This window comes from Theropithecus gelada, chromosome 16 (assembly GCF_003255815.1).
Source record: "Theropithecus gelada isolate Dixy chromosome 16, Tgel_1.0, whole genome shotgun sequence".
NCBI classification, from domain to species: Eukaryota; Metazoa; Chordata; class Mammalia; order Primates; family Cercopithecidae; genus Theropithecus; species Theropithecus gelada.
In genome coordinates this window covers 75,454,262-75,594,997 of record NC_037684.1, presented here as the reverse complement: position 1 = coordinate 75,594,997, position 140,736 = coordinate 75,454,262, and the positions used below count along the sequence as shown (strand labels likewise).

Genomic DNA, 140,736 nt, shown 5'->3' with positions numbered 1-140,736 from the left:
GCACGCCCCCGTTTCGCAGATGGGGAAACTCAGACCCAGAGCGGGAAGAGGCCTTTCCCAAGACCACCGAGACATTCCATGAGTTAAGCAAACGATTTGAGCCCCGAGAGGTGCGATATCCTTAAGAATGAAGCCAGCTTAGAGACTACATACAGACTTTTGTCCAGCGGCTCAAACGTGCATCCCATCGATCTTGAGCAAATTAAATCTCTTTAAGCCTCAGTTTTCTCACCTTTAATGTTAGTAATACTCACTTTAGTTCCTTATTTCAACAGACTCAACAGATAAGCATCATCTTCCCTGTGTAGGACACTGCCAAGTGCTATGGGATGGACACAGTAAAAGGGGCATAGAAAGAAAAAAAGACATGATTGGGAATAACCCATAATTCAAAAAGATTGAGAGGGGAGCGGTGGCGATGGGAAACATTAGACTAAACAAAAACACAGAAGTTACCTGAGATGATTAGACCCACCTGTACTGACTTTGTTCTAACAGTACCAAAGGAAATAATTGTCATCCTTTTGGCCAACCTTCAGGGTAGCCTGAGTTTTCAAAGTGACTCTGTAAAGGAAAAACCAAAAACAAAAGCACAAAAGTCTTACTGATCCCCGTGTTTGCCTAAATTACTATTTTTTTTGAGATGGGGTCTCGCTCTGTCACCCGGACTGGAGTACAGTGGCATGATCTCGTCTCACTGCAGCCTCAACCTCCAGGCCTGAAGCCATCCTCCCACCTCACCCTCCCAAGTAACCGGAACCACAGGCATGAGCCACAGCACCCAGCGAATTTTTGTATTTTTTGTAGAGATGGAGTGTCACCGTGTTGCCCAGGCTGTAAATTATTTTCATTATGTTACTTCACTGTATATCCACGTGATAGTAGGTGTAAACCCTTAGGCTTATAACTCTTATTCAGCCATTAAAGACCAAAACAAAGTAAATTAAAAGAAAATTACGAATCCAGTAACATTCAGGTGAACATGAATGTGCTCTTCACTGTTTTACTGAAATGGAATTGTTACAACGTGAAGGTCTTGACTATTAGTGGCCCACCCACTTTTGAGTTTAAACAAACTAAATTCACTTGCTGTGGGATGACCTGATGCTCTTCTGCCACTTTTCAAATAACTACAAAGGCTTTGTTCTCACATTAGACCCTGGCTTCATTTGGCTTCACTTGGTGTTTACTGTTTATAAGGGCCAGGCGTGGTGTCTCATGCCTGTAATCCAAGCACTTTGGGAGGCCGAGGCAGGCGGATCACGAGGTCAGGAGTTTGAGACCAGCCTGGCCAACATGGTGAAACCCTGTCTCTTACTAAAAACAAAAATTAGCCAGGTGTGGTGGTGGGTGCCTGTAATCCCAGCTAATCGGGAGGCTGAGGCAGGAGAATCACTTGAACCCGGGAGGTGGAGGTTGTATTGAGCCGAGATCATGCCGTTGCACTCCAGCCTGGGCAACAAGAGCAAGACTGTCTCAAAAATAAATAAATAAATAAATTTTAAAAAATGTTTCTGGGATAAGACAGCCTGTTCAGTTTTTGTGAGCCTGTGATAATGATCACAGACAGAAATACATATGGAGCCCCTGTAATCCCAGGGCAGTGCCGGATTATAAAGGGTTTAGTCAGATTAACCCCAGTTTACTGGTTTTAAGAAAAATGTGGAAAAAGGAAAACACAAAATGTACACATTCACAAAGACAGCTCTTGAACCCCCCAAGAGTATATTCTTGAGCCCTGGTAAAGCAGCTGGGTTGGGCTGGCCTTAAAGATGTAGTAGTAAGTTATACTAGAGAAGCTTTGAAGTTAGACAGTCCTGAGTTCAAATCTGTATACTGACATTTTCATGCCTTCTAATCTTGATATAAATGTCTAACCTTTCTAGGCCATAATCTTCTTATCTCTAATATGTCCATAGTGGACCTCAAAAGAGAGGTTTAGATTATGTAATAGCTCTATAATGTGCTGACTGGGTGACCTGGGCAAGTAGCTTAGCTTCTCTGAGCCTGTTTTTCTCTTATGAAATGGAAATGCTTATGTCATAGGATTGTTGGGAGATGTACTCAAGAGCGTACCTGTGAAACCTAGTGGGTTGATCACATGTGCTTGTCTCTGTTTCGTCTAAAGGGACACAGAAGGGACTTAAAAAAAAATACATAAAACCTTCAGACGCAGTGGCTCATGCCTGTAATCCCAACACTTTAGGAGGCTGAGGTGAGCTGGGAGTTCAAGACCAGCCTGGGCAACATGGCAAAAACCCATCCCTACAAAAAATACAAAAAAAAAAATTAGTCAGGCGTGGTGTGTGCCTGCAGTCCTGGCTACTTGGAAGGCTGAAGTGGGAGGATCACTTGAACCCAGATCATGCCACTGTACTCTAGCAAGGGTGACAGAACGAGACCGTATCTCAAAAATAAAAAGCATAAAACCGAAAAGAATAGGACAGGAGATGATCGCTACAAAGTGAATGACCAGTGCTAATTCATCTACCAACTCCTAAGCAGCTGGCTTGTTAAACATGGCCTACCCCCAGATCTCAGGAACTCTAGTGCAAGGACCCCCTGGAAATAGGGGTGAAGGTGGGTCTAAGAACAGGATGATTACTTGGAAGTCTGTTTAAGAAGCAGTCCTGTCCCACCTCCCATCCCCTCCAAGCGGCCAGGTGACTACCCTTCTTCTAAATTGGTGGGTGGTTAAAAGGTTACTCTCCCAAGATTTATTCTTAGGAACAAATAAGCCAGAGAGTACCTGGACTGGGGGACAACAGGCACACTGCAGGGGTAGGTAGGGGGAATCATAACTGAAAAGAGGGATAAAGAGAAAGTTTGCAGTCTGAAGAGAGACCCCACCCGAGCCTTCCCCCACCTGGCTTCTAGATTGGCAGCCAAAGAGAGTGGAAGTGCCCTCTCTATCGTGTGTGACCAATTAAGAGAAAAGACATTACAAAAAAAAAGCCTACTCAATTAATTCTGAGAAAATGAACAAGCATCACTCATTTGCAGAGCTTCCACTAAGCCTTTTAATGTTTTATTCTTAAACATATGAGTGGATGGCCAAGGCCACTAAGCATAGGAAGAAACCCCCTGGTAAGAAAGACACGAGTCAGGTGCAGTGCCTCATGTCTGTCTGTAAGCCCAGCACTTGGGGACACTGAGATGGGAGGATAGCTTGAACCCAGGGAGCTGAGGCTACAGTGAGCCATGATCACACTGCTACATTTCAGCCTGGGTGACGTAGACTCTGTCTCAAAGAAGAAAGAAAGAGAGAAAGAGAGGAAAAAAGAGAAAGACAAGACAGAAGAGCAGAAAAAGCCACTTGGAGGAAACAGTAGCTGCAAAGGAATGGAGTGGTTCTGCAGCTGTAAATATGAGAAGAGGCTAGGATCCAACCTGAAAACCTTCAGTATAGGTGTGTCTCTTGAGTTTATAGGCTATTGAGGGAGGAATAAGGGCAGAGGAGGAAGGGAGAGGAGACCACGTGAAGCCTGGGAGAGTCAGAATGCTTAGTGAGATTGATGCCAACATGAGTCTTCAATTAGGAAAGGGAGGCAGGAGGAAGGGTGGTGTAGGAAAAACATGTAAGGACACGAAATAGTATCTACTCATGGGAGTCAGCTTCTAGCTTGGTGGTGCAGAGCATACATCCAAGGCAGGAAGGGGGCTGGGGAGGAGGGAAGAGCCAGGAAACAGTGCAGGGGTCTTCTGAGGGATGGGGAGCTAGTGCAACTGTCAGGCTGGAAGCCAGTCAAGACACAGTCGTGGCGGGCGGAGATGAGGGCTAGGATCGTGTCCAGTCCACCCAGGTGGTGCTCTCTGGCCCTGGGTCCCTTCCTTTCCTATAACTTCCCCAGTGATCCTTTTGTTATTTGTTTACTTCTTGCACAGGGGATGAGTAAGGAGGTAAAACCTGAAGTAGTGAATTTAGCCTTTCTTGTTCTCATAAGTAATTCAGAATTTTTGAAAAATTATTTAATAAAAGTAACAACTGCAAGTTTAGAAGTACAGAGAAATGGAAAATGGAAAAAGGGTTCCTTCCCCCAAGTCTCCTCACCTGCAGTAACTGCTATTAATACTTTCCTAAGTTCCTTCTGGGAATTACATATGAATGGAATTTCAAAAATTTATATGTACTTGACTTTTTTCACTGATTAGTCTATTTTGGCCACCTTTCCATACTGCACATAAAGATCTACCTCATTAAGGCAGCTGCAGAAAATTGCATCTTGTGGATGCAGCATGACTGATGTAACTGGTTTTCTGTTGATGGGCTTCTAGGTGGTTTTCTTATTCTTGCTATGACCAGCAGTGCTAGGGTTAGCATCTTTGTGTAGGAGTAAGTTATGATCGGACAAATCCCAGCAGTAGAATTGCTGGAGCACATTTTTTATTGTGATAGTTATGCTAAATTTAGAGCACTACATCTTTTTAGCTAACTATTTTCCAAAATTCAGTCCTTGTAGACTAGACTGCTTCAGTTAACCTAAAATGGCCTATAAGTCTGCCACCCAGAAAGCATTAAACAAAAATTAAAGTTGTAGATGGATTCTGCGAGTACCCGTGGATATGAAATGGAAAGAGGGCCTCTCCCTTCACTCCTCCCAGCTCCCTTGCAAAGCTGCATAATATTCCACTTTCTGAATGTGCTGTCGTTTATGTAAACAGTTTCTTGCTCAAGGACACTGTCGTTTCTGCATTTTGCTTTTGGAATCAGCACTGCAGCAAGCATCTTTGCCCATACTATCTTGGTGAACTCTTGGTAGTCTCTGTGGGGGTAAATTTCTAGCAATGGTATATGTGAATTTACCGTTTGGGTCACTGTGAGCAAATTCAGAAAGAATGCCCTGATCTATGCTTCCACCGACAGGGTTTGTGTCTTTCCCCATCACCTGCCATCACCATTAAACTTTTAACTTTGGCAGATCTCATAGGTCAGAAATGATATATTGATTTCTCATTATGTTAGGTAAAGCATCCCTTCATAGGCGATTTTATATGTCGCTTGTATTTTTCCCTATAAACTGCTCATTTCTCTGTGAGATTCTTTTATGTACAGAAAGGAAATAATGTCTGTTAAATGTACTGTAAATACTTCCCCCAGGGTTGTTGCTTTTCTTTTTTTACTTTGTTCATAGTCATGGTTTTTGTATTTGTTTTTCATTCAGATGCATAGAATTTCTTGTAGTCAGATTTGTTAAGCCTTTCCCTTATGGCTTCTGAGTTTTGGTCCTACTTAGAAAGGCTTTCCCACTCTAAAATTATAGGTGTTGATGCCTTTTTTCTAGAACTTTCATGGTTCCATTTTTTACTTTTAATTCTTTGAGGCTCCTGGAATTTATTTTGGTGGGAAGAGTAAGGGGGCCCCAGTTAGCCACATCTTCCCACTGCTGTTTTTGAATATTTGTTATTTTCCCTGCTTGCCGTGCCACCTTTACCATGCACTGAATTCCCATATGTTTTCTGATCTACTTCTGGACATTCTCTCCTTCTCCAGCACCAAACTGTTTTAGTTCTTAAATCTTCATGGTACATTTAATTATCTTTTAAGGTTAATTTTCTGCCCTTCCTCTTTCTTGTCAGTATTTCCCTGGCCCTTCCTTTCCCGTGGCGTTTTCTAGCAGCCTGCCTAAGATCATGATGCTTTTGGTTACTGGAACATTTCGTCTTTAATCTGCTTCTTTACTTCCAAGCCTGTTGATACCACTCATTGGCCAGGTCGTTCAGCCTTGCTTTTGGATATTGTAATCAGTATTTAATTAGTATCTTTGCCTTTATGCTCATTTTATCCTGTGAATATTATTTGGTTAATTGTTCTCTGTTCTCCGTTCTTCCCAAATTGAACCCAAACTTAGCCCTTCACTCAGGGATCTCTGCAGACCATCTTCAGGTTGCCTGCCCGGATAACCCAACACAAGACCCACAGAGGGTCCTCTTGCTGCAGGTGCTGTTGGGTGGGCAGAGTCCTCCAGGCTGGCAGACCCTCCAGCCCCTCCACTAGAAGTGCCCATGGAAATGCTGCACAGAGCCCTGTGAACCAGAGCCTCTCCTGTACCCCAGGGACCCGCCTGGTTCTGGGAGTGCTCTGGCTGGACAGCCCTGCTTGGAGTTGGAACCCATAGCACTTTCATCTCTTCTAGTGTCTTTCCCGCAGTTGAATGAAAACTTAAACTACGCATTTATGTTATTTTTAAAGAATGAGGAAAGGGAGGCCGGCCGTGGTGGCTCACTCCTGTAATCCCAGCACTTTGGGAGGCCGAGGCGGGTGGATCACGATGTCAGGAGATCAAGACCATCCTGGCCAACATGGTGAAAGCCCATCTCTACTAAAAATACAAAAATTTGCTGGGTGTGGTGGCGGGCGCCTGTAGTGCCAGCTACTAGGGAGGCTGAGGCAGGAGAATCACTTGAACCCAGGAAGCGGAGATTGCAGTGAGCCATGATCGTACCATTGCACTCCAGCCTGGCGACAGAGCAAGACTCTGTCTCAAAAAAAAAAAAAGAATGAGGAAAGGGAAAAGAAATCACATTTTCGTGCCTATAAGAAATATTATAAATCCCAACTTTGAGACTTTCTTGATATATATGGATCCTACATTTTAAAAATATATCATAAAGGAGTAATGAAATGGGCTCTGTTAGATTGGGGAAAATTATTATTTTTTCCTTCAAACTTAATAAATCGAATCTGAGTTTGGAACGAAGTAGCCCAGCCTAGGCCTTCTGAATTACAGTTGTTGCTGCCTTGCATGATGGTTTTGGCTCCCTTTGTAAGAGTAATCTGTCGATGTGGGTACTTTAAAAAACATTTTTTAAATTCAGTTTTTTAAAATTCTTTACAAGGTCTGAGGCTGCTAGGTAGGTAGAGGGGCGCCGTCCTTGCCACCACAGACAGGGCTCCAGTGATGAGCACGCTGTCCCGGCGCCTCTAGCTTGGCCTGGCTGCTTCAGCAGGTCAGCAAGACCTCAGAGCCCCAGCCAGACCTCTTTCGTGGGAACAGGGTGTTATTGACTGTCTTCTGCCCACTCAAGTGTCTGTTTTAATCTGCCCGGCCTTCCATGCCAGCTGAGACCTGTTCCCGGGTTGTGTAGGAAGCAGCCCCCGCTAAGTGCCCACACTGGCTTCCCGGGGATAGTCACGCAGTTACTGAAGGCCTCTGCCGTTCACTTTCTTCTCCCTCAGCCACACCCCAGGGAGCAGGATGAGCGGCCACAGATAGAGGGTGTTCATAGACTGCTTGGGCGAGGTGTTTCCAGTCTGCCTAAAAGCCTCTTCACTCCTCTGCCATGTCATTTCCATCCACTCAGTATGAATTATAACCAGAAAGTGGGCCCCACCAGAAGGCAAGCCCCACAAAGGCAGGCCTTTGCGAGTGAGCACTTCCTTAGTGGGCGTGAGAAATGCCAGGCAAGCATTTACATGGGTTCTGGGAAGAGTGGGAAGCTTTGCCTGGGAAGGCTGGAGGCGCTTGTGGTGGCACTGGGGGGCCTCCTTCACAGTTTGAATTTGCCTGAAAGGTGTTGTCTGTGGGTAGGAGGCCATCGTTTTTGAAATGGAGTCTCACTCTGTCGCCCAGGCTGGAGTGCAGTGGCATGTCGTGGCTCACTGCAACCTCTGGCTCCCAGGTTCACTGGAATCACTTGATTTTTGTGCCTCAGACTCCCAAGTAGCTGGGACTGCAGGCACACACCACCATGCCTTTGTAAAAAAAATTGTATTTTTAGTAGAGACGGGGTTCCATCTCTGTCTACAGGCACACGCTACCATGCCTTTGTAAACATACAAAAAAAAATTTTATTTGTATTTTTAGTAGAGATGGGGTTTCGCCATGTTGGCCAGGCTGGTCTCGAACTCCTGGTCTCAAGTGATCTACTCACTTAAGCCTCCCGAAGTGTTAGGATTACAGGCGTGAGCCACCACACCCAGCCGCCATCTGGGATTTTTGATTTTTAAGCAGCATAGTGACCTGCTCAGACTTGGATTTCTTTTTTTTTTTTTTTTTTTTTTTTTGAGACGGAGTCTTGCTCTGTCGCCCAGGCTGGAGTGCAATGGCCGGATCTTGGCTCACTGCAAGCTCTGCCTCCTGGGTTTACACCAATTCTCCTGCCTCAGCCTCCCAAGCAGCCGGGACTACAGGCGCCCGCCACCTCGCCCAGCTAGTTTTTTGTATTTTTTTAGTAGAGACGGGGTTTCACCATGTTAGCCAGGATGGTCTTGTTCTCCTGACCTCGTGATCCGCCCGTCTCGGCCTCCCAAAGTGCTGGGATTATAGGCTTGAGCCACCGCGCCCGGCCTGACTTGGATTTCTAAAGGTCGGTGGGGCAGAAGTGGTTCAGAAGAGGAGAGGACCTGGATCCACAGGAAGGCAGTGGCAATGGGAGGTGGCTGGTCTAGAGGAGATGGAGCTGGCAGGCTGGAGGCTGGGAGAAGGGGGCACACAGGTGCAAGTCTGGGGGTCTGGGAGGCCAGGCTGCTAGCTCGGCTGGTAGAGTGTGTAAGTGGGACTGCACCCTCCCCCCATCCCCTGCTGACAGCGAGTCTATGCTGGACATTTGCCGTCTCCCAGACGCCAGGCAGGAACGCCTTGGTAACTGTGGGGAGGAAACTGAAGTGCAGGAAGGAGGGCTGGCTGGGGAGTGCTCCCGGTGTCCAGGGCTCGGGAGTGGATGAACACGTTCTGGGCATTTTGTAGAGCAGTGATTTTTCATACTCCGTTTAGCAACAGAACTTTTTGTTGCTCTTTGCTAAAAAGAATATTTTTTACATGTAATGCTGTGAGCAGATGAAAGCAAGGGTATAAGTTCAAGGCCTTCCTCTCTGGAAGGCTTCATAGGTCTTGGCAGAACTGGAGCAGAGAAACACAGTTGATAGGTAAGTAGTAGACAGTATCATCCAGGGCGGGAGGGAGAAGTGCGCCCTCTGTGGCTACAGAGAATCTGCATCAGTACAGTTTTTTTTTTGGAGGACATTTTGGTAATGTCTGTCAAAAATTTAAATATATATAACCTTTGACCCAGAATCCCTACTTATAGGAAATGATCTTACCAAAATAGTTGCGCAAGTACATAAGGGTATAAGTACAAGATGTTCACTGTCATTCTAGTACATTACAAACAGTACAACCACCCGTGAATAGCCAGGGTGATTTAGCTGTCTGATTGTATACGTGTTAGCGTGGAAGGACATCTGAGGTGCATTGTTAACTAGAAAAAGCAAGAATGAGAACTATGGATGGTCACATTTCTGTCAAATAAGAAAAGTTTGTGTGTTTTGTATGCTATTGTAGATTTCAAAGCCATCTGGAACAGTGGACACCACGTGTTAACAGAGGTTATCTCTGGAACAAGGGGTTAATGAGATTTCCCTTTTCTAAGCCTTGGGTGTCTGTCATTTTTGAATTTTTTCCCTCTAGTACCTATTACTGTCATTTTTTTAAAAATGATCTTAGAAAAATGAAAGCCACAGGAGTTAGTATGGTGTGAGGAGAGCCTGTGGGCAGAGGAGTGGACTGGTAAAGGCTAGTCTGAGGGCAAGGCAGCTAGGACAGAGTGGAGCATGAGGCACAGTGCATGGAAGTTGTGAGGAAGAAGAAATGGGAAACGTGAGTCAGATGCCACCAAGAGGTCAAAAGAAATGACTGTCAGGTTTGGGAGGAAGTCCGTGTCAGTGGTTCTAACACAGTTATTGGCCAGTTTGCATCTGTACTAAAGCATCCATACTAAAAAGAACAACAACAAAGAAAATCCGGGCATGATTCTCAGACACACCCACCTAAACCCTAGAATGTTGCCCGTGAGTCTGGTGACACAGATACAACTGTCTGTTATCCGTGGGAAGGATGCTCAGAGGATCACCCCTAGCGGTAGTATTTTTGTCTACTCTTTAAAAAAACCGTAGTAGGGGGCGGGCGCATTGGCTCACACCTGTAATCCCAGCACTGTGGGAGGTCGAGGTGGGTGGATCACCTGAGGTCGGGAATTCGAGACCAGCCTGACCAACATGGAGAAACCCCGTCTCTACTGAAAATACAAAATTAGTGGGGTGTTGTGGTGCATACCTGTAGTCCCAGCTACTCAGGAGGCCGAGGCAGGAGAATCGCTTGAACCCAGGAGGCGGAGGTTGCAGTGAGCCAAGATTGCCCCGTTGCACTCCAGCCTGGGCAACAAGAGTGAAACTCTGTCTCAAAAAAAGAAGAAACCACAGTAGGTGGGACCAAGGTGCTCTGACCTTGCCTTGTTTGTACGATGTTCATCCTCCTTGACCTACTGGCTTTTTTCATTCCTTCTATAGTTGGTCGATGACTAACCTTGAACACAAAGGCAGGCCCACTTAGAGCTTTCTGCTTTTATTCACTCAGTATTTGGGCCTGTCCCTTTTCTTTTGGCTTGAATATTTCACAGTCATCCTGGCTTAGCAGGTGCCCACTTCTGAATAGCGTGTTTTCTTCACGCCAGGAGTTCTGTGCTATTTCCCTCCACCAACTAGGGCAGTTGGGCTTGCAGAGGTGCCCCCCTGTGGGCTGCACGGCCCCTTTTGGCTCAGCTGCCCTCCAGGTGGCTTGTTTTACAGCTCCTTTTTTATTGTCTGAAGACTGTCTCCTTTCCTGAAAGTTCACCAAAGAACAGGCAACCCGTGCGATTTGGGGGTTTTCAGAGATGAGCATCTTAAATGTGACCCACTTTCAACTTTCAGAACTAAATTTTCTTCTGGGTCAGGTTATGTTTGCTTCAAGAATGGAATTACCTGTCATCCACATTTCTATTTTAAGTACTTTTTTGTTTGTTTTACCATGTTGTTTCAGACTCATGTGATGAGTCGGTTTTTTAAAAAACTATATTTTAATTTTAAAACTTCCTTGGGACTTAAATTCGTAACAGTATGTTAACACGCATGCCATCCAAGTAGAAGGATTTCAGAAGTCCAGATGGTTTCTGTCCACGTTTGTGGATCAGAGCTGAGACTTCAAAGAATTAAAATAAAAGAAGTTCCCTATTTGCTTCCTTCCAAAGGGTTTTTAGTTCTCATGAATACCAGTTCATCCTCTCTAGAATCTGAGATAAGGTATACTGTTAATGGTGTCTCTCAGTTGAGGGCATCAAATGACAAGAGATGTTTGGCTGGCCTGTCATTTCCTGGAAGAAGTGATTGATTCTCCGTACCCTCCCTCTGAGTTTAGAGCTGTTGGTAAATACTGAGCTGGCCATGGTGGCCATCTGATTTGCAAGGTGTGAGATGTAACTGATGGATCGCCAGGAAAGATGGATATTTTGCCTGCGTAAGCAGAGAAATGATGAATAGTAAACATGAATTAGCACCATCTGGGTTGAAATTTCCCGCTACGGATGAACATTTATTTAAAAAATTAATGATCATTGACAGTTTTTCCCTCTTATGCCTCAATGGCTTACTTTCAGAACAGCTTACTGAATTGCCTTTTAGTTTTGGTCTCAACCACTTGTTTTCAAAAGCTCCTCCACTTACTAACTTTTAAAAAATGTATAGGAAGTTGGGTGCGGTGGCTCATGCCTATAATCCCAACACTTTGGGAGGCCAAGGCAGGTGGATCACCTGAGGTCAGGAGTTCGAGACCAGCCTGGCCAACATGGTGAAACCCCATCTCTACTAAAAATACAAAAATTAGCGGGGCATGTTGGCACGTGCCTGTAATCCCAGCTACTCAGGAAGCTGAGGCAGGGGAATTGCTTGATCCGGGACCCGGGAGGTGGAGGTTGCAGTGAGCCGAGATCGCGCCACTGCCTTCCAGTCTGGGCGACAGAGTGAGACTCTGTCTCAAAAAACAAACAAACAAATGTGTAAGAGCAACTGCCAGGCTGTTTTTTTTATCTTAAGGGAGATTGTTCTTGCCTTGTTTTTCATTGAGTAGGACCTCTGTGCAGCTAATAGCTGTGAGATAGAGCGAACGGTCTGCCTTGAAAGTGAACTTGAATCAAAGGCAGGGAGTGTCCATCACCATGGCAGAAGAGAGCCTGTGTCTGCTGAGACATTTAAATCAGTTCCATTTTAACTAATTTAAAATTTATGAACAGCTCTGTGGAAATTAGTCTTTATGTTAACAGGTTCAAGCCAGCATCAAAACCTCAGCTAAAATTAGCTCTTGCTAGCTGGTGAAGCCTCCTGATTGGCCTAGAAATGGCTCCAATTAGACAAAATGTCATATTTTAGCAAGTTTTGTTTGGCATTTGTCACCTGATATTGGTATTGGTTTGTTAATTGAACCAACATGTTCATGAGCTTATTTGCCAAGCATTCATTCTTTACACGGACATTTCTTGAGTGCCTGCAGTGTGCCACACACTGGGCCGAGGGTAGGGAGACACCTGTGACCAGACAGACATGGTCCTTGACCTCACAGAGTGACAGTTGACTTGACAGAAGATCAAGAGTGTCTGTGTGTGATCTGCAAGTGTGCTAGGCCTGGGAGCTCTTTGCTGGCTGCCTAAAAGAGAACCCGTCCCTTCCTCTGGGGGTGGACAGCCTAGTCAGAGGATAGACACATAAAATGAAGTGTTCTAAAAGCTATCGCAGGAATGACAGCGAGCTCTGGGGGGTGCAAGACGGGAAAGCCAAGACATGTATCAAGCTGCGAATGCTAACAGCTGTTCTTCCCCCACAGCATGGACAAGGACAGCCCGGAGGTCCACCAGGACCTGAACGCCCTCAAAACCAAGTTCCAGGAGATGCGCAAGCTCATCAGCACCATGCCCGGCATCCACCTGAGCCCTGAGCAGCAGCAGCAGCAGCTGCAGAGCCTCCGGGAGCAAGTCAGGACCAAGAACGAGCTTCTGCAAAAGTACAAGAGCCTCTGCATGTTCGAAATCCCCAAGGAGTAGAGTGAGGCCGACTTCCTGAGAAACGGGGGGAAGCCAATGGCCTGTCTCCCCACTACCATCCCCAAAGTCTCCTTGGGGCGTGGTTCCTGTGGACCCCAGCTCAGAACCTCAAGGTGCAGGGGCGGGGCTCCTGTGCTGCTGCATGTGCGTCGCCTGTGCGGGAGCCAGCACCGAGCTTGGCTGCGCTGGGTTTCTTCGTGTAGATCCATATGTCTAGATGCATAATAACTGGAGTGCCTGCTGGTGGAAGTCAGAATGCTCCTGGAGGCAGCGGAGGGGGTGGAGGGCTCTCCCCTGCCGCTGGGGAGGGGCCATCTGCTGCGCCGGGCTGCACTGACAGATCTGAAGAGCACAGTAGGAAGGGAGGCAGTTCCTCTTTGCTTCCTTCCCTCCCTCTCCTCCCACCCCCATAGAATCAGTGTGTACCAGGTACACATTGTTCCCGTTAAAGCAGCTTCTTGAAACATTTGCATAGAATTCACTGGATGAATTAAGCCTGCGCTCATATGGCGTAGAACTGTGAGATAATGTTTTGAAAGGCCAGAGGGTGGCCTTTTTCCCAAACAGTTTGGTTCCTTTTATATTTGAGCCAGTGAATGGAACTATAGCTGTGGGGGTGTCAGCCCAGAGCCCTGCCAGGCAGCCCCTTGCTCCAGGTTCCCTGCCGCCTCCAGGTTCCCTGCCTCCTCGGCTCTCCTCGCGGTCACCTCTTGCTCCCTTCCTCGCTCATCACCCTCAGTCAGTGCCCAAGAGTGGACAAAACGCTTCAGATGTGCTTCCCCAGGGTTGACAAGGGGCCATCCTTTCCACGCAGGCTCAAAGAGGTCTTCAGGCGAACAGACCTTCCCCCTTCTGGCATTTCAGATTCCCATTGCTCTGGTTAAAAGGTCTTTTCCTTCTGGCCTTTGCACTTGTGGCAGCAACATGTACTACACTGCAGAGGGGTTCACTATGCACCTTGTGTTCAGAGAGCGGCAACCCTGGGGGCCAGTTCAGGTGGTCCCCGACCATGAGCTAGGTCTGAAAGTTACACAGCCAAGTTTGAGCTCTTAAAAGTTTGTGAACAGTCCTCATTTCCCCAGCTTCCCTGATTTCTTCCAGATGGGACGTTTTGTTTGTGTGCTCTCCCTTGCCTGTCAGACTGAGGTAAGAGCAGTTCTCTCCCTTTCCTCTCGAGGAGGAGGTGTGAAGTCCTGGAGTATTGTTTGGATCTAGGAATGGGCACATAACCTGCGCTGACCAGTTTAGGGGCTTAACAGATGCCCGCCAACTGACCTCGTTGGCAGGAGGATTGGGTGGAGATGTTTTTAGCAGAGCTTCCATTAGTATAGACCTGTAGTCACGTGTCAGAAGGTGGGTGGCATATTGGGGACCTGGGGCTGTGTGAAGGAGGAGATCAGATTTCAGTGGCTTTGGGCAGAAAAGCAGGCTCTGGATTTAAGCGAGTGGTCACCTGTGAGACCAGTTCTACCTTGGGACTGTTATTTAACTGAATCAGTTATTTCCTTGAAATTTCACAGTAGTGGGTGGGCCAGTTTTAAGGCTCTGACAGATACCATGAAACATGAAGCACGTGGAAAATACAAGACCCCCAGGGTCTTTCTGAGTGCAAGGCTGAAATGGACAAGGGCTCCTCGTGGGGGCGGAGGGAGCCGAGCCTGCCTTTGTTCCTTTTTTGACTTGTAACATTTTTCAAATGCATCATTAAAAGGACTTACGCTCTGCTGTCTCAGGACATCATGCTTTTTGGACTGAGAAATTCATAGTGGGATGGCTGTCAGGGAGTTGAGAGAAAAATGTTTCTGTCTATTCAGACACAGAACCACACCTCTGCTTATCACCTCCCTCCGCCCCAGGACACACACCTGCTGAACCAGTGTGGAACAGGAACTCCTCTCCTGGCTGGCCTCAAGGGCAGTTTGCCTGGCGGGTCATCCCTGCCAGTGCCTGTCACGGGCCCCTGGGCCATCCGTGGTTGCCTTTTTTTTTTTTTTTTTCCCCGGTGGGGTGCGGCGGGGTGGGGGGTGCCTTTTTGTGACTGGAGGAGGAGCCACCCTCACCGGAGCAGGGTTGAAATCCTTCTCAGACGATTTTGAGTGTCTCTCACAGGGCTGAGCACCCTCTCAAAGCCACCAATTATTTGGATTACTGGGTGGCCAGCATTTGTGCTAAGTACTTTTCAAACATCACACTTAATCCCCATAGCGAGCCCATGCCAGGGGTGTTCGCTCTTCCTGGGGTGAAGAATTTGAGGCTTGGCAGGTGTCGCCCACCACAGGTTTACAGTACTAGTGGCAAAGAGAGTGGTGCTCCAGGGTGCCTTAGCCATGAGAGGGAGACAGCAAGGCTGAGGGGGGCATGGGGCTCCACACCTGGCCATGAGCACTGCCTGGAGCTAGCGGGGAGCGGAGGCCAAGGAGTTTCCTGTCTCCAGACAGGGTGGCACCCTGGATTGAGGGGGTAGGGGTGGGCACCAGGATGGGCCTGCTTCCAGATGGGTCTCAGGCTCTTTCCCCAGGGCCTGAGTGATGCCTCCAACAGTCTGAAAGTTTGCCTGGGCCCACACTGAGTCTGGTGACAAAATGGCTAGGCACAGTTCCAGTGGCGTTTACACTGAAGAATTCAAAACATTCTCTCAGAAAATGAGGCCTTTTGTCATCCAACCCAAAGAAAATTAAGCGGATGGATGGCTAGAAAGAGTTCATCTCCAGGGGGAACGCTGAAATCCTTTATATTCCTCCTGGTTTTCTAGGGAACCATCCCCTGCATAGATGCCCCAGGCATCGCGGGCTTTTCTGGCAGTCCAAGCTGCTTTCAGAAGGCCAGGGTTATTTTCCAGTTCTGGGGAAGTTCTAGTTCCACCTAAGTCAGAGCCCAGCCCCTTCCTTCTCCGCACCCTTCCCCACTCCAGCCATCTCTAAAAGCAAAGAAAAACCGGTTTTCCATTTTAAATTATTTTATTGTATATTTAAAAAACAACAGTAATAACTTTAAAGACCTGACACACACACAGTATAAACACCTGGGTAAGGTTTTGTTCGTGTCCTTGTTGACACCGGAACTACCGTTAAAGTGCAAGTTTTGTTTTGTGTTCCTTTGTGCAGTTTCACTCACATGTAAACGAGTCACTTGGCTATGATTTGACCCACGCCCCCCTTAGTTTCGGGAGGGCAGAGGCTCTGCCGGCTGTCACAGCAACCCGGATTCACAGACAAGATAATGCCCCTGGGTCCTGACCCGCAAGCGGGCAGGACGGTTTCTTGAAGCCTAACAGAGGCTGGATAACTTCACATCCCCCCCACCCCCCGCCCCCGCGCTCACTCTTAGGTCTTTGAGAAGACAAATCCACCCTCAGCTGGGCCCTCGCCCCCCAAGTTGTGGGGGTGGCTGGCGCCAATGGGGGAACGGGGGTGGGGGAATAGTCCTAGTCTTGGCCAGTTCTCTTTCCTTCCGGAGCAGATGACCGTCCCTTCTCGATTCAGTGGCGCCTCCCCAGTGCTGGGGGCGAATCGCGGGGAGGGGAGACGCCAGTCCGCGCGCTCGCGGCCCGGGGCGCACGGAGCGTGCCGGGCCGTTGGATTTGACTTTTAAACAAAAAGGTCCTCCTTAGGTTGTGTCGCTGGCGCGGCGGGGCTCCTAGCTGATGACGCAGCGCTCCTTGTCCTTGGCCTGGCTGCCGGCGCTGGCCTTCTCGCGGATGTACATGAGGTCGCTGTGTACGCTGGGCCGGCGCGCGAAGGGTGCCACGATGCCGAAGGCGTCGCCCGGGTCGCTGCCGCCGCTGCCGGCCCGCAGCAGCTTCTTGTTCCGCAGCAGCTTCTTGTGCAGCACGTCGCAGTACTGCACCGAGACCTTGCGGTGCAGGTCCGGGCTCATCTCGCTCGGCAGCTTGGCCATGGCGAAGAGCGCGCGGAACATCTGGTCCAGGCTGCTGTTCTTCTTGGCCGAGATCTCGAAGTAGGCGCAGCGCTGGGGGTCGTCGCCCACCAGCTGCTCGATCTCGCGCTGGTCCACCTCGCGGTAGAAGTCCCGGTCACCCTTGTTGCCGCAGATGACCAGGGGCACGTCCACGTTCTCCTTGGTTTTGTTCTTGAGGCAAGACTTGGTGTCGAGGATCTGCTGCCTGAGCCGCTGCACCTCCTCAAAGGAGTCGCGGTTGTCCAGGCTGAACACCAGGATGAAAACGTCTCCTAGAGGGGGCACAGAGGGCAGAAAAGGAGAAGGTGAGGGTGGCCGCCCAGGGGACAAGTCGGGCTGACTTTGAGGCTGCGCGGGGCGCGCTAGCCTCTCTAAGCGCGAAGCGCACTACTTGGCGCGCGGCAGCGGCAGCGGGACCGGCGCTCACGGGGTGCCCTGGCCGAGGGTTGCCCGCCCTTCCCTCCCGTGCCTGCCCGGCCCCCGGCTCACCTGTGAGGATGGAGAGGCGCCGCATGGCGGGGAACGGGTGGTTGCCGGATGTGTCGAGGATGTCAAGCTGGTACACCTCACCGCGGATGGAGTAGAACTTGCGGTGGAAGTCCTCGATAGTTGGTGTGTAGGCGTCCTCGAAGCGGCCGGTGAGGAAGCGCGACACGATGGCCGTCTTGCCCACCTTGGACGAGCCGAGGATGACCATGCGATAGCAATTCTTGGCGGGGATACTCAGCTCCGAGTCGCTCGGGCACATCTTCTTGATCATCGCGGCCAGTTTCATTGGGCAGAGGGGCCGCGAGGGCGGGCACGGGGCCGAGAGGACTGAGAGCCGCAGGCGGTCGCTGGGGTGGAGCGCGGGTGAGCGGCCGGAGGGCTCTGCTCGGGCTGGGCGCGGCTCGGGCTTGGGGCTCCGGTTCCACTTGGGCTGGGCTTAGGCTAAGCTGAGCTCGGCTCGGCTCGGGCTCTCCCAAGCTCTGGGCAAAGGCAGCTTGCTCTGGCTTTGGCGCCCGCCCGCCGCCCTTATATGCAGCCTGCGTCGCCGCCCCGCCCCGGCCCTCCCAGCTCGGTGCGTCACGTCCCGCGGGGCCCGCCTCCCCCGCACCCGCTCCCAGCCCCGGCGACCTCGTCTGTCCGGCTCCTGCTGCCCGGCTCCTGCCCTCTGGGTGCGGAGACTTGGGGGAAACAGTCCAGGGTCGGGCTGAGGCTGGAGGCGCTCGGACTCCTCCACTGCCGCTTGCTTGGCGGCCGCAGGGCGTCGGGGTTCTGGTCCCGGCGGTGCCCCTGTCCCTCTTCGGGCAAGGACCCCCCTTCCTGCATCTCCCGCGCGCGTACACTTACTTTCTTTGGTTCTGTTTCCCCAGAGAATAGTCATCTAGTAAGTAACCCAGTAAGCGCAGCAGCGTTTGCTGGGTGCTTGCACGGACTGTATATTGCAGTCCTCAGAGCACAGCCCCAGCCCCAGCCCCCTCCCGCTGCGGTCCCCAGCCTGGCTCTTGTTCCCGTGAGGTGACCGCCGGGCGGACGCGGGGTTTCGGGGCCTCAGGCGCGGAGCTCGGCACCGTGTGCTCGGGCCGCTAGAGGACAGCAGAGAGCCCAGCCGACGGCTGGGGAGGCTGCGGGCGCGGCGCGCAGAGCTGGAACAGAGGCTAGGGGCAGGCAGGTGGCGAGCGGCAGGAATGGGGCAGGGGCCTCAGGTAGCCAGGCTGGGGCCCAGCAGAAGCGGTCCCCAACCCCGCGCTCTGCTGCAGGCCTCAGCCTGCTCCTTTCTCCCAGCCGGACATGCTCTGTGGCATGGAGGGCTCTGCAGCCGGTGGCCCACACCCTCCATCATAGCATTTTGGGCCTTTACTGTGCGGCGCGTGGGCCGCCGTTCTCACTGTCTAGCTGAGAGAGCTGGAGCTCAAAGCCGCAGCGAGCCCAGGAAGGCCCTGGGAGCACAGCATAACCTCTTGCCTTCTCCTGGGCCTCAGTTTTCTCTTCTGGAAGATAGTGATTCTGGTTCTGTGATTAAGGATGAAAACATGCAAATGCTTTAGGAGGGCGGGGCCTGGCAATAACAATAGCAACAATAACAGTAGTATTGACCCAGAGGCCTCGTGGGAGTACTCTCAAGAGCACACCGGGTTGATCAGTAACCAGGAGTGGGGTCATGTTGTTGAACACTGGCAACAAGCTGTCTGGAGCCAGCTCCTCAGCCCTGAGCTCTTGAGGAAGTCACTGCTCCAAGCCATGACAGGCAAGCTCTGTGCTCAGTGTTTTGCTTTGGCCACGTCTGATTTAGGAGAAACCTAGGGAGCCATTAGCTGGCACCACCGGCCCAGCTGTCAGGTGGGTGAGGGTTGCATGGGGGCACTCAGTCAAGGTACGGACTTGAACCACCTTCAGACTGAGCACCGCCTTCCTGTGCCTCCACAGCGGCACTGCATGGGCAGCCAGGCTCTAACTTGGGATGACTGATGGCCAGGGCTATAGTGAAGGTGGACCCCACACAGCCATTGCCTTCTGGGGCTCTAGTCCCAAGAGGGTCCATTTGATATGAGTGGAGGGCCTAAGGGTCAAGGATCACAGCCCAGTTCTCCCCTGGTCAGTGTCCAGGCTGGCCCCTTAAATCAGGAACATGACACTGGCAGGCACTGACCCAGCCTGGGTCCTCAGAAATAGTGACTCCTGGTACCATCTGTGCATGGCTGTCTGCCCTACGGATGCTGAGTTGTGAAGACCCAGGCCCACCTGCCATTCGCATTCTGAATGCCCCAGCGCGCCTACGCCTCCTGTCGAGGAGGTGGCCTCTAGGACTTTACTCTCTCAAGCAGCAAGCCGACTTCCTTGTTTCTACCCTCCTCTTTTCTTTTAAAAGGGCATCTTTTTCTTTTTATTGCAAAAGTAATAAATGCTCATGGTTTTTTAAAAATCCAAACCATTTCAGAAAGGACCAGAATGAAAGGAGCGCTGGGACCAGGGCCTCTCTCGGCCACACCCAGGACAGCCTAGCCACCAATTCTGTGGGATGGCATCTCCTGATGTCCCCACATGGCCAGACTCCCAACTGCATGAAGGAAGCCTTACCCCGGCGCAGCCTCTGCCACCCAGCTCGTTGTACACGCAGGTGCCCTTTTTCCTTCTTCGGGGGTTTGCGTGTGTGACTTTATACAAGGCCCTGCCCTAGCTGGCTAATCAGAGTGACTGGGGAGGGCCGGGGGATGGAAGACAAGCAGGAACAACTCGCAACTCACAGAACCATCCGCCCCTTGGATCCCGGAGCCCCATATAGAGGGAACATGTGTACTGGGCTTCCCAGCACTCTGGCCACCAGGCCCTGCCAGCCCTCACAGCATTTGATGTCCAGGTCCATCACAGTCCTATGCTGTAGGCAAGAAATGATTCTGTTTTCTGCGTGTTTGGAGAATGAGACAACAAACGGCGTGTGTGAGGCTATGAGCCTGTCTGTAAATAGTATTTACCTGCAGTGCAGCGAGTTTCCTGCTCAGAGGGGAGGGGAACTGTTTAAAATATTTGACTAAATGTCAGGGCTGAGTCTGGGGGTAGGCAGCTGTACCCCCCGCCCCAGCACCGGCCCCAGGCAGGAAATGCCAGCCACACAGCCTGGTCTGAGGGCAAAGAGCAATTGAAAGGTTCTTGAGAGCTGGGCCGGAGGAGAATGCTGGGCACCCCATCAGAGCTTTGCCTGTGGTGGTGTCCTGAGACAGAGTACACACGAAGGCCAAAAGTGGGCACTTCAGGTGTCAGGAACCCAGAGCACCCTCGGGCCCGGGCACTGCTGTGCTGGCCTGTGCGGCCAGAGCCCATCTCTACCAGCGCCTTGCAGAGGAGGCTCTGAGGCGTGCTTCTCTCCTGTGTGACCCTGGTGCACGCCACCCCCTGAAGAGGAGAAAGGGGCAAACAGAGCTGGCTTTGCCTTCCCTCTGACAGGCTCCCCTCATCAAGCTGAGATCATAACCTTGGTAGATTCTTCATCAGTGATGAGCTCTGTTCCCGGTAGAGCAGACCCTTCCAGCAGAAGCCAGCTCAGCCCAAGGCTCCCGGCTCTGCCCCAGGAACCAAGGATCAGGATGCACGGAGCTTTGCTGCCTGGCTCAGGCCATCCATCAGCCTCAAAGGCTGTGTGTGCAGAGGTGTTGGCGGAGGGAGTGAGCACCTGTGCAAGCAGCAGCAGGACCGAAGCACTGGATATGGTCAGACCGGATGTCTCTCATGCCCCTCAAGCCCTGAGACGGATTCTGGATTCTAGAAAGCAAAGAGAAAACCTTGAGGAGCTCCATGGGCGACAAGGGAGGGAGGCACTGCCTCAGCACCTGCTTTATACACAAGGCAGGCATGACTATCATGGCCATTTTACACATAAGGGGCTGCAGGGTCAGTGTGTGCTGCGTCCCCAGGCCGTGCCTCTCCTCCCCGGCCGTGGGCTCAAGTATTGCGAGTGGAATTTGAAGAAGTGAACCCCTCTCTCTGCCCCTCAACCCCAGCACAGCACGTTCCCACAGCCTGGCCCTTGCCAGCCTACAGGAGCCCCTCAGAGGCCGAAAGAAGGTGGAACGTCAGGCTGGGCATGGTGGCTCATGCCTGTAATCCCGGCACATTGGGAGGCCAAGGTGGGCAGATCACATGAGGTCAGGAGTTCGAGAGCTGTTCCTGACCAGCATGGTGAAATCCCATCTCTACCAAAAATACAAAAAATTAGCCGGGCATGGTGGCAGACACCTGTTAATCCCAGCTACTCAAGAGCCTGAGGCAAGAGAGTCGCTTGAACCTGGGAGGTGGAGGTTGCAGTGAGCTGAGATTACGCCCCTGCACTCCAGCCTGGGCAACAAGAGCGAAATGCCATCTCAAATATAAATAAATAAAAATAAAAAGTTATCAAGGTGGGCATGTAAGAAGATACAGGTGCTGTGAAAAACAGGGTAGAAGTTCCTCAATGTGTCCAACATGCGAGTTACCATGTGACCTAACAATTCCACACCGAAGAATGTGCCCAGAGCAATGAAATTTGGGCAAATTTCATTTGCCCAAAAGCAATGAAAACGTGTCTACACAAAAACTGTCCACAAGTGTTTACAGCCACATTCTTCACAACAGCCCGAAGGTGGGGGCAACCCAAGTGTCCGTTGCCTGATAGAGAAACACAGTGTGTCCATCCACACACTGGAACATTGTTCAGCCGTAAAAATGAACAGTGCTGAGACATGGCACTACGCAGCCGAACCTCAAACACACAGTGCCCAGTGAGAGAAGCCGCACACCAATGGACAAATACCGTGATTCCTTCATAGGAAGTGTCCGGGAGAGGCAAATCCATAGGGACAGAGAGCGACTTGGTGGTGATTAGTGCTGGAGAGGAGTTGGGGGGGACAGCTCAGGGGTACTGGGGTCTCTCTGGGGAGTGACGAAAATGTTTTAATGATTGTGGTGATGCCTGCACAAGTCTGTGGATAAACAAAAACTCAGACTTGTGTGTATGGCTTGTGAATTATATCTCAGTAAAGATGTTAAAATTATAATAGAAATGAAACCATGAAGCTGGCCAGGTGGCAGAACTGTGCACGCCGGGTTGAGAATTGTGGATCTCGCCCCCTGATGAACAGGTACTGGTTCCAGCCCAACCCTCTCCAGGCACCCGGCAGCCACCTGCCTGTTGCAGAGGGACTCAGGATGTCTCCCAGCTCGCCTGGACCCGCCCACTATGGGGGCTACACCCCTTTGTTCCCTCATTCATCCCCAAATCCTGGACATTCTCCCCCTTACACATCTCTCACGTCCCCTCTTCCCACCTCACACCTCTGTCCAGGGCCCAGCACCATCACCACTGCCCAGAAAAACTCTGTACGCGCCTCCCACCCTGGGGGCCTCCTCACAGTAGGAGACCCTGTTTCCACCCTGCAGCCAGGGGGAACCTGTCACTTTTCTGCAATTCTCCGTTTGTTTCTTGGAAACTGAGCCCCTCACCAGGCCTGCCTGTTGCAAGGGAGACTTGGGGGCCCTGGACCCTCTCCTGGGTCGGCCCACCGCAGCCGCGGCATATGCTGTTCCCTCGGGTGGGAAGGCTCCTCGCCCACCCCACTGCCTCACCTCCTGACACCTGCCCATGCCCAGATCTGACTTCAAAACTCACCTCACCAGCGAGAATGATTCCGCGGAACCTGAGGACACAGATTGATTACGGCAGCGATGAGATGGAAACAGCCCGCCCTGTCCCCATCCTGCAGTGGCTTGTCCCAAGGCGTGGAGTGCCCCTGAGGGCAGGGCATGAAAACCATGCTCATAGCCGAGTGAGTCCTCTGCCCGCGTCATAGAAGGACTAACTCAATATTGTTGGATGGACGGACGGACGGACGGACGGACGGGCGGACGGATGGATGAGTGTAAGGGGAGGGGTGTCCAGGTGGAGGGAATGGCGAGGGTAGACGCAAGGATAAAGCGGAGGTGATCTGAGACCTGAAGTTATCGCAGGAGCCCAGATGGAGGGAAGGAGGCCACGGTGGGACAGGCCCAGTGGGACAGGGAGAGAATAAGTCCTGGGCCCCCGGGGTAATGGGCCAAGACTTACTTCCGAGGACAACGGGGGTTGAGGGGGTGTCCTGACCACATTTACATTTGGCAGGGGGGGGGTGGTGTGAGGGTGAAGCTCAGGGGTGAGTGGGGAGTGGGCAGGAGGTGGGATCCCTGAGGGGAGGGGCCCACCGGGCTGAGCCAGGCCGGTTGCCAGGGAACCAGGCTTCCTCCGGCTGCACACACAGCTGGGTGCTGAGTAAGTGGTACCTAAAAATAAAGCCCCCAGTGGGGGCTGGCACTGACGGGGAGTGGAGGTGGGGAGCAGGGAACTGCCCAGGAACATGAACAGCGCTCAGCAGAGCCTTTCTGGCACCTCCCGTCCGTGGCCTGGATCCCAGGCTGAGCATCCTGGCTGGGGAGACAGGGAAGGAGACCCAGAGAGAGAAGGAACCGGCACAGTTGAGGGATGGAGGGGCTCTGTGGCCCAGACCCTGAGGGCTGCCTGCCTGGGCTGCGGGGCCTGGTCAACTGGACACCTGGGATTGTGAAGACACAGGTGAGGGTCAGCCTTGCCCAGCAGCCCTGGCACCATCATCCTCTCTACCTCCATATGCAGAGTGGGAAGTTGGGGAATCTGCCTAGGGCCAGGGGCGAGGGGGCTGGGGCTGGGGCTGGGGCAAGAGGAGTTCAGGGCTGGCAGCCCTGCCTCCACCGTGTTCCCTGGGGGCCAAAAGGCCGTGTGATGAAAGGGTCAGGTTCACTCCTCACAAGCTCTGTGGCTTCTGACAGCTCTGGCCTGGGGACTCCTGTGCTGGGGGGTGAGTCTCCTTGCACCCACCTCCAGCCCTCCCAGGAGGCGGCCAGCCTTGCCTAGAGGGCTCAGGAATGCAGCCCGGGAGCCCATCTTGGCGGTGTGAGCAGGAAGATCCTGGACCGTGGGCGCTTTGTAAATGTCCATTCAGGCCATGGCTTTGCAGCCCTGAGTGAAAGTAATGTCAAGGGAAAGCCGGCCCTCGGTCACTGTCCCTGAGCTTGACTGAGGACCCCTGGAGCTGGAAGAGGGCAGTGATCAGCCTGAGGTCACAGGTGGAAGGGGAGAGGGGCTGGAACAGGTGGAGGCCTCTCCCTGCAGAACCCTGATCCCCACACGGCCTCCGGGAGCCCCTGACTGGCCTTCGGGGCTCACAGACCCTGAGGGATAATGTTGACCAAAGCTGAAGGACTGAGGGCCTCTGGCACCCCCAGGAGAATCACCCCAAAGCCCACCAAGCTTAGAAGTCCCCGACCTGCCCCAGTCAGGGGGCCTGGTGTCCTGGGGACTGAGGGGTGACCCTGCCACCAGCAGCAGAACTGGGATGAAAACAGGAAGTGGCGGCATGGGTGCCAGGAGGAGGGGGGAAGGGTGTCCTCTCTGCCCACCTCGGGAGCCCCGGTGGCAATGCCTGAGCCTACACTCCTGGTCACTGTGTCCTGCTTCCCCCAGATGAGGCTTACCCTTGCAGGGCCCACCTCCGCCCCATACAGACACAGAGGGCGCCCAGTGTGTGTCCAGATGCTGGTCAGCGCAAGGCCATTCATTTAGGAATGACAGTGTCATCTGCCCAGCTAGACTGGGGTGGCCAAGGCCAACGTGACCACACCTCTCCACCCTCACGCTGATGGACACAGGGCTGGATCCTCTAAGGGAAGAGGCAGCAGAGGGGCTGTCTCGGGTGTGCTTGGGGGGGCGGGGCGTGGGAGCAGGTGACACAAGACACCAAGTCTCCTGGGGGTGAAACCATGGCCATGGCCAGGTGAGCCCCTAATGCCTCTTAAGTACCTCCTTTGGAGGCCTGGAGAGAGGTGCCCACCTCCCAGCTCTGAGATTTCAGAGAGAGAAAGGCTGGGGCCAGCCTGGCCCAGGAGCTATTGGACCTGATGCTCATGCCCAAGGCCTGCTCCTTCTCCACGCAGACAGACAGAGGCTGGAGTAGATGCTGGGGTCAGGGTGCCTTTATTGGTGAATGGGAATGTGTGAGTTGGAGCTCAATGGCCACATGTCGGCATGTCCAGGGTCCCCAAGGCAGCAGGTTCCAAGGCACTGGAGCAGCCCACGCCGAGGGCGAGCCCTGAGCAGCAGGCACCATTCTCGCCCTGCGCAGGGCCTGGCACTTGGGGCAGGCCAGGAGGCCGGCCAGGCCTTCAGCAAAGCTGTTGCAGCTCAATCAGCTCCTCTTGTGGGGCCCGGAGGCTTTCTGCCGGTAGATCTCAGCGGTGAAGGGCCTGCCGGGCAGCGGGGAGAGGCTTCAGTCAGCAGGTCCTGGGGGTGACCCACTGCCCACACCAGAGCCCTGCCTCCACCAGCTTGAGGGTGTCCCAATGGGACCAGGATCCCCTTCATCCGCCAGAGCCGCTGGGGTGGCACTGACTTGGAGCCTTCAGAGAGCAGGGGGGAGGGGAGAGGGGCCGGCTGCCTGCTGGGTCCTGCAGGCTAGCACTGTAAGCTGCTGTGGCCGCTCTGACCTGGGAGCCCTGGAGTGGGCCTGGCTGATGGCAGCCTGTCCTGAGCCTGCCCTGGCCACAAGGAAAGGTTCTAGAAGGAGAGACAGGGCCAGCCGGGCAGCCACGCCCCCACCCGCCGCAGCCGCTACTCACTCTTCATACAGGAGGGCCACCATGTAGGTGAGGGCCACCAGCACTGTCAGGAGCAGGCCCGTGGGGCTGGCGTGCCTGCAGGGAGAGAGGCAGGTTAGGCCTGGCTGGAGCCAGGGTCTCTCAGGGCCACTGCCCTCCTGCCCAGGCTGGCCCTTCCTGCTGTGACCCGCGTCTTCCGGCCAACGCTGGGGCCACTAGGGCCGACCAAGCCCAGGCAGCACTGCCCCTTCCTGAGTGGGGTCCCCATGTTCTCGGTCCTGATCCATTTATCATCATCGTCTGCCTGTCCGTCCTGGCTGGGTTCCCTCCGGGTGGGGCCTGCTCACTCTTTCCGGGTCTCCAGCCCCCAGCCCAGAGCTGGAGACGCAGCCCCAGGCAGAAGAGTCCCAGTGGCTAGGGCTGTTCGTCCTGCACAGGAGGAGGTTCTGGGGCAAAGTGCTCCACTGTCCCCCAGAAACCATGCTCTGAGGAACAAAGGCTGTTTTCTAGAAATGGGTCCAGGGTTCCCCAAAGCCAGTTTGGTTCACCCTGAGCCCCCAGCCCCCAGCCACAGGTGCAGCCCCATAGCCACGCCCTGGGAGGATCTGGCTGTGGGGAAGGGGGCTTAGGAGCTGCTGCCCCACCCAGCCCTCAACATCGAGCCCAGCTTGGGCTCTCCCAGGTGGTGGGACAGCAGCGCCACGCCCAGGAACCCCCTGCTTGCCCCGGCCCAGAGGATGGGAGGCCCAAGGCTGGATGGAGCATCGCCAGGGGCTCTCTCCTGGTGACCAGCTCCTGACCCCGCCACACCAGTGAGCAGCGGCAGCTCGTCAGTGACGGCACCGAGGAGCCTGGGCGCAGCTGCCTCAGATTTCCAGAAATAGCTGCCGTCAAGCTGTCCCCCAATCTATTTCTATAGTTACCTCTGATCCCACAGCTCCCGCAGGCGCTGGGCTGCTGCTGCCGGGGAGGAGGGAGGGAGGGAGAGAGAGAGGGAGGGAAAGAGGGAGGAAAGGAGTTGCCTGGCAGGCACAGAGGGCGCATGGGCAGGCCTGGGCCAGGGGCTGCACCCTCCTTGGCTGCCTCTGTGCCAACTTGCCCCCTCCCCAGACAAACCATCACAAGAACCCCAGGTAGGGCTGGATCAAGGTGAGGGCTGGAGGGCACCTGTGGCCCCTGCGGGGACCCTCTGCCCTGCCCACTGCCTTCCACCCCTGGACCTCACACTGGTCTGCCTGTCTGGGAGCTGCAGGGGGCAGGGCAGTTTAAGGACAGCAAAGATCCAAGCCCAGGCTCCAGCCCCAGGGCTGGCATCCAGCAGCGACCCCATTGTGGGCACCTGAGGGGGACAGGAGCCCCTGCTTGCACAACATGAAGCAGGAGGCCCACCTGTCCCTCACAGTCAGGCCACCACCTCTGCCATCTGTGCTCTGGCATCGGGCTCACTGCCACATGGCCTGCCGGGGTCCTACATGCCAGGGAGCTCAGACACCTGGAAGGCCCATGTCTGGGGCCCTGGCAGGTGAGAGACAGATGGGCTGTGGGAGGCCTGCGGGGGTCCCTGCTGTGTCAGCGTCTGGCCAGGTAATGGCTCATCTCTAACGAGCTCCTGGACCATTGATGCCATCTCCCAGCACACCGCATGGCTGATGTCCTCTGGAGGCGGCTTGTGTGTCCCGAGCCCAAGGGTGACTCTCACTCCAGGGCACAAGGCACTGTTGGGGACACTAAGCCACTGGGGAGGCACCGAAGGTGGGGGTGTCAGGGAGGCATTCTTGCAGGAGGGGATACCTCACGTTGGGTTTGGAAGGACCGACAAGGGGCATAAGTGGGAGGGTTCTAGGCGAGGGAACAGCGTGCAAGTGCATACGTGCATGTGTGTGTGCATATGTGCATGTGTGTGTGCATACGTGCATGTGTGTGTGCACACGGAGGAGACAGGGGGCCAGGTGTGTTGGGAAACCTAAGCCTGCAGGGACAGCCTGGGTAGAGGCGATTGTTTGAGTCTGGGCTCACCCTGTGGCCCCAGTGCTCCATGGGCGGGTGAGCCTGGGGGCACATAGTCTGGGCCTCAGGATCACACTGCCCGAGTCCGGGCAGAGGGCCCAGGCTAGAAGGCAGGTGGGAGGTGTCCCTGGGGACTGCCTGGCCTGGACGCGGGGTGGGTCCCAGCCAGACCCACAGCCCCTCTTCTAGCTTCTGCTCTCTCCAACCCCAGCTGCTACCGTCCCAGCCGCTGAGGGCGGGGAGCCAGGAGGCAACACCTTGCTCTTGACATTCACCATTTACAATTCACTCCTTTGGGATCCTTTGGCCCCTCAGGTCCTGGGGAGAACCTGTAAATTCTAGGCCGGTGGTTTTCAAGCGTTAAACAAAAGCAGTGGAACAGTGTCTGCCAAAAAAAAACCTTCTATGCAAGAAAATGGCTAAACTAGAACTGCCAGGGTGGGGGATGGGTGTGAAGCCCAGGGCAGCTCCCGCTGTGCCATCGTTGACCGCAGGCCCTCTGACCCCCCTGCGGGAGCACGTCCCCACACCTTGTCAGTGCCTGTACCTGGCTGAGGCCGACAGCACTTCCAGGCTTCCCTCATGGCACGGGGTCCCCTCTGTGGGAAGGGGTGCCTGCCACATGGGCAGAGGCTATGGGGGCACAGGCAGTTCTGTCAGCTGCGGGTGAGGTGGGCCCTGGTGGCTCTGGCTGCCCCCTCCTGCAGGGAAGATGGCTCGGGTGGTCCCAGCCCTGATGTCCCAGCACAGGGGTCTGCAAACTACAGCCTACGGGCCAAGAACACCTGTTAAATTTTTAAATAGTTAAAAGCAAAAGGATCAAAAGAATGTTTCATGACACGTGAAAATGATCTGAAATTTAGGCTTCAATGTCTGTAAGTGGAGCTGTGCTGGCGCCGAACACGCGCATCCGTTTTCCTGCGTCCGCAGCTGTTTTGCGCGGCAGGACCAGGGCTGAGCGGCTGTGACCTGCCTGCGGCCTTTGAACCTCCACACTCCAGCCCTCTTGGAGAAGCTGGCCACCCTGTTCTGGGATGTGCTTTCTGTTACTATAGATAAGATGCTTCTGAGAAAGGGAGAACCAGGGCGCCCTAGGCCCCCGCAAATGACACGTTCTTCCTTTCTCTCTCTCCAGGGGCCCTGGCCCCCGCGTCCTGAGCTGCACCAGCTCCTCCCCGGGAGGTGGCCAGCAGGGCAGAGGGGCAGCAAGCCTGGTACTCACATGATGGCCCAGCCCAGGTAGTTGGCTGTGCTTCCCCAGTACATGGGGTTGTCCAGGATGTTGAAGGGGAACACGGTCACTCTCGCCTCCTTGAGGATCCCGAAGTAATCACCTGTGGATGAGGCAAGGCAGGGTCCGTCGGCTGTTCATCAGCCCTGGCCACACCATCACTGAGGAAGGCCCCAGAGCGGGCTGTGGCGGGACCTGCAGGTGAGACAGGGCCCTGCACTCCAGGAGGCTCCAGGGGGTTCAACAATGGACAGAGTCAGAGGGACCCACCAGGCACGCTGACAGCAGAGGGCGTGGGGCCCAAGGACTGAGGTGCTGAGCACCGCCCCTGCCCCACTGCTCCTTTTCTTGTGCACTCTGACCCAGCCACGCTGGCCTTCCTCTTCTTCCAGGCTTGCACACGCTGTTCCCTCCCCTGCGATGCGTTTCCCTGCTCTCTGTACAGAGAGCTCCATTCCTCCTCAGGCCCTTCTCCCTCTGCTCATGGCGCCTCTTTATGCAGACCCTTCCTCTTCCTGACCTACCTCCCGCTCTGCCTCACTCTAGTGAGTTCCTCTCCCTCTGGGGGCCTCAGCTGGTTGCTAAGGGCTGCTCTGCTCCACGCCCCCGGCTGCATGGCCCTGGCACCAAGGCCCAGCCACGGCACGCCTCCTGTCGCTCTGGGAGGTCAGCCCTGGTATTATTGTTTTCCCACCCAGCTGCCCAGAGGAGCTAGACCCAGTGGAGAGAGGGTGACTATTGGGCAGCCTGTTCCAGACAGGCCAGCCATGCACCCGTCAGTCGCATGGCCACAAGGCATCCCCCGGCAGGACTGCTCTGAGCCATAAGCAGCGGCCGGTGTCACAGTCACAGAATCTGTCCCAGGCCTACAGAGGATGGTCCCACTGGACACAGAGTAACCGCTCCATAAAGGGTGCGGCTTTGTTCCTCCCAGCCTTCTGTTCCCAGAAACCCCTATTTTGTGTCTCCTCCAGGAGGACAATGGAGCTTCATCCGAGGCGGAAAGTAGGGCAGCTGCCTGACAATGGGCAGCATAGGCAGGAGGGGTCCAGGAGCTGCGTCACCGTCTGGGGACACGGGGCAGGCCCAGGACCACTGGGAAGTTCTTTCTTCCCAGGAAGCAGGAAGTGGGGCAGCAGGGTGTGGGTAGATGGCACAGAAACCCAATTCGGGCTGAGTCACAGGGGGAAGTGACCACCTTTGTCTATATCCCGCGCTGCTGGCCCTCGGCGTTTCTAGGCCATGTCTGCTGGCAGCGCCGCCAGGAGTCTGTGCCCACTGGTGTTTGTGGGCTCCTTCCCTCCCTCTGACTGTTCAGGGCCCCCCAGCTTGTTCTTCCACTGCCGAGGGGCTCCACCCACCATCCTGGCTCTCCCTACGCTGCCTGCAGCCCTCCCTGTCCAGATCCACCCGCACCCTAACCGCTGGAGGGCCCCTGCCGCTGCTCTCCCACAGGACCTGACTGCACAGCCCGGAGCCCCTCCCGTGTGGCTCTCACCGCCCTCACATCCTGGAAGGGCCCTCCACAGCTCCTGAGCCCCACCGCTGATCCCGGCTCCATCAGTCCAACCTCTTCCTTGCGGGGACCCCCTCTGTGGCTCCCACCTCTCTGGGGATGGAGCCTCAACCCCTTGCATGGCCTTCAAGGCCTCGGCTCACCCTCCAGCCCTGTCCTGACCGACAGCACCTGTGCGGCCAGTCCAGCTGCTCCCCTGCCTCCAGCCGCCCACCACTCTGCCCTCAGTCTCCCTCTCCTTGCACCAAGGCCTTTTCCTCTTTCTACCTGCCCACACCTGCCCTCACCAGGCAGATGCAGACGCTCCTGGCTGCTGCCCCCCTTCCTAGACCAAACTCCCTACAGCTCCTGCCTGCGCAGGAAGCACTGAACCACCTGTGGGTGCCCCCGACAGTCCCAGAGAGGCCTGGTCATGGGCGATCCAGAATGCTGCACCCACAGATGCCACTTCCTCCCTCGGATGACCCCTGCGGCCAAGCACAGGCTCCTTGAGAACTTGGAGGGCCCTGTGACAGCCCACGGTGCCCTGGGGGCTGGGCCCAAGAAGCTACAGCCAGCATCTAAGGATGGGGGTGGCAGGCGGGCCCGGGAGCTCCTCAGGACACTGTTGGTCCCAGGAAGCCACTGAGGCCACTGAAGCCGAGTGACCTGCCAAGCTCCTGCACTGGCCACGGCTGACGGGGAGGAAGACGTGGGTCTTCCCACCCATGACGGAGAGTGGGCAACGCCCCGCTGGGCCAACTCCCTGCTCACTGGGAGGGGCTGCCCTTGGACAGGGGCTGCCTCCTTCTCTCCTTCCAGGTTCCGAAGGCTCCCTCTTGTCCCCCACTGCTGCCCCCATCTCCCCTCCCACCCCCACCCCTACTGCCTTTCCCATGGCTGCTTTTCTTTCCCAGCTTGCAAGGAGCTGGAAGTTGCTGCCATCATGAGGGTCATTGGTGGGCGTCTGGCCAGGCCAGCACTGGGCTCACAGCCTGAAAGCACCTCAGCCACAAGCAGAGGGGAATGGAGAAGGGATAAGGTGCCTCCACCCCTCATCTCTCCCCAGACCGATGCCAGCCCTGCCTGCGGCCAAACACAGCACCAACCACAAGCCTGCCTGGCCTGAGAGCCACGCGTGCCGGGAGCTGCCGGGGAGGCGGCTGACTCACCACCACCTCGGGCTTCTGTGCAATAGGGCCTGAGAGCCTTCTGCAAGAGGGAGCTGGTGTGGCGCTGGACTCAGGGAGTCCCAGAACGGGTGTTGAGCGCATCTTCGTTAGCTGGAGAGAAGCAGCCAGGAGCTGTCTTCACTCCCCACGAGGCAGCTGCTCAGCACCCCGGGGTAAGAGTTGCTGTTGGAGCCCAGCCTCCTGTTCTAACCATGGACAAGCCAGGCCTGGAGGGAAGACGCCCTGATGGAGCAGGGCCCCAGCACTCCCACTGATGTCACAGACGGCAGGACCACAGCCACCTGGCCTTGCTCCTCCCTAGGGCTCCTGTGGGCCTGCTCAGGGTCACCCCAGCCCTCAGGGTCTTACCTAGGAAGGTTCCAGTGAACCCCAGTGCAAAGAAGCTGGAGAGCACGAGCACGACGCCCAGTCCCAGGAGCGCAAGGCCCAGGCTGTAGGCCGCGGGGGTGTCCAGGCTCTCCATCTTGGGCTGGCTCAGCATGGCCTGCGTGAAGCTGCGGGCAGGGGATGGAGAGGGAGGATGTCATGGCCCAGAAGGAGGCCATCCTCACCTTCTCGCCCTCTCCCCAGGGAACCTCAGAGAGCACCCAGCCCAGGGCTGCCAGGCCAGGCAGGCAGCAGGTGGCGTCTGGTTCACCCAGGAGAGGGGGTGACAGCAACAGGGAGGGGCCCAGGCCTGTCAGATATTTAAATTTTTTCAAGAGAAGCCAGAGGTCTTGACTCATATGTGAACTGTCCTAACTTCCAGAAATAGACAATTCATGAAAACCACTTTAGACCCTGCATGTGAGCAGGCTGGATTCAGCCCAAAGGCCACCAGCTTGCAAACTCTCATCCTGTCCAATGAGCAACTCATACTATGGAGAAAAGTGAGGCTCAGAAAAGACGCAGGTGCCAGGTTGCAGGGCAGGCCCAGGTGTCCCATTCCCCAACAGACTCAGTGCCCTGAGGCCTGGGGCGTGCTCTGTGCTGGGGATTCCACTTCCACAGTCCCTGCAGGTCTGGCCATATCCTGGGTGGCTTGACTTGCATTTAAAGGCACTTTGGGGGCCCTTTATGTCCTCCTCCACACCTGAATTCCCCCACCAGCCTCCCTTTGGGGCCAAACCACTGAAGGCCTTGTTAAAAGGTAGTGGGGGCTGGGCGCGGTGGCTCATGCCTGTAATTCCAGCACTTTGGGAGGCCGAGACCTGTGGATCACCTGAGGTCAGGAGTTCAAGACTAGCCTGGCCAATATGGTGAAACCCTGTCTCTACCAAAAATACAAAAATTAGCTGGGCGTGGTGGTAGGCACCTGGAATCCCAGCTACTCGGGAGGCTGGGGCACAAGAATCGCTTGAATCTGGGAGGCAGAGTTTGCATACCACTGCACTCCAGCCTGGGCAATAGAGCGAGATTCAGTCTCAAAAGAAAAGATAGAGAAAAAAAAAAAGGAAGTGGCATGACCAAAAGGGGGTGACTATGATAGCAGTGGGTCTAGAGGCTCAGGTTCTCCAGTTGGCTCCAGAGGACTGAGGGCCTGGTGCAGGGAGGACACAGGGGCTAGGTATGTGCTGATGCACCCGGGCCTCACCACAGGGGAGCGGGCGCTGGTGGGAAGGGGGCCCTGGGTGCTAGATGAGAGGCACACTCACAGGAAAGGCTGTGTGTGGGAGCAGAGATATGTGCGACCAAATGTGCACTTCCCATGCTCGCAATAATGACAACACAGAAGAGACATGGAGATCTGCTGCCTCACGCAGGGCAGCGCCTTTTACACTCAGTCTGGACGGCATCTCCCAGCAGGGCCAGCTCACCATCCACCCACCCACCCATCCTTCCTCCATCAATCTATCCTCTGTGCACCCACACATCCATCCATCTGTCCATCTATCCATCCCTCCATCCATCAATGTAGCCTCTGTCTGCCCACACAACCATCCATCCATCCACCATGAAGTATCTTTGCCAGGCTCTTTCAAGCAGATTGAGGCCCCCATCTTCATCCACCCATTCCATTCATTGGTGAATTCAGATTGCTGTGACCCTCTTTATGCTGAGCTAAGGACACACAGGCATATCTTTATGCCTCCCTGGAACTCCTTCCTCCAGCTGGACTGGGAGCTCCTGGGGAACAGAAGCTGCTCCTCCTTCCCTGCATGTACCCCCGGCACTTGGCCCAGGCCACAGAACGGACATTTAGTGCCTATTCATCGACTGGAGAGAAGCAGCAGCTGCTCCTTCCTCCTCCTCCCACCCCCCAGAGCAGAGAAGGAGCCAGGGCAAAAGGGAAAAGGGCCTGTGGACAAAGCCACCAGGACCCGGTGGCAGAGGTGGGCACACCGACCTGTCAAACAGCGGCATTCGGGTGTCAGGGCAAACCCACTGCCGGTCATGCTGCCCACACCCTCAGCTCTCCACCCACCAGTGCCCTGCCCTGATCCTGCTGCTGCCCGGGGCTCAGGGTCACTCCGCAGCTCCAGGCCGAGCCTCTGGGATTGGCTCAGGGTCACGGGCTGCCATGGAGTAAGGTGGCCACACGCACACCCAGTGTGGTGCCACGATCCAGGCACACCTTCTCCCCTGCCTGGCACCCTCCACTCTCCTGCCTGCAGATGGTGGAGTGGGAGGGAAAGGAAGGGTGCCGGCCCTGCTCAGGAGCATGGCTCCCCTGCAAGCATCTGGCTCCTTGGCTGCCACTGCAGTGGGGACTAGAAAACAGACGGGGGTGGGGAGGGGTGAACAGGGGAGAGCATTCCAGAAGGCGGAAACAGCAGGGAGCTGTGCCTTAGAGTCTGGGGCAGGGCATGGAGCAGGGAAGGCTTGAAGGAGCCTGCCAGGTGCAGGCCTCGGCCCAGCAGGGTTTGGAATGCACTCTGCCTGCTGTGGAAAATGCAGAACCAGGGAGACCCATCCCGTGCTGCAATAGGGGGAGGGCGAGGAGGCCAGGCCTGAGGACGCGGGAGGGTCACTCTGGAGGGAGACCCTGTCGCTCTTACCCCTTCCTGCGGAGACCCGAGCCAGGGCCTGGGTCCACACCCCATGCTCAGGGTTCCTCTGCCAGAATTCATCTGCATCACACAAGCAGGCAGCAGATGAAAGCGAACTTCCTCCCTCTGGTGCGGCCCAGCCCAAAGCCCAGCGTGTTCAGGGCCCAGCTTCCCTGGGGGCGTGGCTCAGTAGGAAAATCAGATCTGTCTGGAAGCGATTCCTGATGAAGGGCAGATAGGGGGCCAGGGAGCGGGTGGGAGAGGCCCCAGATCTGCCCCAGACCTGACCCCCAGTCCTCCAGCTGCTCCCCCGCCTATGGCCCCAGTCCTGGGGCCTTTCCTTTCCTTTCCTTTCTCTGAGATGACAGCCTGGGCTGGCTCCTGGCACAGTGCTCTGTGGGTCGTTTGCTCAGAGTCAGCAGAGGAACTGGGCTGAGCTCCTCCCTGGCGTTCTCACCAAGTGGCCCCTTACCCAGTCAAATACACTCTGATTCTAGATTCCAGGTTTACTGGAATCTCACGGCCCCAATTAGGCAATCGACAGTGTTCTAGCTCCTCCATTAAGCCAGGAAAGCACAGTCCGTCCATTCCACAGGGAAAATTAGTGGATGGATGAGTAGCTCTGTGACCACAAGCTCCCTAACAGAATGAGGTAATAGGACGCAATTTCCCTTGGAAGTATTCCGCACTGGGGGTGGGGAACGGAGATGCATTCATTTGCCTTGGGTTCTATTTTTAAGACCTGGATCAAACCTTCAGTCATTAATGTGATTTGAGGCTGTCTGCACTCTGCTCCCATAAAATCCCGGAAACCCTGAGGTGGAGGTGGGGAGGGGGCATCGCTGCCCTCAGTGTCCCCACCCTGCCCCCGGCTGGGAGTCCTGGGCTACACATCAGGCCACAGGCACATGGCCCCACCCGGGACAGGCCTGTCCCGTTTCTGTCTGCAGCCGACCAGAAACACTTCTCTGACTTTGATCATCCTGGGGTGTCTCTGCAACGTGGTCCACATCCACGTGTGGCCTGAGTGCCGTGTATTCCACATCCTTCACCCAGGCTTGGAGTGACTCGCTCTTTCCACTCCGTCTCAGCTACACGACGCTAGCCATGAAATGAGTCCTCTGATGGGCTCATTTCTTTTCCAAGACATATTAAAATAAGCATGTAACTACTAAAACAAACAAACAAAAATGTTCATCTATGCAACCCCCGAAACCATCAAGGGGCTTGAATTCCGGGCTTTGACGTTGCACTAATTCTGAGCATTTGAATAATTCTGAGTCACCTTTCCAAAATGTTTCCAAAACCCATCAATAGCTGAGAGAGAGTCTGTCTTGTTTTACCAACACGGAAACAGATGGTAGAAAGCAGGAGGGGCAGGACGGCTCTCCTGCCTCCTCACGACCTGTAAACAGTGGGACAGGCTCAAGCCTCACGGGCAGGCCAAGGACAACAGGCAGCAGTATCCCAGCACCCCTAGCACCCGGGAATCCTGGGCTGACACCCATTCTCCTTCCAGACTTCCTGGTGGTGTGTGCTTTGGGGATGGGGAGGGTGCCTCTTCCCTCCTTCCCAGCTGCAGCCCCTCAGGTGCTGGCCTGGCCTGGTCTACCAGGGCCTGGGCCCCACTCTTGCTGAACTGCAGCCCCTTTCCCTCCTTCCTTCCCAGCAGCTGGGGCCCCTTGTGCCCAGGTTCCCTGTCCTAAGTGCTCCTCCCACCCCTTACTCTCCAGCTGCCTGCATGGATCCCGCCCAATAGCTACTCCAGGCACCTGCCCTGAGGGAATCACTCTGGTGAAGGGATTTCACAAATAGAATTCAGGTCCTGATCAGTTGGCCTTGAGTTAATCAAAAGGGAGGTGACCCTGGGTAGGCCTTTCTGAAAGGGTCTAGAAGCCAGAGAGACCCAAAGCCAAAGCTGCAGAGCTGCCTGCTGTGCTGCGGGGCGGCCACCAGGAGCTGGGCCTCAAGGACCCGCGTCCTGCCAGCAACCTGAAAGCGTGGAGGACCCCGCCTCCGGTGAGCCCGCACCCAGCAGACACCTTGATTCCAGCCTGGGGAATCCCCGAGCAAAGACCCCGCCCCCCATCCAGCCTCCTGGCCACAGAAACGGTCACATAGTATGTTTGTGTGGTTTAAGCCGCTAAGTTTGTGGGAATTTGTTACACAGCAGAAGGAAACTAATACACTTGGCTTCCCAGTGCACAGACTCTTTAAAAATTCTGGCCTGTTCTGCCAAGACGGCAGGAGTCGCTCTTTTCTGCCGTGGAACGCTGCACACGCCCAGCCCTCCATCACTCCATCGGAAGCAAACTGTCCCGTCGGCTCCATGCCCTCCCTCCTTCATGCACCCACTAGACCCCTGGCCTGTCCTGACCACATCCTGGAGCAGGTCTAGCCAGGCACTGGGATGCATGCAGCAGTGACCAGGACATGTGGTCACTGAGACAGAGGGCCACGTGTGCCAGCCTCCTCCAGGGCCATAGTCCCCAAGGGCCTGGCCTCAGAATCATCAGGGAGTTTTTGAAAATAGACTTCCCTGGGGGAGAGGGGCTCTGGGGTGACTCTGGTGTCCCACAGGGTTGCGCCTGCCCCATGGCCTCTAGTATACAGAATGCTGAGGTGTGTCCCCACCTGCCCTGCCCCTGCTGCCCAGCCTGAGTGGGGGCCGCCCTCTCCCGGGACTCACGGGCCCCACCCAGCCATCTGAAGAGCCAGCTCACTCCTCCAGGCCTTGGTCACCACACTTCTTCAGCCAGGGCTCTGCCTGCACCCCACCCACCCAGACCACCTTCCAGAGATCACCCTGCCCCTCCAGTTGCCTCCTTGCCCAGCCTGGGAGCACCTCCAGGTCGAGGAAGATTCCTGATTGACAGCCACACTCTGAGGCCAGGATGCAGCTTCTCAGCCCGGCTGTGCCCGCCACACCAGAGCACACAGGAGCTACTCCCCTCAGAAGACCCAGAGGGAGCCCTGGGAGACTCCAGGCAATTCTGACGTACACTGGAATACAGTTCCATCCTGTGACTGGTGAACGACACCAGGAGCTCGTTGATGCTCTAACAAGTTTGGCTGTCTCCTCCCACGGCCAGGAGGGAGGAAGGGCTGCAGCCCAGTCCTGTGAAGCTCAGCTGGGCCCTGCCTGGCCATCCACTCCTCGCCCGCCCCCGTGGGCTTTCTCGAGACCAGCTCTGTGGCTCATCAGAGGGTAGCGCTCCAGCCAAGGCTGGCCAAGTTCAGCTGTGCAGCGGGCAGCTCAGGCAAGGAACTTCAACAAGTGCCCTGGAGTCCATCAGCCTTCCTCCCCATCCACAGTCCACAGCCAGAGCAAACAGGTCTGTGCTAATGGCCCCCTCGGGACTGGATGGAGCACATCTGCCTCCAGATCGCAGTGGCTCATCCTGCCCCAGGCCTCCCCTGACCACCTCTAGATGCACCGCTGGTGCGTACCTGCTAACCCAGTGACCTGCTCTCCCCTGGGACCTGCTGGCAGGGCAGCTGCTGGTGGCCTCTCGGACCCACTGGCCACGATCCAGGCTTGGCTCAAGCACATGCCTGTGTTCTCCGCCCACCACCCGACTTCTGCTGGGTACAGAGGCTTTCGAGCACAGCCTGGACCCCACGAAGCTTGCCATCTCCCATGGAGAAAGGATGCCACACCCTAAAGGCCCAGAACAGGCACACCCATGAGGACAGAAAGCAGATGAGTGCTGCCAGGAGCTGGGGGGCAGGAGGTGACTGCTCCAGGTGTATAGGGTAAAGAAAAAGCTCCAAAACTAGTCAGGAGGAAGGACTGCATGACATCGGGAAGCTGCTAAATGTCACTGAACTGTAAAGCTTAAAATGGTTCAAGCGGTTATGTCTATTCTACTGCACAAAAAAGAATGCCCACCTCTAGGCAGCCACTGAAGCGATGCATGCATGGGAAAGGGTGTGGGGGTGTGGGGGTGCAGGAGCTGGTCCTGAGGGTCCTGTCAGAGCCTGGCCCCAGAGCCCGGTCCAGCCCCAGCACCTACCACCTGCGTGCCTCACTGGCAGGTGTGGGCAGGAAGGATGGGTCAGCAGTGCGTGCAGCAGGGGCACGGCAGGACAGGGTGTAGGCAGGGGCCTGGAGGGGAAGGACAGTGGGGGAGAGAGTAAGGACCACGGCACGCCTCTGCCTTTCAACCCAAAAGGTGAGAGGAGAAAAGCAGTCCTGCAGCAGCCCGGGACATCCTTTCTCTCCTCCCCAAAATCCAGGAGTGGCTAGTCCAACCGAAAGTCACGGCCCTGTTGGCCAGGCAGACGCCAGGTGAGGCCAACACTGATATGAGAGGTCTGGAGAGGAGGGAAAGCTGGGAGCCACCATCTGTAAGAAGCTGACTTCCTCCAGCTACCCCAGGAGGACTCCCAGGGCCTGGGATCCAAGAACAAACCAGACAGTGCTTTGCTGCCGTCTATACGCCTGGAGTTGGGCTGTGAGTGGGCCTGTCCCCCTGGTCTCCTAGGTACACGCAGCACTAGGCTGGGGCCTGGAGGAGGAAGGCTGACCCCTGCCAGGGCCCTGTACTCTCTGCCTTGAAAAGGGGTGGATGACGGGGGCGGACCTCCAGGGTCAGGTAGATCACAGGCTGTGCTGCTGCACCAGCAGGGAGGTGATGGGGAGCGCTCAAGGAAGCCTCTGGGGTTTCTTTTTTCTTTTTTTTTTTTTTTTGAGACGGAGTCTTGCTCTGTCACCTGGGCTGGAATGCAGTGGCCTGATCTCAGCTCACTGCAAGCTCCGCCTCCCGGGTTTACGCCATTCTCTTGCCTCAGCCTCTGGAGTAGCTGGGACTACAGGCGCCCGCCACCTCGCCAGGCTAGTTTTTTGTATTTTTTTTTTAGTAGAGACAGGGTTTCACCGTGTTAGCCAGGATGGTCTCGATCTCCTAACCTCGTGATCCGCCCGTCTCGGCCTCCCAAAGTGCTGGGATTACAGGCTTGAGCCACCGCGCCCGGCCGCCTCTGGGGTTTCTAGCACAAGATGGGATTGGGCAGGAAGTCAGAACTCAGCAGACTCAGAGCAGCTCCCAGGGGCAGGGTCGGCAGGAGGGGCTCGATCAAGGCAGCTGCCTTGTGGCAATGGCTGGTGTTTCTGGGCAGTCACCTGGCCTGGCCTAGCTGCCCCTGGAGCTGTGAGCGCTGTGGGCTCCAGCCCACTCCTCCTGCTTTGTGCCAGCCCTGATGGTGGTCCCAGCATGCTCTGGGGAACAGGGGTGGTGGAACAGCTCAGCCTGCCAGCCCTGGGCTGAGTCTCAACCCTCTGCAGCCCTCTACCTGTCCTCAGCCTTGCCGCTCCTGTAGGGGGCTCCGAGCTCCATGTGTTCAGTCGGCCAGCACTAGCCCACTCCCTCCTGGCCACTGGGAGTGCGGGTGTCTGGGGGCTGGAAGGCACAGACCCCCGCCTGTCCTGCCAATGAAGCCAGGGCCCCACCCCGGGTAAGGAGGGATACTCTGCCGGTGGCCCAAGAGGCAGCAGGGGTGGGAAAGAGGCCCATCTCCCGTACCCTGATGTCCCACTCCCATAACCCAGCCTGGGTGGTGCCGGTGCCTGCCAGGTTCCTCTGGCCTACATGGATGGAATCTTTTCTCCCTAAGGCACTGCTGATCTGTTCTCAGACGCTGGTCAGCGCTCCCTGAGCTGTAAAACCTCAGGCAAACCATTGCTTCTTAACAAGCCTCACTTCCTCCATCTGCACAATGGGACTCTTCTCTACCCAGAGGCTACAAATGTGAAAATGTTCCCGGGGCCGGATAGTCTAGGCGCTTGTGAGCACACAGGCTGTGCAGACCTCGAGGGCCCGAGGCAGTGCCTTGGGCCAAGCCCCTTGCCCTCCGAGGGGTGAAAAGCCCTCTCTGGGAAAGACTCTTCACATCATTCAACCCAGGGCAGGTGCCAGGGGACCCACCCCTCTGAGGACCAAGACCCTGGGATACCCACCCAGGCCTAGAGACAACCGGCAGCCCCGGCCCAAAGGGCCAAGAAGCAAAGGCCAGGAGCCAGGGGTTCAGCGCCGAAGGCTGACCTCAGTAGGACCCTGACCACACTGCTCACCCACATTCCTGTGGCCAAGCCCACAAGGACGGGAAGGCAGCAAGGGCACCTGGCCACAGAGGGGGAAGACCTGGGCCACCCTCGGTGAGTGTGCGAGGGGCCTGACCACCAGCCAGGCCTGCCCCGGCTCCGCACGTGCTGGCATGGAGCATCTGCAGGCCCCTTCCTGTGCGCACCCAGTGCCTGCAGGCCAGGCTGGTCTGAGGAAGATGGGGCCATGGGGAGAGCCAGGCTGCACGCACCCCATCCAAAGGGGCAGCTGTGCCTCGGCTCCAGTGAGTGCTCCATGTGGGGTGTGGCCAGGCACACACAGAGCTTTTGGTCTGTCTCGACAAGTCAAAAATGGGGATTCTCTCTGGTGCAGACAGTTTCTCATTTTTTGAAGCACCACTTGGTCCATGTTTAGTCCATGAGCTGCAGTGTGCAACAATTCTCAGGGTACTGTGGGAGGTGAGACCAGGGCCCAGAGGTGGGGCAGCTTGCCTTGCACAGCCTGCATCCCCAGGTCACCTGCGGCCATCACAGTCCACGCAGGTGGGCCTTGTCTAGCCTGGTGTCTGGGCAGACAAATTCACTTCCAAGTGCAGTGGGCTGGGCCTCATCACCTAGTTCCAGTTCCTCTTCTCTGATCTTTTCATTTGACAGCAGGAAGGGGCCTGTCCCAAGTCCAGAGATGGGCAAAGAAGCTTTCTTTTTTTAAAAAAATTTGAGACAGAGTCTCGCTCTGTCGTCCAGGCTGGAGTGCAGTGGTGCAATCTCGGCTCACTGCAACCTCCGCCTCTCAGGTTCAAGCAATTCTCCTGCCTCAGCCTCCCAAGTAGCTGGGACTACAGGCGTGCACCACCATGCCCGGCTAATTTTTGTATTTTTAGTAGAGACCAAGTTTCACCATGTTGGCCAGCGTGGTCTTGAACTCCTGACCTCAGGTGATCCACCCACCTTGGCCTCCCAAAGTGCTAGGATTACAGGTGTGAGCCATCGCACCTGGCCTCAAAGCAGCTTTCTGATGCTGGTTCAAGCCTAACCTGATGAGACGGTCAGGCCTGACCCCTGAGGGCTCCCAACCTGGCATCTACCTTCTGACTGGGCGCTTCCTGGAGGAGCCTCCTAAAACAGCATTGGCTGCATGGCAGAGGCTGGGATGTGACCTTGGGACCACCCAGGCATTGTCCCCTGTCCCCCATTCACATACCCCTATTCCTGAGGTCACTGGGGCTCCTCTGCTGGCCAGAGTCTAAACGACTGGGAAGGGTAGGGTGGCTCACTGTGGCAGGTGGCTCTGAGAGCTGACCCCTGCATGCTCAGACACAAGGCTCCCGCATGGTGAGGGACGAAGTACCACCAGTAGCAGCCCTCCCGCTAGCCCAGGGGTTGTGGCTCCCCAGTGAGGGGGCTGTGCTTACCAGTGTGAGCGCAGGAAGTTCAAGAGCAGGATGGTGACGCTCAGGGAGTAGCAGGCCAGGTAGGGGGACCCGAAGGCCCTGCTCAGCTTGCGGGTCTTGTGTTCCCATCGTGCAACCTAAACCATGGGCAGAGAACAAGAGTGAGATGTTTGCTGGGGAGACTCCAGGGTGGGGGTAAACATGCCTCTCTCTGTTTCCCAGTCTCCAAAGCCCCTATTTTTGAAGAAGAATAATTACACAGGAGCAACAACCACGTGCAGCCCAGCCACCCATTATCTGCCCTAGAGCCAGTTCCACAGGGATTTTCGTACTTGTTCCGTTCATCTGGACGGACAACAAGGTCCTTCTGGAAACAACCCTTCAACCAGACACAGCCATGAGCCCACCAAGAGGCAGAAAGAGACGTCTGGCTGAGAAGATCTGTCCCTGGGCAGACACACGGGGTCTGACCTCAGGCCCTAGCTGGGAGCTACCGAGTGCCTCCCACAGACTCTAAAAGGGCCCCAGCGGAACTACCAGAGGAGCCTAGGGCTGCAGGAGCACGCGGCCTTCAGAGCACAGGCCCACATTCCCGCTGCGGGCCTCACCAAGCGTCCATCACAGGCGCAAAGCAAAGCCCTCAGCCTCCTCCCTCTGCCCAAGTGCTCTTCCCAAGGCACAGACTTTCAAACAGTGACTTGTAGCCTCAGAATCCTTTTACTTTATTTTTTTCAAACCAATCACATCTGGAATCTCAACATCTAGCCACCAACAGTGGAGAGAAGGGAGCTCTTCCTGCCTCTCTGCTGTTTCCACAGTCCTGAGCTGGTCATCCCCTGGGCCTGGCCCAGCACTCTGAGGAAGGAACGGAGAGAAGGGGAGGGGGCAAGGAGGATGCAAGAAGACAAACATTGCAGCCTGGAGTCAGGCGCTGGGCTCTAGGTACGTGAGCAAGTTGCCTGTGGGCCCAGAACAGGCGCCTGTGTGTGCACAGAAAGAGCCTTAGGGGCCTGCTCCCAGCCACCTATCTCCACCCCAGCCCCAGCGATGACTGCTGCCTGCTCCACTTCCCAAGTGGACCTGCCTTTCCCCGCAGTTGCAGTGGGAGAGTGATTAGCAATGATTTCGTCAAGGCCACTGACTCCCAGGAGGTGGCTCCCTAGTGAGTCCTCTGGCCAGCCCTGGCCCCTGTCCTCAGAGCTCCTTGGCAGTGGCAGGCCAGGGAGCAGCGGATGGTGGGGTGGGGGGCACGCCAAAGTTTACAGGAAGGAGAGGTGAAGGAGGTAGCTCCGGGGCCTTCCCCTCAACCAGTTGGCACTGCAGCCAATTCTCCCAGAAGGTAAGCAGGCCCTAGTCCAGGTCTCAGCAGGTGGCCGCTGCTGACTCTGTGGGAAGCTCAAAAGGAGGAAGGAATGCACGCTGCAGGGGTGAGGAGGGGGCTGCGGTGACTTTGCTGGGAATGTGTGGGTCGGGGGTGGGGGCAGAAGAGAAGCAGCCTGCAGAGAGCGCTGCGGGGCCTAGGACCACAGCCTGCTTTGTTTTGTTTTGTTTCAATTTTGAGATAAAACTCAAAGTGGTTTTTAGCTGTGCAACCATCACCACGGTTCAAGTCCAGAACATTTCATCACCCCAAGTAAAAACCCCGACCCCATCAGCAGTCCCTCCTCAGCCCCCCTCTGTCGGCCCCTGGCAACCACTCACCGATTTCTGTCTCTATGGATTCGCCTATTCTGGACGTTTCATATAAACTGAATCACACGTTACACGGTCTTTTGTGTCTGGCTGCTCTGACTTTATGTAATGTTCTCAAGGTTCGTCTGTGCCACAGCGCATAAATGCACTTCATTCCCTCTTACGGTTGAATACAACTCCAGTATATAAAGCTTTTGTCCACCAGTTCAGCAGCTGATGGACACTTGGGTTTTGCGTTAGCAGCATTGTTCACAGTGACCAAAGCTAAAGCCAAGCAACATTCAGGCACTTGCTAGGAACAATCGTGCCCAAGTGTTTTGTGGATGTGTGTTTTCTTGCTCTCAGGTATACACCTAGGAGTGGAATTGCTGGGTCACATGGTAAATCTATTTATTGAAGAGCTATGAAACTGTTTGCCACAGTGGCTGCCCCATTTTCCAGCCCCACCAGCAACGCATGAAGATTCCAGTTTCTCCACATCCTCCCCAACACCAGTTATTTTCCGTTTTTAAAAATTATAGCCTTTGGCGGCGGGGAGGACACTGAGCATGGTGGCTAACACCTATAATCCCAGCACTTTGGGAGGCTGAGGTGGGAAGATTGCGTGAGCTCAGGAGCTCAAGACCAGCCTGGGAGACGTCGTGAGACCCTGTCTCTCCAAAAAAAAAAAAAAAATTAAATTAGCTGGAAGATTGCCTGAGTCGAGGCTGCAGTAAGCCAAGATGGCACACCACTGTACCCCAGCCTGAAGACAGAGCAAGACCTTGTCTCAAAAAAAAAAGAAAAGAAAAAAAAATTTTTTGTAGCCATCCGAGTGGGTATCAGGTGGCTTTGGTCTGCATTTCCCTAACAATAAAGAAATACCTTTCCAGCCGGGCGCGGTGCTCACGCCTGTAATCCCAGCACTTTGGGAAGCCAAGGCAGGTGGGTCACGAGGTCAAGAGATCCAGACCATCCTGGCTAATACGGTGAAACCCCGTCTCTATTAAAAATACAAAAATTAGCCGGGCGTGGTGGCATGCATCTATAGTTCCAGCTACTCGGGTGGCTGAGGCAGAAGAATCGCTTGAACCCGGGAGGCGGAGGTTGCAGTGAGCCGAGATGGCGCCGCTGCACTCCAGCCTGGCAACAGAGCAAGACTCCATCACAAAAAACAAAAGCACAAACAACAAAAACCTTTCCTTCAAGGGCTCTCTCTGCCGTCCTCAGCCTCCCATACAGCACCCCTCCCCCAACAGAGCCAGGCCACACCTGTCCCTTAGCCTCGGAAAGGGCCAATGCTAAATGAGCTTTCAGAACAATCTAATGACAACAGAAAAGCATCAAGCAAGACTAACCCATGTGGAAAAGAAAAAGAGGAAACCACGCCTTGCCTCCCGGCGGGGTGGTATTCGATGGGGCTATTATTCCGAGGCGATCGATAAACCAGCAGCCAGCAGGACTCCCAGAACTTCCTTCCCTGCCTGGCAGCACCACCGTGCCCTCTCTGGGAGCCCAGCTGCTCATTTCATCCAACAATAGGCGGGTGCGGGACGCAATCGCCTCCCAGGGCCATGCATGTGAGCCCTTAGTGGGCAGCAGTGTGGCCCGGCGCTCTGCTGTCACTGCTCCTGGTTTTTGCCTGTCTTCTACGTTTCCAGAATCCTAGAGTGGGGATTCATTTGCCCAACCCTTCACGCCCCTGGCTCAAATTCCCTCTCCCCGGGGCTGCCAGGACCCTCCAGGTAAATGTAAGCTTCAGATAAACAATAAACTGGCCGGGCGCAGTGGCTCACGTCTGTAATCCCAGCACTTTGGGAGGCCGAGGCGGGAGGATCATGAGGTCAGGAGTTTGAGACCAGCCGGGCCAACATGGTGAAACCCCGTCTCTACTAAAAATACAAAAATTAGGCTGGGCATAATTTTTGGCATAAACCCGGGAGGCGGAGCTTGCAGTGAGCTGAGATCCAGCCACTGTACTCCAGCCTGGGCGACAGAGCGAGACTCCGTCTCAAAAAAAAAAAAAAAAATACAAAAATTAGCTGGGTGCAGTGGCAGGCACCTGTAGTCCCAGCTACTCGGGAGGCTGAGGCAGGAGAACCGCTTGAACCCTGGAGGCGGAGATTGCAGTGAGCCGAGATCGCGCCACTGCACTCCAGCCTGGGCGACAGAGCGAGACTCCGTATCAAACAACAAACAAGCAAGCCATGTTTTGGGGCAAGCTGTCCTACGGGACTGCTTTTAATCCTAAAACAGTCTGTGCTGTTGACCTGGAACCCTAATGCAACCAGGCCCTGGGTATGTGTTTGCTCCATTCAGTAGCCCAGCCCCTCCCACACCCGGGCAAGGAGTCCCCAGCTGAGCTCTGGAACACACCGGTCTCCTCCCCAAATGCTGGCTCCTTTTCTCTTCTTTTTTTGCAAATCTCACCCACAGCCTCTACCCTAGGGCAGAAGAGACAGGTCCAAGGCAAGTGGAGTGGGAGGAAAACAGGGATGGGGGCGAGACCCAGGGACACCATCCTGGCCTTGACGTTCGCCAAAGCCGACAGCACTTCATAGGCAAATCACTCAGCTGTCCGCTACCTCAACTGAGTTACCTGCAAAGTAAGAAAAACGGGATGGACAGTACCCCCCACCCCGATCCCCGAGCCAGCGTGGTGGGAGGGGCAGAGCAGGTGAGGGATGAAAGACTCCCGGCCCTGGCATGTGGCCCAGGGCATGTGAGAGTGCCCGTCTCTCCCCCTATTTGTGGCTCAGAGCAGGGACTGGGTCTGATTTCCTTCTGGGTCCCACTCAGATGGGAACCACCTCTGCCCATGCACATGCCCGTGGGGCCTGTCTGGCCTGAGGTGGCAGCTCCGGCCTCCGTCTCCAGGCCAGGACCATGCTTCTTCCCTGCCCTTTCCAGGGCACTATTCTTGATGTCCTTGGACTCAGAGGTTGTAACTGGCAGACTAGATGTATCCTGGTGAAACTCATAGCATGTTTAAAAATATTTGGATCAACAATTAAACACTCAGCATTTTTCACATAAAAGCCAAGGCTTCCCAAATCTTGGCAATGAGCACAGCCTCCCAGCCTGCAGGGCCTCCACAAGTCCAGCTATGCAGTAAGGGCCCAAGAAGCAGGACCCCCTTCTGGGACAAGACCCTTTTCTAGAAACTTCCCATTGGCCTCAAATTTCCTACGCATCCTTGAAGTGAGGCCGCAGAAAGCAGAGTTTTTTATTTTTGTTTTTGTTTTCAGATGGAGTTTTGTTCTCGTTGCCCAGGCTGGAGTGCGATCTCGGCTCACCACAACCTCCACCTACCGGGTTCAAGCGATTCTCCTGCCTCAGCCTCCCAAGTAGCTGGGATTACAGGCGTGCGCCACCATGCCTGGCTAATTTTGTATCTTTAGTAGAGACGGGTTTTCTCCATGTTGGTCAGGCTGGTCTCAAACTCCCGACCTCAGGCGATCCGCCCGCCTCAGCCTCTCAAAGTGCTGGGATTACAGGCATGAGCCACCATGCCCAGCGAGGGTAGAGTTTTTTCTGGTTTTGTTTTTGTTTCTGAGACGGAGTCTCGCTCTGTCACCCAGGCTGGAATGCAGTGGCGCAAACTCGGCTCACTGCAAGCTCCGCCTCCTAGGTTCACGCCAGTCTCCTATCTCAGCCTCCTGAGTAATTGGGACTATAGGCGCCCGCCACCACGCCTGGCTAATTTTTTTTTTTTTGTATTTTTGGTAGAGGCGGGGTTTCACCATGTTAGCCAGGATGGTCTCCATCTCCTGACTTTGTGATCCGCCCGCCTCTGCCTCCCAAAGTGCTGGGATTACAGGTGTGAGCCACAGCGCCTGGCCTGTAGAGTTTTTTAAATCCCCCTTTGAAGTGAGACATGGCTCATTCACACTCATTGAAGGACTGATGGGCGAATGTCCACCCCAGTGCCCAGCAGGGCAGCTGACGGTTCCCAGCGCCGGGTTCTGGGCTCAAACACCGGCTCCTCTACTTGCAGTTTTGGCAGGTTATTTCCCCTCTCTCTGCCTGTTTCCTGATCTGTAAAATGGAGCTAATAATACTCTCTACTGCGTCACAGAGTTGCTGTGCGGATTAAGCGAATTCCCGCCCATGAATTGCCTGGAGCGATGTCTACACCACGGCGTGTGGGCGCATGGCCGTGCTGCTGTTTGTTTTGTTTTGGAGTGTGCAAAAGGGTGAGAGTCAAAAGGCATAAGACCGAGCTATTGGCCTGATGGGCCCCAGCAAAGCTGATGAGGAAAGTCTGTTGTGAAGCAGTGTCCCTAAGGAGAGGACAGGCAGACAGAACTGTGCCACACTGGGCTCGCCAGCTGCCAGGCCTCTCCCTCAGCGGCCAGCCCTTGACTGACTCTCAGAAGCTCCTTCTCTCCCACCTCGTCCTTCCCTGGCTAAATCCGCCTAACACCCAGCTGCAGTGGTAGGTCCCATCTGGATTCCACAGCCAGGACCCCCACCAGCTGGCCCAGGGCTCCCAGCCTGGGCACCTGGGGATCTAGAATGCCCCAAGCAAAGGGCTAGTGCTTCGCATTGGTAATGGATGCTGGGGAGGAGCTGGTGCTTCCAAGAGCTGCCAGCTAGGCAGGCCCTGGGCCAGTGAGCAAGTGTGTGTATGAACAGGCAGCTCTCCCAGGTTGCACCATGTCAGCCCTCTCTGCTCTGCACATGCTAGGCCCAGCCAGCCCCGTGACCTGGATCACACCTGCCCTTCCCAACACCCAGCTCCACCTGCCCTGCCAGGTGTGCACAGCCCTGGCTCCTTTCAGATCTGCCCCAATCTGGCCAGTGCCGCTGAACCTGGGCCAGGGCCTTTCCAGGACACAGGACCAGCGGCAGCTCAGGGCAGCATCCAACGCGTCCCACAGCACGTGGCTCAACTGCCCTTCCACGTGACACCGCCTGCCCAAGGTCTCCAACAGTCATTGTCTGTTGGACAATGTTGGCGAGCCCAACGGGTCAACAGACCTGCCCGCTCCACCAGCTAGTCCAGTGAATCAATCCCTGTCCAAGGTACACCCAAGCTTTCGCCCTGCGGTGGGTGCACTTTTCACTGCAGTGCCAGAGAGCAGGTCCCAGCACCAGCTGCCCACGTCCAGACAACCCGCACCTGAGGCCCCAGCAAAGCAGCATGATCCAGTTTCACACTGGAGGGGCCATGGCACCGTGGGGGACGCTCGCCTCCCCCAGCCAGCAGTGCTCACGCTCAACCTCTTCACTCCACTTTGCTCCCCGGCTCCTCCATTAGGACGGTCCACATAGCACAGGAAAAACAGCAATAGGAACATGGGCTCTGAGTTTAAATTCTAGCTCCAGCTCTACCTATAGCATCCTATAAAGATGGAACCCACCCCAGTGTCCACTGGCAGGGGGAGGGGCTGAATGAACTGCGCTACAGCCCCACGCTGGAGAAGGGCTCCTTGGAGAAAGGAAGGAGGAAGATTTCTATCTATTGCTATGGTGTGAGCTCCAGGATATATTTATTAAGTAAAAAAGCAGGTGCAGAAGAAGGTGCACCCAACCTGTTGTATAAGAAAATGAAGAGGGGCTGCGGGGAGATACACACACAGCACTTGCTTACATTTTCAAAAAGAAACGGGAAGGACAAACCCAAAACTGATCAAAATGATTACCTACAGGTGAGGAAGGACACATGCCAGACATTTACAAATGTCCTTTGTTGACTATGGAACCATGTAAATGTTTTGCATAATTAAGAGTAAGAACAGGGTGGGCGTGGTGGCTCACACCTGTAATCCCAGCACTTTGGGAAGCCAAGGCGGGCAGATCACCTGAGGTCAGGAGTTCAAGACCAGCTTGACCAACATGGTGAAACCCTGTCTCTACAAACATACAAAAATTAGCCGGACATGATGGCAGGTGCCTGTAATCCCAGCTACTTGGGAAGCTGAGGTGGGAGAATCCCTTGAACCTGGGAGGCAGAGGTTGCAGTGAGCTGAGATGGCACCATTGCACTCCAGCCTGGGTGACAGAGATACTCCGTCTCCAAAAAAAATAAAAAGAGTAAGAACAAAGGAACTACTAGAAATCCAAAAACTCAATCAATGAACCTGGTAAAAACACAGATAAGAAGTTTCAAGTGATTTTGAAACATAGTATTTTGAGTAATCCTCCCTCCTGCTGCACAACCTGAGGACAAAAGAACCCAGAAAGATTCTAGATTGCATCGAGTAAAGCTATTGTTGGTCATAAAATATTTAAGAATACAGATATTATTATTTTGACTATATACACATTAATTATGTTACTGTATTTAGGATCCAAGCTTCCTATAAGAGAAAAGTGGTACAAAAATGAAATTAAAAGGTTGAACAAAAACTTCTGAAATGGAAATATTGGTATGAACTCATGATTTATTTCTATTTCTAACAAATTCATTTTTCCATTACAAAAAATTAGCCGGGCGTGGTGGTGGGCACCTGTAGTCCCAGCTACTTGGGAGGCTGAGGTAAGAGAATTGCTTGAACCCGGGAGGCAGAGCTTGCAGTGAGCCAAGATCGCGCCACTGTACTCCAGCCTGGGTGACAGACCGAGACTCCATCTCAAAAAAAATAAAACAAAATTCATTTTTCCTAGAGAGGCCTGAAACAGTGAGCACCCTAGCATTCAAATTGTGGTCTCCAAATATCATTTTCCACTAAAAATAACCAGCGCTCCTTGTTTAAAGGCCAATTCCAATCTACTCTGGGAACAGAAGATGTTGAACCTGAGACTGAAAGCTATGAAAGACAAGGTGGAAACGCCAGAAGAACACTAAGAAACACTTGAAGCTCCCCAGCTGGCTAAAGGCGGACATGCTGAGGTTGCTAGGACACTAACGCATTATTCTGAAATTGTTTTTTTAATCTTTTTTATAAGACAGGATCTCAGTCCGTCTCGTTAGGATTGTCTTTATTCAGAGACAACAATAATTGTCTATGTCAAAAATCAGATGGAAACCACAAATAGATGGATATGAAAATACAAAAAACTTAGAATACTTTCAAATAAAAGGACAAAGTGGAACTAACACAACCAGATTTTGAGATGTCTGACAAAGTGCTAACGCAGTTCAGTGGAGAAAGGACATTTCCACAGATGCCACTGGAACAATTGGCTATCATATGCCAAAAAAAAAAAGTGAACTTCAATCCATAACTCAGAAAAAATATAAAAATGAATTCAAGATGGACTATAAATAGAAATATAAACCTAAATCTATATATAAATATATCAATCTAAATATATAAAGCCTTCTAAAACGTTTAGAAGAAAATAGACTAGAGAGAATCTTTATGATCTTGGATTACATGATGATTTCTTAGGCAAAATATGAAAAGCATGATTCATAAAAGAAAACGTGATAACTTGAAATTCATCAAACTTTTTAAACTTCTCTTCAAAAGACATTCTTGATAGAATGAAAGGATCAGCCACAGACTGGCAGAAAATATTGGCAAAGCATGTACTTCTTGAGGGATTTATATCAAAAATATATACAGAACTCTTTAAACTTGATAATAAGAAAACAAAAAGTTCAATTTTTTTCAATGGGCAGAAAAATCCAGAGCTAACGTCATACTTAATGGTGAAAGACTGGATGTCTTCCCCCTAAACTCAGCAACAAGACAGTGAAAGGACATTCACTCTTACCACTGCAATTCAACTTTGTACTAGAGGTTTTAGCCAGGGCAATTGGGCAAGAAAATGAAATAAAGGCATGCAGATTGAAAAGAAATAAGTAAAACAACTCTATCCACAGATGACATAATCTCATACATGAAAAATCCTAAGGAATCCACTAAAAAAAATTCAAGCTAATAAATGAGTTTAGCAAGGCTACAAGATATGATTGTATTCCTATATACTTGCAATAAAAATTCTGAAAGTAGGATTCAAGAAAACAATTCCATTTACTACAGCATTCAAAGGGGTAAAATACTTAAGAATAAATATAACAAAAGTACAAAACTTACTCTCTGAAAATGAAACATTGTTCAAAGAAACAAAAGATCTAAATAAATGGACAGACATCCCATGTTCATGGATGGTACTGGTTAAGATGGCAATACTCTCCAAACTGATCTAGAGATTCAATGCAATCACAGTCAGAATCTCAGCTGGCTTCTTTGTAAAACTGACAAGCTGATTCTAACATCCACATAGATATTCAAGGGTCACGAAATATCCAAAACAATCTTCAAAAAAAAAAAAACAAAAACAAAAAAACGCCAGGGTCCATGGCTCATTCCCATAATCCCAGCACTTTGGAGGCCAAGGCAGGCAGATCACCTGAGATCAGGAGTTCAAAACCAGCCTGGTCAACATGGCGAAACCCATCTCTACTGAAAATACAAAACTTAGCCGGGTGTGGTGGCAGGCACCTGTAATCCCAGCTACTCATAAGGCTGAGGCAGAAGAATTGCTTGAACTTGAGAGGCGGAGGTTGCAGTGAGCCGAGATCACGCCACTATACCCCAGCCCGGGCAGCAGAGCCAGGCTCTGTCTCAAAAAAAAAAAAAAACAAAGTTGGAGAAAAAGTTGGAGGACTCACTTTTCCTGATTTCAAACTTACCACAATGCAACAGTAATCAAGACAGTGTGGCACTGACATAGGGATAGACATAGACCAATGGAATAGCATAGAGAGCCCAGAAATAAACTTCTACAGACATGGCAAGTGATTTCCAACAAGGCTGCCAAAACAAATGTATGTGGAAAGAATAGTCTTTTCAGCAAATAGCACCAGGACAACAGGATATTCACATGCAAAAGAATGAAGGTGGACTCTCAGCCTCTCATCATATACAAAAACTAAGTCAAAATGGATCGAAGACCTAAATGTAAGAGCTAAAAGTATAAAACTCTTAGAAGAAAACATAGGTGTAACTCTTCATGATCTTGGATTTAGCAATGGTTTCTCTGACGCGACACCAAAAGCACAAGCAACAAAAGAAACATAAATTGGCTTTATCAAATATTTAGACTTTTCTACTTCAAAGGATTCTATCATGAAAATACAAAGACAACCCACAGAATGGGTGAACATATTTGTAAATTATTTATCTGATAAAGGATTGTATCTAGAATAGATAAAGAATTCTTACAAAATGGCTAAAAGTAAAAAGGGTTGGAGAGAAGCAGAAGAACCGGAATGCTCACTCCTTGCTGGTCAGAATGGAGAATGACACAATCACTTCCAAAGGCAGTTTGGCAGTGTCTCTCTTTTTTTTTTTCGTGATAGAGTCTTGCTCTGTTGCCCAAGCTAGAGTGCAGTGGCGTGATCTCGGCTCACAGCCTCCCAGGTTCTAGCAATTCTCCTGCCTCAGCCTCCCAAGTAGCTGGGATTATAGGCGCACGCCATCACACCCGGCTAATTTTTGTATTTTCAGTAGAGACGGGGGTTTCACCATGTTGGCTAGGCTGGTCTTGAACTCCTGACCTCAGGTGATCCACTTGCCTCGGCCTCCCAAGGGATTACAGACATGAGCCACCGCGGCCAGTGCGGTTTGGCACTCTCTTGAAGCATTACGCACACACCTACCACCACATGACCCAGCCATTCCACTACTAGTGTTTACTTAAGAAAGATGAAATCAGCTATCCAGGCAGACTTCAACATGGATGTTTACAGTAGCTTTACTTGTAATAATCAAAACCTGGAGACAACCCAAATGTCCATCAACCAGTGAATGAGTAAACAAACCATGGTGAATGGATACAATGGAACACTACTCAGCACTAAAAAGGAACTAGCAGTCCCTGCAAGAGCATCCATCACCCACATAGTAACTATGCTGAGTGACAGAAGCCAGCCAAACATAGGGTATACTGTATGATTCCATTTTCATAAAATTCCTAAAATGCAAACTAACGTCCAGTGACAGAAAGCAGATCAGCAGCAGCCTGGGTCAGAAGGGGCAAGAGGGGCCGGGGGGATCTCAAAGGTGGGAATGGATTTGTTCACAGTCTTACCCGAGCACATGCCTCCTGGCTGGAGAAACATGTCAAAACTCAAATTGTAGGCGGGGCACAGCGGCTCTCGCCTGTAATCCCAGCACTTGGGACTTTGCGAGGCCAAGGCAGGAGGACTGCTTGAACCCAGGAGTTTGAGACAAGACTTGGCCAGATGGTGAGACCCCCATCTCTACAAAAATAAAAACATTAGCCAGTGCAGTGGCACATGCCTGTAGTCCCAGCTACTCTGGAAGCTGAGGCACTTGAGCCCCGGAGTTCAACGCTGCAGCACGAATGCACTCCAGCCTGGGCAACACAGCAAGACCCCATCTCTAAAAAAAGACAACTCAAATTGTATGCTTCATGTAGGTGCACTTTGTTGTAAGTTGGTTATTCCTCTATGAGGCTATTTTATTTTATTTTATTTTATATTTTGAGATGGAGTCTTGCTCTGTCATCCAGGCTAGAGTGTGTGGTGCAGTCTCAGCTCACTGCAACCTCTGCCTCCTGGGTTCAAGCGATTCTCCTGTCTCAGCCTCCCGGGTAGCTGGGATTACAGGAGTGCGCCACTATGCCCAGCTAATTTTTGTATTTTTAGTAGAGACAGGGTTTCACCATGTTGACCAGGCTGGTCTCAAACTCCTGACCTCAGGTGATTCACTAGTCTTGGCTTCCCGAAGTGCTGGGATTACAGGCTGAACCACCACGCCTGGCCTGTAAGTCTATTTTAAAATGAAATTATTAATTTTGCTGAATGTTTAATGTATTATATTATTAAAAGTTCTTACTAGTGGCCGGGTATGGTGGCTCATACCTATAATTCCAGCACTTTGGGAGGCCGAGGCAGGTGGATCACAAGGTTGGGAGATCGAGACCACCCTGGCCAACATGGTGAAACCCCGTTTCTACTAAAAAAAAATTGGCCGGGTATAGTGGCGTGCACCTGTAGTCCCAGCTACTCAGGAGGCTGAGGCAGGAGAATCACTTGAACCCAGGAGAAAAGGTTGCAGTGAGCTGAGATCGTGCCACTGCACTCCAGCCTGGGGGACAGAGCGAGACTCCATCTCAAGAAAAAAAAGTCCTTACTTGTTAGAGATACATTCTGCGTTTCATATGTATGTGAGATATTTACTGATGAAATCTGATGTCTGGATTTGCTTTAAAACACTCTAGTGAAAGGAAGCAGACAGGAGTGAAGGGGAAGAGGTGGAGATGGAACAAGAATGACATATTGTGAGAGAATTCTTGAAGCTGGGTATTAGGTATGGTGGTGCAGGGGTCATTAAACGGTTCTAGTTTAGTGTATGTTGCATATTTTTGAAAATAAAAAGTTAGAAGGCAAATCCAGGCTTCACTGTTTCCCAGCTGTGTGAGCTCAGGCAGGTCCCCAACTTCCCTAAGGGTGACAGTCCCCATCGGTGAGCAGGGGATGGTCCTGCCCTCCCTTGGGTTCTATGGGGGACTTGTTCCAGTGTCTGGTGATGGCTCCCTAATTCTGCCACTGTCTCCCCAAGGGACTGAAATCTCCTTAACTGTGGCATGCAGGCCCTGTGCCACTGAACTAACTGTGGCATGCAGGCTCTGATGACACCCATGGCACAGTGACGTCAGCCGACACTGGCATAGGGCTTCCTGTGTGCCAGGCGCTGGGGTGAGTGCAGCCATGTATCCTATTCAATCCGCATGCCAGCCCCATGGGTGACGTCCGATAGTGTGCCTCCCTTACAGGACTTGCCAAGGACACACAGTGAGTAAATGGATTGTAACTCAGGTCTGGCTTCAGTTATGACCTCTGCCACATGCTGTTCCTGAACATTCCAGGGCCTCCCAACTCTGATGGGGGGATCTGTGCCAATCTGAGTTCACAGGACTGTCTCCCCTCACTCGCACCCTAGCCTCTGTCCTTGGCTTCATCCAACAAGCTCAGGCCAAGTTCAAAGGCCTCCTCTGTCTGCCTCTGGGTCCGAAGCAGAACCAGGCAGCCCCCAACCTTCCTCCTGGACAAGGGAGCCCCAGGGACGCTTGTCACCTCCGTCAAGAACTCAGCAGCCCGGCAAGGAACAGACCAGCAAAGGTGACCTCATGGGAGTGTCCACGCCCTGGCTGGCTCCTGTGGGTTTGAGCAGAGGGAAATGGCACGGAGCTGTCCCTCCCTTACCCAGTGGGAAAGTCAGTGGTGTTCCTCTCATGAGTGCCTGCCACACCTGCCCGCCCACCAGGTGCAACTCATGCTCCTTGCTCCCTGTAGCCACTGAAATGGTCCATCGGCCCCGTGGGACCCGGTATGGCCGGGAGCAGGACGAGGCTGGCCTGGCAGTATCAGCCCCTACTCAGGGTGGCTCTTGTTCATGGTGCTGTCGGGCCTGGCCCAGTCTGAGTGGAAGGCAAGAGGCCCACAGCCCGAAACCCTTCACCAGTGCCAGCACCCAGCCCAGGAAGTCAGGGAGCGCGCGGTCTCCCTCGGCAGGTAAGACGGCCTCAGCTGCCCTTACAGGCCAGGGGGGCATGGGAGGGAGAGGGTGTCTGCCACGTGCTCCGCTGACAGGTCCCAGTGGAGATTTCAGGCTGGACGACGACAATACATTTTGCTCCTTTTCCATATCTGTCTGAGGGTCTCTGAGCCCTGCTTACGCAGATGGCTCTGTCCTGAATGTTGGGCTGGTGTTGCCCTGGAAGGAAGGAGGGAGCCGGCATGCTCAGAGTCCAGCTCAGAGGTGGGAGCCTAGAGCTCCTCGGATCTTGCCTTGCTCCTGTGAGGACGCCCCACCTGCACCTGGGCCTAGCCCCTTTTATCTTCCCCTTGCCTTGCTGCTAAGAACCCCACACCGGCCAGAGGGCAGATGCTGTCCCTGCAGGTCCCCAAGCCCCGCCCTCCACGGGTGACTGTGGTTCAGCAACAGCAGAGGCCAGCTCCAGCCCAGCACACCTGTGCTCCCTCAAGCCCAGCCCAGCCCAGCCCAGGACCCTGAGCCAGCCCCATGCCCAGCAGCCTGCAGGAGCCTTCCCCACGCTGGCCCAGGCCTCAGACGGGATCCTCTGTGTGTGTGCCACTCAGCCGCTGATCAGTCATGCTCTGCCACATGGCTACCTCTTCCATCCCTGATACTTGTCTTCTGGGAGAAAGCAGGAGGAGATAAGACAGAGTGGGAGGAAGAAAAGGAAAGCCCCAGACCACTCTTTGCTCCTGGAAGCTCTGGCCCCGAGGCTGGGAGAGGCAGACAAACCTTCCAGCAGTGTGACCTGTGCCTGGATTTCCCGGGGAGGGGGATTTGAGACACGGACAGTGCCTGCTGCAGGGCCCAGCATGGCGTAGAAGGCAGGTGTCTTCCCTTCCTGCCACTCAGCTTTCCAGGAGGCTTGGAGAATGTTTGCTGACTTGGAAGACAGTCACACAGTTGTGACTTGGGTGGGACCTCGCCCTCATATCCAACCTGCCACCTCCAGGGAAGATCAAGGCAGAAAGCACCAGGGAGTGGCCAGCTGGCAAACGCCCTCCTCAGGAAGGGACAGCTAGCTGCTGCCGGGACCCATGGCACGCCCATCCTTGCTGTCTGAGGTGGTCTCCCTGATGCTGCAATACGGGGCCAGTCAGGGGCCTGGGTCCCAGCCCTCCCAGCCCTCAGTGACCCGCAGGCCCCACAATGGTAGAGGGAGGGTGCTAAAGAGCTGGGTACCTGAGCCCAGCCAGACAGGGAGGCAGAGAGGTCACCCCATCAATACACGCTGAGTGGCTTCTCCAAAGACGATGGCCACCAGAGGCACAGAGAGCCCCAGGCCAGGACAGAGGCAGTACTGTGTCATTGCTGTCACAGCCCTCACTTAAATAAAATATATATTTAAAAATTTACCTCAGGCTGGGCAACAAAGTGAGATCCTATCACTACAAAAAATTGAAAAATTCTCTGGGCATGGTGGCACATGCCTGGAATCCCAGCTACTTGAGAGACTGAGGCAGGAGGATCGCTTGAGCCCAGGAATTTGAGTCTGCAGGGAGCTTCGATTACACCACCGCACTCCAGCCTGGGTGGCAGAACAAGACTCTGACTCCAAAAAAAGAAAAAAAAAATGAATAAATACACTAAAGGGGAAGAGGCAGTTGTTTCCTCAGAAGATTCGCTGAGTCATTTAAATGGAGAAGCTTTCTACTGCATTTATGATGTCTGATTTATGCACAGCTTTTTAAAGTGTCTTTTCTTTCTACGTAAAACAAACCCACCTGTACAAAGCAACTGAAAAAGTAGCTTAGGAGTGACTCCAACTATTAACCAAATATAGCACAAAGCGTGGTCCGCCTTCTTGGGTCAATATTTACCTGGACTTCAGCCTGCCTCGGAAAGGAAATTTGAAAATATTTGGTGAGTGGCAGAATGGTTGTCTGGCTACACAGGCTGATAAGCAGCTGGGGCTCAGGTTTCCAAGCTGCCCTTTTATGGGCGAGAGACATTATCACCATCAACGCCCATGTGCTAGTAGTAGCACCCACTGCCAGCCAGCTATTTGTTTTGTTTTTGTTTTTTAAAGATTAGTTTATTTTAGAAGGTGGGACTTCAAAAATCATTTTTAAGTCAGATTTGTGAAGGTAACACATAGAGTAAAATGTACCCTTTTTAACATACAGGTCTATGAGTTTTGTTGTTGTTGTTTGATTTTAATAAAGATGGGGTCTCGCAATGTTGCCCAGGCTGGTCTCCAACTCTTGGCCTTAAGCAATCCTCCTGCCTCAGCCTCCCAAAATGCTGGGGTTACAGCTGTGAGCCACTGTGCTCCAACCAGATGTATGAGTCTTGACAAATGCATACCACCACCACATCAGGACACAGAGCGCTTCCAGCCGGCTCCAGGCTCCAGCCGGGAGCCGGGCCCTTCCCTGTCCCACCCCAGACACTCCTGGCCTATGTTCCATCCCGTTTCCCTCTTCCAGTGTCACAGAAGTGGAATCGCGCAGGCTGTGGCATCCTGCACTCGGCGTGATGCCTCTGCAATGCGCCCAGGGTGTCACATGTATCCCCAGCTTGTTCTTTTTTGTGGTTGTGCAGGATTCTTTTTTTTTTTTTTTTTTTTTGAGACGGAGTCTTGCTCTGTCGCCCCGGCTGGAGTGCAGTGGCCGGATCTTGGCTCACTGCAAGCTCCGCCTCCCGGGTTCACGCCATTCTCCTGCCTCAGCCTCCCGAGTAGCTGGGACTACAGGCGCCCGCCACCTCGCCCAGCTCGTTTTTTGTATTTTTTAGTAGAGACGGGGTTTCACCGTGTTAGCCAGGATGGTCTTGATCTCCTGACCTCGTGATCCGCCCGTCTCGGCCTCCCAAAGTGCTGGGATTACAGGCTTGAGCCACCGCGCCCGGCCCGGTTGTGCAGGATTCTTTGGTGTGGACGTGCCACAGTCCGTGTGTCCCTGCCCCAGCTGAGGGACTGCTCATGGGATTTTGCTACTGTAAACAGGTTTTGTGTAACCGTGTATTTTCATTCATCTGAGGGCCACTGTGCTGTCAGCTAAGCACAATCATGGGGCCTGAATCAGCTCACAAGGTCACTGTGCAGGGGAACCATTGCCCTCATTGAGGGGCACAGAGCCCCGGGCACAGCCCCACAGCTCAGAAGTGTCGAGGCATCCGGCCTGTGGGACTCCACCCCTGTATCACCACCCTCTGTCTGCCACAGCCACTGTGCCCCACCCATGCACTGTCGCCTGAATCTCTCAGGAGTGTGGGCAGGAGGGGTCCTGGGAGGCTGGTGCAGGAAAGACTGACCAGGCAGGTGGCAGGGAGCTCACAGCCTCCAGGCAGGAGGCTCGGGAGCAGGAGGGCCCACCACAGGAGTGCAGGGACAGGGGAGAACAAGGAACAAAGGCTGGGGGCCTGGAAGGACAGAGCCATCTTCTGCAAAAGACAGAATCTGAGTTGAGCCTGGAAGCAACGCCCCAAGGGAAGGGGCCAAAATGGACAGCAGCCAGCCCTGGCTGTGGGTGGGGATGGGGCAGGCGTGCAGGATGGAGGGTAGGGCCTGGAGGGCTCATGGATGAAGGAAGGAGAGTTGCAGAGGGGCCTTCCAATCCCAGCCCCAACTTCCCTCTCCCGACAGAAGACCCCCAACATGGGGCAATGGCCAGCGCGAGAAGGGGGCTGTCCCAGGTGGACTCCGTGCTCTATCCCAGTGCCTCCTCTGCGCCTGCTCTGTCCAGAGCACACAGGCGAAGGCACCAACTTCGGGCTGAGCACAGCACACAGAAGGGAGGGTGGCCGGCCAGCGTGGGTTCTGGCATTGTGTCAGGGGGTCAGGGGAACTGAGCCCCAGGAAGACTCCTTAGGCAGGTGGCAGCAGCCACTGTGCAAGGAGAGGAGCCAGAGAGTCAGGAGCACCGGTTGGCCTCCACCAGCCAGACCCCCAGAACCCGCGTCTACTTGAGGACACTGTCAGAAGGAGCCCAACATCCAGGCAGCTGCAGGATGACAGGCCCCAGGCGGGCTCTGCCCCTCCCCACGCTGCCCCTCTCCAACAGGGTCCCCACAGCGCAGCCCACTCCTCCAGGCAGGCTCAGGGTCGCACAGCATGCAGCCTCCTTCTCACCCTCTTCTGCAGCAACCCCCTTGCTCCCCCGCCTTGGATGGCACCTGGCATACTGCCCACTCATCACTGGCAAATGAATGGTGTCCCTAGTGCTCCCCTGTGAGCACCGCAATGCATACAACAGGTACTCAATAAATGTTCACTGATTATAAATCTGCAGTGGGCAGGGAGTGTCTCCACTGCCTGGCATTTGTCTATTCTCTTCTCGCTTTCTGTGGGCACGGACAGCAGTCACTGCCAGTTTCGGTGCCAGCCCCGTGCTGAGTCCAGGCACCCTGGCTGCTGAGTGCTTGGCTGAGACGGGGACAGAGCCACCGCTGGGATTCGGGGGTCACAGATGCATCTGCATGTTTATTCCAACCGACGGGATTATTGCTGACGTTAGCGGAGCTGTGCTTGGCCTGCTGCTGTATACAGCACCCATATGAGGTAGGCGCCAGGCCCAAGGCGAGGCATTACAGAAGCACCCCTGTCCTCCCAGAGCCCTGCAAGGAAGGTGTTCCCCCCTCACACATGCACAGGTGTGGTGGCGCCTCAAAGGTCCCCGAGTCAGCCGAACCACCTGATCCCGAGCCCCACATCTTTCAACTCCTCCAGCTCCACACATTCTTAAAACCCAGGCTGCATACCAAACAGGAAGCGGGGAGCATCGTGGAGCATGGCCCACAGCACCTGTCTCCACTTAGCTCTCAGGAGAGAAGGCTGGCAGGCAGCCCCAGGACCACCGGCCGCAGCAGCAGTGGGGCGTGGGCAGGCTCGGACACGGCAGGCCTCATCCCAAGGCGCCTCCCTGGGCCCAGCTCCAGCGAGCCAGAGGCCACTCACGGAGCTTGAAACATCTGCCCAGACCTGGGGCTGCTGCAGGGCCTAAAGCAGCAGTGAGCACAGGTTTGTCGAAGCTTCTGGGTGGTAAATATTTTGATATCTGTGCTCCAGGAAAGGATTCTGAGATGAAGCAACCTGCCCAGGAAGGCTCCTCAGTGACCGGGGCCTGCCCTGGGCGTCTCCAGCCAGCACAGCGGTGGCCTGGGCTTCCAAGACAGAAAAGCTTCCTCATGAGCCCGTTGCCCAGAGAGAAACAGCTGCTGCCCCCGGCTCCAAGGCTAAAATGACAGGCCACAGACACGTCAGCCCAACACCCAGGGCCCACCTGCCCGGCACTGGCCCCTGAATATCAGTGCTGAGCCAGAAGGGCACAGCCCACCTTCCTCTTTCTTTTTTTTTTTTTTTTTTTTGAGATGGAGTCTTGCTGTGTTACTCAGGCTGGAGTGCAGTGGTGTGATCTCTGCTCGCTGCAACCTCCGCCTATCGGCTTCAAGCAATTCTCCTGCCTCAGCCTCCCGAGTAGCTGGGATTACAGGTGCTCGCCACCACACCTGGCTAATTTTTGTATTTTTAGTAGAGACGGGGTTTCACCATGTTGGCCAGGCTGGTCTCAAACTCCTGACCTCAGGTGATCCACCCGCCTCAGCCTCGCAAAGTGCTGGGATTACAAGGCCCACCTTGTTCTTCTTTAAGGCAAGCATGGTGCCAAGCAACCTGTTTTGCCTGATTGAGCTCCCGCTCAGTTAATCAAGAAACAGGGGCCTGGGTGGCCTCTGGGGACTGGCTTGGGATAGAAGGTGCTTGCTCAGGTCACCCCAGATGAGCCTTCTCCATGCCCTCAGCTCACCACAGTCTCCCAGGATTACCTCCCATGTCCAACTACCCTCCTGGCTAACGCTTTCCTCTCGGGCCATGGGGAGAGCAGGCTTAACCATGCCAAGGACACAAACAGATTGAGGACAGGGCCTTTGTATTTTGGTGGGATTGTCTTTCATGGAGGAAAAACAGGGGAGTGGGTTGCGCTCTCCAGTAATGACAGTGACCACAATCCTGGTGTTTCTAGAATCTCTGTTTCGGGGCTTTTCCACATGCACAAGTCCATGAGATCCTCACCTGGGCTCTGTGAGGTAGCCAGGATTATATGTGTGATCCCATCTCACAGATGAGCAAATCCAGGCTGAGGGCAGCCTGCAGGGACCAGGCCGCCCCCTCCTTTGCACTGTTCGGCCACCGTTGGGGGAACAGGACCCAAGGCTGCAGGGACCACCCCAGGGGATGGGCAGTGAAGCTGCCGTTCCTGCACACTGCCGCATCTGGAGTACCCTGAGGCTGGAAGGGTCATGGGGGCATCATTCTTCTCCTCTCCAGCTGCCTTCCCCCAGAGCCTGGCCTCCTCACATCCCCTAAATCAGTTACTTAAACCCAGTGTGGTTCCCAGACCAGCAGCACCACCGGGGAAGCACGTCAGAATGCAGACTCTCAGGCCCTGCCTGGGCCACTCGGCCACATTCTGCATCTGCTCCCGATCCCCAGGACTGCGGAGAAGCCACATCGTGTCCTACAGAGTCCTGAGGCCTCACACGTGCATGTGACCACTGACGGTCCACTGCCAGGGCGTTCTTCCCAAATGCAACCATGAGGGCTCTCCTGAGCCCCCTTTCCCTAGTCCACCTTCCTCAGGCACGCAGCAGTGAATCCTGCAGAAGTCTCAACGGGCTCAGTACCAGGACCCAGCCCTCCACCACATTCAGTGGCCCTTCCAAGCGTGTGGCCCCAGGCCAGGAGCTCCTGCGGCACTGGGAAGGTGGCTGCCCTTTGAAGGGGCCACGGAAGACAGCACATAATGCTCTCACGACAAAGGGCAAAATCCAGCTTGTGCCTTTTTTTTTTTTTTTTAAAGATGGAATTTTGCTCGTTGCCCCAGCTGGAGTGCAGTGGCACGATCTCGGCTCACTGCAACCTCCGCCTCCCAGGTTCAAGTGATTCTCCTGCCTCAGCCTCCTGAGTAGCTGGGATTACAGGTATGCACCACCACACCCAGCTAATTTTTGTATTTTCAGTAGCAACGGGGTTTCACCATGTCGGCCAGGCTGGTCTTGAACTCCTGACCTCAGGCGTCCCAAAGTGCAGGGATTACAGGCATAAGCCACCGCATCAGGCCTCCAGCTTGTGTTTCTAACCATGAAGTCCCCCCACTGCTCCGATTCACTGCACAGACCACAGCCTTGGTGTCCTCAAATGTGACGGGCTGGCACAGGTGCTCATGAACATCTGAACCAGCTCTGGCTTCCTTTAGTCCTCCGAACAGAAAAGACATTTCAAAATGGAGGCAGAACAGGGCGGCTTCCTCCACTTCCCAACCAGCAGACACGGGTCCAAGAGCATCTTCCCCGCTGAACCAGGACCATCATCCACGTGTGAAACAGGGGGAAGAAATGAGGGCGTTTTAGCCACCAAACTCCAGTCCTGAGACTGACCCCAGCTATAGCATTCTCACCAAGGGACCTGGACGTGTTATTTTGGAAGGAAGGAGAAAGGAGGCGAACAGTCGAGCTGTTCTGTCCACAGGGAGTCCAAGGTGGGCCCGGGCCCACATTAACTTGGACAAGGCACTTCTGGTTTCAAAGGGCCATTCAGCCTCCTGTGCAGTTGGCCACCAAGGAGCTGTCTGGCTTCACATCCCTCAGTGTCCTTGCCAAGCCACACCCTGTTTAAAACCTGACCTCTTAGGGCAGTCTAGGAATCATGGCTTGTTGAGCAGGACAGCCGCGACCTCAGTTGTACTGGTCTAGAGCATTCTGAGGGACCCCACCTGCCCATGCAGGTCACCTGTGTAAGGATAAAGGACAAACACACCTTAAAGCCCCTCACCATCCCGGCATCCCAGCCCACTTCTCGCCCAGGTCTGTCCAGGATGTGCCCAGAGGGCACATGCCCCGTGGTCTCCAGCACATTCCATGCTCCTCACACTGTTCCTGCCACCTGGAGGAGCCCACTGCCTGCCTACATTACAGGTGCTGTCAGGCCATGCTGAAGATCCTCCTCTCGTGGCCGCCATCGCCACAGGTCCCAGCCCCAGGGCCATTCCCACGGGCCCACTGGAGAAGCCACAGCCCATGCCGCCAGGCTGGGCTCCTTGTCCTGCATGCTGAGTCTTGGCTTCAACTCCTCCAGCAGAGACGGCCTCCTCCGCTCTTTCTGCGGGGCTGGGTCCAGCCCATGACTCATTCATTCATTCCATTCCAGAACAAACCCTTCTCTTGCCTGCTTCTAAACTTTTGCTCAAAATGTTCTCTTTTGTGATAATGAAGTTGTGCTGAGGTAGGAAATGTCCTCCGTTTTAGAGATGCTATGATGGAGTGCAGGGGACAGGTCACGGCGTTCGTGGCGTCAGCTACCAAGGCATGATGTTTTGGAATCTAAGTGCTGGTGCTCAGAGGTTTGTCCTCTCTACTTTTCTGTATGCTTAAAATTTGTCAATTTAAAAAAAGTACCCCTGTGCCTGAAAAACCAATTCCTTTCCTGGCCTATCTCTTCCTGCTAAAATCTCTCTTTTCTTCTGGAAGGAGGCCACAACCGACCTCCTTCCATCTTCTGTCCCTGGGCCACCTCGCCTGGGCTCGCTCCCAGCACAGCATCTGCTGAGCCCTGAAGCCTCTTCTTATGTCCTCAAGCAGCCTATAAACTTGCCAGGTGGGGCCGAGCCTCCCCACACCTCCCTGAGGCTATACACAGACGCTCTGGCTGGATCCAGTGGCCTGGGCTAGAGGGCGGTGTCACCTGAGGCCAATGAAGCCATCACTAACGGGAGAAGAAAGGAGATGATGGCACCTGTGGAGAAGGGCATGTGTGGGCCACAGCGTGGCCCGATGCCTGCTGGATGCCACTGCCCCCAGGTTTGGCCAGGCTTTGCTCTCCCGTGTCTTGGTGGCTAGCCAGGCAGCCCTGAACCCACCAGGCAGAGTCAAATGGCTTGGGCCCCTCCCAGGAGCAGCAGGGCTTTCTCCACCACATTTTCAGAAGCGGGCTTCAAACTGATGCCAGGCTGGTAGGGGGTGCAGTGGGCATGATCAGGTTTAAGTGACTCTTATTGTTTCTGACATTTGCTAATAAGTCTGATAAGGCCCCGGGAAGAAAATTACAAGATAACGGTATGGCATCAGCTGGGCTAGGAAGAGTGGCCTGGCCACCTGCCACCGATCCAGCCCCCAGGCCTCTGCCCACAGGCACCTGCCTTTGTCCAACCCTGGGGAGCCTCCCTGTCCACCCTGGGGCTGGCCCAGCCTATGGCCAAAGAGAGGCTGGGACAAGGTGGGGCACTGGTAGCCCAACAGGGCTTGCAATTTGGAAGCAGGCCACGAAATCCCAATTAGCTCCCGACCATTGCTGAGTTTAGATGACAACCAAGGCTGCCTCATTATCTTCACAGCTGCAGTCAAAGCGGAGTTGGTTCATTTGCTACGTGCTGACCCTCTCCGTTTAAAGGACAGAAAAGAAAGAGGTGGCCGTGGTTGAACCTCTGCATGCACTGGTGACTGCAGGATGAAGCTGCCCATCTGCCAAAGAGCTCCAGGGGGCCTGTGCCCCCGAAGAGCTGGGCTGCCCACCGCTCTCCAGCTCCAAGTGTGCTCTCCAGCCACATGTTCATCCTGGGGGGCACCCAATGTTCCCTATTAGCAGCTCCGCTGTTACTGCAGGATAATTAATTCAATTGGAAGTAATTGAACAGGCAAGGAGCTCCAAGGTGCTATTTCACACCTGCTGAGGCAGAGAGAAATATTTGCAAACAGACCCAACCCCAACTGCAAGCAAATGCCAGCCACAGTCCTCCCAAAGTACAGAGCTCCTGACCCCTCTCCACAAACAGATCTGTTCTTCAGGTAGTTATGGAGGGCTGCCAAGTGCCAGGCCCTGGGGCACTAGGGCGAGCAGGCCAGGCGTTCAAGGCCTCTGCCCAAGGGGGCCTCCTGTCTGTGCTGCAAGGACTCTGTGTGATGATGCCAGAGATGCGCTCGCCAGAGAACAGGGTGCTGGGAGAAAGAATAACCTGCAGCGAGGGCGGTCAGGGAGGGTGATCTTCACACTGCAGCATGCAGGATAAAAAGGAGACACCACACAGAACACAGAAAGAAGGGCCTTCCAGGCAGAGAAGCATTGCATGCGAAAGTTCCAAGTTCAGCCTCGCTTGTCTCCTGCATAGCTCCCCCAGCCCTGCCTGTGTGTCTGGAAAGCCTCCCTCCTCTTCCTCCTCTTCCTCCTCTGCCTGCCTCCTGTTTCTCCTCCTCCCCTCCTCCTCCTCCTCCTCCTTGTCCTCCTCCTCCTGTCTGGGGCACAGCCACAGGGCCCTGCCCTGCGCATCTCCTTCCTCATGCTCAAGGACAGAACCCCCAGGACCTCCAAGCGCCCGCGAACTGAAAGCAGGTTTATCTCGGACTTGATATTTAAGGGTAAGGTGTCTGCATGACAGGAGCCAGAACACGCTAGTGAGGGGCAGGGAAAATCTAAATCACAACTGAATTCTGTGGGAAATGTGAAGATGGAGAAGCGAGAAGGAAGGAGCTAAGAGCAAGAAGAAAATCGGGAAACACAGAGAGCGTCGTCGAATCAGAGCCAGCGCACAGGCCACCCCAAAGAAATCTGACGGCAGCCACTCTGCTGCACGCACAGCAGCAGGATGCTCTAGATGAACCTCCTCCCACTGCCCGGGATACCCATTAGGCTCCAGTCTCCCTCGACGGGAGGGAACGACTTCCTTTGGTCCTCAAGAACACTTTGAGGTAGTTATCGTCATGGCGGCAGTCCACAGACAGGAGATCCAAAGCTGGCCAAGCTGCACACAGCCCTGCTGGAGTCCAGCCTGGCTCTAGATGAGGCCAAAGCTTGAATGCCCTGGGCTGGGTAGGCTGGGCCAAGCTGTGCTGCCCCTGAGGTCTGACCATCCAGTGGGGACGGACAGCGTGTATACAACATGCCATTCTAGAATGGTCCCTGGGCTCCCAGGGGTCTTCAGGAGGCGAGGAGTCGGGGGAGCTCTCAGGGAGGGAAGCGGATTCCAAAGCTCTAGGCTGCACTGGAGATCATGTCACCTGGGCCCTTGAGGGACCCAGAAGCTCCTCGAGGCATCAGAACATCAAGTCTGTGGCTAAATTCATACCAGAGTCTGAGAAGGCTTCATGGTGAGTACAGGTTTTTTTGTTTTTTTTGAGACGGCGTTTCACTCTTGTTGCCCAGGCTGGAGTAAAATGGTGAGATCTCGGCTCACGGCAACCTCCGCCTCCCAGGTTCAACCAATTCTCCTGCCTCAGCCTTCCAAGTAGCTGGGATTACAGGCACGTGCCACCACACCTGGCTAATTTTGTATTTTTAGTAGAGACGGAGTTTCTCCATGTTAAGGCTGGTCTCGAACTCCTGACCTCAGGTGACCCACCCGCCTCGGCCTCCCAAAGTGCTGGGATTACAGGTGTGAGTCACAGCACCTGGCCAAGTACAGGTCTTGAAGCACAGGAGGTAGAGCCTATCTGGGCAGTGTGTAGCAGGTGGTGTATGTCCACACTATGTGGTGTGTGTCCGGAAGGCACGGTGACCAGGTCACATCTCCTCAGCAGGACCCTGCCCAGGCGGTGAGACCAACCCTCTGCAGCGACAAGCAGCCATGGAATTTTTTCTTTTTTTTTTTTTTGAGACAAGGTCACCCAGATTGGAGTACAGTGGCACAATCACAGCTCACTGCAGCCTTGACCTCCCTGGGCTCAGGTGATCCTCCCACCTCAGGTTTCCAAGTAGTTGGGACTACAGGCATGTGCCACCACGCCCTTTTTAAAAAAATATGTATGTATGTATGTATGTATGTATGTATTTTTGAGACAGAGTCTCACTCTGTCGCCTAGGTTGGAGTGCAGTGGCACAATCTTGGCTCACTGTAACCTCCGCCTCCCAGGTTCAAGCTATTCTTCTGCCTCAGCCTCCTGAGTAGCTGGGACTACAGGCATGTGCCACCACGCCAGACTAATTTTTGTATTTTTAGTAGAGATAGGGTTTCACCATATTGGCCAACCTGGTCTCAAACTCCTGACCTCGTGATCCACCCACCTCAGCCTCCCAAACTGCTGGGATTACAGGCAAGACTTTTATTTTTTTTTATAGAGATGGGGTCTTGCTATGCTGCCCAGGCTGCTCTCAAACTCCTGGGCTCAAGCAATCCACCTGCCTCACTCAGCCTCACAAAATGCTGGGATTACAGGCATGAGCCACTGCGCCCAGCCAACCGTGGCATTTTTTACCTTTTATTTTAGAACACTTTTAGATTTTCAGGGAAGTTGCAAAGACAGCACAGGGCAGGTCTGCGTGTCTCCACTCAGCTCCCTGAGGCTAGTACTTCACGAAGCCACAGGCCACTTATGATAACCAAAGGTGTGACAATCTGTCCATCCTCCTGGGCAAAAGCAGTGCTTTCCAGGTGGGTCTGGGGCTTCCACAGCTTTCCAGCCCAGCAGACAGGAGGCACGTCCTCGTCTGGGCCACGCTGTACCTGCACACACACTCAGTCCCTGAGAGTCCACAGCTTCCAGAGGCCATGCTGATGGGAGGTGGGCAGCTTGGGCGCAGGGAGGGAGCACACAGTGCCCAACAGCACGGAGGAGCACGAAAGGCAGGACGCTGACGGAAATGGATCCTCCTTCGCAGAGTGGTGCGACTGTCCCTGAAAACAGTTCCTCCCTGATAGCGGGGAGGGGAGATCAGCAGGGCTGGGCACAGGGACTCTCTCTCCTTGCTGGTACAACCTGGATTCAAAATACGACATTCTGTGCTAACTGTGCTCCCCACCAACCCCCTCCGGAACGCGTCCCGTGACCCTCTGAGGACAGGGACGTTCGTGGTTCTCTGTCACCCAAAGGGAGGGATAGGACAGAACAGCACAATCTCTGCGTGTTCCAGGGGCTGCTGCCGCTCAGTTTCTCTGGGGACAATCTTCACAGCTTTTCTGTGCCACCGATCAGGTCGAATTTCAAACAGGAGTCCATTTGAGCTTTGCAGATGCACAGCTGGGATGGAATTTAGAGTCCCCTGTGGCACTTGGGGGTCAAGGGGCGTGGGCACAAGCCACACCTGAACGGTCTGCTTCAGGACCCCCCTTCCCCCGACTCCCTGCAGCTATCAAGGGCACGCCACAGCACCTCCTACCACCACACAGTTCAAAACCAAACAAGAACAGAAGTGGTGGGCTCAGGGTGCATTCGGATTCCATCATTTATTGTCGTGCATCTGTGTGATTGTTGTAGACGTCACGAATTTTTAGTTGACAATTACTCGTATTCATTCATTCATTTTCCAGCTCGCTTACTCTAGTTCAAGGTCGCAGGTGGCTGGAGCCTCTCCCAGGGCACAAAGCCTGGACGGGAAGCCGTTTCATCACAGGACATGCTCGCACCCATACCTGCTCAGACTGCGACCACTTAGATGTGCCAGTTCACTGAATGTGCACATCGCTGAGATGTGAAAGAAAGCAGAGTACACAGAGAAAACCCACAGAGTCGTGAGAGCACACAAACTCCACACAGACAGTGGCTGCAGCAGGGAATCAACTTTTTATCATCAACGTTGTAACTAAAGAACACTATTCCAGGCAGATCTTGCATGTACCTGCCCACGTGTGCAGACTGGTGGTATCAGGTGGTTTAATTTAGCACTGTGCGTAGTAGGAAAAGTTGGAAATAAACCAAATGGCCATCAGTGGGAGAACGGGTGCAAAGGTCAGCACCTGGGAAATGCTAATAAACGTTAATTACTGTTGTTATTATGGGACTGTAATCCTCGACTGTTGATGAAGGAAACGATGTTAAACGCCATGCAGACGGCTGCAGAGAACTGCTCAGGAAGGGACCCAAGACGCCGGAAAGGGGTGCAGGGGAAAGGGATTCAAGGGGGGACATTGTCCCTGTCTGCCTTTTTGTGCTTTTGGAATTTTCATCACGCATCAGTGTTAACTGCTTAAAGTTTTAACATTTTGAACATAATAACTGCAGACTAAGCCTGTCCCGGAGGCAAGGGGCAGAGGGCCACACACAGTGGTGAGGTGGAGCTGACGGGTGCCTCTGAGGCCCAGCAGGGCGGAGAAGCTGGTGCAGGCTTGCAGGCCTCCACAGCAGCCCAGCCCAGGTCCCGATGAGAACACAAGCTGGTGTGGGAGCGGTCAGGCCTGTCTGGGGCTGAGATGCTGTCACTCTATGTAGGATTCCAACTGGCCTGTCACAGGGTGTCCCAAACAGCAGATAAGCAGCAGTAAAACAGGAGGGGCAAGGGACAGGCACCAGGCACCATGAGCAGCAATGTGACACTGGAAGGAGGGGCCAGAAACACTGAACAAGGAGAGTCCTGAAAAAGTGTAGCACCCTCGGCCACCAGGGCAGCGCACAAGGGCCGTGTGTCCCAGCTCTGGTGAGCTGCTGGCCGGCGACCCCTCGTCACCATGACATGATTGGATGGAGGAGGGCAGGGAACCTACCTGAGACTGGACAGTTAACTTTTAAAAAAGACGAAACAAAAAAAACTTCGGGCATTGAAAGTTCCACTGAAGGCCAAGCGCGGTGGCTCACGCCTGTAATCCTAGCACTTTGGGAGGCCGAGGCGGGCAGATCACCTAGGTCAGGGGTTCGAGACCAGCCTGGCCAACATGGCAAAACCCCGTCTCTACTAAAAATACAAAAATTAATCAGGCACGGTGGTGCATGCCTGTAATCCCAGCTACTTGGGAGGCTGAGGCAGGAGAATCACTTGAACCTGGGAGGTGGAGGTTGTCTCTACAAAAAATACAAAAATTGGCCGGGCATGGTAGCGCATACCCGTAATCCCAGCTACTAGGGAGGCTGAGGCAGGAGAATTGCTTGAACCCAGGAGGCAGAGGTGGCAGTGAGCCGAGATCTCACCACTGCACTCCAGCCTGGGCGACAGAGGGAGACTCTGTCTCAAAAAAAAAAAAAAAAAGCTTCACTGAATACTGAAGAATTCTCTCATGCAAAATGGGTTCCTCCCAGAGGGTCCTGGGTAAATGGGTATTTCATCTGCCATTTGGGATTCTCATGTCTCATAAGGGCCTTGCCCAAAACGGCCACCTCCGTCCCTCCCATTCCCTGACCCTGTGCTGAGCCCCGTGAGGAGACACCTCTGTGGGTGAGACACTGTTCCTCCCCCGTGGTGCACCCCAAGCCCCCTCAGGGTGGTGGGAAGTCCACCGCCATTCCCGGTTGAGGGATGTGGGTGCCATGGAGACCGACCTGCAGGCTGCAGAAAGGCAGCCATGGCAGCCCTGCGGGGAGATGCCCCTCTCATGGAAATGTGCTTGATCCATAATTAACAAGGGGGCAAGGCCATGCTGTCGTTTTCTTTTTTAATTACCCTGCTGTCGTTTTGACATGGAGACCCAAGATCTAAAATTAGGCCACTGGATCTCGCACCTGACTTTCCGAGCTCCCCAGGGCAGGGGCGTGTCTCAGCGCTGACAGTGAAGAGGTGTCAAATCTGCACTCAGGGAACAACCTTTTCTGAACACGCTGCTCCCTGCGTCCCTCATCCTTTGCCCCCTTTCCCCCAGGCCAGAAGCCTTGGCTGGAGGGCGGCCCGGCTCCCCGTGGGTCCACTCTCCTCTGTGGAGTCCCAGTACCTCACTGGCCTCCCAGAAACTCCAGTTGCAACCTTTTCTTCATGGAAACCAGCACACAGGTTTCCATTTAGGTGTGAAGGTGCCTGGCTGGCTGGGGGATTAGGAAGGCTTTGCTGTCCCCACACGCGGTGTCCTCAGGGACCTGTACCCATGGCCAGGAAGAAGTTAATGTCACTGCTTCCCTCTATCCAGGCCACAAAGTTTGGGGCAGGGACAAAGAACAAGGTGTCAGGGCCCCACCCCACCCTCCAGGAGGGGTGACCTGGCAGCTGGGTGGGGAAGGCGCCCCACATCGCCATCCTGGCTCAGGGCAGTGTCTGCCTGGAACTTGGCTGCAGGGATGCAGGGCGCCTGCACACCTTGGACTTTCTGTGTCCTGCCTGTAACTATCCCTGTCTCCTGCGGAGGCTGTGAGGATCTGACAAGAGATGGAAAGAGCATAGGCAACCACACACACAGGCCCTTACCAGCGGCCACCCGGGTCTGCTGGTGGTGCCACTGTCCCAGAATGACCCCTCACATGAAATTGTGCTCCAGCCCCTCACTCTGGATCCTCCCAATTCTACACCTTTTAAGCCCACGGCAGCTCTCAGGCCCATGATGGGCCTGTGTCCCCCCAACGGCCGGCACTAAGCTGACCCAGCACACCCTGCTCAGCTCAGATCCCATGCCTGGCCTCCTCCCAGAAGAGGAGGGAAATCCAGCACCTTCAGCAGGTTCTCCCCGGTAGCACCTGGCAGTCAGATGTGGCCAGACGGTCCCTTCCAGCTCTGTACCCTATGTGGAAAGCTGAGCCAAATCTAGAAACTTCTCTGGACATCTCTCCTCTGTTCCCCACTATGTCCTCTGCCTGTCCTGAAAGCTGCCATGTCCCTGCCACCACAGGAGAGGAACCGCACTTGGGGGAGGCACTCACCCTCCCTCCCCACTGCCCAGCAATCTCAAACCTCCCGCCCAGAACACACTCAGCCAGGGGTGGGGTGGGGGCTCCTCTGGGCTGGAGGGTCCGGAGGCTTCTCCGGGAGGACGCACTGGACCTGAGACCTGGCCCGTGAGCAGGAACTGGCTGACTGGGGAGGCCAGCAGAGGCCAGGCTCGGGACCTGGTAGCCAGGATCCTGCAGCCAACAGCAACCCTTTCAGCACCCGCTCCGTTCTGTCCTCTGGTCTGTTTCTCTCACAGACATACCTTGTGCAGAGAAGGTGTTTGGCTTTCAGTACAAAAAGACAGAGTTAGAGACCCGGCCCCCCACTCAGCCACAAGCCAGCGGGAGGCTGGCCTCTGTTCCTCAGTAAACAAGGGTGCAGTTCCTGACAATCCATGAAGAGAAGATGCTACCCCAGATGTTCACAGCCCCTCCTCCCATGTCCTACTCTAGAGAGAGCTGTCGTGGCCCCGGAGGCATGAACATGGCCCTCCGTGCTGGGCCAGCAGTGCAGGAACGTGTTCCGGAAGGCAGAGTGCGTGGCCAGCAGGATGGGTGGCTTGCCTCCCAGCTCAGGTTGCTTTTAAGCCAGCAAACATGAGCTGTGAGCTGCACAGGCTGAGCCAATGGAGCCCTTTTCCCGCAAGGTTTCACCAGTGATGGCCAGAGTGAATTCAGCAGGTTTTTTAAATTTTTGTTATTTTTATTTTAATTTTTTGAGACAGAGTGTCTCGCCCTGACCATGTTGGTCAGGCTGATCTCAAACTCCTGACTTCAGGTGACCCACCTACCTCGGCCTCCCAAAGTGCTGGGATTACAGGCATGAGCCATCGCACCCGGCCAGCAGACTTTTTAAAAGTTGCCACAGCACAGAAGTGAAAGGCAGCACTTATCTACTCATTCAAGGCCATGCATGGCCTCCACTGGGGATGGGGATGGGCACCAGAGTAACCACACACACGTGCATGAGCACGAATGGGCACAGCTCTAAACCCTGCATAGGAACCAACTCACTGGATTCTCACAACGACCCTACAAGCAGGTAATCCCACTATGGCCATATAGCAGAGGAGGAAACTGGAGCCCAGAGTGAGGATGTGGCTTGTCCACGTCACCCAGCTGGGAAGCAGTGGACTCTGCAGAGCACTGTACCCACCCCCAGGAAGAAGGGCGACATGGAGGTATGAGGCCCAATTAGAGAAGTGCTGGAGCTGGCTGGAGACAGCAGTGGGACACATTCTGCTACAGCCAGAGCACGCGGAAGCGGAGGAGATGCTCACCAGCACCTGTCCCGGCTCAGCCCGGCCCACCTCCCGAGCCTCGGCTCCCACCTGTCACAGTGTGCTACCCTGGGCAAGTGCCCTCCACCTCAACAGTTTCCCCTGCAAGTGAGGGGGAGCTTTCCAGAACTGCCACCTCTAGGCCTGCATCACAGAAGAGGGTGGGGCTGCCGTGTCCCTGCCTGGGCGGTGACAGCATTCACACCTGAGTGAGTCTGAACCTCCCCTTTCCTTGGGTCCCTCCAGGACCTATGCTGGGGCTTGGGTTCTGCTCAGAAGGTGCTCTGGGCTCCCCTGAAGGCCACTTTGGTCACATTGGCTCTGACCACGGCCCATCCACCCAGACCACTAAAGTCCGTCATGATGATCCCAGGGCTCAGCCAGCCCCTGCTCTGCCTTCGGATCACACAGAAGCAAATGCTCACCCTCTGCGGCGGAAGCCACCCGTGTTTTTCTGCCTCCTGTCCTCTGAATATGGGCATCTGGGTGGGGCAGGCAGAGTGGCTCCCATAGAAGGAGGGGAACACGTGGGTCCCTGGGCTTCTCCTCCAGGTGTCCCTCTGCCTGGGAAGAGCCAGCAGGCTTAAATGCTCCACTCCTTTCATAGATGATGTGGCTTTAAGGAAACGTGCTCTGAAGCCTTGAAGTTCTGTGCACTGTGCCGGGCACCAGGCCTCCCTGATGAGCGGAACACAGCCACTCCTGGGTAAGGACACTCGCAGCAGCCACACGTCGCACTGAAGCAACTGGATGGATGCCAGAGAGTCCAGAGGCAGGTGAGGGGGCGTCCCCCAGACCATGAGCTCCAGAGAACAGGGCCAGGTCCTGCTCAACTGAGCATCCCTAAAACTCAGGAACAGGTCTTCTGACTCTCAGAGAAGCCCTGCGAGGCAGCTGTCATCGGGAGTCTCACTGCCCAAGAGAGAAGGGCCTGGCCCTGGTGCCCAGCAAACTGGACACTCAGCCAAGGCCAGAGCCTTCTGAGTGAGAGCCTTCCTTCCTGATCTCTCTCTCTCTCTTTTTTTTTTTTTTTTTTTGAGATGGAGTCTCGCTCTGTCACCCAAGCTGGAGTGCAATGGCGTGATCTTGGCTCACTGCAACCCTCCCTTCCTGGGTTCATGAGGTTCCCCTGCCTTAGCCTCCCAAGCAGCTGGGATTACAGGTGCATGCCACCACACTCAGCTGTTTTTTGTATTTTTAGTAGAGATGGGGTTTCTCCATGTTGGCCAGGCTGGTCTCAAACTCCTGACCTCAGTTGATCCACCTGCCCTGGCCTCCCAAAGTGCTGGGATTACAGGTGTCAGTCACTGCGCCTGGCCCTTCCTGCAAATTCCCGTTGCCTCTGAACATGCATGGGGCTGTCTGGAGCCTCCTCCCTCCTTCAGAGAGGCCACATGAGCCACTCCAAGCAACTGGGACTGAGAGGAAGGTTAAAACGCCCTTTGTCTGCTGAAGATCCTTGGAGTGGGAGCTTTGCTATTAATGGGGGAATCAAATGCGTCTGCAGACGCCGTGGCTCCCGCAGTGCTGCGGCCCACTGCCTCTCAGCAGGAAAGCAAGGTTCTCATCTTCAGCCAAGCACAGGATGCCGAAAAGAGACAGAGAAGCCCTCAGTCTTGGCAGATCTGCGGGGGCTCTAAGAGAGACATAATTTGCTTCTGATGCCTCAAATCTCCCTCACCTTGCTGAGTTGCTTCTAGGTTCCTGCCAGAGGATTCAGTCCCAGATCGGGTGCCTGCCTGGTGTCCCTTAACCCCTGGCTTTTCCCCCAGAGCCTCTGCACTCAGCAATACCCCCAACCACCACCACCCACGCACCGGCTCCTGGCCTCTGGGCAGCCTGTTCGTCTTTCCCGCCTGGCTGATTCTCGCCGCCACCTCCCCGGCCTGACCCTCACGCAGAGACACACCAGAGCAGCAGACCTACATGGAGCCGACACCTCTGGCCACCCTGTACTGGGCTCCACTGGCCTTTGCTTCTTTGTCCTTTGCTTCATTGTGAAAGGGACGTGACGTGCTGACAAAATTACACATGGTAAGCAGATGGGAAGCGCAAAATGGAAGATGCTGGTGCACACAGAAAGTCTTGGAGAAGGAGAGTCAGGGGCGTGGTTGAGAAGCCCCTGCTGCCTCGGAGGCTCCTGGCTCGCTCTGGGACCCAGGCGGTAACAAGGGTGCCTGAGCAGGTCCCTGCAGCCTCCGGAGTCAACTTCCTGCTCATCTCCAAAAGCCCACCACTCCCAGAATAGTACTTTCCATGGGGCAAATGCCCAGGAGATGTTTGCTCAATGAATAAAGAACTGAGGCAAAGCTCAGCAGGACTGAAACGGGGTGGGCCCAAGCCAGCACCAAGGAGTGGAGGGGGACATTGCAGGGACTGGTGACAATGACAGGCCACTCTCCCAATTCCGTGTAGAGTCAGGTGACCGGGACTGGCAGGTGTTCCCGAGGGAAAGTACTGCCTCCTCCGGCCCATGGATGCCAAGCTGAGCTTCAAGCCGGCCTTGCCCTCCCCAGGGTTTACTAGGAGGAAATGGCATCGCTAAGTGAATGGCCAGGGAGGGCCGGGGACTGGCTAGGGACAGAACCATGCTTGGCTGGCTGGGCCAGATACCAGAACCCCAAGAGCTTGGCACCTGCAGTGGCTTCCTGCTGCAGGACAGTCAGAGGAGCCAGCTGGAGGCACGGAAAGAAAGGGCATTGGAGGCTGGGAACGGGAGTGCATGCCTACAGTCCCAGCACCTTGGGAGGGTGAGGTGGCAGAATTGCTGGCGCCCAGGAGTTTGAGAACAGCCTGGGCAACATGGCGAGACCCCCGTCTCCATATACACACACACACACACACACACACACACAGACACACATTAAAAAATTAGAGCTGGGCGCGGTGGTTCATGCCTATAATCCCAGGGCTTTGGGAGGCCAAGGCACGTGGAACAACTGAGGTAGGAGTTCAAAACCAGCCTGGCCAACATGGTGAAACCCCGTCTCTACTAAAAATACAAAAAAATTAGCCGGGTGTGGTGGCACATGCCTGTAATCCCAGCTACATGGGAGGCTGAGGCAGGAGAATTGCTTGAACCTGGGAGGCGGAGGTTGCAGTGAGTTGAGATCGTGCCATTGCACTCCAGCCTGGGCAACAAGAGTGAAAATCTATCTCAAAAAAAAAAAAATTAGCCAGGCATGGTGATGCGTGGCTGTAGTCCCAGCTACTCAGGCTGAGGTGGGAGGATCGCCTGAGCCCAGGAGGCAGAGGTTGCAGTGAGCAGAGATGGTGCTACTGCACTCCTGCCCAGGCAGAGTGAGACCCAGTCTCAGGGGAAAAAAAAAAAAAAAAAGAAGAAGAAGAAAGGGCAGCAGAGTGGACCGGAGCCTGGCTTGGCAACGGGTTTGTAGTGATTTCTGAGCCCTCCTAGGCCTCAGATGCTCCATGTGCACCATAACAAGGTCCCTTCCAGTCACCATCCCTCCCAGAGCCTGCCCCCAACACCCAGCAGGAAGCACCACTCCAAGGTCAGCCCACCCAGCCAGGGCCCTAAGAGAAACATGAAACCATTCTTAGCAAGTCTGACGGGAAAGGTTTCCATCACCATTTCCAAAATGCATCCCATCCCAACCCTGTTCTTCTCTCCGCATCCCTGCCATAGCTGCAGAAATCTTCATAAAACCCAAATCAGACCTTGTATCTGCTCACTTCACACCGTCACAGCTTCTTACTCTCCCCATTTTTACAGACAAGGAAACTGAGTCCCAGAGGCCCAGTATGACCCACCCGGGCTGCACAGCTAGCAAGTGTGCCGGTGAGGCTGGCCCCAGCCCTTTCTCCACGCCTGGCTTCAAGGCATAGGACTTCAGAAGAAGGGACCCTGGGGAGGTCTGGAGGCAGTGGGGTCTGAGGGAACACTATGTTAGGACTTTCCATGCAAGCCTTGCCAATGAGATCAACACCACTGTACCCATTTCACAGAAGAGGAAACTGAGGCTCACAGAGGCTGACCTGCTCGAGGCAGGCACAACAGGACTGGAAGCCAGGCAGCCTGTTTAAGGCGGGTGCCTGCCCTCAGAGGCCTGCCGGGGAAGGGAGCCTGCTGTGAAGGGGGCCAGCCAGAGCCTGGGCACCTGTGGAGAGAGACAGGAGTCATCTCTGTCAGGGGCAGAGTCCAGCACTGAGCTCCTTGAAATGAGCCTGTGAGTCCTCAGAGGTGCCAAAGGCTGGTGGGGCCAGATGAAGGCCAGTTCTGGCTGGTAAGGGGCATCCAAGTGGGGATGGAGGAATTGTGGCCTCTGGATTGGGTGGGCATTTGTGGTTATTGGTGAGTCTTGGCCAGGATTCCCAGGAAACCCTGGGCACAGAGGGGAGCCCGAGAACAGGATGGCAGCAGAAGTGTGGGGACAGAAAAGGCCCACTGTGCATCCCCACCCTCTCCCAGTTTCTGAGTGGGGAACCTGTGGCTCAGAGAAGTGAAACAGCCACCCCAGGCCAATCAGTGGTGTGACTGGGGCTGGAGCCCCACTGCACAGCTGCGAGTGGCCCAGTGCTCTTCCTGACCTGAGTGGGCCCCACCTGAGTGCTGGGGAGTCAGAGGTGGCCAAAGCCTCTGAGGCCCGCCGGCTACTCTACCCCACCTGAGGCCTCCACCAGGCCTGCCAAGACCCAGCCTCTAAGACAGTCACAGCAAAGCCACGGCCTGACCTGGCCAGAAAGTTCCCCGGTGACCTGGCTGAGGCATGTCCTTTGCACAGCATCCCATGTGCTGTGTGCTCTGCACTCCTTGACCATCACATGGTCAGGGCAGGCATCGGGTGAAGGCAGACAGGGAGGCCTCCAGTGTGCCAGGTGTGACAGGAAGGCTCTGGGTCCCGCCCTCGGGGACACCAGAGGCAGGAACATGCCTGGGTGCAGGAGAGACGTGCCCTGGGCCAGGCTGAGCTACCTGCCTGGGAGGCAGGAGCAGACACCAAGGGGCCGTCCCATCCTCACCACTCGCCAGCTGGGGCCAGGTCCTGGACCAGCTCTTGGCACACGTGGTCTCATTTCATCACCAAATGCCACAGCAGAGGTTATCTGAAAAGGACATGGAGGTACAGGGTAGGCAGGTAACCCGCCCAAAGCCACATAACTAAGGAGCAACAGGGGCTACCTGGGGCCTCGAAGCTGTGCTCTCTTCACCACACCGGCCCCGGGGAGGGGTTAGAGAACTGGGAACAGGGGCATGGGCCCCTGGGGATGGTGGAATTTGGAGCTGCATCTGTGCAGATATCATCACCTTTTAACCAAACTGGCCCTTGAGGAAAAGCTCTGCCTAGCCAAGGAGCAGCATGGTGACTGGGTGACAGGCCCCGACCAAGCCACCCTTCCTGTCCACACCAGCTGCATGTCCACACAGGCTCCCTGCCGCCCTAGCCACAGGGGCAGGGTGTCCAGCCTCCCCTCGACACTCCTCCCCACCTCCACCTCACCCCACCCTCACCTACACACTGCCTGAGCTGCCTGCTTGTCCTTCCCAAGACTGCCTTTAACCAACCATCCCCTGGGCCCTGGAAGCCCTGAACCCTGGGCCTGGCCTGATACACATCTAGGAGTCAGCAGTGTGTGCAGTGTGACTGAAGACAGCAAGGACCCCGACTGCGCCTTCCTCTCCCCTCTCTCCTCCCTTCCTCCAGACCCCACACTCAAATCCTATTTGCCCCAGGTTCCAGGGAGTCTCATATGATGGGCAGGACCCACGCACACCACAGTTACCAAACACTTACTGGGCACCGTGGGGCAGGGCCTGGAGGACAACAGCCACTCCCAGCTCACACTTATCAGGCTTCAACTCTGCCTGGCCCCCTGTGCTGCACACAGAGTGTGTCACTCATCCTCACACGACCCAGGAGGTAGAACCTACGCGTAACCCTCTTTCACAGTTAAGAACATCAAGGCACAAAGCTTAGCACAGTGAATGGCTGGCCACACCTGGAACCCAGGTGCTGAGGCTGCAAGCTGGGTGCTAAGTTCTCCGGAGTCCCTGCCCGCGCCCACCCTGAAGAAGCCTGGAAAGGTATCAAGGACAAAACCCACAGAGCAGTTCCACAACCGATGCCCTGGGGTGGCTGCCTGAGGGGGAAGCGGACGGTAAGGCTGGAGGTGGGAAGAGGGAACAGACAAGGGTCACCGATGCTGAGCCGGTTCCAGGCACCACCGCAGTCCTGATCCTCCCGGCCCTTGCAACAGTCAGCCAGGCAGCTGTGTGCAGGTCACAGACGAGAACACCAAGACTAGGAGAAGCCAGGAACCTTGCCCAGGTCCGTCTTGCTATCAAAGGTGGGACAGACCTGTGTGCTGAGAGGCCCAGAGAGATGAGGGGGACACCAGGCTCCCGAGGACAGCAAGGGGGACAGACTCCAGTGGGCTCAAGGACACGGGGGTACCACTTCCACGTGGCTACCTCACGCGGACGCCCCACGTGCGGCCTGTCCCACAGGAAGTCCAGTCATAATATTGACACAGGCAGGGCACACAGCAGCCGGGAAGCTGGGCTGTCACGAAGTTGGCGCAGGGCACGTGAGGGCACCCCAGGCTCCAGCGGGAGGGGCCTCAGGGCCGGATCTAGGCCAGATCCATGAGAGGTGCTCGGAGGGCCTCTTCCTGCCAGAGGGGCCGGCATTCCGGCCCATTGGAGCCGGCTGTGCTGCGGCTTGGGGCTGTTTTTCCACTTTCCCGCCATGATGCATCCATGCACCAGGCAGTGAGGGGCACAGGGGGCATGAAGCACAGAGCGGGACCAGCTCTGCACACACGGCCGAGGCCCTGACAAGTCAAGTGACTTCTCGGGCCCTCAGCTGCTGCTTCTGTAACACCAGGGGCTGCCCCTTAAGGCAGATCGGATCCACTCAATCCATATATTGTGTCTCAGGCACCCAGCTCGCTGCAGCGGCAGCCACGACAGTGGCAGGAGTGCTGCTGATGACAATGAAGCTGACCACCGTGACAGTCACAGTGGAGGCACAGTCAGCACTGAGCTCCCGCTGTGGAGGGCACTGTCCCTCACCATGGGCTGTCCCCACCCTCAAGACAGCTGCAATCCCTTGATCCCACCCTCAAAGGCTATTGGGGAACATGTGCCTTCAAGCAGACAAATGCCCCTGGCCGGGGGCGGTGGCTCACCTGTGATCCCAGCACTTTGGGAGGGCAAGGCAGGCAGATCACCTGAGGTCAGGAGTTTGAGACCAGCCTGGCCAACATGGCAAAACCTTGTCTCTACTAAAAATATCAAAAATTAACCGGGTGTGGTGGTGCACACCTGTAGTCCCAGCTACTTGGGAGGCTGAGGTGGGAGAATTTCTTGAACCTGGGAGGCGGAGGTTGTAGTGAGTGGAGATCGCACCACTGCACTCCAGCCTGGGTGACAAAGCAAGACTCTGTCTCAAGAAAAAAAAAGAGAGAGAGAAATGCCCCCAGGTCCCACCAGACCCCTACCCAGAGGAGGCCATTTCCCATCCCCCTGCCCTATGTGGCTTCTCTGATGTCAGGTGTGTCCCAGGTCCCCACCCACCTGACAAGGAACCTGCATGCAGCCACCCTTTCCTCGCAGACGCGCCCTTTTCCATGCCTCTCAATTGAACGGGAAGGAGGCCTCAAGTGGCTGCTAGTGACTTTGACCCCTGCCTTGGACACTTACCTTGTGACTAGGACAGCCTGGCCGAGGCTCCAAGATCTGTCTCAGAAAGCGGCAGGGGAGAGTTGGAGGGTGGGCGCTAGGGGGCAGGAGGCCTCAGCCTGAGGAGCCAGCAGACTCAGAGCCCCTGAGGCCCTCGGAGAGGAGCACATTGGGGGTTCCCACTGGCTGCTCATTAACAGCACCTCCACCTCCCAGGGAGGCTTCCTGACCTCAGGCACATGGGGCTTCTGGGCAGACACCTGGTCTACATGGGTGTTGTTATTGGTGCCAGCTGTCGGTGGGGCCAAACCTGGCCTCTGACCCCTCAGCCCCTCCAAGAACCGCATCTGCAGGGGCTCCCCTCCACCCCACCTCACAGGGAGGTGCCATCTCTCAGCTACATGGAAACGTGAAGGGGGAAGCCCCAGGATTCTGCAGCAGGAAGCAGAGGGTGCCCCTTAGGAAGAAGGGACAGTTTGGGCCTGAGATGGGGGAAGGCCAGAAAGGCAACTAAAAACTTCATTAGCAAAAATCATTAATAGCAATGGCAACATCGCCCATCCATGCTGGCTTTATTGCTTTATTACAACCATGCTGCTGCTGTAGGGGGGTGGCAGGCAAAGCGACAGGTGTGCTGGGGCCGCTGTGTGCCTGGAGCCTGGCTGCCCACACCAAGCTCTTCAGCCAACCCCGAGGAAGGGACGCTATGCTCATCTTAGAGGAGAGACCAAACACCTTTCTAAGAATGCACACGACCAGGTTTCAGGCCACGAGGGTACCCGGCGCCAGCATCCCAGCCAGGGGGCAGCCGGCAGGTTGGCTAGCTGGCCTGGGCGGGGTTCTGTCCGGGCCCCCTCCCCGCACAGCCCCACCCACCTCATCCAGGAGCAGGGACTGTCTGCCTGCCTCCCCAGGATGGCACTGGCTGCTGGAAGAGGGGGTTCTCCAGCACAGGGCTTGTGAGACCCTCACAGGGCGGGGCTGTGACCTCAGCAGCTTTAATCTTCTAGAGCCCCTGCCCAGCCCCTTGAGGCCTGGCTGTCCCCTATGTTCTACCTCCTGAGTCTTGAGAAGGAGCTCTCTTGGCTAAGGTGGTTTTGAGAGCAATGCCACCGGCCCCAGGACGGAGGCATGGGTGGGTCAGGGGGAAGGAGCAGAGCCATGGATGCCACCAGGAGGATGCGGCATCAAACACCAGGTCCTTGGGCAGCGGTGGTGGCACTGGCCCTACAGCTACTCCCCACCCATGGCTCTTCCCACTCCGGGACTCTCACCCGCCCACATTCTGCTCCTGGCAGGGAGTGAGGGACAGGGATGGAGTACGGGGCTTGGACAGGGGGTTCATGCTGCCTCCCCTCTGCCCCCAGTGGAATCTTCATCTCTGAATCTGGCTGTTTCCAAGCCCTCTTCCCCATCTCCCTTGGGATGACAGAGGATCCAGAATGGAAAGGACCTTGGGAGATAATTTAGCTCCATTGATTTTAGCCCAAGAAACTACAAGCAGGAGAGGGGGCCAGAACTTGCCAAGTTCACACAGCCGGGCGGTGCAGAACAGAATTACACACCACAAGGGCACTGAGGCCAGTGAGGGCAGAGGCACTTCAGCAACATCTGGCCAGCTCACAGCAACCCCCAAACCTCAGTCCCCTGGGAAACTCCAGCTAAGTCTCATGGGTAGCCCACTCCACCTGGGAAGGCGGGTACCCCCAATCTCTCTTCCCTCTGCTCCCACAGCTGCCCAAGGAGCAGTGAGTGCCTAGCAGCTGCTAATGCTGTCCTCACCAGAGGGGCTCACACCCACTGCCCAGGCCAATTCTCACAAGAGACTGTGACGTCAGCTGGACAGGTGGGACTCAGCCTGGGAGGGGTGCTCTGGGCAGGGAGGGCCTTGGGAGCAAGGCCTCCAGGAACACACTCCTGCACTGCACACACGGGGTGGGGTCCCTGCCTCAGGTCATTTTCAGCATGGACTGGTGGGACAAATGTCTTCCCAGGAGGGTGAGCCCAGCGGCTGCCTGGAACCTCCTACACACCTGCAGGCCTCCAGGGCTCAGCCAGTGCCTTTCGAAACAGCAGCTGGTTTTGAAAACCATGGCTGGGCCGGGTGCAGTGGCTCACGCCTGTAATCCCAGCACTTTGGGAGGCCGGGATATTGAGACCACGGTGAAACCCCATCTCTACTAAAAATACAAAAAATTAGCCAGGCATGGTGGCGGGCGCCTGTAGTCCCAGCTACTCAGGAGGCTGAGGCAGGAGAATGGCGTGAACCCGGGAGGCGGAGCTTGCAGTGAGCCAAGATTGCGCCACTGCACTCCAGCCTGGGCGACAGAGCGAGACTCTGTCTCAAAAAAAAAAAAAAAAGAAAACTGTGGCTGGGGGATCTTTGCAGTCTCCACCTCCCACCCTCTGTGTCCATCCTCAGGACCCTCCTAGTTGGCCACTTCCCATCAGGCAACCAGATTCTCCATCCCCCTTCCCCCAGGACCTTTGAGTCGGGCTGCTCTGCTCCCACTTCAGCCTCTCTTGAGATCTCTGTCCACTGCCCAGGGCACACCCTGCCTGTAAGCAAAGGGTCCCCACAGCCAGCCCAGGCTGGCCAGCCACCAGCACCTGCAGGAGACCATACCTCTGCATCAGGCCAGTGTCCCCTTTTTCGAATAAAATGATGAAATCATCTCAAGGTCCAGCAGTAACACAAACAAGGGAAACCCCTAGAACAGAAGCTCAGTATTCTCAGCCCAGCATCTTCCGAACCGGGAGGCCCAGTGGGCAGCCTAGCACTTACCATCTCCCATCTGAGCCCACCTGAGTCTCACTGTGCCACGCCTCGCAGGGAATGGGGAGGGAGGGGAGTTGGCACAAGGTGGCAGGAACAGGGCTGCCTCTAGGCAGCAGCATCCATGACACCGGAGAGCCCAACACCAGCTGCCGCTGTGTGGCCCTCTGGCATTGGCCAAGAATGACCACATCCATCAGCTCCTGAGTCTCAAGCTGTCCCTCCCAGGCTGACTCCGCACTTCTGGAGAGAAAGGGGCCGCCAGCTACAGAAGTACTCTCCAAGATGTATCCCTAGGACATGAGAATTTTCTGGGCAGGAGTTTCTGGGGCCAAGTGAAAGTGCTTGGCCTAAAGCCGGGAGCAGTGGCTGGAAGAGGCAGGCCTGGGTGTTTCCACTCATGCAAGAGCTCTTCTGGAGACAGAGCAGCCGGGCAGCTCCCACAGCTGCTTCTCCTTGGAGCCCAAACCCTTTTACACCCATTCCCTCCCTGAAGGCCTTGTTGCACCTCTGAGCAAAGTGGGGCAGAGGCTGCTCCTCCAGACCCAAGGGAAGGGTCTTGTTTTGGGTCACCGAGTAGGTTAGCAGTGAAATGACACAAAAACTCATGCCTTGGAAATTGCCCATGGAATTTCATTCAGCCTCCAAAGGAGACCCAGGAATGGGTAAAGCAAATAACACAGCCCCGCTGGGCTGCATCTCAGTTCCTGACAGTGCAGGCATGGGGTCTGGCAGGCAGTTACTACCCTTTATACAGGGAAAGAAACAAGGCATGAGAAAGTGGGGAACAGCCAAGCGGGTCCTACGTGATCCCAGCAGAGTTGGGGATGAGTGTGCCTGGTTGCATGGCTTCCTGGGGCCACCTCAGGGTTCCTCCTCCAGGAAAGAGGGCACCCTTCACCATCCATGCCTCACAGTGCCAGGCCAGGCCTGGGACACCCACAGGTGCCTCAGACCCTACCCCTAGTTTCCAAGAGTTCTCAGTCTAGGCAGGAGGCAAAACACACTTTCAACCTCAGTTCCCAGGGCTAGGGCTCAGCACTGCCGCAGGGCTCGGGAAGGCACAGGCAGGAGGGCCCAGCCATGTCTGCACAGAGCCAGGGCTCAGGGAAGCCAGACTGGAGGAGCCAAGGCAACCAGGTGAAGGTGGGAAAGCCGGCGAGGAGGAGGAAGGAAGTGCAAAGGCACCAAAGTACGGAGAAGAACGTGTCTGCAGAACAGTGGTGGCTCTGGTGGCCCGAGCTCTGGGAGATAAGTCTCAGGAGAGGCACCCAACTGGGCGCAGGGGGCAGGTCGCGAATGAACCTCTTCAGCCATGCTTAGCCTGAAGGCCACGGCCGGGTCTACAGAAAGGTGGGAGTAGGAGGCCCAACCTACTGGGAATGCCTAAGAAAAGGGAAAGTAACTAAGGCCACCTGGGTCCCCTGCCTCCTCTCCCCACTGTGGGAGGGATCCCGAGAGATGCCTACACCAAACCTCACCACCCAGGGCCACACGCTGCCTTTTGGTTAGGGTGATTCTGCTCACACTAGCGGTGTCCAATAGCCTTCATCATGCTGTAAATGCCAGAACCAAAAATAAATCATCCAAGGGAGACACGCTTGGGTCCCACCCAGCCATCTCAGGAGTATGAGGAACCTGCAGGGAGGGATGGGCCGGCTCAGTGGAAGAGCTCGGCTCAGTGGGGATCCTGCCTGCCAGGCTCCAGGCACGAGTGTGCTCCCTCTCCCCTCCCTTTTGTTCCTGTCCATGTCACTCCCAGTCATCCTGGCACAGACTGTGAACTGACCCAGTTCGAGACACCTTGTCGTACACTTTGTCACCACGTTGCTCGGGCACCACAATTCTAAAGTTAGCCCTAGCCTGATGGCACAGGCTCCCCACCAGGCCAGTGCCAGCAGCCCACAGAGCAATGCTGCTGCCCGGCTCAGCTGCCATTCAGAGGCAGGCGGTGCCCCAGGGGCAGCAGGGCTGTTTCCAGCTAAAAGTCCACGTCCACTGCCTAGCTCTGAAAGATCCCACACTCATGTGCCATGGAACGGCTTGCACTTGAGACCAAACATCAAGGGGGCAGCGGAGTGAGCGTGGGTGCTGGGGACAAGGAACTGACTGTCCCCAGCCATGGAGCTGAAGCTAGACCTGCCACTTGTTCTGCAGGAGTCCAGCTGTGAGCACAGCCCAGACAGGAGCGGGGGAGAGCTGGGAGGGCCATGGTATCTTAGGTGACACTGGTCTGAAGAGACAAGAGCCCTGTGCTCCTAAAGCCAAGGTCTCAGTCAGGCCTGATGAGCCAGCTGGCTCTGCTCAAAGAAAAACCCTTCTTGTGCCACAGGCTCCGCCAGTAAGCCCAGCTCAGCTCAGCCTTCCCGCAAGTGCAAGAGGCCCTGGCAGAGGACGATGCTTTCTGGTCCAGAAACACTGGCTTGGAGCCCATCGGATATGCGGCCATGCCCTGGGAGCCAGATTTCTGAGCCAGATGGAAGCAAGGGTCTCAGACAATTTGGCTCATGCCCCCATCCTAACTTCCGACACACACACACACACACGCACACACTCACACACACACACACACACGCCACCATCCTTGTGCAGACAGTCCAGATTGCAGGTAAGCATTTGGCATCCTCCCTCACAAGCCCCAGGCCCACCTGTAGTCCACCTTCTGTCTACCCTCATATCCCTTTCCTTGGCCTCCTCGACTCCTGCCCATCCTGCCCCTACGAGTCCTCCAAAAGCCCACGTAGGCCAACTACTGCCCTGCCTATGGCCTACTGTCACCTCCTCTAGTTGCCACGACCCTGTCTCCCCACGCGTTACCCGGTTATGCTCTCTCCTGTAACTCCTTGGTTAATAAGTTGTGAGCTTTCTTATTAACCAAATGCTGATTTTCCTACATCACATCTAATCTGACCTTGCTAACCAAGCGCCAGCCCAGGAGGGCAGGGTCCTGTCCCGGCACAGAGCTGCCCCAGAGCCAGGACTTGGTAAAGCGAGGGGACTGCAGCATTTCAGAGCTGGATGGGGCCTCAGCTGAGTGTCCTCACTTTATAGACTGAGAAAACTGATGCCCAGGGAGGGGATGTGAGTGACAAGGACACAGGGCCTGGGCTGATCCCACAGCAGCTACCAGGTTGGCTTTCCCGGAACCTGGAGGGATCCCTTGGGACACTCAGAAATGAGCCATAGACCACTGGCTGGGGATCTGAAAATGGAAACTGAGGCAGCAGCAGCAGTAAACGCACACTAAGGGTGGTAGGCAGGTGACGGAGCTGCAGGTGAGGAGGTGACTGAGGTGAGGCAGGAGCACCCACACCTTTTCCTCCTCGTCCTGGCTGTCACCTCCTCCTCACAGGAGCCAGGAGAAGCACACCTCACCTTGCCCACAGCGCCACCTACCGTCTGGCCACCCTGGGGTGCAGCTGCTGCCAGTACCAGCAAGCAGGTTACACATCCCAGCCCTGGAAACCCCAGGCCCAGCCAGTGACCCAGCGCAGCAAACGGACTCTCACCTCCCAGAAAGGAAAAGCTGCCTCTTCCCAAACTAACTCTCCAGACTAGAGTGGCCAGCTGTCCTGGTCTGCCCAGGACTGGCTTGGGTTCCAGGGAAAGGGACTCTCAGGCTAAAAGCAGGAAAGTTCCCGGCCAGAGGGACAGGTCAGCTTCCTGATGCAGACATAAGACCTGCTGCCCGTCTATAGGTATCCTCCGCAGGGCCGAGGGCCGGGGCTTTGGTCTGGTTGACAGTGAGTGTCGGAACGCCTGTCTGCAGCTGACCTGTCACATGCCTTCCCTCCCTGGAGCACACGCTGCCCCTGGCCCGATGGAAACCCCACCCTCAGAGCGAGAGGTCTTGGGCACGGTGCACTGTGGGAGAGAGGGGCCTCGGAGGGGAGGGGCTGCACACTGACCTTGAGGACGGAGCTGGGTGTCCCCAAGCAAAGACCTGCACATGAGAGCCGGGCACCCAGGGAGAGCAGAAAGCAGGGTGGCCACGCAGGGCTTGGAAGGGAACAAACAAAGGCACCAGGAAGCACCCTCCCAAGGCTGGAGGAAACCGGCGTGACTCTGTGTGCATCTGCCGTCCTGGCAGGACTCCTTACAGCTCCTCTTCAGGTTCACGGGGTCCCAGTGACGAAGGGAAGTCAGACACAGGCAACTCTTTCTAGAAATCCTTTTAGGTGGGAAGTAGGGTCCCAACTTGCTGTGTCTCCAGCAGCTCTGATGTTGGTTACATGCAACTGGTCTTCAATAAAGTTACAATACCAAAGCATGTGCACACTTCGCTCTTGTAAATAACAGTGCTCAAGGTGGCTGCTGTGCCTCCCGTGCTGGCTCCCTCGGGATGACACAGGGCATGGCAGGGCAGGGCAGGGTAAGGCAGGGGGACTCCAGGAGCTGGAGTGGCACAGGCTGCCTATCTTATCTTCAGTGGGATGCCAGGAATCGCTGAGCCTGCTACAAATGACTACTGCGCTTTACCTCCCTGTGGTGCTTTATTTCACAAAGTTGGGGTGTGCATAGAACCTGGCACAATGGAGCCTCACCTTGTCCACCAGGTGCCACCGCAGAAAACCAGTCAATGGGCAGTCCATGCTCACGAAGCCAATAAACACTGCCTACACATCCATTTCTGCCAGGCATGGTGCTGGGCACAGGCACTGAACTACAACAGGTGCCCTGCCCTCCCTGATGCAGGTCAGGCAGCAGCTGCCACCCAGAGCACTGCACATGCAAGGGCTGGTGATGCAGGAGCAGAGCAGGCTCCGCTTCGACTCTCTTAGGATGCTCCTGGGATGCTCTAAGAGGACAGTGAGGGACAAACAGTGACAGTGGGTATGGCAGGCTGTGCTGAGAGGTGGGCACTCAGACCACCCAGGCAGCCATGCCCCTCAAGGGACATCAGGCAATGTCTGGAAACCATTCAGATGGCCTGGACTTGGGGTACTACTGACATCTAGTGGGCAGAGGCCGGGGACATTGCTGGACACCTATAGTGCCCGGGATGGCCCCAAATGTCAGCAACCCTGAGTCAGAGAGGGCAGGGTCACCTGGAAAGAGACACCTGACAAGGACCACTCCAGGCTGTGGTAGCAAAGGTCTATGGGCAGCCTTGCACAAGAGAGGCCAGATCACCTAGGAAGGCCCAAGACCTGGGATGACTGAGGATGCAGGTGGGAGGACGCCTGCCAGAATGGCCTCCCGGGTCAGGGGAAAAGTTCCACGTCCTGGAAGACCTGGAGACCTCTGAGCATGGCTCTCAGGGGTGGCTAGAGAGAAGCAGTGGGGAGACTGGCTGCAAGCAGCTGCTGCTGGTGATCTGGCGGGGGCGAGGGCGTGAAGCCAGGTGGAGTCTGCAAGGGTACAGACCCGGGGGCAGGTGAGAAGAGGGAGTCCATGCTGGTCCTTGGACCACTGCCCTGGCATCTGGAGCAATAGAGAAAGAACAGAACATCGGGGAGGTCCTGGCAAGGGCTCCCTTTGGAGACTGGAGACTCCTAGGCAGGGCCACAGTGCCTGGACCCAAGGTCCTGGAGCCCTGAGGAGTCCGGGCCACAGACTGAGACCCAGACGACAGAGGGAAAAGCCTATCAGTCCCTCTGCAGCATCTCGATCTTTGTTTCCTGAGGCCTTATCACAGCATTCATTACAAACGTATCTGTGCTCTGGAAGGACAGAGCTCATTCACTCTCTGAGGACGCACACAGTGCCTGGTGCATGGCGGGTTCTCAGTGACTATTCGCTGAACAAATGAACATCAGGCGGAGGAAGCAGAATTCACAAAAAACAGCAGGAAGAAAGCCAGAAAAGCATTGTGGCACGCAGGAAGGCCAGTCTCCAGGAAGAGTGAGGGTCCGCAGTGTGAATTCCCCCAGAAAGAGAAGGCCGGGAAAGCCTCCCTTGGTCTGAACAAGGAAGAGGAGGAGGAGGCCTTGGGAAGAAATGTTCCAACAGAGTGGAGGAGATGCCAGCTGGCCACATGGAGGGAGGGGTGGGAGCAGGTGGCTCACCTAGGAAGCCTGGAAGGGAAGAGGGGAGGGATGGGGTGGGTGCTGATGAGCAGGAGCGGGCAGCACCCCAGCCCAACACTGGGAAAACACTCCCTAGAGCCACAGCCCAGAAAGGCACACAGTGGGCCTGGGGCCAAGGCCCCTCTCCAGTGCCCCCAGCTCCCCAGGAGTCCAGACTCACACACAGTCTGTTTTGTTTTGTTTTGTTTTGTTTTGTTTTGTTTTGAGACAGGGTCTCACTCTGCCACCCAAACTGGAGTTCAGTGGCTTGAGCACAACTCATGGTAGCCTCGACCCCAGGGCTCAAGTGGCCCTCCCACCTCAGCCTTCCGAGTAGCTGGTGGTCACCACCACACCTGGCTGAATTGTGTATTTTTACAGAGACAACGTTTCACCATGTTGCCCGGGTTGGTTTCGAACTCCTGGGCTCAAGCGATCCACCTGCCTTGACCTCCCAAAGTGCTGGGATTACAGGTGTGAGCCACCATGCCTGGCCTTCACACACAGTCTGGAGCCCAAGGACATCCGTGTCTGACACAGGCAAAACCGAGCTCTTCCTCCAGAAGCCTCTCCTCCCACGGTTGCCCCAGGGCAGCCAACGGCCTTGCTTCCCACGGGTCACTCAGGACCAACCATGGGCTGGCCAAGCCACCTCTCTCGGCTCTCCCTGACCACTCCTCCCACCTCCGCCAGTCCCAGCGTGGTCAAGCTGCCATCTGGGGCCTACTGGCCTCTCAGCTCCACTTTCACCTCTTTTCGTCTGTCCTTGGTGCAGTGGCCTTGAAACCCTGACTCAGATCATGCCACCTCTGCAATGGCTTCCAGCTCAGAGTCCGTGGAATGTCTCCCCATGGCTCGCAAGGCCTGCACCACCGTCCCCAGTCACCTCTCTGTCCTGCTCCTCCATTCTCCTCCTGCCTGGCTCCAGCAGCAGTTGTTCCTTAAAACCTCTGAGGACACTCAGAGTGCCCCAGGACTTTTGCACTTGTGTTTTCCTGACCAGAAGGCTCTTCCCCAGACACCTGAGGGCCCTCCTGCATGAGAATCAGGTTTCTGGTCAAAGGACACCCATCAGAGAGGCCTTCCCTGACCACCACCCCAATCTGTCCCTCCCCTTGCCTGCTGTGTCACTGGCAGTGCTATACATTCATTCACCACTGAAGCCGCTGCGTGAGGGCCAGGGGCTGGGATGGCGCCCAGCACATAGTAGATGCTCAATAAACATTTGAAGAATGTATGAATGAACCTCTTCAAGCTTCAGTCTCCAAAGGGGATATTAACAGCATTTGCTGTGAAGATTCATTGAAATACTGCATGAAATGCACTGGGCATAACACCTGAGCATGAGTCCTACCACCACCAGCCAGCCCTCTGCAGCAACTGAGATAAAAATATTGGCCGGGCGCGGTGGCTCAAGCCTGTAATCCCAGCACTTTGGGAGGCCGAGACGGGCGGATCACGAGGTCAGGAGATCGAGACCATCCTGGCTAACACAGTGAAACCCCGTCTCTACTAAAAAATAAAAAAAAAATTAGCCGGGCGAGGTGGCGGGCGCCTGTAGTCCCAGCTACTCCGGAGGCTGAGGCAGGAGAATGGCGGGAACCCGGGAGGCGGAGCTTGCAGTGAGCTGAGATCCGGCCACTGCACTCCAGCCCGGGCAACAGAGCGAGACTCCGTCTCAAAAAAAAAAAAAAAAAAAAAAAAATATTCAGGGGTCAGGCGCAGTGGCGCACACCTGTAATCCCAGCACTTTGGGAGGCCAACACAGGCAGATCACCTGAGGTCAGGAGTTCGAGACCAGCCTGGTCAACATGGTGAAACCCTATCTGTACTAAAAATATAAAAATTAGTCAGGCAGAGTGGTGTGTGCCTGTAATCCCAGCTACTCAGGAGGCTGAGGCAGGAGAATCACTTGAACCTGGGAGGTGGACGTTGCAGTAAGCCGAGATCGTGCCACTGCACTCCAGCCTGGGCAACAGAGCGAGACTCTGTCTCAAAAAAAAAAAAAAGAAAAGAAAAAAAAAATGCTGGGCGCAGTGGCTCACGCCTATAATCCCAGTTCTTTGGGAGGCCAAGTCAGGTGGATCACGAGGTCAGGAGTTTAAGACCAGCCTGGCCAAGATGGTGAAACACCATCTCTACTAAAAATACAAAAAAATTAGCTGGGCGTGGTGGTGGGCGCCTGTAATCCCAGCTACTTGGGAGGCTGAGGCGCTTGAACCCGAGAGGCAGAGGTTGCAGTAAGCCAAGATAACGCCTCTGCACTCCAGCCTGGGCGATGGAGTGAGACGCCATCTCAAAAAAAAAAAAGGAAAAAAAAGAAAGAAAAGAAAGAAAGAAAGAAGGAAGGAAGGAAGGAAGGAAGGAAGGAAGGAAGGAAGGAAGGAAGGAAGGAAGGAAGGAAAGAAGGAAGGAAAGAAGGAAAGAAGGAAAGAAAGAAAGAAAGAAAGAAAGAAAGAAAGAAAGAAAGAAAGAAAGAAAGAAAGAAAGAAGGGAGGGAGGGAGGGAGGGAGGGAGGGAGGGAGGAAAGAAAGAAAGAAAGAAAGAAAGAAAGAAAGAAAGAAAGAAAGAAAGAAAGAGAAAGAAAGAAAAAGATAGATTCAGAAAAAAATAAAAACAAAAATTAATTAACAAAAAAAATACAGTATAACTACCTAGCATGTACCCTGTATTAGGTATAAGTAATCTAGAGATGATGTACAGTATATGGGAGGGTGGGCAGAGGTTACACTCGAATACAACATTGTTTTCCATCAGAGACCTGAGCATCTGCCGATTTTGGTATCCATGGGGAACTGGAACCAATCCCCTGTGGATACCCAGGGACAACTGCATTGATAAGTTATTTAAGTGCTTCCCTGGTTGTGGCCTGCTGGCCTGTTTTTGTTTTTGTTTTTTAAGACAGGGTCTCACTCTGTCACCCAGGCCGGAGTGCAGTAGTGTGATCACAGCTCACTGAAGCCTCAACCTCCCAGGTTAAAGTGATTCTGCTACCTCAGCCAACCCAGTAGCTGGGACTACAGGTGCACACCACCACACACGGCTAATTTTTGTATTTTTTGTAAAGGCAGGATTTTGCCATGTTCCTCAGGATGGTCTTGAACTCAACTGATCTGCCCATCGGGCTTCTGGCATCCAGGAGCTGGGCCTGGTCATCCCACTCCAGATGCCGTCTGGATATCCTCCCCGGCAGCAGCCCACTGAACTGCAACATGTTTCTGTAACTTGTTTCTGTAACTTTTCTCCTTCAGAAACCACTTTGAAGAGCTGACTCTCTCTCCCACTAATGACCACAAACTGTTCCAGTGAAAAACTTTCTCAAAATGAGACTAATCAAAAGTTTATGACCAAAAAAAGAAAAAACAAAAAACCGTATGCCAAACACACAGACACATGCTGTCTGTCTTCCAAATCTTACTGCATCTTTTTTTATTTTTATTTTTATTTTTTGAGACAAAGTCTCCCTTTGTCACCCAGGTTGGAATGTAGTGGCACAATCTCGGCTCACTGCAACCTCCGCCTCCTGGGTTCAAGCAATTCTCATGCCTCACTCAGCCTCCCGAGTAGCTGGGAATACAGGCATGCCCCACCACATCCAGCTACATTTTTGTATTTTTAGTAGAGACGGGGTTTCACCAGGTTGGCCAGGCTGGTCTCAAACTCCTGACCTCAGGTGACCCACCCACTTTAGCCTCCCAAAGTGCTGGGATTACAGGCGTGAGCCACCGCACCCAGCCAAATCTTACTGTATCTTAACCACTCTGCCATTCATGAGCCACTGTGAACCTTCACAACGAACTGCACAAAAACACACTGTTGGCTGGGCCAGCGGGAAGTGACCTGAGGGGGCTTGTGCATAAATAAAAGCGTCCTTAGGACCCGCTATGCATTCGGCCAGCCAAGCCCCCAGTGCTGGGAGACCCACGTGTACCTTAATGACTGCGGGTCAATGTCAGGCCTGCAGGAAGCCGGAGGACAGGGACCTCCTCCAGCTGTGGAGAAGGAATGTAGACAGGAAAGAGCACGGCACACCCAACACCCCAAGGCTTAGGCCTACGACATCTTCCAGCAGGGGTCTTTGGCTTTTTAAATACCCCGCCCTCGCTTCCTGTGGCTGCTGTAACAAATGACCACCAACTTACAGCTGAAAACAGCAGCAATCCCCAATCAGTTACCACTGGGCCAAAATCAAGGTGTCGGCTGGGCTGTGCTTCCACCAGAGGCTCTGGGGCAGACTCCATTTTTTGCTTCTTCCAGCTTCTGGTGGGCCTGGCCTGCCTTGGCTAGTGGCTTGGTCACTCCAGCCTCTGCCTTCATGGTGACGAGACACTCCTGTGAGTCAGTGTCCCTGTGCCACGCCATTGTTAAAAGGACACACACAATGGCACTTAGGGCCCAGCTGGGTAACTCAGGGCCATCTCCCCAGCTCAAGCTCCTTGACTTCATCACATCTGCAAAGACCCTTGTGTGTGCACCACCATAGAATGTGGACGTCTTTGCAGGACCATTTTTCAGCCTCCAAACACCCTCTTCACTCTTCACCACCTCATATCTCTGGCATGCTGGGTGCGTGCAAAGGTGAAAGGAGAGGGGAAGCATGCAGGCCAGGCAGTGGGCGGGAATGCCAGGACGGCCAGGCACCGCGGCTGCAGCCCTGGCTACAGGGGCCCATGTCAGGAGGTTGGGGCCAGCTAGGGACGGTGTGGCTGAGAGTACAGGTGCTCCCCAGCCCAGCCAAGGCTTTTGAGAAGAAAGGGGTGTCCAGGAGGCCTGTGTTTGGCTACACCAAGTTCGCCAGTCTCAGTCCTACCTCTGAACCTCCCCTTGAAGCCCCTCCTCTGTGGGCCGCCGGGGCATCCATCCTCAGAGCGTGTCCGGCATGTTCAGGATAGCAGGGACAGGGCATTCTTTGGAATGTACTGTCTTTGACATGAGCAGGCCGGCCCCCACCCACTTCTCTCACCAGATGGAGAAAAATCTCAAGTCATAAACTAAATGAAAAACATGTCCTGTTCTGCCCTGGGATCAAGGGCTCACCTTAAATGAAAACTGTCTGGAACAATGTGCTGCTGACGCTGATCTTAGCCTTACTCTGCAGATTAGCCTCGGGGGTGATCACAGGGTGCTCAGGGCTCTGCATCAGCAAGCTCAACCCCCGCTGAGCCCCGGGACCACCCACTCCCCCAGCAGGATCCCCGGGAAGCAGCCCAGAAGCACCCCCCAGAGACAGCCTTGGGAGAGCAGGCCAGGAACGCCAAGAGCTTCACCCCACAGTCTGGGGGGTGGGGGGGGTCATCTCAGAAAGGCCGAAGAAGGAGCTGACAGCCCTCCCCTCCCACACTTTCCTGAAAGGGCCCAGAGCCCACTTCCCACGCAGTCCACCCACCCCTCGGTGCTGGTGCCCAGACACCCAAACATTCCCTGGCACCCATCAGGAGCTGGTGCCACGCTGGCTGCTTGTTTTCAACTCATGTCGGCTTGCTCCTGCTACCCAGCTCGCCTGGGTCCTGAATGTGCAGGCCGTTTTGCAGGAAACCTCATGTGGGAAAAATAACCATGTTTATGGAACACACGAGGGGTGGGGGATTCACAAGCAAGTGGCTTTACCGTGTGACATGGCAGACAGGGAAGAGAGCCCCTACTTCCTGGACAACCCACTTCATGCATGAGAAGGCCACCAGATTGCCGGGCACATGTGACCAATGGCAGCCCCACTGTGGGGCAGCGTTCTCCTGCAGGCTTTTGTGAGGCTAGGAGGGCCACCCCTGCAGTCCTGGACCATCCTGACACCAGCCTGGGCAGTCCAGTGGCTGCTGGACCCCCAAGGTGAGAGGGCAGGAAGCGCCTAGTACTCCACACCAGCCAGTGACAGACACGGGAGGGAAGAACAGAGCTGTCTGTCTGTCTGTCTGTCTGGCCAGCCAGCAGCAACCGCCGCAATCCCCTGCATGTGGGGCTCAGCCAGCAATGGGATACTCCCGTCTGGACAGTGTCAGGCATATCACTTACCACATTCCAGTAGAGCGGATTGAAGGCGATGGTGAGGACAGCAGCCACAAAGCTGGGATCCAGGGGGTCCACGTAGCCCAGCAGCCAGGTCATAACGCAGAGGTCTGCCTGCAGGGACAGAGCCAGCATCAGCACCGCTCAGACACAGCACGGCCTGTGAGCCCCCAGGAGTCGGAGACAAAGTTACCCTCTGGGAACACGCCGGGAGGCCTGGGAACATCCAAGTCCAGCAAAGGTTACTATAGTGTAGTCTCATAAAAGGGAAGATAAAAATCTGAAACCTAATGAGCTGTGTCATGCCCTGGGAGGGCGGCCACAGAAGTGTGCCTGGACACCAGATGAGGAAATCAGCACCTCTGAAGAGGGGTGCCTGGTGCCCTGAAGGGAGGTGACACCAACCCTGGTGTGACGGAGACCCTCCGGGATGAGGGTTCTCAGAGGCCCCAGAGAAAATCCAAGCAGCTGAAATAAATGTGAAGAGATGCTCAACCTCACCAGGAATCAGGTAAAAGCAAACTAAAACAATAGTGGTGTGCCTCTCCTCACTCACACTTGACAGGGGACAATCTTGAGTGCACACGAAATCTTGGCGCAAGGTAAACTGAAAAAGTGTGCACCCACGCCCCAGCCACCCCACTTGCATACAGGGGGCACGTGGACACTGCCCCCCTCCCCATCAGCTTGCATGAAAACATCAGGAACAATGACAAACAGCTGAGGTGTCCAGCGACCAAAGAAATGGAAAAACCCATGGCCCATTCCTACAGCAGCTAAACTACAGCAGTTAAAAGCACTAGGTCTACACACAGCACTGTGAAACGTTCTCAAACACACCGTCAAGTAGTAGAGCAGGCTGCACAATTCAGTGCCTAGACAGAAATTTCTAGAAAACAACACAAAATATACTACCAAATATTCAGGTTTTTTTTTTTTTTTTTTTTTTTTAGAGACAGAGTCTCCCTCTGTTGCCCAGGCTGGAGTGCAGTGGTGCGTTCATAGCTCACTGCAACCTTGAACTCCTGGGCTCACTTTGGGAGGCCAAGGTGGGAGAACACTTGAGGCCAGGAGTTTGAGACCAGTCTAGGCAACACAGTGAGACCCTGTCTCTACAAAAATGTAAAAACTAGCTGGGTGTACTTCCAATTACTTGGGAGGCCAAGGCAAGAGGATCGCTTGAGCCCAGGGGTTTGAGGCTGCAGTGAGCTGTGATCGGGCCACTTGCACTCCAGCCTGGGCAACGCTGTCTCAAAAAAAATTAATTAATTAATTAAAAAATAAATAGGCCGGGCCCGGTGGCTCACGCCTGTAATCCCAGCACTTTGGGAGGCCGAGGCGGGTGGATCACGAGGTCAGGAGACCGTGACCATCCTGGCTAACACAGTGAAACCCCGTCTCTACTAAAAATACAAAAAATTACCCGGGCGTGGTGGCGGGCGCCTGCGGCCCCAGCTACTCCGGAGGCTGAGGCAGGAGAATGGCATGAACTCGTGAGGTGGAGCTTGCAGTGGGCCGAGATGGTGCCACTGCACTCCAGCCTGGGCGACAGAGCAAGACCCGGTCTCAAAATAAATAAATAAATTAATTAATTAGTTAAAATAAAAAACTGTTTCTAAAATGCACTGAAAAATATTATGGTGTCTCTCCACATGCAACTCAAAATTTTTTTTAAATACTAAATTATAAAATAAGTGTAAAGTTGTGCTTGCTTCGGCAGCACATATACTAAAATCGGAAAGATACAGAGAAGATTAGCACGGCCCCTGCACAAGGATGACACACAAATTCGTGAAGCATTCCACAAGGAGGGGAACATCACACCAGGGTCTGTTGGGGGGTGGGGGGCTAGGGGAGGGATAGCATTAGGAGAAATACCTAATGTAGATGATGGGTTGATGGGTGCAGCAAACCACCATGGCACGTGTATACCTATGTAACAAACCTCCACGTTCTGCACACGTACGCCAGAACTTAAAGTATAATAATAAAAATCTTTTAAAAAAATTAAAAACAAAAATTTTTTTAAAAAAGTATAAAGTCCATCACAGCTGTGATCTTTCCCATAATGGTGTGTTTTGTTCTATTGCATTTGGAAATACAGTAAATTCCTTCAAAGAGCACTTTGATCTCCCATATTTTGGGGAAGGGGTGGGGAGGAGATGGTGCTTCTGCCCAGGGTCAGCCAGCCCTGGGGGGCAAGCACAGCCTCCACTCCAATCCTTGCTTAACCAAATGACAGTCTCCTGACGTAACTCTACCTGCTACCAGGCCACTTGCAGGGTGTGACCATGGAATGTCCCTCAGACGTCTATCGGTACAAAGCCATCTTCCGCTATGGCCTGCCATCCTTCCCATGTGTAGCCTCTCCACCTGATCACCCTGCATCCCTGAGGTGCAAACATTCATCTCACTATAGGGCCAAGGGCAGAGCTAAGCAGATATTAAATGCTCTAGGCCAGGCGCAATGGCTCACACCTATAATCCCAGAACTTTGAGAGGCCGAGGTGGGTGGATCACCTGAGGTCAGGAGTTCAAGACCAGCCTGGCCAACATAGTGAAACCCCCTCTCTACTAAAAATTAAAAAATTAGCCAGGCGTGGTGGTGCACACCTGTAATCCCAGCTACTCGGGAGGCTGAGGCAGAAGAATCACTTGAACCCGGGAGGTAGGGGTTGCACTGAGCTGGAGGTTGCAGTGAGCCAAGATGCGCCACTGCACTCCACTTGGTGACAGAGCAACACTTCGTCTCAAAACAAACACACAAACAAAATGCTCCAATGCAGACCCCTCCTGAGGGATGAATGCAGCCAACATGGGACCAAAGGTGCACTGCTACTGGAATCTGGAGAGAACAGCTGAGTGGGTGAGTGGCCACGGCAGCAGGCATGGGCATCAATAAGCGAATGACTAAGAAAAGCCACTCCACAAATGGCGGGAAGAAGGAACCAGGGAAGCACCACTTGCCTAGCTGTGGCCACAGCCTCTGGGCACCACGCAGTGCCTGCCCAGCACCTGCAGCCAACAAGGCCTGGCACTCCAGCAGGTGCCTCCAAACGCCTGGGGCTGTGAGCCAAGCCCCATACTCCCCAGAGCAGGCACTGGCCACTCATGAAGGACAACTGGACGAGGCTCAGAGCAGGCTGCCCTGCCCTGAAGGGAGGGGTAGGGAGGGGAGGGAAGGTCTCTGGCGCAGTCCCAAAGCTTCTAGAACCTGGGACTTAACCTGAGGCCTGGCCTTATCTTCAGTTTGATGATAACATCTATTAAGCACCTCTAGTCCATCGCAGCACTTTGGGAGGCCAGGCAGGCAGATCACAAGGTCAGGAGTTTGAGACCAGCCTGGCCAATGTGGTGAAACTTCGTCTCTACTAAAAACACAAAAATTAGCCAGGCATGGTGGCGCACGCCTGTAGTCCCAGCTACTCAGGAGGCTGAGGCAGAAGAATGGCTTGAACCCAGGAGGCAGATGTTGCAGTTGAGCCAAGATCATACCACTGCACTCCAGCCTGGGTGACAGAACAAGACTCTGTCTCAAAAGAAAACAAAAAACACATCCGATTCCAAGGCCCTGTCCCTTGACAGCCTGGTCGGGGAGGGTGGAAAGCTGGCTCAGGGTAGAGTCCTGGCTTTGGTCATGCCTGGCACTTATGAAGTGCACCGAGGGTGAGTTATCTCCCTGCATGTGCACGGCAGACCCTATGAGTGTGCCAGCGGCCAGTTTTCACCCATCCCACCCGCTCCCCATTCCCCATTCAGCCCCCAGCCAAAACCTGGCCTCGCCCCACCCCTCCCTTGTCTCATTCCCATTACCAATGCTCCCATGGCCCATCTGTTATTCCGCCTCTTACACAACCACCTAATACACGCCCTCCCCCAACCCTGGCTTTGCCGGTTGCTCCCCAGGGCACAGCAAAGGACCTCAGTGGACTCCTGGCTTTGGACTTCCCCCAGAGCCCTCCCCATGGACCCTTACCTATGGACCAGCACGCTGTTAGCCATGCCAAAGAGGAGAAAGGGCAGAGTGTGAGTCACAGAGCAGAGCCTCGCTCGGCTAGGGAAAAGGGGAAAGCAGGAAAGGCCTAGGCACACTGAGCCTGGGGCCAGGAAGGGACACAGGGCATTTTCCAGGGCCAGGAAAAACACTTTCCATATCACTGGCACCTCTTCAACTCTACACCTAAGAGAGGTGCATCTTCCTGAGTGTAAATGATCTCCCTACTGCTTCCCCGCTGGGCCCTGGGTGAAATGCTGCCTCTCATAAGGAATTCAACTCAATGTTAGTCACCAAATGCTGAGCTCCACTAAGGAGGTCCTCACTCTAGGGGGTCTAAGAAAACACAGGACCTGGCAGTGAGCGAGCGCACACCTGTCTCTGGCCATCCTCTCAACCACCCTAAAAGTAAAGCCCTGTTGTTAGCCTACTCGGCAGATAAAAGAGCAAAGCCTCCAGACCCCAGACAGTGAGGAGCAGAGCCAGCCTGAGCAAGGCCAGCCCTACCGGACAGAAAGCCCCATGAAAAAAGGACAGGGGTAAAAGTGAGTGCTTCTGGGTCTTGAAACCCAAGGAGACTGGGAAAGTGAGCAAGAAATATGCGTTTTTCACCTTTTGTGGGAGCCAAGATGAAGGAGGGAAACTGAGGCACTGAACGATTAAGCAACTAACACTGAGGGAACCCAGCAGCAGCTGACATCCACCTGAGTCTCCCAATTAGGGCTGAACTGGTCAAAGCTGGAACATGTCCACCCCCTCCCCCCTCTCCCTCCCGTAGCCAGATCCCAGTGGCCTCAGGTCAGCCTGTCTCAGGAGGGTGGCGGTGTGCATCCGGTCACTTCAGTCACCTTGAGGAGGATTTGTGTTGCCCGGAGAAGCGCCTGCTTTGCTGGAAAGAATGACTAATGGTTCAGAGTGGAATTCTAGGCAGCAGAGGGAAGCCCCTCCCAGCTCCCGGATCCCCACTCAGAGACATGAAGGTCCCTTTCTGATAGCTGTCATTTCCAAAACCCCCCTCAGGAGGGTGGACCTCCCTCCTGAAACTGGGTTGGCAAAAAAGAACCATATCCAGGTCAGACGTGAGCAGAGTAGGAGAGTCCTGGGTCCCACATCCAGGCTCTGCCTGCAGGTGTCAGAGACTCCCTTGATGACAGGTGTGCCTCCCCTGCACACCTGTCACCAAAGGAAGGTCTCCCATCCACTCCCAGCCTCAACTTCCTTCATACAGTGGAGGTCCCGGCTTTCTGCTACCCAGTAATTCCAATGGAACCCCCTCCAAGGCTCCAGGTTGCAGAGGCCTCGAAATCTGACTAAAGGAGAGGAGCTACCCACCACGGCCAGGAGGTCCGCTGAGCTGCAGGAATAGCTCGGGTCCCACGGGTCACCGACGAATGGCCTCGGCTGTTAACACCCCAAAGCGTGGGTGAGGAAGAGGCTTACGACCATTCACTCCATTGAGGGCTGCAGCGTTCTCAGGAGCAGCGCTCTGTGGTCAGGGAATGATCTGCACTGGGTCAACATATCACATTGTGACACATGGGCAAACAGCAGGCCCGGACAGGCAAAGTCACATCGATCCCAGGCCACACACCACACACAACAAAGGGCAGGGGAATAGGTGGGGGCTGTAGGAGAGGGGATGGGGTCCTTCTAGGATCCATCACCCCTGCAGAATCTGCCTGCAGCGCTGCAGCCCCCACTGCCCCCAGAGCTGCCCTCATGCCCTGGCACCATAAGCTGACTCAGGTAATGTTTATTTGGGGCAACTTTGGGTTAGAGCCCTGTGCCTGGCACAAAGACATAAGGATGAGTGTGCCAGAGCCTTTTTCCTCTAAGAAGTTTATTCTCTGGCCCGGGCCCAATGGCTCACGCCTGTAATACCAGCACTTTGGGAGGCCGAGGCAGGTGGATCACAAGGCCAGGAGTCCAAGACCAGCCTGGTCAATATGGTGAAACCCCGTTTCTACTAAAAATACAAAAATTAGCACACGCAACTGTAGTTCCAGCTACTGGGGAGGCTGAGGCAGAAGAATCACTTGAACCCAGGAGGCAGAGGTTGCAGTGAGCCAAGATAGTGCCACTGCACTCCAGCCTGGACAACAGAGCAAGACTGCATCTCAAAAAAAAAAAAAAAGAGAGAGAGAGACAGAGAAGTTTATTATCTGGCTGTGCCTGGTGGCTCATGCCTGTAATTCCAGCACTTTGGGAGGCCGAAGCAGGCAGATCACCTGAAGGTCAGGAGTTCGAGACCAGCCTGGCCAACAAGGTGAAACTCCATCTCTACTAAAAATACAAAAATAGCCAGACACGGTGGCAGGCGCCTATAATCCCAGCTACTAGGGAGGCTGAAGCAGGAGAATCGCTTGAACCCAGGAAGCAGAGGTTGCAGTGAACCGAGATCGCACCACTGCACTCTAGCCTGGGCAACAAGAGCGAAACTTCATTTCAAAAAAAAAAAAAGGAAAAGTTTATTCTCTGGTAGGAAAGGGGAAGCCATTTCACTTTAAGCCAGCCCCCTGACCCTGTTTTTCCACATAGGAGGCCACCTGGCTCAGAGGACTCTGGCCTTTGGCAGCCACTGTCTGAGCTGGGAGCTTCACCACCCGCCGCGAGGGACCATGGCAAGCCTCCATGACCAATCTAAGCCCAGGTTTCTCTTGAGTGGAATGCGGGTGATGAGACAGGCCACCTGAGGTTACCTTCTGCACAGAAGCGAGACCGGATGTAAAAGTACAGGGCGCACTCAGGGCCGAGGCTGGAGGCCCCTCTACTCTGTCTGCTTAAAGTCAACTAATACAGGTCCCTCTCACCTCTCACTCTCTGGAGGGACCCTCCTGGGAAGACACAAATCCTAAAGGAATAGCCAGAGAGGGAACACTGACCCCGATGATGGAATCTGAGGTCAGGCAAGCCCTGGGCAGCAAAGACCATCTCATGGCGGGAGGGGCGGAAGTTAGAACGTCACAGTGCGACTGTGGTCTCTAGATCCCACAGTAAAATGAAATGGATGGCAGCTGCTCCAGGTCCCCGGATCCATAACTCCTTTCAAGAGGGTGAAATGTCATTCATTCTTCATTTAACAAGTGTGACCGGCGCCAAACTCAAAAGGCACTGACGGCTCACAAGCTCCAGCCTGGGTGGGCGTGGGGCTCGCGAGTAAGACTGTGCTTCTCAAGGCCCTGCTCTCCTCCACGCTGGGCTGCCTCTTCTCACTCCTCTGCTGGTTGTGGGCTTCACCCCCATTTTCTTTTTTCTTTCATTATTATTATTATTATTATTATTATTATTATTTTATTATTAGGAGACAGGGTCTCACTCTGTCTCCCAGGCTGAAGTGCAGGGGCCCGATCATAGCTCACTGCAGCCTCAAACACCTGGGCTCAAGTAATCCTACTGCCTCAGCCTCCTGAGTAGCTGGGACTACAGGTGCACGCCACCACACCTGGCTAATTTTTTTAATTTTGTAGACACGGAGTCTTACCACATTGCCCAGTTTGGTCTGGAACTCCTGGGGCAAGTGATTCTCCTGCCTCGGCCTCCTCCCAAAGTACTGAAACTGCAAGTGTGAGACACCAAGCCTGGTCATCCCCCTTTTCTTTACTTTCACCTTCACGGCCCAGGACAGAACCTGCTAGGTGCTACTGTGTCTCTGTGTTAATACACATTGTATTTTGAAGACAATAGTAACCATGAGCCAGCCAACCTTCACTCTGAAGTGAACCAGCTGCCAAGCTCTGGCAAGGGACATGCAGGAGGCAGAACAGACTGCTGATGAGACAGGGACACCCATGCCACGGCGGGCAGCCATCTCCCCTTACTGAGTGCCGCTTCCTAGCCTGTGAGGTGGGAATGGTAGAGGTGCCATGGGACACCAGGAGGATTAAACGAGAAAGTGAAAGGACAGCACTCAGTGCAGCGCCTGGCGGGGACCACGGCTAGACAGACGCTGGCTGTGACAACTGTGTCATTGAGTGCTGGTGACAACGCTGCGAGGCGTGCCCACTCTTCAGATTAAGAACTGAGGTGAGCGGCCGGGTGTGGTGGCTCACGCCTGGAATCCCAGCACTTTGGGAGGCCAAGGTGGGTGGATCACCTGAGGTCAGGAGTTCAGGACCAGCCTGGCCAACATGGTGAAACCCCATCTCCACCAAACATACAAAAATTAGCCAGATGTGGTGGCGGGCACCTGTAATCCCAGCTACTCTGGAGGCTGAAGCAGGAGAATCACACGAACCCGGGAGGCAGAGGTTGCAGTGAGCCGAGGTCACACCACTGCACTCCAGCCTGGGCGACAGGGTGAGACTCCATCTCAAAAACAAAAACAACAACAAAAAGAAGTGAGGTGAGGTATGAAGCAAAAGCGGACAGAACTAAAGGGTGGAAAAGACAAATCCACAGTTCTTGTTAGGACCCTCCACAGTCCTCTCAGTGACTGACAGAATCAAAGCAGTGGACAAGAAGGCTGCTGGAGCTGGCAAGGTCACCAAGTCTGCCCAGAAAGCTCAGAAAGCTAAATGAATATTATCCCTAATACTTGCACCCCAGTCTTAATCAGTGGTGGAAGAAGGTCTCAGAACTGTTTGTTTCAATTGGCCATTTAAATTTAGTAGTAAAAGATTGGTTAATGATAACAATGCATCGTAAAACCTTCAGAAGGAAAGGAGAATGTTTTGTAGACCACTTTGGTTTTCTTTTTTGCCTGTGGCAGTTTTAACTTACTAGTTTTTTTGTTTTGTTTTGTTTTTTGAGACGGAGTCTGGAGTCTCTCGCTTTGTCGCCCAGGCTGGAGTGCAGTGGCACAATCTTGGCTTACTGCAAGCTCCGCCTCCCGGGTTCACGCCATTCTCCTGCCTCAGCCTTCGGAGTAGCTGGGACTACAGGCACCGGCCACCAGGCCGGCTAATGTTTTGTATTTTTAGTAGAGATGGGGTTTCACCATGTTAGCCAGGATGGTCTGGATCTCCCGACCTCGTGATCCACCCGTCTCGGCCTCCCAAAGTGCTGGGATTACAGGCAAGAGTCACCGTGCCCAGCCGACTTTTTAGTTTTTAAAATCAGTACTTTTGAATGGAAACGACCAAAAATTTGTCACAGAATTTTGAGACCCATTAAAAAAGTCTAATGAGGAAAAGAAAGAAAGAGACAGAGAGAGAGAGAAAGAGAAAGAGAGAGAGAGAGAGAGAGAGAGAGAGAAAGACGCAGGTGGAAATCGGTGAGGACACAGCTGACCTGAGCAGCGCCATCCAGTGGCTGGACCTGACCACAGCACACGACAGCCTTGGGAAAAGCCTGCAGTCTCCTTGGTGCCACCAAGGCAGATCACACTCGGGGCCATCAAACAAACCTTAAATTTAAATGAATAGAAAGCATACACAGTATGCTCCCAAACCACCACAGAATTAAACTCGAAATCAGTCACAGAAAGTGATCATGGAAACAATGCACGCGAGGGCCAAACGGGAAGTCTTGGGAAATCTAGAAACATTTTGAACTGAATGAAAATGAGAATAGAACACATGAGACCCTGTGGGATGCGGCTAAGGCAGGGCTTCTATTAGGAAGGAAGAAAAGTCCCAGGTCAGGAATATAAGCTTTGCCCTTAAGAAATTAGAGAAAGAGTGGCTGGGCGTGGTGGCTCACACCTGTAATCCCAGCACTTTGTGAGGCCGAAGCAGGCAGATTACTTGAGGTCAGGAGTTCAAGACCAGCCCGGCCAACATGGTGAAACCCCGTCTCTACCAAATATACAAAAATTAACCAGGCGTGGTGGAGGGTGCCTGTAATCCCAGCTACCCGGGAGGCTGAGGCAGGAGAATCGCTTGAACCCAGGAGATGGAGGTTGAACAGTGAGCCGAGATTGCACCACGGCACTCCAGCCTGGGAAGCAGAGGGAGACTCTGACAAGGAAGGAAGGAAGGAAGGGAGGGAGGGAGGGACGGAGGGAGGGAAACTGGAGAAAGAGGAATAAGTTAAACCCAAAGGAGGCAGGACAAAAAAATTAAAGATAAGCAAAAATCAATCAAATTGAAAACAGGAAGACAATAGAGAAAACAAAAATCACACCCAAAGTTGGTTCTTTGGGGAAAATTTTTTTCCTGATAAAATTGAGAAACCTCCAGCCAGGCTGACCAAGAAAAAAAGAGAAAAGACACAAAACATTAATATCAGAAATAAAAGAGGGGACTTCTCTACTGACCTCACAAACATTAAAGTGATAATAAGGGAATACTATGAATAACACAAATTAAGTAACTTAGATGAAATGAACTGATTCTTGCAAGACACAACTGCCAAAATTCATTCAAGAAATAATCCTTTATCTTTTAAAGGAATTGAATTCATGGCTTAAAAACCTAAAAAAAGAAAACCTTGAGCCCAGATGGTTTCCCTGGATGAATTCTACCAAACATTTAAGGAAAAAAATAATTCCAATTCCACACAATCTCTTCCAGAATATGAAAGAGGGAGGCAACACTTCCCAACTCACTGTATTACCCTGACACTAAAAACAGGCCGGTGCGGTGGCTCACCGCCTGTAATCCCAGCATTTTGAGAGGCCAAGGTGGGTGGATCACTTAAGGTCAGGAGTTCGAGACCAGCCTGGCCAACATGGTGAAACCCTGTTGCTACTAAAAATACAAAAAAAAAAAGAAACCGAGCATGGTGGTGGGTGCACCTATAATCCCAGCTACTCCGGAGGCTGAGGTGGGGAAATTGCTTGAACTCGGGAGGCAGAGGTTGCAGTTAGCTGATATCACGCCACTGCACTCCTGAACACACGCCTGAGCGACAGAGCGAGACTCTGTCTTAAAATAAATAATCAAATAAAACCAGGCAAAGAAAGAAAATCCCCCCCAAAATGAGAGCAAATCAAATCCAGCGATATATACAAAGGATAATGATAACACATCAGGACCAGCCAGGGATCACCCCAGGAATCCAGAGCTGGTTCAACATTCCAAACATCAATGTAATTAATATTTACAGCTCAATGAGGAAAAACAGTATCACCTCAACAGAGGCAGGGGAAACAAGCTCCTAGCGTTTCTGTCATTTGCCCAAGGTTTTGATGAGCTGCCATGGAAAGCCTCAACCCTGCTCTGTCTTGGCTGATGCCAAAATTACTGAAGACAAAATGTATGGCCTTGAAAACACTACAGATTAACTCATCTACTATAACGGCCTAATGTTTATTTCAACTAAAGTAATACAATCAAAAAAGTTTTAGAAACCATTTTGTGTAGAGGTAAACATCTTTCTCTGAAAGGCAGCAGGGTTTTGCCTCCAGCGCCTTGCTCAGGTGCCCATATTACACACAGTGACCTGTGTCCCCAGCCCCAGGTCTCTCAGCCTTCTGAATACAAGGGCTTTGCCTTCTTGAAGACCACCCTCAGGTGGGCTGCACTCGACACTTCCCTCATCTCATTCTGGTCTTCACCATAACCCCCTTACTGTCCCCATTCTTCTTGACACCAACACCAAGCTGGAGACATCATCACTCACCCGCTCTGGTAAGCAGGTGATTCTCTACGGAAAGGGGACCTGAGACCTGGGCATGTGCCCTTGCTCTGAGGACCTTAGTGTGCTCTGCCAGCCTCAGTGCCCGCACCCCTAGGCCCTACTAGAGCCATCTTTTGAATCCTGGAGGTGCCCCTGCCTGTGGACAGCAAGACGCAGATCCTGCTCTCGTCCACCGGCCACCCCACTGCCTTCAGGCAGCTGCCCAGCTGAGGAGCAAGGCTCCAGACTCCCCTGGCAGGGAGGGCAACAAGGAGCAAAAGGGCCTCAGTCAATGAGGCTGCAGCGGGCACACTCCTCACCCTAACTCCTCAGTCCAATGGCTGATTTTTTGGTTTGTTTGTTTTTGTTTTGAGACAGAGTTTTGCTCTTGTTGGCCTGGCTGGAGCGCAATGGCGTGATCTCGGCTCACCGCAACCTCCACCTACCGGGTTCAAGTGATTCTCCTGCCTCGGCCTCCTGAGGAGCTGGGATTACAGGCGTGCGCCACCATGCCCGGCTAAGTTTTTGTATTTTTAGTAGAGACGGGATTTCTCCATGTTGGTCAGGCTGGTCTCAAACTCCCGACCTCAGGTGATCCGCCCGCCTCGGCCTCCCAAAGTGCTGGGATTATAGGTGTGAGCCACCATGCCCGGCCCCAACGGCTGATTTTTTTTTTTTTTTTTAATTAAAAACAAATGCAAGATTCTGTACCTGCTGAAGCAGGCCCAGAAAAGAGCTGGTGGAGGGCATGGTACCCAGAGCAGCACTGTTTGTTATGACATGGCAGCCACCGGTCACAGGCGGTGCCACAAGCTTGGAGTACCACGGGATGAAATAATTTTGATATATATTTTGGTAACAAGAAAACATTGTTAAAATCATTTTTTCTATTTCTTGGCTATTTTCCATTTCTTCTTACTAATTTAACGTGGCTACTAGAAAGGTTCAAATTATGCATGTGGCACATGATGTTTCTACTGGACAGCACAGGGTTAGCACCTGAGATCCTGCAGCTCAGACACCCACGGGGTGAAGAAAAACCCTGCAGTTCTCTCAGGCCAGGGACTGACATATTTTAAAACCAGAGATTTCGATTGAGGAGGGAGGAGAGCTACCACATAAGCAAATACGTAATGTTGTATGTTGTGTATTTCTTTCTTTCCTTCTTTTTTTAAGAAAAATCCCTTGGCAACAGGAAGCTTAACTGCACCAACAAGGACAGCAGAAGAAAAACAGAATGTTAGTCAACGAGGGTCACCCTGACCCGAACCCCAGCCCCAGCTCTCTCCAGCTACACAGCCCCAGGGAGAAAGGAAAAGAGCAGAAAAGCCCATCCCTCACACACCCAGTTAGTCTCCCCTACCCACTGGCAGGCCCTGGGGCGGCCCCTAGCTAGGTCTGCAACAGGACACTGCCCTCTTGCATTCTGCCCCCCTTCTACACGGCTCCCTCACCCACCCTTCTACGCGGTGGCTTCTGAGGGCAGCCCCTGGGGGTGATCATGACCTCCCATCTTGATCTGAGGATTATCAGATATAGGTTTACCTGGTGAAAATGCAGGAGCTGTAGGGGTAGAACCCATCACTCATCTGACTGCATGTTGTAATTCAATGAACAGTTTACTAAAGTAATAGTCTTCTTCCTCTCCTCTGCTGAGCACCGATCTGGCCAACGGGTCCTGCGGTCCCTCAGGGCCAGCGGCCCATCTGCTCCTGCGCCTCCTGGAGGGCTTCGCACCTGCCTCCCTCCACTGGGGCATCTTGCCCCACTGACTGACCCTTTGGCTCTCAGATCCCAGGTCCCTCCCTCGCAGATAGGGCAACAGGCTCTCTTGGGATTTCAATCCCACCTCCCCATCAGCTATTCACTCTTCAAAACACTAACTGGTGCTAGTTCCTTCAGAGGACTCTCTGGCTTTCCAGGCCTACAGTCTCCCTCCCTAGAATGAAAGCTCAGTGAGAGAAGTGCCCTTAACCTTCTGAGTGACAGGAGGCCCTCAGCAGGCCCTGAATCATACTGGCTGGATCAGTGAGTGAATAAATGCACATGTGAGTAAGGAATGAAGGGAGTGAAGGAACTGGATTAGAAGCTGCTTGGAGAAGAGATGTGCCTTACAGGCTTCATGAAGAGTGGGTGATGAAAAAGGTAAATGGAGTATCTAAGAGGAGGCTTTGATTGAAGGGAGAGTGCAGGAGAGGTTGGAAACTGGAATCCATTGGAATTGGGAGTCTGGGGAGATGCCAGGACAGGCACTCTCCGGCCTAGGACTCTGGAGAGGGCAGCCTCAGCAGGCAGGCCAGGTCCCCAGCTTCTGGGGCCGGTCGCACCCATCCCGGCCCCGAATGGGTTGGACGGTGGTCTGCAGCCTGCTCAGGGCCGGCTGGGAGAGATGCAGGATCCCCACCACCCTCCTGCCTCTGGGCAAAAGCTGGCCTCCTGACCCTGGGGGATGGACGGGAGCAGGGGCCACACAACACACTCCCAAACATATAATGGGTCTCCTTCACCCTCGCCCACCCTCAGTCACTCAGTCACACACAGCCTCGGTCATACACACCTACACTCACTCTCCCGCACACTCTCAGAGCACCACATAATTTCAGTGAGGCAGACACAAGTCCAAAGACTAACACGCACAACCTCTGAGACTCACACAATCTCAGGGCCACACACGGGCACACAACCAGACGAGCTTAGGAACGCCCCCCTCTCTGACACACGCAATCTGAGGTTTACACGCGCGCGCACACGCACACACAGAGACAACAGCCAGCGCTCCCGCACGCAGCGCCCCCGCACGCAGCGCCCCGCCCCTGCCACGCCACGCCTCCATTGCCTGGGAACTGGCGGTCCCGCCCCCTCGCCGCACGCTTTCACGCCCCTCGGGCCTTCCAGATCCCTCTCCCCGTTTCCGCGGCGGTCCGGTGCCGTCAGTACCTGCCTAAAATCAATATTGCCGAGGCCTCCGCAGCAATCAGGGCCCGCCACCGAGCTACTCGTAGGCTTGGCTCCCGGGTCCCCAGATCTCTTCATCCGGGGGCCGCCTCAGGAGGAACCACGCAGGCCCCCCCCCTGCAGGCACGCGCCCCCGGAACCGGCCCTATAGCGCCGAGTAAGTGCCGCCAGCCGGGGCGCTTTCCTGGTGACCCCAACATATCCCGGCCTTCTGGGAAATGTAGTTCCCCGTCACCGCGAAGCGCCGCTTTATCTGAGAGCTCGCGACGGCGTCTAGAGGAGATGAGAACTACAAGTCCCAGTGTCTTTCGCGGCAGAACCTGCCGGTTCCGAGGCAGCCACGTGGCAGAATCCCCTTGGATCCGGCCTCCCGATCGGTGCCTTTGGTCGCCGGCTGCTGCACCGGACCCTCCAACTGACCTGGCGTCCCTGCTCTTGGCTGGCGGCGATGGGGCTAGAGGCCGGGGGCCGCGGGTCGTAGCTATAAGTAGTTTCCCGCCCAGCCCCCTGCGGAGTTGGACTTGGCCTGGGTAACACACTCCCAGGGCCCCTCGCCCCCTTATGAGATTCACTTTACTCTGGGGGCGGTGCGGAACGAGCACTGCCTGGAGCTTCCCGCCCCCACGGCGCCCAGGCTCTTTAGCTCTGCCAAAGACCCCTCTTCCACTCATTTTTTCTTTCATTCATTCTCTCATTAACCCTTGAGTATTTTCTGAACAAGTCTGTGCGCTGAGGGTACTGGAGGGAACAACACAGAGTCCCCCACCCTCGCTGCCTCCTGACTGAGATAAAAGACAAAACGTGAATAAAGAGTTATAATTTGGATGACTACTGTGATGGAAAAAACGGGGTGGATCAAATGGTAGGGAAGGATGCTTAGAATGTGCAGGGGAGGTGCCATACGTGCCAAGTGTGAGGGCAGGGCAAACAAGGGAAGACGAATGGTATGTACAAAGGCCTGGAGACAGGACGGGTACCTAAAGAACAGAGAAAAGACCGGTGAGCTGTGGAGTAGTGATGGAGGGGGGCAAGTTGAAGGGAAGAGTTTAGATGATTGGGTCCCAAAAGAACCCCTTTTGTAGGCCGGGTGTGGTGGCTCACGCCTGTAATCCCAACCCTTTGGGAGGCCGAGGTGGGCGGATCACCTGAGGTCGGGAGTTGGAGAACAGCCTTACCAACACGGTGAAAACCCGTCTCTACTAAAAATACAAAAATTAGCCGGGCGTGGTGGCACGCACCTGTAATCCCAGCTACTCAGGAGGCTGAGGCAGGAGAATCGCTTGAACCCAGGAGGCGGAGGTTGCAGTGAGCGGAGATGGCGCCATTGCATGCCAGCCTGGGCGACAGAGCGAGACTCCCGTCTCAAAAAGAAAAAGAAAAAAGAAACCCTTTTGTAGCCAGGTGTTATGTAATATGGGGAAATAGACTGAGAGGTTCTAAGATTTGCTCAGTCACCTGGCCTGCTGGGGACTCAGGCAGGACTTCTGCAGTCAGCTGCTTCCTGCCCCAGGTGGCCCATTTCTCTCCATCTTGGCCCACAGCACCTACCAGTATTGAACATTTACTGAGCAGCCACTGGGTGCTGCTTTATAGGTAGTCCCAATCTTCACAACATCGCTAGAATGGGGCAGGCCAACCAAGGAGACAGAAAGACTGGCTTTGGAGCATGCACTAGCTCTGTGACTGAGCCCATCTTCATTTTCCTCAAAGTAAAAGGGAAATACATGTTGGTAAAACTCATCACCCAGGAACTGGCCTGTGGGAAGTGCTCGGTAAGCACTGGCCCCCGGCAGGGCTGGGGATACAGGTTCAGAGCTGGTTCTCTGACTTACCACTATTACTAATGAGTGTCAGAAGCCTTTCCCTGCTCAGTGTCCAGGCAGAGCTGCTAGAGGCAGAGCCATTTCTGAGAAGCCCCTGGCAGCGGCAGGGCTTCTTAGCAAGCCTTTTCCCTCCACCTACCACACATCCACTTCACTGATGCTCCAGTCTTCTGACCTAACTGGTCACTCCTGCTGTTTTGTTAAGCCCAGAAGACGAATTTTTGTGTGTTTGCTTTATCTGAGAACAAAGTAAGGCAACCGTAAGAGGTCACACCAGAACTGACGCAATCCGATGTGCCACTCCAGCCTACCCCACCCGGGCCACCCTTCCTCTGTGAAAAGCAAACACCGCACCCAGGACACAGACTTGCAGCTTGAAACAAGTCAGATAAAAACCTCCTGCCTGGCTCACACCTGTAATCCCCGCGCTTTGGGAGGCCGAGGCAGGCGGATCATGAGGTTAGGAGTTCCAGACCAGCCTGACCAACACAGAGAAACCCCGTCTCCACTAAAAATACAAAAATTAGCCGGGCATGGTGGTGCACGCCTGTAATCCCAGCTACTCAGGAGGCTGAGTCAGGAGAATTGCTTGAACCCAGGAGGTGGAGGCTGCAGTGAGCCGAGATCGCGCCACTGCACTCCAGCCTGGGCCAGGCTGGACACAGTGGCTCATGCCTGGAATCCCAGCACTTTGAGAGGCCGAGGTGGGCGGATCACGAAGTCAGGAGTTCAAGACCAGCCTGGCCAGCAAGGTGAAACCCCATCTCAACTAAAAATACAAAAGTTAGCCAGGCGTGGTGGTGCACACCTGTGATCCCAGCTACTAAGGAGGCTGAGGCAGGAGAATCGCTTGAACCTGGGAGGTAGAGGTTGCAGTGAGCCGAGACTGTGCCACTGCGCTCCAGCCTGGGCGACAGAGTGAGACTCCATCTAAAAAAAAAAAACAAACCCTGCCAAAGATACTTTGGGGCACAAGTACTTGCCTGGGCCCTTCGAAAGCTCCCAAGTCTGAGAGCTTGTAGAGAAATTATCCAGGCCAAACTCCCTCACTAGAACATTCCTTCTGCGGCATCTTAGGCAAACGGAAACAGTTAGTTCTGCTTACATATCCCCAGTGATGAGAATGATGACAGGTTCCCCACCTCTTGAGGTGGCCTGCTCCACTGACGGACAGGGGTGGTTATTCATGCTACACATTGACCCAAAGTCACCCTTCCTGAAGCTTTACCAAACAAAAGTTCCTTTCTACCTGCAGGGTTATCTCTCTTTTGGCCCTTGATTGAGCTCTTCAGATATAGGAAACCATTTATCATGGAACAGCTCCCAGGGCAAACCTCCTGATGGCCTCTCTTTTCTCTACCCCCACCTCCCCCGCTCCTGAATTCTGAATCAGGCTGCAGAAACTCCCAGCAATCACTAAAATGCGATTTTAGTGCTAAAATGAACATGTGCTTATTGGGTGACTTTGGGTAAAACCTAAACCTTTCCCTACTCTGAATCTATTTTCTGTTCATAAAATAGAATAATATTTCTATCATAGAATATCTCTTGAGTATCATATCTCTTGAATGAGGCTGTTGTGAGGATTAGAGGTAGTAACTCGTACAAAAGTGCCTGGCGTACAGTGGGCTCTTATGAAAATGTCCAGGCTGGGCGCAGTGGTTCATGCCTGTAATCTCAGCACTTGGGGAGGCCAAGGCAGGCGGATTGCTTGAGCCCAGGAGTTCAAGACGAGCCTGGGCAACATGGTAAAACCCCGTCTCTACAAAAAAAAAAAAAATTAGCCGGGTGTGGTGGCACACACCTGTAGTCCCAGCTACTCAGGAAACTAAGGCGGTAGGAACACTTGAGCCCAGGAGAGAGACTTCAGGGAGCTGTGATTGCACCACTGTACTCTAGCCTAAGCGACAACAGTGAGACCCTGTCTCCAAAAAAAAGCAATGTTTCTCTCCTTTCTATATAATTGAGATTTGGTGGTGAAGGTCACACTCACGGACATGCTGCTGGGATTTAGGACACCACTGGGGGCCAGCAGGGCTGGCTGACAGCTTAGGGACCTGCCAGAGTTCCTGGGAGGAGATGGGTGGGAAGGGGCCAGGATGGGTGGCCAGAGCTGCTCCCCAGACAGCATGTACTGCGGGTTATCAGAAACCCTACTGTCACTGGGAGTGCTTTAAAACCAGGAGGGTGGTGAGGGGCTGTGGCTGCAATGTCCGGCATCCCCTTCATAGACTCAGGCCTGATTGCCCTCATCCGACCCCTGGTGGCTCCAGGAACCAGAGGATGGGAGCTGGGGCAGGGGAGATGTCATCTGGAGATGTGTGCCCTGATCACGAGTTCCCTCCCCACTCCCATCGGCCCTGAGCTTTGGAAGAAGCCCCTTCCCCAAGGACCTACTACTTGCTGGGAAGAGGGCATGGGAGTGAAGTCACCTGAACCCAGTTGACCACAGCCTAGGCCAGCAGCCAGGGAAACACCAGCAAGGATGTTGGTGCCGGCAGGGCCTCACTGCCCCTCAGTGTCCACAGAGCACAAACCCTTGCCTTCCTGCTGGCCTCTGGAGGCCCTAAATACCCCAGGTACACACCCACCACAGGGCATTTGCATGTGCTGTGTCCTCCGCCTGGGTTGCTCTTCCCCGCATTTCCTCCCAGGACCCTCCTCACTTCCTCTGGGTTCCGCTCAGGTTCCACTTCTCCACCCTGTTGAACATGCTGACCTCCCTACACTCGCCATGGGCCTCTCCCAACTTTCTCTGCATGGGCCATATCATTTAACAAATGTATTTAGTGCACTTATTTATTTTGTATAGTCATTCCCTGTCCATCCCCTATCATCTATGAGGGGAACTTCACCAAGGCAGAGATTTTTTTTTTTTTTTTTTTTTTTTTGTTGGTTTTTTGGAGTTTTGCTCTATCGCCCAGGCTAGAGTGCAGTGAGGTGATCTCTGCTCACTGCAACCTCCGCCAGTAATTTTCCTGCCTCAGCCTCTGCAGTAGCTGAGACTACAGGCGCCCACCACCACACCCAGCTAATTTTTCTATTGTTCAGTAGAGACAGGGTTTCACTATATTGGCCAGGCTGGTCTTGAACTTCTGACCTCAGGAGATCCACCTGCCTCAGTCTCCCGAAGTGCTGGGATTACAGGCATAAGCCACCACCCCTGGCCTTTTTCGTTTGTTTTTTTTTTATCTGTTTTAAGGGACAGGGTCTGGCTATGTTACCCAGTCTGGGTTTAAACTCCTGGGCCCAAGCAATCCTCCTGACTTAGTCTTCAGAATAGCTGAGACTACAAGTACATGCCACTATGCCTGGCTAAAGGCAGGGATGTCTTTGTTAACTTTTTTTTTCCTTTTTGAGACGGAATCTCACTCTGTCACCCAGACTGGAGTGCAGTAGCACAATCTCAGCTCACTGCAACTTCCCCCCAGCCCCGGGTTCAAGTGATTCTCCTGCCTCAGCCTCCCGAGTAGCTGGGATTACAGGCACACACCACCATGCCCAGCTAATTTTTTTGTACTTTTAGTAGAGATGGGGTTTTGCCATGTTGGCCAGGCTTGTCTTGAACTCCTGATCTCAGGTGATCTGCCCGCCTTGGCCTCCCAGAGTGCTGGGATTACAGGCATGAGCCACCGCGCCCTGTCCTGAGGGCAGGGATTTCTATCTGTTTGTACACAGCCCTCTCCTGGGCACCTAGCTCTGGCACAAAGCAGGCACTGAATATACAATGAGTGAATGAATGCTGTAAGCTTTGCCACTCTGAGATGGGTGATCTTGGGAAAGCCACTTTTCTGGGCCTCATTGACCGTGTCTGTGGAATGGGGAGGGTGACTAAGTCTGTTACCTAAGTAAGAGACCAAACCCACCTATTAAGATTGAAGTTCGGCCAGGCACAGTGGGTCATGCCTGTAATCCCAGCACTTTGGGAGGCCAAGACAGGTGGATCACCTAAGGTCGGGAGTTCAAGACCAGCCTGGCCAACATGGTGAAACTCCATCTCTACTAAAAATACAAAAATTAGCCGGGTTTGATGGCGGGCACCTGTAATCCCAGCTACTAAGGGAGGCTGAGGCAGGAGAATCACTTGAACCCGGGAGGCAAAGGTTGTGGTGAGCCGAGACTGCACCATTGCACTCCAGCCTGAGCAATAAAAGCGAAACTCTATCTCAAAAAAAAAAAAAGATTGAAGTTCCTGGCTGGGCATGGTGGCTCACGCCTATAATCCCAACATTTTGGGAGGCCTAGATGGGTGGATTGCTTGAGCTCAGGAGTTCAAGACCAGCCTGGGAAACATGGTGAAGTCCTGTCTCTACGAAAAAAAAAAAAAAAAAATTAACCAGGTGTGGGTGGCGTGCACCTGTAGTCCCAGCTACTCAAGAGGCTGAGGTGGGAGGATCACTGGAGCCTGGGAAGTTAAGGCAGCAGTAAGCCATGATGGCTCAGTATACTCCAGCCTGGGCAGCAGAGTGAGACCCTGTCTTAAAAAACAAAACAAAACACCCAAAAAAACAAAAAAACCCTAACCATGGAAACAATAGCTAATCTGTCTGAGCTCTTGCTGGCTGCAGGCCCCAAGCTTAGCACTTTAAGAGCACACTTTCTTTAAGCCTCACAACAGCCCTGTGAGGTAGGGAATGTTATCCTGACTTTCTAGATGAGGAAATTGACTCATGTGGAAGGGACTGGCCCACAGTCACACAGCTGAGTAAGTGTCGGAGTTGAAACCTGTGGTCTGATGGAGGCAAAACATTCTTCTTCACCATGGCCCTGAGGTCCTGGATGGTCTGGGCCCAGCCCACCTTCCCAGCCCTTCTTGCCCTCTGTACTCCAGCCACGCTGGCCTCTTTGAGGTTCCTTCCAGCCACAGGGCCTTTGCACCTCCTGTTCACTCTGCCGGGTACACTCTTCCCTTCTCTTCTTGGAGAGCAAGAACAGTCCCCTCATCGTCTGCCCTGCCCGCCTCCACATCTCCTGCCGGCAGCCAGTACACACCTGGCACCCATCAGGCACTGGGTGAATATTTGCTGAATGAAGGAGGTCAGAATTGAATTTAAGTCCCATGAAAATATCCTTCAAAAATGGAGGTGGCTGGGCGCGGTGGCTCGCCTGTAATTCCAGCACTTTGGGAGGCCAAGGCGGGCCAATCACGAGGTCAGGAGATTGAGACCATCCTGGCTAACATGGTGAAACCTCGTCACTACTAAAATAACCAAAAAATTAGCTGGACATGGTGGCACACACCTGTAGTCCCAGCTACTTGGGAGGCTGAGGCAGGAGAATCGCTTGAGCCCAGGAGGATGAGGTTGCAGTGAGCCGAGATTGCACCACTGCACTCCAGCCTGGTGACAGATCAAGACTCTGTCTCAAAAAAAAAAAAAAAAGGCAAAGGCCGGGCATGGTGGCTTATGCCTGTAATCCTAGCACTTTGGGAGGCTGAGGTGAGCGGATCACCTGAGGTCAGGAGTTCAAGACTAGCCTGGCCAACGTGGAGAAACCCCATCTCTGTAATCCCAGCTACTTGGGAGGCTGAGGCAGGAGAATCGCTTGAACCCAGGAGGCAGAGATTGTAGTGGGCCGAGATCATGCCACTACACAACAGCCTGGGTAACAGAGCAAGACTCTGTCTCAAAAAAAAAAAAAAAAAAAAGCGGAGGCAAAGTAAAACTACTTTCAGACAAACAAAGGCTGAGAGAATTGATCACCAGCAGGCCCAACCTGAAAAGAAATACCATGGGCGGGTTCTGCAGGCAGCAGGAAAATGATCCCAGTTGGAAGCTCAGGATCACAGGAAGGAATGAAAAAGACACATGCGTGTAGGTAAATCTAAATAAGTATTAGGTGCTTGTAAACATAAAATAATCTTGTGGAGTTTAAAATATGTACCTTGATGACTGAGAGAAAAGGCAGAAAAAAAATCGGTAACACTACAGATTGGACATGATTGACATTCATAAAACTCTCCTCTTAGCAACTGTACAATGTACCTTCTTCCCCAGTTCACACTGAACATTGGCCAAAACAGACCCTATGCTGAGGCATAAAGCCAATCTCAACAGATTTCAAATGATTGAAATCATAGTTTATGCTCTGAAACATAGTGGGATTAAACTGGAAAACAAGATGATAACTTAAAAAAAAATCTTTCAATATTTGCAAACTAGACAATACTTTTTCTTTTTTTTTTTTTTTTTGAGACAGGGTGTCTGTCGCCCAGGCTGGGGTGTGGTGATACAATCATGGATCACTGCAGCCTCGACCTCCCAGGTTCAATTGATCCTCCCACCTCAGCCTCCCGAGTAACTGGGACTACAGGCACTTGCCACAATGCCTGGCTAACTCTTTTTGTATTTTTTGTAGAGACGGAGTTTTACCATGTTGTCCAGGCTGGTTTTGAACTCCTGGACTCAAGCAATCCATACTCCTCAGCCTCCCACAGTGTTGAGATTATAAGAGTGAGCCACCACGACCGGCCAGACAATACATTTTTTTCAACCCCAGAAACAAGGTCCAGCCTGGGTCAGGTGTTGTCCATGGACCGGCAATGGGGGCCGAGGGCTTCGGGTGCTATCACTGGCTCAGGGTGGGTCAGGTGACCAACTCTACTCAAGCAACAGTGGCCAGGGGAGGGGCAGGTGACCAGACTGTATGAGAAGATAGCATTTCCCATTTAATCTCACAGATAGAGGGCTGGGGTCAGGAGGAGGCCCGAAGCATTGAGTGCCAACTTAGTGCTACCAGGACAGACAGGGTGCTGTGCAAATAAACAGTAACGAGCAGTCCTTGCCGTGTAATCCCAGCACTTAGGGAAGCTGAGGCCGGCCCATCACCTGAGGTCAGAAGTTCGAGACCAGGCCAGGCGCGGTGGCTCAAGCCTGTAATCCCAGCACTTTGGGAGGCCGAGATGGGCAGATCACGAGGTCAGGAGATCGAGACCATCCTGGCTAACATGGTGAAACCCCGTCTCTACTAAAAAATACAAAAAAACTAGCCAGGCGAGGTGGCGGGCACCTGTAGTCCCAGCTACTCCGGAGGCTGAGGCAGGAGAATGGCGTAAACCCGGGAGGCAGAGCTTGCAGTGAGCTGAGATCCGGCCACTGCACTCCAGCCTGGGCGACAGAGCCAGACTCCATCTCAAAAAAAAAAAAGAAGTTCGAGACCAACCTGGCCAACATGGTGAAACCCCGGCTCAATTAAAAATACAAAAATTAGCCAGCTGTGGTGGCCCCCACCAGCTACTCGAGAGACTGAGGCAGAAGAATCGCTTGAACCTGGGAGGCAGAGGTTGCAGTCAGCTGAGATCACACCACTGTACTCCAGGCTGGACAACACAGTGAGACTCCATCTCAAAAACAAAAACAAAACAAAACAACAAAACATAAAAGACCTGAGGCCGGGCACGGTGACTCACGCCTCTCATCCCAGAACTTTGAGAGGCGGATTACTGAGATCGGGAGTTTGAGACCAGCCTGACCAACATGGAGAAACCCCGTCTCTACTAAAAATACAAAATTAGCCAGGCATGGTGGTGCACACCTGGGAGGCTGAGGCAGGAATATCGTTTGAACCCAGGAGGCAGACGTTGCAGTGAGCAAAGATCGCGCCATTGCACTCCAGCCTGGGCAATAAGAGGGAAACTCCATCTCAAAAAAAGAAGACTTAAAGGCAGCCCTGATTAGAGCTAAGGATGGGGTAGGGCCTCACCAAAAACTCTTTCCCTCCAGTGGCACATGGATCTGCTTAACGTTGGAGTCTTGTTTAGGATTATTCCCTCAGGGTTGACCCTGGAAGCACAGAAGACACAGCCAAGCTGCTTTCTAAAGATCAGTGCCTGCAAAATAGTACAGTTTCCATTTCCCTGCACACTCATCAGCACAGAGTATTATTAGTCCAAAAATGTTTATGTTACTTCAAAGTTGAAAAATTAGTTGAAAAATGTTATTTGCCTCTTTCCCACATTAGTAGTGATGTTTTCCCATGTGCTTTTCATGTAAATTAGAATAGTGTTTTATTTGCACTACTTACCAACACAACTTCTCTTTGTTCCTTTTTTTCCAAAACACCCATGGATCTTAAGGGCTGGGCACGGTGGCTCACGCCTGTAATCCCAGCACTCTGGGAGGCCGAGGTGGGTGGATCACGAGGTCAGGAGATCGAGACCATCCTGGCTAACATGGTGAAACCCCGTCTCTACTAAAAAATACAAAAAAATTAGCTGGGCGTGGTGGCGGGTGCCTGTAGTCCCAGAAACTCGGGAGGCTGAGGCAGGAGAATGGTGTGAACCCAGGAGGCAGAGCTTGCAGTGAGCCGAGATCGCGCCACTGTACTCTTGCCTGGGCAACAGAGCAAGACTCCATCTCAAAAAAAAAAAAAAAAAAAAAGAAAGAAAGAAACACTCGTGGATCTTACTCTTAGCAATCTCTTGGATTTATTAATTTAAATGAATTGGACTGTTGTAATGTTTAAGTGATTCTTAAAAGTTTTTACCTTGCCGGGTGCCGTGGCTCATGCCTGTAATCCTAATGCTTTGGGAGGCCAAGGCAAGTGGACCACCTGAGGTCAGGAGTTTGAGACCAACTTGGCCAACATGGTGAAACCCTGTCTATATTAAAAATACAAAAATTAGGTCCAGGCGCGGTGGCTCACGCCTGTAATCGCAGCACTTTGGGAAGCCAAGGCAGGCGGATCATGAGGTCAAGCGATCAAGACCATCCTGGCCAACATGGTGAAACCCCGTCTCTACTAAACATGCAAAAATTAGCTGGGCGTGGTGGTGCATACCTGTAGTCCCAGCTACTCGGGAGGTTGAGGCACGAGAATCACTTGAACCAGGGAGTTGGAGGTTGCAGTGAGCCAAGATCATGCCACGGCACTCCAGCCTGGTGACAGAGTGAGACTTTGTCTCAAAAATAATAAATAAATAAATAAAATAAAATAAATAAAAATACAGAAATTAGCTGGGTATGGTAGTGGGTGCCTGTAATCCCAGCTACTTGGGAGACTGAGGCGGGAGAATTGCTTGAACCCAGGAGGCGGAGGTTGCAGTGAGCTGAGATCACGCCACTGCATCTCGGGGGGGGAAAAAAAAAGTTTTTACCTTGAAAATTTTCCAACCCAACAAAAAATTGCAAGAATTATACATTAAACATCCTATATGTGTCACCTAGATTTGTTTTCAGCATTTTCTGGCCTTTGCTTTATCGGTTTCTATACAGTGATTTTTTTTTTTTAATGAACTATTTGAGGGTAAGTTGCAGACTCTTCGCCCCTAAATCTCCAAAGAACAAACACATTCTCCTATGAAACCACAGTACTGTGATCAAAATCAGGAAGTTTACCACTGATACAATGGTGTTAGCTAATGTACAGTCCGTATTCAAATTTCCCTGATTGATCTGATAATATCCTTCACGGTGCATTTTCTCCTCAGATCCAGGATCATGTGCTGTCTTTAGCAGGCTTTGATCTGGAACACTCCTTGGTCTGTCTTTGTCCTTCAGGAAAGACATTGACATTTTTGGAGAGCATGAGCCGGGTATTTTGTAGACAGCCCCTCAGGTGGGTTTGTCTAAGGCCACCTCCTGACTCACTGCAGGCTCTGCGAGAATGTCACCTGCATGCTGCTCTGTCCCCAGTGCCTGTGGTGCCATGTCACGGGGAGCTGTGATTGCTGGTGAACAGCAGGCATCTCCTCTGCAAAGGCATGTGGGATTTTGCTATTTTCTTTGCTCCGAATGACCACTGCTGATGTGTTGTTCTTATTGATTTGTCAGACTCGTGAGGCGTTTAAAGCTCCTCTCAGGAGGGCAGCTCAGATGCAGCTGGGTCTCAGCGAGCGTCCGAGGCTGACGGCGGGGCAAGCTGTCATCCCAGCCCTGGCTGCTTGGTCGATGCGTCCTTGTTAATGCTGACATCCTTGCCTCCCTCCTGACGCCAGGCGGGGGAGAGACTCTCTGTGCTCTGAGAGTGAAGGGGAAAATCACCTATGAGTGAGTCAACAGCCCAGCTGCAACAGACTCCCTGAATTCATGTCAGACCCAAGGAGATAACCCAAAAGGAGCCCCTCGGGGAGGGCTGGGGAGCTCAGAGCTGCTGCAGATATACTCCCAGCTACACCTTCCCAGTCCCTGCCTCTTCATCTGTAACAGGAAGTGCCTGGCTTAGATGCTGTTCAAGTGTCTTGATGAGGGCAGTTGGCATCTGAATGGGACAGTTCTTTGTGTGCGAGTGGTCTCGCAAAGTGCAGGATGTTAAGCATCCTTGGCCCTCACCCCCAACCCAAAACACCCACAACCATTTCCACGTGGCTCCAAGGAGGGTATTGTGGCCCCCAGCTGAAACGGCTAGGCGATGACTAATAATCTCCACTACTGTGTATGGAAGACATCTTATGTGCCGGCCTTGTGCCAAGCATTATCCCATTTCTACTTCGTAACAATCCATATCACAGATGAGAAAAGTGAGGCCCAGAAAGCTTAAGCAGCAGCCAGGTAGGGTTGGAGCCAAGACGCCGGTCCTAGCCAGCCCAATTCTGTGGCCCATCCCGTTCACCTGTGCACTCATGGAGGTGACACCACACGTGGGCTGCGACCCCAGGTTCCTGAGTCAAGCCTGAGTGAGAGGTTGATATTGTCCACCCTTCCGCTGTCACCATGGGTGGACCATGCTGCCCTATGCCATTGACATTTGGTTTGCCTCGGCTCACGGAATGAGAATGGACAGGACATGAATGTGCTTGTGCGATTTGCTTTGGCTTCTTGTGCTCCAGTGACATACCACGAGAAGCACATACCCTGAGTGACGACTGCTGCCCCTTTAGCCTGGGGCCAAGAACAAGCACATGTTGGGGAGACTGAGCCCTGCCCAGGCTCACTGGCCTATGGACTGAAGCAGCTGCCCAACCCAGCCCAGCTGGATTAGATCAGTCAATCCACACTCAACCTGCAGACCCATGTGCGTGAGCTTACATACTTATTGCCATAAGCCACCACGTTTGTGACGGTTTGTTATGCAGCATTACTGCAGCAATAGCTGACTGATACAACCATCCTGGGTCCCAGGACCGGCTTGACCATTTACTAACTGCCAGGGCTTGGGCAGGTGGTTTTGCCTCAGTAGATCTTTTGTTTCCCCACTGGTATAACGGTACAGTAATAGTACTGACCTGTCTGTTATGAGGATTGAAGGTGATCACACTCTCAGAGTACCTGGTATATAGAAAGTATTTAGTAAATGTTAGTTATTCATTGCTACCATCAGCACCACTATTACTATTATTGTTAACTGGGCCCCCTTGGGATCCAGTAGGGAGCCCTCACCTCTACTTTCAAGGATTCTGACAGTCTGGAGTTAATGAATGGGAGGGGACTTAGCCCTTCATGGGGGTGGCCCCAGAGCACCTTGCCCTGGTCCCAGAGGTGCCCCCTGCCCCTGACTCACACTCGCCAGGGCCCACTCACCTTCAACGAGCATCTAGAATGGACTGCTTGGCACCAGATGACCAAGTGCCTCACAGGGAGGTCCGGATGGGTTAAAGCGACCCAAAGTCCACAGGAAACCCAAAGCCAGCCTTGCCTCTCCTGACAGGTTCACCCTCCTTCAGCCCAGGATTTATTATGTGACCAACACTTTTAGCAACAAGCCGGAGCCCGGCAGCAGGGTCCATCCCCTAGTTTGAGAGTGTGAGCGTGTTTGCATCTGTGCGTTTTTCAGTGTGTATGTGTCTGTCTGTCTGACTGCTTTATTGTGTATGTTGCTGTACGGATCTGTGTGTCTCTTGCAGCGTGTATGTCTGTTTCAGCATGAGTGTGTTCCAGCATCTGTGTATGTGTGTCTGTTTTTCAGTGTGTATGTAAATGAGTGTGGCTGTGTTTCAGTGTGAGGACAGTTGTGTTTCGCCATCTTGGACAGGCTGGTCACGAACACCTGACCTCAAGTGATCCACCCGCCTCAGCCTCCCATAGTGCTGGGATTATAGTGAGCCACTGCGCTCGGCCCTTCCTTTCTTTTTAAGGTCGACTAACATTCCACTGTAGGTACACACCATATTTTGTTATCCATTCATCTGTTGATGGACATGTGGGTTGTTTTCACTTTCGTGCTATTGTGAATAATGCTGCTGTGAACATTTCATGTACAAGGTTTTTACAGACATGTGTTTTCATTTCTCTTGGGCATTCTCTAGGAGTGACATTGCTGAGTCACATGGTTACTCTGTGCTTAACCTTCTGAGGAACTTTCAGACTGTTTCCAAAGTGGCTACACCACTTAACATTCCCACCAGCAATGCACGAAGGTTCCAACTGCTCTACATCCTGCCCTTGGTTTTGTTTGTTTGGTTTTGGCTTTCACTCTTTGATTATAGCCATCCTCGAAGATGTGAAGTCTTATTGTGGTTTGATTTGCATTTCCCTTATGGCTAATGATGTTGAGAGTTTTTCCCCGTGCTATTGGCCATCTGCGTATCTTCTTTGGAGAAACGTCTGCTCAGATGCTTTGCCATTTTTAATTGGGTCATTTGCCTTTTTATTACCGAATTCCAAGATGAAGTGGGACTACTCCATCAGGAGGGGTTTAAAATGGAATGCCGGAAATCACGGCTTCTCAAGGTTGTCTCCTGTCTCTGGGGGAGACTCAGTCTTCATGTCCCAGAGGCAACCCCACTGTGAGTCCCTCCAGCCTTTCATCCATAGTCCCACTCCACTCCATCTCTAGGGAAAACGTCATTCCATCTCCCTAGGAAGTCGCTTCCAGGCAACCCCAAGACCTTTCCTTTACAGAATCAAGCGCTATTTAAAGTGTTTTTCTAGGCAAGATCTGCTCTTGCTCCAAACATCCGCTGCTGTTGCCTTGTACATATGCGGGAATAGCTAAAGTCAGCTCCTTGGAAATGGAACAAAATGCTTTTTCCTCCAGTCACTACACAAAATGACTTCTACTTTTCCACTTCCTAATCAGACTTCTGACTCTGAACTCTACCCACCCGCTGGACTCCTCCGAGGAGGTCTTCCAGGCACCTCACCCCATCTCCTCCTACTCTTTCCCCTCCACTCCCTATTTCTTGACCCCAGCCCTTCCCCACCCTAGGTCCCAGTCACCCTAACCAGATACCCAGGCGCCACTCAGACCCCTCCCTCTTGCTCCCTGTCACGGCTAATCAGTCATCGACTCCCATAATTGTTCCTCTGAAATAGCACTGCTCAGGCTTCATCAGCTGGCACCTGGACAATCGAGACAGCTGGCTTTCCCAAGCTTAAATCCTTTCCAAAGCACCCTCCACCCAGGAGCAAGTGTCTCTCCTGCTCAAAACCCTGCAGGGACTCCTTACTGCCCAGACCAAAATCCCATCTTCCCAGGCTGGTGGTATGAGACCCTTCCATGAATCAGTTCTTTCATTTACTGATGCATACTGTGGAACAAAAGACAGGACTTTGAGACAAGACAAGCAGGTGACCAGGGGTACAGTAGGGGCCTGTGGGGGACAATGGAAGCCGAGAGGAGGGGACCAAATCCAGGAGAAGGTGGTCACCCAGTACCCACCCCAACTCCAGCCATTTAAATTATCTCCAGTTCCCAGAATGCACCACGCTCCTTCCTGTCTGGGGAACTCCGCAAACCCACTGAAAACTCTTCTCCTGTCGCCCTTTTGGCAAACTCCTTCGAGCCTTCACAACCCGGTTGAACTGTCTTGTCCTCTGGAAAGCCTCCCCCCAATGCAGAATTGATTCTGTCAGTCCTGCCTTTGAGCCCCACAGCCTAGCAGAGACCTCATTACAATGTTGATCTCATCCAGTTATTGTTTTTTTGGTTTTGTTTGTTTGTTTTTTGGAGACAGAGTCTTGCTCTGTCACCCAGGCTGGAGTGCAATTGCGCGATCTTGGCTCACTGCAACCTCTGTCTCCTGGGTTCAAGCAATTCACCTGCCTCAGCCTCCCGAGTAGGTGGGATTACAGGCATGCACTACCACATCTGGCTAATTTTTGTATTTTTAGTAGAGATGGGGTTTCACAATGTTGGCCAGGCTGGTCTCAAACTCCTGATCTCAAGTGATCTGTCTGCCTCGGCCTCCCAAACTGCTAGGATTACAGGTGTGAGCCACCACACTTGGCTCATTCAGTTGTTTTAACTATGATGATTTTTATGGAAAATGAAATGCCATGTTGGTTTTACTTTCTGCTGGTACAGACACATCAGGGGACCACACGTGCCTCTCCCCCAACTCCCTGCACCTCCCACCTCCACCAAGGAGGAAACAATGTTTCCCATCTAAGCCTTTGGCATGTGCTAACTCTGGTTCTCAAGCAGGGCTGATTTTTTTTTTTCTTTTGAGATGGAGTCTCACCCTGTCTCCCAGGCTGGAGTGCAGTGGCGCAATTTCAGCTCACTGCAACCTCTGCCTCCTGGGTTCAAGCGATTCTCCTGCCTCAGCCTCCCAAGTAGCTGGGATTACAGGTGCCCGCCACCATGCCCGGCTAATTTTTTGTATATTTAGTAGAGATGGGGTTTCACCATGTTGACCAGGCTGGTCTCGAACTCCTGACCCCGTGATCTGCCCACCTCGGCCTCCCAAAGTGCTGGGATTACAGGTGTGAGCCACCGTGTGGGGCTGATTTTGGCACACACACACACACACACACACACACCCCCTAGGGACATTCGTCAAAGTCTGGACACACTTTTGATTGTCACAGCTGGGTGGGGGTGGGGGTGCTATGCACATCTAGTGGGTAGAGGCCAAGGAAGCTGCTAAAAGTCTACAATGTGCAGGACAGCCCTCACAACCAACAATTATCCAGCCCAAAACAGAACAGTGCTAAGGTTGAGAAACTGTCCAATCTCTAGGTAGAAATACAGTTGTGTGTGTGTGTTTCAGCATTACAGGGCATTCCCAGGCCTAGGTGGGCTCTGGAGACGGCCCATGCTCAGGTTTTTATGCCGGGAAGGTGCAGGTGCATGGAGGACATTGGCCAGTTGGGCTGTGAGGAGGAGCTGTAGGCGGGGGCTTGCAGAGATGAAGGGAGCCCTGGGTCTGGCTGAATCCCTGGATGGCTCATGGGGCCTGTGGGCCCCTCAAGGGGAGGAGACCTACCCTCCCTTGAAGCCAAGCTGGGAGATGGTGGTGACTTCCAGGAGGGTAAGTGGGCACCTCGCTGCCTTCCATCTCTGAAGGGCCAGGTGGTGCCCAGGATATCGTTTTTGGCATCTTCCTGGGCACATGTGGAGACTCTGTTTCCCAGGGCCCTTTGCAGGTAGGTGTGGCCACATGACAGGTTCCAGCCAATGGAGTGTGATAGGAAGTAATGTCACCACTCCGGGCCTGGCCATGGAAATCTCGCACCACCTGGGCTCTCTCCTTCCCAGTAGTATCCTAGCTGAGCCAGAAGACGCTGAAGGTCTACAGGGCAGCAGAGCCACAGACAGAGGGAGCCTATGCACTTGAGTGACTATGCAGCCTCCCCGGCCTGCCCTCACATCTGGTTGGACTGTGACATGAAATAGATGTGAAATAGATCTTCATCATGTAGAGCCCTGGGCCTTCCGGGTTTACTTGTTACAGCAACTAAGTTTATTTAACTAATACTGGTGGGTCAGCAGGAACGTCCAAGGTGAAAGACAAAATTCCCCTTCATTTGTTCAGGGCTGTTCAAGTCCTAAGATCCAGGGCTGATCCTGAATTACTCCACCCTCCTTGCCCATCCCATTCTCCATTAGACTCTTTTGTAGTTTTTGCCAAGCTTGGCAAGTGGGGCCTTGAGTAGGGCTTAATTTGATCCTTAAAAGTAAAGGGATTTCTTCCACCCTGAGAGTTGTGTGATAGTTTGCACCAATTACAAAATTTGTGTTATTTTTCTTGATGGATGTGAGCCCCTTGAGGGGAGGGCCTGGGCCTGATTAGCAGATGTCACAAAGGCCCAGCAGTGGGCTGGGTAGGCAGCAATCTTGAGGAACTGTTTGTGGAAATCTCTGAGTATGTGATGTCCCTGATTGGCCAGCTCATTCTGCCTTTATCATTTTTGGTTTGGTTTTTTTTTTGAGACCCGGTCTCACTCTGTTGCCCAGGCTGGAATATAGTGGTGCACTCACAGCTCACTGTAGCCTTCACCTCCTAGGCTCAAGCACTTCTCCCAACTCATCTGGGACTACAGGCATGCACCACCATGCCTGGCTAATATTCTTATATTTTTGTAGAGATGGGGGGCCTCGCTGTGATGCCCAGGCTGGTCTCGAACTCCTGAGCTCAAGTGATCTGACCACCTTGGCCTCCCAAAGTGCTGGAATTACAGGCATGAGCCACCGCGCCCTGTCTTCCTTTGTTTGTGTTGATTAGGAATACATTCACTTGCAAAAAAAAAAAAAAAGAAAGAAAAAAACCCAGAAAATCCAATCAACAGAGACTTAAATAGGTGTTTTGTTGTGTGTGTGGTTTTTTTTGTTTTTTCATGGAACACAAGCTAGAAGCAGGCAGTTGCTAGCATGAGGGAACTTGACTCTGCCATCTCTATATTGATCTTTTTATTGTCATGCTTCGGCCTCATAGGCACAAGATGGCTGCCATAGCTCTAATCATCACACTGGGGTTCGAGGCAAGCAAAGGTGAGAGAAATGTCTAGGGCCATGCTAACTGTATCTGTCTCTTTGTCAGGGCAGCAAAAGCTATTCCAGAAATCCCCCCAGCAGACTTCCACTTTAAGAATGATTGGCCTGAGTTGGGTCAAACGGCTAGTACAAGAGGCTGGAAGTTAAAATAGTAATAATCGGCTTAGAACACTAATTCACAAATGAATCTTTTTATTTTATTTCATTTATTTTATTTTATTTTAAACACAAAGGGAATAGGTATTAGGAAAGCAACCAATAGTGTCTGCCTTGATTTCCAGTCCTGTATCTGGGGCTTCTGCCAAAAGTCCTTTCTCCTTGGGCCAAGAGGGCCACCTCAGGCCCGTCTTCTCAAGGCTGCCACACCTGGTTTTCCCCATACCCGAGACTACGTGAGGATAAAACAGCAGAGGAGCCACGAGTCTGTTGCCCACCCTCCCACCTTGCCTGCTGCCCTGTCCTGGTGCTTCTCAGGAAGCCTTCGGGACACCCACCACACCCCGTTCCCATGCCTTTTCCCAGTAGATACCACTCAGTCACTCTGATGAAGCTGGACTCTGTCCCCAAGAGATGGAAAGTGAGTCACTCTCCCAGCAGAGGCACAGGGTCAGTGTGTTCTGCAGAATAAACACAGTATTCCTACTTACTCTCATCTGAGAAGCTGCCACATCTCCCTAAACCCCTGGCCTTCCCACCTGATCTGAAAATAACCACTAATACTCCACATCTCCTTAAACCCTTGGCCTTCCCACATGATCTGAAAATAACCACTGATACTCGTATATAGAATCCAGAATTCCAAAGAAATTGAATTAAAAATAGCCAGAGGAAGAAGGACGTGCTCCAGGCAGACGACATTTAGCCAAACATGGGAAGAAAGGATGAGCCTGGGGACAGGGTAATAGTAGCCAACATGTGCCAAGTGCCTGCTGTGCGGCAGGTACCGAATGGAGTGCCTGGCAGGCATTGTATTACAGGTCCTTCAAGTCAGCCAGAGGTGGTGAGCACTGTTCCCACTCTCATTCCGCAGAGAGTGAAACAGGCTCAGAGGGGTAATGCCTAGAGTAGCATCCAGAATGTGAGCTCTGGTCAGATAGGGTTTGTTTCTCAGTTTAGTCATTTTCTAAGTTAATGTTTTTAGGTCTCAGTTTCCTCATCTATAAAACGGGAAAGATAGTAGCAGCTACTTCATAGACTCATTGGGGAAACTTTATATGAGTCATATATGTAAAATACTCAAAACCAGATCTGGCACGAAATAAGCCCTGGATGTATGTGTGCACATATGATACCCATTTTACAGATGAGGGAATGAAAAATTGCAGATAACTATGAATTTGCCCAAGGTCACAAAACCAGTAAAAGGTACAGCTGGCCTGGTGCGGTGGCTCACGCCTGTAATGCCAGCACTTTGGGAGGCTGAGGCAGGTGGATCACCTGAGGTCAGGAGTTTGAGACCAGCCTGGCCAACAGAGTGAAACCCCCTCTCTACTAATAAAAAAATTAGCCAGGCATGGTGGTATATAACTGTAATCCCAGCTACTCAGGAGGCTAAGGCAGGAGAATTGCTTGAACCCAAGAGGCTGATGTTGCAGTGAGCCAAGATCGTGCTCCAGTCTGGGCGACAAGAGTGAAACTCTGTCTCAAAACAAAACAAAACAAAACAAAAGGTAGAGCTGGGGCTCAAAGCCACGTCCCTCTAACACCAGCATCCACTCTCTAAACCACCCACCGGTCAGCCTGACCCCAGGAGGGACAGGCCACTGGGTTAATGGGCAGGAGAACAGGTTCTGTACGCACCACGCAGTGCAGTGGATCCTCTTGAGTACCACAGGCAAAGCCAACAATGAGAGCTGTTTCCCTTGCCCCGAGTGCCGTCTCACCTTGACCTGTCAACATACCACCCATTCTTGAGGGCTGGGAGAGAAGCCCCCACCCCTGACTTCTGGGTGGTGGAGTCCCGGCTGCAGAGCCCTCCTATGGCCCCGTTCATCAGTCTTGGGAACTCAAACGTTGAGGAGAACAAGCAGCACAGCCTTTGAGAATGTGCACACCACCCCCACCCTGTACAGGTCCAGAAACATCTCACAGGCAAGCAGCCTAGGTCTGCCTGTAGCAAACCAGGAGCAGGCAGAGATGCAGATGGCACTGAGCTGAGGTGTCCAGCTACTAACATCACAGACAGAAAAGCCTCCCGTTGGACAAACATAGTATTGCCTAAAACGAATGGAACCTGAATCTGAGTAAGAACTAGACCCAATCAGCAAACTGCAGAAAATACAGGAGACAGAGGAGCATATGAACCACCACCGCAGAGGTGCCACCAGCACAAATCCAGACTGCCAGAGACCTTCCAGGGAGACCAGCTGGCTTCCTCAGCAAAAAAAATGGCAATGAATCGAGAAAGGAATCAGGAGCCTGTAGACTAAATGAGACACATCAGTATCAATCAGTTACAACAATGCTGGGCCTTATCTGGATCCCAATTCAATTATATGTATTACATATTATATACGTGTCTGTATATATATTGTGTATGTGTACACACACGTGCCAACTGGAAAAATGTGATTCTCCAGTGAGCTATTTGATGAACTTAAAGAACTATAGTTTATTTATTTGCTTGAGACAGGGCCTGGCTTTGTCGCCCAGGCTGGAGTGAAATTTGGGCTCACTGCAACCTCTGCCTCTGACTCAAGGGATCCTCCCACCTCAGCCTCCCAAGTGCTGGGACCACAGGTGCCTGCCACCATGCCTCGCTAATTTTTGCATTTTTTGCAGAGACAGGGTTTCATCATGTGCCCAGTCTGGTCTCAAGCTCCTGGGCACAAGTGAGCCACCTGCCTCAGCCTCCCAGAGTGTTGGGATTACAGGTGTGAGCCACTGCACCCAGCCTGTTACTTAAAAAAAAAAAGAAAAAAAAGTCAAGCATGGTGGCTCACACCTGTAATCCCAGCACTTTGGGATGTTGAGGCAGGAGAATCACTACAGCCCAGGAGTTTTCAGTGAGCCACAATCGTGTCACTACATTCCAGCCTGGGTGACACGGTGAGACCCTGTCTCCGAAAAGAAAAAAAAGGCCAGGCATAGTGGCTCATACCTGTAATCCCAGCACTTTTGGGAGGCCGAGGCAGGTGGATCACTTGAGGTCAGGTGTTCGAGAACAGCCTGGCCAATATGGTTAAACCCCATCTCTACTAAAAATACAAAAATTTAGCCGGGCATGGTGGCGGGCGTCTGCAATCCCAGCTACTCGGGAAGCTGAGGCAGGAGAATTGCTTGAACCTGGGAGGCAGAGGTTGCAGTGAGCCAAGATCACACCATTGCACTCCAGTCTGGGAAAAAGAGAGTGAAACTCCATCTCAAAAAACAAACAAAAAAAAGAAAATTTAAACAAGATTATTTATATTTCAATAGCTTAGTTATATGGATGAATTGTATAGTGGTGGAGTCTAGGATTTTAGTGCACCTGTCACCGCAGTAGTGTACATCGTACCCAATACATAGTATTTTTATCCCTCACCTTCCTCCCCATTCCACCTTCTGAGTCTCCAAAAGGCCATTATGCCATTCCATATGCCTTTGGACACTTATATCTTACCTCCCATCATAAGCAAAAACATTATGTTATTTGGTTTCCCTTTCCTGAGTTACTTCACTTAGAATAATGGCCTCCAGCTCCATCCAAGTTGCTGTAAAAGACATTATTTCTTTCTTTTTTATGGCTGAGTAGTATTCCATGGTGTATATATACATTTTCTTTTTGCATTCATTGGTGGACAAGTCCTTAGGTTGGCTTCATAACTTTGCAATTATGAATTGTGCTGAGATAAACATACCTGTGCAGGCATCTTTTCTGAGTTTTTTTTTTTTTTTTTTTTTTTTGGAGACAGGGTCTTGCTCGGTCACCTAGGCTGGAGTGTAGTGGTGTGATTTTGGCTCACTGCAACCTCCTCCTCCCAGGTTAAAGTAATTCTCCTGCCTCAGCCTCCCGAGTAACTGGGACTACAGGCACATGCCACCACGCTGGCTAATTTTTGTATATTTATTACAGATGGGGTTTCATCATGTTGTCCAAGCTGGTCTCGAACTCCTGACCTCAAATGATCTGCCCACCTCAGCCTCCCAAAGTGCTGGGATTACAGGCATGAGCCACCGCGCCCAGCCCCAGGTATCTTTTTGATATAATGACTTCTTTTCTTTTGGGCAGGTACCCAATAATGGGGTTGCTGGATTAAATAATAGATCTACTTTTAGCTCTGTTTGTTTTTGAGGTGGAGTTTTGCTCTTGTTGCCCAGGCTGGAGCACCATGGCATGATCTCAGCTCACTGCAACCTCTGCATCCCAGGTTCAAGCAGTTCTCCTACCTCAGCCTCCCAAGTAGCTGGGATTACAGGCATGTGCCACCACGCCCAGCTAATTTTTTGTATTTTTAGTAGAGATGGGGTTTCTCCATGGTGGTCAGGCTGATCTCAAACTCAAGACCTCAGGTGATCCACCCACTTCGGCCTCCCAAAGTGCTGGGATTAGAGGTGTGAGCCACCACACCTGGCCTTACTTTCAGTTCAAGGATTCTCCATACTTGTTTCCATACAGGTTGTATTAATGTGCATTCCCACAGGTTGTATTAATTTGCATTGCATTTAATACAATGGGATTGTATTAAATCCCATTCCCAGTGTATTAGCATTCCCTTTCCCCCACATCCACACCAGCATCTATTGTTTTTGACTTCTTAATAATGACCATTCTGGCTGGGGTAAGGTGGTGTCTCATTGTGGTTTTAATTTGCATTTCCCAGATTATGAGGGATGTTGAGCATTTTTTCATGTTTCTTGGCCAGTAAGACTTTTCTTTCCTTTTTAACAGCAGTTTTAGGTTCACCGAAAAATTGAGGAAGACACAGAGACACAGAGTTCCCATACACCCCCTCCCCCACAAACACTCATGTATATCCTCCCCCATTATCAGCAAACTCCACCAGATGGTACATTTGTTATAATTCATGAAGCTACATTGACATATCATTATCTCCCAGAGTCTACAGTTTTACATTAGGGTTCACTCTCGGTGCTGTACATTCTGTAGGTTTGGACAAACGTCTAATGACATGCATCCACCACTGTACTATCATACAGAGTAGTTTCATGGCCCTGCGAGTTCCCTGTGCCCTGCCTGTTCATCCCTCCCTCTCCCCTAACCCCTGGCTATCATCAATCCTTTCACTGCCTCTACAGTTTTACCTTTTCAGTATGCCGTATAGTTGGAACCAAACAGTATGTAGCCTTTTCAGACTGGCTTCTTTCATTCGGTAATGTGTGTTCAAGGTTCCTCCACATCTGGTCATGCTTGATAGCTATTTCTTTTTTTTTTTTTTTTTTCTTTGAGACAGAGTCTCGCTCTGTCACCCAGCAGACTGGAGTGCAGTGGTTCACCGCAACCTCTGCCTCCCGGGTTCAAGCGATTCTCCTGCCTCAGCCTCCCGAGTAGCTAGGATTACAGGCACGACTCACCATACCTGGCTAATTTTGCATTTTTAGTAGAGACGGGGTTTCTCCATGTTGGTCAGGCTGGTCTCGAACTCCCGACCTCAGGTGATCCACCCACCTCGGCCTCCCAAAGTGCTGGGATTACAGGAGTGAGCCACCGTCTTTTTCTTTCTTTCTTTTTTTTTTTTTTGAGATGGAGTTTCACTCTTGTCTAGGCTGGAGTACAATGGCATGATCTTGACTCACTGCAATGTCTGCCTCCTGGGTTCAAGCATTTCTCCTGCCTCAGCCTCCTGAGTAGCTGGGATTACAGGCATGCACCACCACACCCAACTAATTTTGTATTTTTAGTAGAGACAGGGTTTACAGGGTTTACTAGGATTACAGGCATGAGCCACTACACCCAGTCAGTTGTAATTTTTTAAATGAATTTTTCAATGAATTCTCATTCATTGCTATTGAGAATGCAAGATGATACAGCCACATTGGAAGACAATTTGACAGTTTCTTACAAAACTAAACATAGTCTAACCATACAATCCAGCAATTGTGTCCCTTGGTATTTACCCAAATGAGTTAAATACTTTTGTCCACATGTTGGTCAGGCTGGCCTCGAACTCCCGACCTCAGGTGGTCTGCCCACCTCGGCCTCCCAAAGTCCTGAGATTACAGGCGTGAGCCACTGTGCCCGGCCCAGCTCATTTCTTTTTAGCATTGAAGAATACTGCATTGGCCTGGATGTACCACAGTTTATTTATCCATTCCCCTACTGAAGGACATCTTGGTTGCTTGCAAGTTTTGGCAATTATGAATAAAGCTGCTATAAATATCTGTGTGCAGGTTTTCTTGTGGACAAAAGTATGTAACTCATTTGGGTAAATACCAAGGGACACAATTGCTGGATTGTATGGTTAGACTATGTTTAGTTTTGTAAGAAACTGTCAAATTGTCTTCCAAAGTGGCTGTATCATCTTGCATTCTCAATAGCAATGAATGAGAATTCATTGAAAAATTCATTAAAAAAAATACAACTGGCTGGATGTGGTGGCTCATGCCTGTAATCCTAGCACTTTCAAAAGGAGGATTGCTTGAGCTCAGGAGTTTGAGACCAGCCTGGGCAACATAGTGAGACCCCCATCTCTATTCATTTTAGAAAGAAAAAGAAGAAATAAAACTGATATGCTAAGAAAGGAGAGAAAATGGAATAATAAAAATTCTCAGTTAAAGGCCAGGTACAGTGGCTCACGCCTGTAATCCTAACACTTTGGGAGGCCAAGGTGGGCAGATCACGAGGTCAGGAGTTCAAGACCAGCCTGATCAACATGGTGAAACCCCGTCTCTACTACAATTACAAAAATTAGCCAGGCATGGTGGCATGCGCCTGTAATCCCAGCTATTCAGGAGGCAGAGGCAGGAAAATCGCTTGAACCCAGGAGGCCAAGGTTGCAGTGAGAGCCAAGATCGCCCCACCAGTGCACTCCAGTCTGGGCAACAGAGCGAGACTCCATCTCAAAAAAATGCTCAGTTAAAACTACAAAAGGCAGAAAAAGTGCTGGACAAAAACAAGAACAAAGAACACAGACAAGAAATAGAAAGCAGTAACAAATATGCTAAATATTAATCCAAGTATATCAATAATCACTTTGGGGTTTCTTTTCTTTTTCCTTTTTGTTTTTGAGACAGAGTCTTGCTTTGTTGCTCAGGCTGGAGTGCAGCAAATTGATCGTGGCTCACTGCACCCTCTGGCTCCCAGGTTCAAGCAATTCTCCTGCCTCAGCCTCCTGAGTAACTGGGATTACAGGGGCACTCCATTGCACCCAGCTAAAAATACAAAATTAGCCGGGCGTGGTGGCAGGTGCCTGTAATCCCAGCTACTTGGGAGGCTGAGGCAGGAGAATCGCTTGAACCCGGGAGGCGAAGGTTGTGGTGAGTTGAGATCGTGCCATTGCAGCCTGGGCAACAAGAGTGAAACTCTGTCTCAAAAAAAAAAAATTAAAAAAAAAAAAGAAAAAGAAAAGAAAAAGGACCCAATTATACCAAAAAAAAAAAAAAAACCACTAAAAAATCCCACTTTAAACAGAAAGACACATATAAAGTTAAAATGATAAAGGCCATGCTAATACTTATCAAAAAAAGCAAGAGTCGTTATGTTAATTTCAAACATTAATTTAGCAGATTCCAGAGCAAGAAAAGTTTTCAGGGGTAAAGATGAGCATTACATAATGATTAAGGTATCAGTGCTCCAATAAGACATAGCAATCCTTAACATGTATGAGCCTAACAACAGAACATCAAAATATGTGAAGCAAAAACTAACAGACTGCAAGGAAAAATAGATGCATCCACCAATAGTATTAGAGACTTCAGCACTCCTGTATCAGAAATTAACAGATCCCACAGAAAAGCAGTCAGGATATTGTTAAACTCACCAGTACCATCAATCAACTGGATACAATAGACACATGTAAGCTACTTTATCCAACAACAGCAGGTTACCCATTCTTCTTAAGCTTGCATGAGACATTCACCAAGATAGACCACATTCTGGGCCATAAAACATACCTTATGAAATTTAGAAGAATAGAAATCATACAATATCTGCTCTCAGACCACAATGTAATTAAACTAGAAACCAATAACAGAAAGATAACTGGAAAATCCCCGAATACAGGGAGATTAAATGACACACTTCTAAATAACACAAGGATCAAAGAAGAAATCTCAAGATAAATTTTAAAATATTTGGCCGGGCACGGTGGCTCATGCCTGTAATCCCAACACTTTGAGAGGCCGAGGCGGGCGGATCACCTGAGGTCAGGAGTTCGAGACCAGCCTGACCAATATGATGAAACTCCGTCTCTACTAAAAATACAAAAATTAGCCAGGCATGGTGGCAGGCTACTCGAGAGGCTGAGACAGGAGAATCACTTGAACATGGGAGGTGGAGGTTGCAGTGAGCCGAGATTGCACCATTGCACTCCAGCCTGAGCAACGAGAGCAAAACTCCATCTCAAAAAAAAAAAAAAAAAATTAAAAGTTAAAAATATTTTATTTTTATTTTAATTTTTTTTATTTTTGAGATGGAGTCTTACTCTGTCGCCCAGGCTGGAGTGCAGTGGCCGGATCTCAGCTCACTGCAAGCTCTGCCTCCCGGGTTTACGCCATTCTCCTGCCTCAGCCTCCCGAGTAGCTGGGACTACAGGCGCCCACCACCTCGCCCGGCTAGTTTTTTGTATTTTTTAGTAGAGACGGGGTTTCACTGTGTTAGCCAGGATGGTCTCGATCTCCTGACATCGTGATCCGCCCGTCTCGGCCTCCCAAAGTGCTGGGATTACAGTCTTGAGCCACCGCGCCCGGCCTAAAAGTTAAAAATATTTTTTAATCAAAATGAAGGCTGGGTATGGGTGGCTCACACTGGTAATCCCAGCACTTTGGGAGGCTGAAGTGGGCAGATGGCTTAAACTCAGGAGTTCAAGAGCAGCCTGGCCAACATGGCAAAACCCTGTCACTACTAAAACCTACAAAAATTAACCGGGCATGGTGGTGTGTGCCTCTACTCCCAGCTACTCAGGAGACTGAGATGAGAGGATCACCTGAGCCCAGGAGGTTGAGGCTGCAGTAAGCTATGATCACGCCACTGCACTCCAACCTGGGCGATAGAGCAAGACTCTCTCTCTCAAAAATAAATAAATAAATAAAACACAATGTTATCAAAAATGGTAGATGCAGCAAAAGCCATGCTTATAGGGAAATGTATAGCATCAAATGCATGTGTTAGAAAAGAAGAAATTGGCCAGACATGGTGGCTCACAACTGTAATCCCAGCACTTTAGGAGGCCAAGGCAGGCAGATCACTTGAGGCCAGGAGTTCAAGACCAGCCTGACCAACATGGTGATACCCCGTCTGTACTTAAAATACAAAAACTAGCCAAGCGTGGTGGTGCACGCCTGTGATCCCAGCTACTTAGGAGGCTGAGGCATGTGCATCATTTGAACCTATGAGGTGGAGGTTGCATTGAGCTGAGATTACGCCACTGCACTCCAGCCTGGGCAATAGAGCTAGACCCTATTAAAAAAAAAATTTAAAAAAGGGAAAGGAAAGGAAAAGGGAAAGGAAAGGAGAGGGGAAGGGAGAGGGGAGAGGGGAAGAAAAGAAGAAAGAGCTAAAATTAATCATCTAAGCTTCCACTTCAGGAAGCTACAAAGTTAAATCCAAAGTAACCGAAGAAAAAAAAATCAAACTTAGAGCAATCAGTGTAACTGAAAACAGGGAATCAATAAGAAAATCAACAAAGCGAAAATCTAGTTCTCTGAAAAGATCAACAAAATCTGTAAGCCACTAGCCAGGCTAACTAAGAAAAAAAAGAGAGAGAACACAAACTACTAGTATCAGAAATGAAAGAGGAGCCGAGTGCAATAGCACATGCCTGTGGTTCCAACAGGTGGGAGGTGTCGAGAGTCCGTAGTCAGAGGCTGTGGTGCACTATGATAGCAGCTGTGAACAGCCACTGCACTCCAGCATGGACAACACAATATGGCAAGATCCTATCTCTAAAATGAAGAAGAAAAGAAAAAGAAATAAAAGACATCATAACAGATCCTATAGACATGAAAAAGAAAATAAATATTAACAACTATATGCCCACAAATTCAATAACTGAGATGAAATGGATCAATTCCTTGAAAGAGAAAACCTGCCAAAACTCCCACAAGAAGCAGCAGCCTATATGAATAGGTCTATATTTAATAAGTTAAATCAATAATTAATAACTTTCCAAAACAGAAAGCACCAGGCCCAGATGGGTACCCTGTTGAATTCGATGAAACATTTAAGGAAGAACTTATGCCAGTTCTCTACAATCTCTTTCAGAAGATAGAAGCACTGGGAATGCTTCCTAACTCGTTTTATTTATTTATTTTTAGACGGAGTCTCACTCTGTCACCAGGCTGGAGTGCAATGGTGCGATCTCGACTCACTGCAACCTCCGCCTCCTGGGTTCTAGTGATTCTCCTGCCTCAACCTCCTGAGTAGCTGGGACTACAGGTGTGCACCACCACACCCAGCTAATTTTTGTATTTTTAGTAGAGACAGGGCTTTACCATGTTGGCCAGGATGGTGTTGATTTCTTGACCTCGTGATCCACCTGCCTTGGCCTCCCAAAATGCTAGGATTACAGGCATGAGACACTGTGCCTGGCCTATTTTATTTTTTTTTGAGACAGAGTTTCACTCTTGTCACCCAGGCTGGAGTGCAATGGCACAATCTCAGCTCACTGCAACCTCCACCTTCCAGGTTCAAGCGATTCTCCTGCCACAGCCTCCCAAGTAGCTGGGATTACAGGCGACCACCACCACACCCGGCTAATTTTTGCATTTTTAGTTGAGACAGGGTTTTGTCATGTTGGCCAGGCTGGTCTAGAACTCCTGACCTCAAGTGATCCATCCGCCTTGGCCTCCCAAAGTGCTGAGATTACATAGACGAGAGCCACCGTGCCTGGCCTATTTTATTTTTTTGAGATGGAATTTTGCTTGTCGCCCAGGCTGGAGTGCAATGGCACAATCTCAGCTCACTACAACCTCTGCCTTCTGGGTTCAAGTGATTATCCTGCCTCAGCCTCCCAAGTAGCTGGGATTACAGGCGCCCACCACCATGCCTGACTAATTTTTGTATTTTTAGTTGAGACAGGGTTTCGTCATGTTGGCCAGAGTGGTCTAGAATTTCTGACCTCAAGTGATCCACCTACCTCGGCTTCCCAAAGTGCTGGGATTACAGACGTGAGCCACTGTGCCCGGCCCCTAACTCATCTTATGAGGTCAAGATTTCTCTAAT

General features: G+C 53.1%; 3 protein-coding genes and 1 non-coding gene across 11 annotated transcripts in view; 2 read left to right on the top strand and 2 right to left on the bottom strand.

Annotated features, from left to right (window-relative positions):
* The window catches only part of MED9 (mediator complex subunit 9), an 18,805-nt gene extending 437 nt beyond the window's left edge, over window positions 1-18,368 (top strand). Inside the window, exons 2-4 of one of the 2 annotated variants that reach the window (XR_003116183.1) lie at window positions 12,630-13,173; window positions 13,882-13,885; window positions 18,337-18,368. Coding sequence is in view for 1 of the 2 variants with exons in the window: in XM_025361867.1 (XP_025217652.1) it covers window positions 12,630-12,846 (217 nt within the window). In the remaining variant the exon portion in view is untranslated. Of the gene's footprint in view, window positions 1-12,629; window positions 14,582-18,336 lie in introns of those variants that run through there. The other variant, XM_025361867.1, reaches the window with a different exon arrangement.
* Window positions 15,785-17,924, bottom strand: RASD1 (ras related dexamethasone induced 1). Of its 2 annotated transcripts, none has more exons than XM_025361865.1 (2): window positions 17,254-17,924; window positions 15,785-17,036 (listed from the first exon to the last, which is right to left on the bottom strand). In XM_025361865.1, the coding sequence occupies exons 1-2, from the start codon at window positions 17,537-17,539 to the stop codon at window positions 16,483-16,485; spliced, it is 840 nt and encodes a 279-aa protein (XP_025217650.1). In that variant the 5' UTR covers window positions 17,540-17,924; the 3' UTR covers window positions 15,785-16,482. The 2 variants fall into 2 exon arrangements, with proteins under 2 accessions (XP_025217650.1, XP_025217651.1); XM_025361866.1 differs by having other exon boundaries at window positions 15,785-16,962.
* A 6,874-nt stretch (window positions 18,369-25,242) lies between the features above and the next one.
* On the bottom strand, window positions 25,243-111,163 carry PEMT (phosphatidylethanolamine N-methyltransferase). Of its 6 annotated transcripts, XM_025363523.1 has the most exons (8): window positions 110,983-111,163; window positions 96,558-96,665; window positions 42,250-42,365; window positions 32,153-32,298; window positions 29,108-29,219; window positions 26,802-26,832; window positions 25,900-25,974; window positions 25,243-25,527 (listed from the first exon to the last, which is right to left on the bottom strand). In XM_025363523.1, the coding sequence occupies exons 1-7, from the start codon at window positions 111,076-111,078 to the stop codon at window positions 25,903-25,905; spliced, it is 681 nt and encodes a 226-aa protein (XP_025219308.1). In that variant the 5' UTR covers window positions 111,079-111,163; the 3' UTR covers window positions 25,243-25,527; window positions 25,900-25,902. The 6 variants fall into 6 exon arrangements, with proteins under 6 accessions (XP_025219308.1, XP_025219309.1, XP_025219307.1 ...); XM_025363524.1 differs by lacking the exon at window positions 26,802-26,832 and having other exon boundaries at window positions 25,896-25,974; XM_025363522.1 differs by lacking the exon at window positions 26,802-26,832.
* Window positions 98,256-98,362, top strand: LOC112610539. The gene has a single exon (XR_003116418.1). It is a non-coding gene; the product is annotated as a U6 spliceosomal RNA (small nuclear RNA).
* Window positions 111,164-140,736: the final 29,573 nt, after the last annotated feature.

Excerpts from the sequence above, each read along its gene's own strand:
- RASD1 (XM_025361865.1), bottom strand. The coding sequence starts at position 17,539 with ATGAAACTGGCCGCGATGATCAAGAAGATGTGCCCGAGCGACTCGGAG. Across the intron at positions 17,037-17,253 it reads GCGCCTCTCCATCCTCACAG|GAGACGTTTTCATCCTGGTG; the intron begins GTGAGCCGGGGG and ends TGCCCCCTCTAG.
- PEMT (XM_025363522.1), bottom strand. The coding sequence starts at position 111,078 with ATGAAGAGATCTGGGGACCCGGGAGCCAAGCCTACGAGTAGCTCGGTG. Across the intron at positions 32,299-42,249 it reads AACTTCCTGCGCTCACACTG|CTTCACGCAGGCCATGCTGA; the intron begins GTAAGCACAGCC and ends CCCTGCCCGCAG. Across the intron at positions 25,975-29,107 it reads TACCTGGGCTGGGCCATCAT|GCACGCCAGCCCCACGGGCC; the intron begins GTGAGTACCAGG and ends CTCTCCCTGCAG.